A 144179-nucleotide genomic window follows, 5' to 3' on the forward strand; every position below is an offset into this window, starting at 1 on the left:
GTGATGGGGAATGCTATAAAACACGTGGAGTGGAGTATAATGGACATAAGGTGTGCATATTCTTAAAAGGGTTGATGCGTGTGTGTGTCTGTTTTGTATTTCCAAAACGCTTGCAGGTATAATCCTATGTGTTGTTTATCCCACTAAAATCTAACTTTGCCATTGTATTTAGGAAGCAAACTGTGTTGTTAAATGAAACATACAGGAAACTTGTTTTAGGTAGAATGAAGTCCTGCATGAACCAAGAAGAGGTAGACGAAGGGTTCCTGCTGCTTAGGCGTCGGTGCTGCAGTGACTCGTAATAATGATCGTTTTATCTGAACATGGTCCTGAGAGATCGACTCTCCTTCCAAAACGTACAGCCCTCCATCAGTGCTAGCAGTGACGCCCAGCTCGGGTTTATGCATATTTTTGGAAAGATCAGGATGCCATGAGCCCAGGTGCAAGCGAAGGAAATCACCTATTTGACTATTGTTGGGCGGCTAATATACAGTAATTTACAAGGTTCAACGGGCCCCTCACAGCCCTGGGCCCTGTGCCACTACACCTGCTGCAACAATGGTAAAGTGCACAGAAGCATAAAGAGTCAGCAAGCACCAGCAGGAGTGTGTGATGGATGGACCAAGTACAGCAGGAGCTTCCAGCCCGGAGGTGGAGATTCCAGCCCGGTGGTGGGGATTCCGGGCCGGAGATTCTGGCCCGTTTGTAGAGATTTCAGCCGTGGCTAAGTCTCTGCCACCAGCCGGAATCACTGGCCCGAGTGGGGACATAAAGTTAGTAGTCGTAAATCTATTCTGTGAATATTGAAAGTAGTAAGTTTAGGATATTGTCTGAAGTTAGTTCTGTGAATCAGGCCCATTATCTCCAAGCCTAAGGCTGAAAGAGACATCTTCAATCATGAGAGCACAAATAAATGAATGATTGCAGTGATGAATTATGTTAGACCTGACCTCATTGGCGTGGGCCCCCTTACATCCTTTTCCCCTAAACCCCCGTGTAGGCCCCATTCTCCCCGCTAAAACTCCCTCATGCTCCACCCCAGAATACTGTGTGAGGCCTCACGCTAGTAAGTTAACCCCTGTCCCCACAGATTTAACAGACCCCCGTGGAAGCAACCGAAACTCCAGAGAAGCGCCCCCATCCCCCGGGACCCTGAGACCCACAACCAGTAAAGAACCGTAGCGCCCCCCCAGTGTAGGACAAGCCTGGTCCTGTAGGATCCCTGACTCCCTACCCCCAACACCAAACCATGGGAGCCGGAAACCTCCTGCCAAGTGATCTCCCCGCCTGGTGTTAGCCTGCAGGCGCTAAGTGAGGTGGGTGGAGGAGTTTCGGCAAAACGTCCTGTCTCCCCCGAGGCCGAATCCACTCCCCGCTGGTCGTCTGATGACCCTGCCACCAATGTGAGGGATGTGAGGTGCCAGCTGGCAGGAAGCCCAGACAATCAGGACGAGAACCCCCAGGAACCCCCTGGCCCGATCAAAGGACTTCAAAGAGGGGGAGGCCCTATAACTGAAGGCCCTTCCCCACTGGCTGCAGCTGTCTTTTCGGAACCTGGAGAGCCCTGCTGACCTCGTCGCGGCTCGGTTGCCTCGGACCCCCAGAGCCCTGCTGACGTTGTCGCGGCTCTGCAACTCGGACCCCCATAGCCCGGCTGACATTGTCGCGGCTCTGCCACTTGAACCCCCCAGAGCCCTGCTGACATTGTCACGGCTCTGCCTTGTGAGTACGGCTCGGACCCGTGCCCGCACCCGCTGGTGCGCCTCGTGGATTCGCAGCCGCTGGTACGCTCTGTACCCCTGCAAGCACCCGCTGGTGCGAACCGTGATTTCCAGCTTGTGAGTACGGCTCGTACTCGTGGCCGCACCCGCTGGTGTGCCTCGTGGATTCGCAGCCGCTGGTACGCTCTGTACCCCTGTACGCACCCGCTGGTGCGCAACTGTGATTTTCAGCTTGCGAGTACGGTTCGTACTCTTGGTCGCACCCGCTGGTGCGCCTCCGTGATCCGCATCCTGCGAGTACGGTTCGTACTCGTGCCCGCACCCGCTGGTGCGCCTCTGTGATCCGCATCCTGCGAGTACGGTTCGTTCTCTTGGTCGCACCCGCTGGTGCGCATCCGTGACCTTCACCCGGCAAGTACGCCTCGTACTCCCGGACGCATCCTCCGGTACGCAGCGCGGCTGCCCAGTTAGCCTGAAGGATTACCCCGACCAAGGAGTGCGGGCTGTACACTGGGTACGCCTCACCCGTGGGCACCTTCGTATCACGCGTCTCAAGGATTGGGAGCCGTAAGCCTGATACGCCTGCAGCAGCATTCCATCAATACCCCCATGGTTCAAGGATTGAGGGCCAGCCGCCAGCCGGCCCCACCACTGCTGATCTTCACGGTCTTGTGAGACCAACCCGGGCGAGAGACTTTCGGCCCGTGGACTGTGAGCACTGAGAACCTATCGCAGCTATATCCTGTCCAGACTATCCCCTGGATCCTTCGGGCCGAGGGAGGCCCCCACCCCTATCCTGACAACGTAGTGTACTTGTGGACCTTTTGATCTCGAAGACAACTGTTATATAAAGAACCTCTTTGACCTATAATTAACTGGTGTGTTGTTCTTCTGTGGTATAGTGGGATCTCTCTGTGTGCAACTATAAATGCCTAACACTCACATCTGAGGGTCAGACCCCAAACGCTTAGCAACGTTCCTGGGAGGGAGAGGCCCCTGTGTGGTCAGCAGTACCTATCACTGCCACCCAGGGACCACCCCCATCCAACAAATTATTATTTAATTTTTTTAACTAAGTGGCAGTGCTCAAGCCACCGCTGTTGCTGCACACGTGCAAAGTTGACGCTGCACCATTAGTTTAGTGCCCTATTGGCTAGTTCTGCTGCTGGGGTAGTAAATCATTAGGGGCCACTTGTGCGAAGCATTTTTGCAGTCGGAAACATCCAACCGCAAAAATGCTTTTACAAATGTACCAAATACAAATTGTGATTCTGTAACACGCTACCTACTCGTAATTTACGTCTGCGATTTGTCATTTAAAAGGGGCGTGTTTACAGCATTTCTCCCAATTACTGAATCCAAATGGGCTGTATGAAAGTTTTGCGACCGAATTAAGGTCACATTTTACTGACTACTTGAAGGAGGTGGTAACCCATTTGCAAATAGATAGGGGTCCTTTGAAGAATGGAAAACAAATATTTTTAGCAGGCAGCTGTCCCACGGACCCCACTGTCTACTCTTAAAAAATTAAACGAAAAAACTTATTTTTTTTCTTTTTAAATGCATCCCATTATCCTTTAAGGCAGGGGTCTCCAAACCGGTCCTGAAGGGCTGGATCCATGCCACAATTTTAAAATTACTACATGTATCTCAGTGGGGATATCCAAAAAATCTGGCATGGATCCGGCCCTCCAGGACCGGTTTGGAGACCCCTGCTTTAAGGAAAACGGGCTGCATTAAAAAAAAAAACTGACTGCTTTATTAAAAACCAATCATAGACATGGTGGTCTGCTGTGCTCAGTAGGCTGCCATCTCTGTGATGGCTGTGATTCCTAATGGGTCTCAAATTGCGACCTACCACACTAATATGCATGAGGTAGGTCTATTTGTCACTCGCTAGCAATCGCTAATGAAACTCAAAAGAGTTTCCTACATTAGGAATTCCGATTTCCAAATTGTGACTCAGAGAGAATCACAATTAGGAAATCGGCATTCCTGATGCTAGTACATCCTGCCCTAAGTCTTGTTGTATTTTGCATTCTTCGAATGAGGAAAGCAAAAAAGGGCTTGGATGAAAAAAATAAATTAAAAAATCAGTCTGGACACAGTACTAACTTCTTACAAGAGGTAAATGAACTTATACCTGGTGGTACACATAGATACGGAGCTGCTTGGTGGGTTCGCTGCTTTCCAGTTGGTTGCGGCAGCACTCTTCACTACCGAAGCCTGAGCGCTGTAGAGCTTACAGAGCGACACAAAAATAAATGCTGACTCAAACCATTTAAAATGAAAGATACAGCAGGATTTATTTAGGAAAAGATGTCTACATACATCTGCAATAACCACAGTTCAACTACTAACTCTTAAACATATGTGGTAAAAGGTATGATGGGAAGGGAAAAGAGCCCACGTTTTTTTCTGCAGCTCCAACGTTAATCAGGCACCACAAAGAGCGAGCAGCACCTGGGCTGAAGATGGAAGCAAGTCCGTTCCACGAGTCGAGTACCTCTGTGCGCTGCAGAGGGGCTACGGGCTTCGATTTGTTAGGACTTTGGCATCTGCGAATAGGGCGCTGTGCTGAGAGCCCTAGCTGTGAGCTCAAAGTTGTTGTGACATGTAAGTAGTTGTTTAGTGTGCATTTTGTAAGACGGCGTGAGAGCGTTGCGGCTGTGCCCTCATGTAATGCATGAGAGAGGTGGTAAATGAATCCTATATTCGGTTGGTACAATAGAATCAACTAGCAGTGAGAAACGCTCAGCACATTTATAAAGAAATTAGATTAGTTGGTGCGTTTGTAGATTTTCCTTTTGATTGAAGCTCTTCTCGCACACAGTACAGCGAAAAGGCTTTTCTCCTGTGTGTGTTCCCTTATAAGCAAAGCGCTGGGAACACTCAGTGCAGTGATAAAGCTTCTTTCCTGTGTGTACGATTTGATGCCGTACAAGGGATCCTTTATGAGCAAAGCGCTTTGAACACTCAGTGCAGTGATAAAGCTTCTTTCCTGTGTGTACGATTTGATGCCGTACAAGGGATCCCTTAACAGCAAAGCGCTTGGAACACAGAGTGCAGTGATAAGGCCGCTCTCCTGTGTGCGCTCTTTGATGCCGTACGAGGCCTTCCTTTTGAGAAAAGCGCTTTGAACACACAGTGCACTGATAAGGTCCCTCTCCGGTGTGTATTAGTTTGTGCTTTAGTAGAGTTGTCTTTTTATTGAAGCTCTTCTCACACAAGGTGCAGTGATAAGGCTTTTCTTCTGTGTGTATGCGTTGATGCTCATGGAGATTATGCTTTTGAGTGAAGCTCTTTGCACATACAGAGCAGTGATAAGGCCTCTCTCCACTGTGTGTTCCTTGATGCTCTACAAGGTTACCCTTATGAGCAAAGCGCTTTGAACACAGAGTGCAGTGATAAGGCCTCTCTCCTGTGTGTGTTCTTTGATGCAACACAAGGGTTGCCTTCTGAGAAAAGCGCTTTGAACACACGGTGCAATGATGAAGTCTCTCTCCAGTGTGTACACTTTGATGCCGTACAAGGTTTCCCTTCCGAGAGAAGCTTTTTGAACACACAGTGCAGTGATAAGGTCTCTCTCCAGTGTGTATTAGTTCGTGCTTTAGTAGATATGCCTTGTGATTGAAGCTCTTCTCACACATGGTGCAGCGATAAGGACTCTCCCTCATGTGCATTCTGTGCCGTTTTTTAAAGTAGATATTTTGAGTAAAATTCATCTTGCCTCCGGAACCTTTAAGGCTTTCTTTCCCATTCATACTTTCTAGATGTGTTTGTTGTGCTGCAGAAATAGAAAAAATATAGAAAATTACACATCGAAAATATTTCTTGAAAAAGCTGCATTGTTATAATATGGAGAAGTGAACAGTTACAATTCAGGGAAAAAAATTATGTTCTAAGAAGAAGAGTCAACTTCCCTTAGAGGCACAAATGGTCGCTAGCCCTCCTACACAGTGCAGTGACATAGTTCTGCAGCAGGAGCATGCTGGGAAATCAAGTGATTCACAAGAACCACTGTTGGACATGGGGTTTCTGGTTGGCTAGGGTAGGCAACTAAGCCAGGCAGAATCCACCACTTTAGTCAGGGTAAGTCAAATACACACCTGAGATAATCTGCGCTCACCCTCTGGTAGCTTCGCACAGAGCAGTCAGGCTAGTTTAAAGAGGCAATGTGCAAAGCATTTGTGCAACACACTCGTACAGCAACACAGTGCGTAAACCACAAAAGGGACTCCACGGAGGATTAAATAAAAATAAATTCTATATTGTACATCAAACAAGACTAAAATGACTTAAATCAAACTGTTAGTGCAAATAATGCAGGTTTGTCAGAGAAAAACACATAAATTACTATGAAAACATAGGTCACAGCGCACCTGCGCTCCTATTACACTTCATATGGTAACTGTAGTGAACGTGGTTGAAGTGATTGCATTTAGAAACCAAACGTAGGGCGCAGGAGCACCTACTAAACGCTAAACAGTAATTGAGCTTGAGTCTTCCAGCAGTTCTCCTCTATGGACGGCCCTGCGCCATTCTTGCGGTCATCTCCAGAGCAGAGACAATGCTGAACAAGAAATGCCCCTCACGCTCTTGCGAATTTGGAGCCCGCCGGGGCTGCTTGAATCGCGTCTCTTTTCCCAAGGGTAACAAAGCCACCCTTGAAGGAGAGTAGGGCGGCTTTATTATTATTAAAAAAAATTTAGAGCGCGTAGTCACCCGGAGGTATCCCAGCGCTAAGATCCCTACGTCTGCGGGTCCGGAAGCAAAAAAAAGGGGGGGGGGGGAAAGCAGGATTAGGGGGGAGAGAGTTAAGTTAAGGGAACAGTTGAGTTTTCAGCCGTTTCCTAAAACGTAAGTAGTTAGGTTCCGTTCTCAGGTCTCGGGGGAGAGCGTTCCAGAGGCGTGCGGTGTGGACCGAGAAGCGTCTTCCACCCAAGTGAGCTTTCTTGAATCTGGGGAGGATGATAAGAGCCTCCTTGTCCGATCGGAGGGATCTTGAGGCTTTGTACGGTCTGATAAATTTTCTTAGAATAGGGGGGCCTTGGTTCTGCAGTACTTTGTGTGCCAGACACAGGGCTTTAAATATCACTTGTTCCCTCACTGGGAGCCAGTGAAGGAGCTTCAATGCTGGTTTAGCTGAGGCTCTGGCAGGAGTGTTAGTGAGGATCCGGGCAGCGACATTTTGGATTCTCTGCAACTTGTTCAGAGTTGCCTCGGGTGCGCCCGAGTAGATTGAGTTGCTATAATCAAGCCTGGAAGTATTAGGCCTTGGATTAGTAGTCTTTGTGAGGTAGGAGGAAGTAAGGGCAAGATCTTTCTCATAGATTTCAGAAGCCTGAAGCAAGTCCCAGCTACTTTTTTTGCTTGCGTGGTGAACGACAGGTCGGTTTCAATCCATACACCAAGGCTTTTTACTTCCTGTTTTGGGTCTGGGGGGGGGGCCCAGACAGGGTGGCCAGATATTCTGAGGGAAGGTGAGCCCTTTCTGACCAAGGAGGAGAATGTCCGTCTTTGAACCATTCAGTTTTAAGGCTGAACTGTTCATCCACCCTTGTATCTGCGTCAGGCAGTTGAATAAGTCCGCAGGTTGTTGGCTAGGGTGGGATACGGAGACAACTAGTTGTGTGTCATCCGCATAGCTGACGATGCTCACTCCGAACGGGGTGACAACCTCCTCCAATGGGGACATGTAGATGTTAAACAATGTGGGGCTCAGGGAGGAGCCCTGAGGCACCCCACATTGGAGGGGTGTTTCGGAGGAGCGGGTGTTATTCTCCCAGATCTGGAAGGAACGTTGGGCCAGAAAGGAAGAAAGCCAGGATAGAGCGGTACCTTCCACACCGACCCTCTTGAGCCGTTTGATCTGGAGTTGGTGGTTGACGGTGTCGAAGGCCGCGCTAAGGTCGAGGAGGATCACTGCCACTGATCCTCCTTCGTCTAAGAGTGCTCTGGCCTCTTCCACCGCTGCCAGGAGGGCGATGTCAGTGCCCTGCCCTGGGCGGAAACCTGTCTGTGAGTTTTTTAACCGGTTATTGGATTCCAGAAACTGGGATAGTTTCTTATTCACCAGTTTCTCAGCAATCTTGCTGGTCCCGGGGAGAAGGGAAATTGGTCTGTAGTTGGCCAATTCCGTAGGGTCCAAGGAGGGTTTCTTTAGTAGCGCTTTGACAACAGCCGCTTTCCAGCTAGGGGGGACAACTCCCTGTTGGAGAGAGGCGTTGATCAGATGGGTGAGGGGAGGGATGATTATGGGAGCCACTTCCTTGAGGGTCCGTAGCGGGGCGGGGTCCCTAGGCGAGCCGCTTTTGATGGTTTTTAGCGTATTTCTGACTTCTTCAGTGGTTATTAGTCCCCAGGAGGATAGGCGGGGGGAGGTAGGAGTGTCGGGGGGGTCGTTTTTCTTGGTCGAGTTTGTAGGGGGGATCGAGTCGAGGATTTTTTTAATCTTTTCTTGGAAAAATCTGGCTAGCTGCTGGCATTTTTCCTGATCTGCTTTGGGATCTGGGGGGTTTCTAGAGCCGGGGTCTGGGACCTTAAGAAGATTCTTTGCTAGAGCAAGCGGACTTTTCTGTTCTTTCCTGAAAGAATAGACTTTTTGTCTAGGCAATAGTAGGGAGGAGCGATAGGCATCCTTGTTTGTTTTGGATTTCTCCTTCCTTTACCACTCTTCTGAGCCCAACCCGCCTCACAGTATCTTTGTGGGTGCAGGGTCACTGTCCTCAGGGCATCTGTAACTTGCTAACAATGTTGTCATGTCTCCGGAGTGGGACCCGACATTGGGAGCTTTGTGCAGTATACGCATTAAAACCAGGGGGCGAGGCTGGCTGGAATGAGCATCAGAATGCTGGGCCGCCACATGTTACAGAACAACGTGTCGTCGAAATGCCTGCCTTGAAGGGTATGTACAGCTCCTGTAGCTCTGCCGCCTTAGACGCTGCACTGTACCACCTCAGAGCAGTACAAGTCTTCCGGGGGCTGTTCCTCGAGTCCCACAACCAGAGGGGCCACACTAGTTTGTTCTTGGTGGCATCTGACGGTGGCAATATCTTGCCAGACTCCGGGGGGGAGGTTCACAATCCAATGCAGCTGCAGTGAGCACGCTGGCTAAAAGACGTGGTTGTTTCTCAGGTAATGACTCCAGGCGAAACAACATTGTTCTAGCTAATCTTAAACATGCAATGATAATCCTGCCTTCATAGCCAGACACTCCTGCCAACGCGGCCGGCCCGACGGGTTGTAGGCGGCATGCTGTGTACTCCCCTGCCCTCATACTGCGTGATTCTTGCATATTCGCTATGCCGGCCAATTTCTGGTTGTAGGCAGTAAACGTAACTGTAATCTCAAGTTGGTCTTGAGTAAAGGTTTTATTAAAAAAAACACTAAAAACCACATGCTGGGTTGTAAAACATGGAGCATTTCCCTAGAATGCACAAAGGCACTCCCCTGGAAAGCGCTGCACTGTAGGCCCGTGGTGCACTGTCCTGTAATGCACAAAGTTTTAACTTGGCGCAGAAGGGAGCACTGGAGACATGCTAGCCATTGAAAAATGGGCTCTCCTAGCAGAAGTCTTGGAGAAAAGAGGCAACAAAGTCTTTGACGGCCCTGAGACCACGAGAGAACAGGGGGAAAGCAAACAACCCCTTGGAGAGCACTTCGGGGCACAAAAGGAGGTGGCAGCAAGAAGACAGAATATACAGTTAGGTTGCAAATTGGCAGTCCTTCCTGCAGCCCAGCCGCAGCAGGTCAACACAACAAGGCAGTTGGTCAACATGGTAGTTGCTCCTGGCAGCACAGCAGTCCACATGGCTCTGAGCAGTTTGTAGAGCCAACAGTGTCTGGCTACAAGTCCCAAGCAGCGTCTACAAACATGGGATCAGAGTTCCAGTACATATACTCAAAAATGTCTGATGAACGGGGGACTTCAAAGGAACCCTCAGAAGATCCCTTGCAGCCCATTCCTGGCTCAAGACGATCAGTAGGGGGTTAATCAGCCCTTTGAGTGAGGGCAGGACACAACCTATTCAAATGAAACTGTGAATCACCTCTCTCCCAGCCCAAGAAGACTATTAGCATGCAGATGAATGCAGATGTATCCCCTGTCACTCCCAGCCCCTCCCATTGGGAAAGCTTGGTTGTCATGACTCTTTCAAACATGATAGTTGCAGGGGTTTCCTCTGTGGTTGAGTGAGGGGGTCAAACGGTAACCTCAAAGAATAGTGTTCAAAACACCTTCGTGGACGAGCTTCCCCAATGTAGAATGCTGAACGGCTTTCTTTAGAGTACTCATGAGGCGTTCTACCAGATCATTGGCCTGGGGTCAAAGGGGAGTGCTTTTTTGATGCTTTATACTGAGGTAATTTAGAACGCTTTTGAATTCTCGACTATTAAAAGGCGGGTTGTTGTCAGATTTTAACATTGCAGGTACAAGTCATGACGCAAAGATGCCATCTAGTTTTTGAATAACCCTGCTCATGTGTAGTGGATGAAAGGTCTTCTACTAACAGAAAATGGGAGTATTGATCAACAATAACTAGAAGATGATGTCCATTCTCTGGAGGGCCATAAAAAATAAATAGCAATTATCTCCCAAGCATGATGTGGCAATTCTGACATAATCAAAGGTTGCTGACTAACTTGAGATGAAAGACAGTTGCATATGTGACAAGTCTTCAATTCTTTTTTGACCCTTTTGTCAAGGTACGGAAACTAGACTCGATCACGGAGAGCTCGCTTACTGGCAACTTTTCTTCCATCTCCTTGGGAAAATGTGACTACTTGTTGTCAGAGACTTTGGTGAATAACAATCCCTGTACCTTGCAGAATGAGGCCTTCCTGCGTTACTGAAAGTTAATCTCTTACATTACTGAACTTCATATACTCGCTGTCATTAGTGAGAGGTCTAGAATACTGGTTCCACAACTTTTAATCTTGACATGCCACTACCTCGGCTCGAGGCAGTGACAATTTGCTCTAAAGACATGGCAGTTGGTGTGCTCGATTTCACAGTAAATTTGATGTAATTCTCCACCGTTTTAGATGGGGTTCCAGGGCAAATCAGCCCGTGTCTGATCTTTCCCTGGACGAGGAAGAATTGTGTAGTTCTACTCTTGTAACCTCAAACCCCTGCGCTCAATTCTAGAAGGCATTTTTGCCGTGGGATTGCCAAATACCACCAACATTGCTTGATGATCGGCCACTAATGTGAAGGGCTTTCCATACACAAACACATGGAAATTATTCACAAGCCCAAACAAGTGCCAAACTTTCTTTCACAGTTTTTATTAGCATGTACCACGATATGTCTCGGGGAATTTGGTTACTTTATTCCCCTGTGAGCAGAGACTTCTCGGAGCCCCCCTCGTCTTGCTGCCGGGCTGCTTCTTAACACCTGCCCGGGATTTGTTTGGTTCCGTGGGTTCCGCACGGCGCTCTGGGCAGCACACACACAGCGGTCAGCGGTTAGCGGTATCTGGAGCCGCGCAGCCGTGTGGCCGTGGAGAGCTGCGGTGTGTTGGTGAGAGGCGGGGTGGAAACCGCAGGAACCGTAGAGAGCGGCGAGAGTGAAAGCCGCTGAGAATATCATACCGGGGCAGAGGCGGAGGCGGAGGCAGAATGCAGAGGGAGCGGAGGTGTGCGAAGGTTTGGAAACGCTGAAGACGCTGGTTTGAAGGCGCTGGTTTGCTGGAATCCGCCTCTTAGAGCTGCAGGGCTGCAGCGGGGTGTGCGGAGAGCCTTTTCGCCGGCAGAAATGGAAGCAGCTGAATGAAGGGCAAGAGTGAGAAGCTGGGATACATTGATACAAAGACTCAGGCGGTATTGCTACTTGAGCAGGATTGCTATTACTTCTCGCATTTATGTCATATGGATGGAATATCGGTTCAGAACCATTCTAGTGGCATTAAGTAGCTGCAATAAGTCTCAAATAATAATTTGCTGTTACTGCTGATTTCTTTATCTGACTGTTTCTCGGTGCTGCTATATATTATCATAAACTGTAAACTGTTATATGCTGCTATATATCCATTCTAAGCAACAAGCAGGCAGCAAGAAATTCAAAACCTCTAAAAACTTCAAAAATTTAGCGAAACAGCAACTTATAACAACTAATTTATTCTTGTTGCTCCTATCGGCTTAAGGACATCTGATATAGCTACTTGTCTAGGGTGTGAAGAACTCATTTTCTACTTTGCCTGCCACCATACCGGAGAACCTAGCCCTGACCTAGCCTTGAACCTGACCTGACTTTTGGGGTCGGCGGAGCCGCGAGGCATACGGCGGCGGCTGCTTCATTCACCAATTGCAGAGCGGGAGCGCCGGGAGATTCCCAGCCCCGCAGGACCACATCCCCGAGCAGCCTCTGGGGCGGCGCGCTCGTGACGCGCAGAGAGCGCCCGGAGGCGCCACTTAAGGACAGTCCGCACTCTCGCCCCGCGAGTCGCACGCTGGAGCGCCCGGGCTAAGCCCGGGACAAGGGCGGGACAGTCTGTGACAGTCCGGCACTGGACTGGGCCAGGGACTCTGCTCAACTCTTCACTTGTGAGTCTCCATTTCCATTTCTATTAAGCATTGTCACGTAATACCTGTCTAACTTTGGACAAAAAGTCATCCTTACTGATACATTCAAGGGTTATAACTTAGGTAACATAGAGACACATCTGTCGAAAATGTCAAAACCTAAAACACCCCAAACTGTCAATACTATTGACAATTATCTCGTTCAAGTTGTCGCAAAAATAAATCACGATAGGAGATCTTCCCTGAGTCTGAGTTTAAGCCCCCAAGCACCATCATTAGAAATTATGCCCCTTGTTACACCTAACCTTAACACTAGTAGTGAGGCACTCCACCAGCCATCCCAGGAGAATAGCTCTTTAACACAGCTAGTAGCGGTCCTAGCTGAGGTAGATGCTGATGCTATACCAGATGAAGAAATCATACTACTAGAAGACGAGCCCCCAGTACCGGTACCAGCCCCTAGAGGCTCTAAGGGGGGAGACAAAAATCTGCCAAAGAGGGGTGGGCTCCGCTCAGGCAAAAACGTCTTGACACCTCCCCAGGTAAAAAGAGTAGTGAAGATGAAAGGGGTCGTATTGAAGGGAAGGTAACACTGGACGAGGATCAATTCAAGAGGATGGTAAGCACCCTAGAAACCAAAATTAAGAATATAACTAAACCCCTCCAGACTAAAATTGACTACCTAACCGAAGAGGTAACTAGACTAGGGGGCCTCCTGGAAAAAGCTACTCAGGAAAAGGAAAATCCTCCTAGACAGGAGATCCTGAGAGTTGAGTCGAAAGAAACTTAGACACCACACAGGCTAGAACCCTTGGTTAACATCCCCCTCACTTCTACGCTGGGCAATGCTCTTGGAGGGGGGGACCCGGGAGGACTGGGTGAAAGCGGGGCTTCTGAAGGGTTGGGGAGAAGGAACAGATCCGAAGAGGGTAATATAGAAAAGGGCCCAGTAGAATTGATCGTTGAGGCATCGCCACTTGTACTGGTCCTAGCCAATGTCCCTCATTTGGAACCTGGGCACATAGAGAATTCATCTTCCCTGATTAATAAATCATTGTACTGGCTTTCGCGTAATATGGCCTTTTCCCCGGGGGGTATGGATCAACTGGCCCAAGAGGTGGTAAAGGCTAGAAGAGTAGAGTGGATCGGGGGAAGTAACAAAAAATTTAGAGGGGCCTGTGTGATTTTGCACTTCACCGATCCAGAGGTGTTGCCAAATGTCCTGGCTAATATATATCCCCCACAGCGTAGATCCACAGAGATAGTCCCACTGACTTTGGACTTCTTTTATGCAAGGACAGGGAATAAGCTTAATCCTTCTGTGCTTAGAACGAAATGGAACACGGTGGTACGGAGAGGAAAGCCCTATGACGCCAAAAGTAGCTGGGGTATGCCCTTGGACAACAGATTCTCAGCTCTATCAGGCCTAAACGAGTGTGATTGACTGCATGAGGAGAGTGCCTTGAAGGACCGCGCAGCCAACATTCCTTCTGAAGAAACTGTCATTGCAGAGAGGAGAGTACCAAAATGTATCCCCCTACTTGCCACCAAATCAGCAGAAGGGAGTAAACACTCTCGGGGTATGGTGGTGCATGGCCCAGCTAGGCACCCAGCCTTTGCTGCCAGCGGTTCCAATGATCGTAAGGCGTGTAGTCCTCCACTTAATTCACAAAATCCTCTTTGTAGTCAAAATTTGTTCTCATCAGAAGAGAGGGTTGCCTTAGCTAATGAGGGCCTCCAACTTCTATCATGGAACCTGGCGGGAATTTTGAGCAAATTAGAGTCCCCAGAATGGGGGGAGTTCATTCAGCCCCATGATATATTCATGTTACAGGAAACCTGGGCAGTGCTCCCTGTTCATCAGCAAGGGTTTCTAAACTTCTTTATTCCCGCAAAAAAGAATCCCAAGGGGCGCCCTTCAGGGGGCCTAATTATATGGGTACGGCAAACTCTGCAATGCACCATAAGAGTAAGGCCCGTGAATAACTGCGACATACTGGCAATTGTGATTACTTGGGGGGATGGATATGAGATGGCCCTTTTTAATATTTATGCTAGGGGAGTTCCTGGGGGTAAAGGTTCTGATGTGGTAACAGTACTAGATAACAACATGGAAGCCCTGCCACAGCACATTACAATCATGGTGGGGGGTGATGTGAATATCACATTTGAATCTTTGGGTCCTGAAGATAGTGAACTATCCCGAGAAGAGGATGCCAAATGGGGAATACCGCAGCTAGACTTACCTCCGATAAAGAAGTGGTCTGAGACAGCCTTTCAATTGAAGAGTATGTGCTTAGCCAGGGGATTGAGGGCTGCAAATGGACGCACTCTTTCTGATCTACATGGTGCTCCTACTTTTGACAACCTCAGGGCAAGTAGCAGGATTGATTACATCCTTGTAGATGTCAGAGCCTGGAACAGGGTTAGGGACATGAGGGTCACCCCTAGAGTGGAGAGTGACCATAACCCGTTGTGTTTGCTCTTCCAACTAGATCATGGGATAACAGTGCCAGGCTTGGGTATGGGTTTCCTGACCCTCGACCTAATCTCCACTAACAACTTACGCCATATAAAGTGGGCTGTACTGCTAGATAGGCCTGAAAAACTGCATGATTTAAAAGAGGTGGTGGCAAATGAAGTGAGTGGACTGCAGGACCGATGCAACGATACTGATTTCTATAAATTAATTGAAGAGGCACATCCCAAATTCTTCTTAAAGATTCAAGGGTTCTTCTTAAAGGAAGCCAAGCAGAAAAAGGGTGTGTATCCTTTGAAACCGGCAGGATGGTATGACCAAGCCTGCAGAAAGGCGAGACAGAACCTAAGCGTGGTACTAAGAAGCAAAAATAGAGGAGAAGTCCTGAAGGCTAGGGACGAGTATAGAAAAGCCCAGACTAGGGCAAAACGATCATGGGATGAAAGCCAGTGGCAGGAATTAAAGAATGCTTGTGCAGCCAAACAACAAAAAGAATTTTGGGCAATCATAAAATGGGATAGGGGCGGAACAGCTGAATGCCCAAAAAACCATGTGGCAAAAGAATGCTGGGTTGACTTCTTTAAGCCGCAATATTCCTGTACAATGCCCCTTGAGTGCCAACCCACGCCGCCCATAGTATTTTATAAAGAGGACGTATTCACAAAAAATGATGTAAGTGTAGCACTGGACGGGGTGACAAGAGGGAGGGCGCCGGGCATTGATGGCATACTGGCCGACGTACTTTTATCGGACCGGGACAATTGGTGCCTGTACTTTGCCTGGCTCGCAAACTCTATAGCACAAGGAGCAGCAATACCGGCCTCGCGGAAAGGCGCAGAGATCATTCCAGTCTATAAAAAGGGAGATAAGTCCCTACCATCTAATTACAGACCCATCAGACTTATCGACGCAGCGCAAAAACTGATGGGTAGAATGATTCAAAATAAAATGCAAGACTGGATAGATGAAAATAGAGTCCTCTCGCCATACCAAGCTGGTTTTGGCCCCCTAACCAGCTCTATTGATCAGGTTTTCCACTTTCTAACCCTGTATTGGAAAAATGTCACCCTAGCAGGTGGCCCACTGTTTGCTGTCTTTGTAGACTTAAAACAGGCATTTGATTTAGTTCCTAGGCAAAAACCATGGAATTTGCTAGGTGAACTTGGAATTATCCCTGAACTGTTGTCACTACTAGTGCGTTTGCATGAGGGCAACTACGCCAAGATTAGATGGGGGACACAGGGCGAAGTCACTAATTCCTTCCCCGTAGAGCGTGGGGTGAGACAGGGATGTGTCCTGGCCCCCACCTTATTCTCTCTTTATATTAATGGAGTAGTGGACCATCTTAGGAAATCACCAACCGATGCCCCTATCCTAGATGGGGTGCGGGTCCCGGTACTCATGTTCGCGGATGATACCCTGCTCATATCGCGAACGCCTAGTGGGCTACAAAAGACAATTAACGCCTTTGGGGACTTTTGTAGGATTCGGGGCTTGGAAATAAATACTGCAAAAACCAAGTTCATGAATATGAACCCTGCTAAATCGTTTAAGGGGGCTATGTACTTTAATGGGGCAGCTCTAGAAGAGGTGGATGCCTTCACATATTTGGGTATCAACCTGCAGGGGAACATGCAGTGGAAATCGCATATTATTTCCACGGTCCTAAAGTTCCATCAGTTGTCGGGGGCCATTGCTCTGAAGCATAAATCTTCATTGACAAAACCTATTCAACCTGTTATGGAGATTTATAGCATGAAAGTTCTTGGTGCATGTCTTTATGGAGCAGGTTAATGGGGGTTCGCCAACATCAATGAGTTGACAGTTGCAGAGAATAAATTTCTACGTAGGCTGATTGGCGTTCCACAGAGCACTCCATCCATTCCTCTCCTCTATGACTTAGGGAGGAAAAAAATCGAGGACCAGGCTCGGCTGCGCCCACTATTGTTTTGGAGGCGCATAAGGACTACGCCTGAACTGGGCCACTACGCTGCTGCACTGACGGACATTGTCAACTCTGATCGGTTCCATAAGATTACGTGGTTAAAAGAAATCAGGAATCTATTAAACAAGCTGCATCTTGATCACTTATGGACTATTACTGACCCTGCAGCTTTTCCTTCCAAGGACTTGTTAAAGAAAATGTACTGGGATATGATATACAGCTCGGCTTTGTCATCTAACCAGTCTTCGGAGTTAACATCCCAGTATTTGGAACATAAATTAGTTCCAACCTGTGAACATTACTTGGACTTGATCACTAAACCATTGGACAGAAAGTTGTATTTTCAGTTCAGGGTGGGCTGTCTACCGCTCAATGTATTTACATCAAAATGGTCTCCGGGTAATTTTAACACCTGTGCTCACTGCAAGGATCTTGTTGAGGACATTCCACATTTTCTGTTCGCCTGCCCCCTTTATGTGGCTCCAAGGCAAAGATGGTTAAAACCTGCATGTAGAAATCTAGGGACTAGAATACACCAAGAAGCGCTTAGAATCTTAAGAACAAATTGTTCCCCATGCCTCGCCATTGCACTAGACAAATATTTGGGCTAGGCTTGGATTATACGCACCCGCACTTTATCTTAATGAATTGTGTCCAAAGAAAGCAGAATGTTTTTAGATGATGTTTTATTCACTTTTTGTAACAGGTTTTCATTTCTAATGCAATCGTATATTTTAAATATGTTTCCGACAGCACTTCATGTTTAATGAGTATTTTAATTGTTGTAAAATAGAATAGTATTTATTATGTATAGAGTAGGGTAAAATGCTTTTATGACACTGCTGTCGAATAAAGCTTTGAAACTTGAAAACTTGAATGCCACTCTCAATGGCTTGCTTGTTGGCCTTTACCAAGCTCCTGAAAACCCATCTCTTCAAGGGATCGCTCTAACATTGCTGTTCCTCTGTCGCTCGGTTCATAAGCGCTAGGAGGCCCAAGGGTAACTACACGCTATGTAAACTTAAATTCATTCATTCATTCATTCTTCTCACACTCATGTGACCAATGAAAGGACACATACATTTTGGTTAGTTCTGGTGCAATGAACATAGCAAAGTCTTGTATGTATCTAGAACAGTATTTGACCATTCCAAGAAATGATCGTATCATAGAAATGGGGGATTTGCAGTAGACAATGCTTGTACTCTAGATGGATCAGGTTTCATACCCCCATCAGAAAAGACATGGCTGTAGAATTTCAAGCTTCTCTTGTGGAATTCACATTTGTCAGCATTCAGAGTTAAGGCTGCATCATTCAGCTAACGACATACTTGCATAAGAGCTTTGCAATGCTCTTCATGTGCAGCCCCAAAATACCAATATATCACTATAGTTAAATGCTTTTACTACAGGCTATATGATACGTCAAATGAAGTCTTGGAAAAGTTCTGCAGCAGAGGATATACCAAAACTCAATTGCTTTTAGCAAAACAAACCAATATGCGTAGAAAAGGTTGCAATCGATTTTTCTTCAAGTTCCAATTGGTAAAATCCTTTAATTAGGTTGAGTCGAAAGAAGAACTCTGCACCATTCAAATTAGTGATTATATCAGCAATGTGCGGACTGTGAGGTTTCTCTCACTCAGTTGCCTTGTTGACCTGACGCATGTCAACACTTATGCGTACAGCTTCTTCACTGTTTCTTTTAGGTACTGTTACAATGGGAGAAATACAGGGTGCCGGACCAATGGAGCGTTCAATGATATCACGTACAAGTAAAAAATTATGTTCTTCAACAGATTTTTGCAATTAAAACGCGACCCGTCTGTGTCTTTGATGAAAATTCTCATTTATGTGTAACATTACTTTCATTGTTTGAGTTTTCCTAACCAATGAAATAATGAAGGAAAATGACTTACAATTTCATGATGAGCATTCACAGTGTAGTTTGCTGATAACAGTCCCATATCAGCAGCCCTGTGGAAACAGCAAACACAAAGCTGTTCCTTGAAGTACATGAATAGGCGCATTCACCACAGTTTCCTTAGTTTCATCATGGCTCCAAATTTTTAATTTGACTTTTTAAGGGGCGTTGAGGCAGCCCATGAGTATACTTTAGTCTTTGACTTTGTAAGTTGTGGTACCGGAGATAATTTGTGATACATCTCCAGAGGCATAATATTTATCAATGTACAGCTATCTTCATGTTGAATTCTCTTCAATTTGGATTTGTACGACTAGCCAGCCATATGTGTGCATGCCTTTTTGAAGTAAAAATCGATATTGCACAATTTTCATTGTCGGTTTCATTGTAAACAGAAACGGAGGAATTCATTCTCGATGATTTAGACGATTATCAACTTCATTTTGCGTCGATTTGCCTCAATTGATGTGACCGCTTATCCTTGTGGGAATACATCGAATGTCACTGATGTAGCGTTTGGTCAGCCATATTGTCTTCATGCTGCAATGCACTTACTTTTATCTTCGCTCTGCAAGTCGTCACAAAATGATTAGCTTTACCGCAGTCTATGCATATATGTCCAATTGTGGGTCATTTACCTTTGTGTGGAAATGACAGTCCATATCTGTAACACGTTTCCTTTTCTGTGGAGACAGGACATTGTGTCCCTCGGCCTTGTACCTTGGCTTACTTTTCGTGCTCATGACCGACGCACTTTGGGCGCCCACGGCCTCCATGTCAGTCACTTGGCGATAGGCACGCTTGTCAGCGCAAGCAGCCTTGAGGACTTCATACAAGCTCGGTTTCCATCAGCATTCATCGTTGAAAGGCATGCGACAGACATCCATTGATTACTCCGAGTTAATTGAATTTACAGTGCTTTACCAAACATCCAGTCTTTCAACAAACTCATCACTGGTCTTACATGGTCTTTGGCATTCTTTTTTTTAATCCTCATTTGCCTTTTTGCCACCCATTACTCAGCGAAACCACCCCAGGCTTTTTTACCTCATTTACTGGCTTTAAAGGGAGGGCATACGCAATGCTATTTAGATCTGAGACACCCCTCCGGGAATAGCCCACCATATGAGAGGGACAGGAAGTCTTCCTACAGAGCGTGTCAACCCTTACCCCAAATCTTCACGGTGACTGAGAAGACTTTGACCAGCCGAGGTAGGCGAAGGCTTAATCATTGAATTTGTAGTCTATCAAAAGCAAAACACCCTAACCTTCACCCAAAACACACCAAAAAAGGAGCCCAAAATTTATATCTCTTCTTAGTCTGATCCGAAATATCCAATTTCGCAATGAATCTCGTAACTCGTAACCAATCCAGTTCTGTTGAGGGGACGGTGAAACCCACAATTTACAAATCTCTCTTCGTGCAAAAAGTATAGCATAAAAAATAAGCTTTGCATTATAGTCTATGCCCTTACTTTGCAGGTCAAGTCTTCCTAATATAACTAGCTCCGGACTCACCTTGATCTGCAGGCCTAGGGCCCTCGACAAACAGCTACTCAGGCCTCCCAAAATCTCTTTGATCTTCGGACATAGCAGAAACATGTGCAGGTCATCTTCATTGGGGCTCTTGCACTTGGGACACACCACCACACCACCTGAGCCAAAATTTGGAAAGTCTTCGAGGAGACCAATACGCCCTATGGATCGTAAAAAAGTGATTACGCCTTAAATTTGCAGGCTTCACTATTTTATAAAGCATAGACATTGTTACTTGCCATTGGTCTTCTGTAGCAATCTCCGGCAAGGAATCTCCCCACAGGATCTCGGGTAACTTGAAAGGGCTGTCCTCCATCTCTAACATCAGCCAGAACCACAACGAAACTTCTTTTTAAATGCATAATTTGAGAAAAAATTCTCCTCCAACTCGTTTTACGTTCCAATTTGATCCTCCACTTCCGCCAGACAGCTCTGAATCTGCAGGTATTTTAATCTGGAAAAGCTACTGCCCCATTCTTGTTCGCAATATCCCCAGGAGACCAACTTCCCATCCGGAAATAGCTCCTTCTCTCTCTGAGGACCCATCTCCTTTAAAGGTCGAGCCAGCGTGTCCTTTCACCAGAGGGGAGAACCTGACGCATCCCAAATCAAGGTCATCTGGCTATAGTAAGTGATCTTTAATGCCCTCATAATTCTAAACCAAGTTTCTGCTAAGTCCCTTAAAACCTTTAACTTGACCTTTTTAAACAATTTTGGATCAGCAAATTTGTATAACAAAACATTTTCATTAAGGTTTTGCTTTCTGAGCATTGCACAGAACATTTTCCCAATCACCGTGTTAGTCGGAATGTCCAACAGCATTCTGCTGTTTTTCAACAAAAAGGCCCATGAATAAAATTTCAAGTCCGGGAACGATAAACCTCTTTTAACAAGTCTTCTCCTAAGCTTCTTCCAAGACAAATGCGGACCTTTTGATGCCCACAGGAAGGAACTGATCTCACTCTGTAAACTTGCAAACCATTCCTTCTTAAATTTCAGAGGAACGGTTTCAAACAAAAACGTTAACTTCGGCAAAATCATCATTTTCACCAAGTTTGTCCGACCAAACAACGTAAGTGGTAAATATGCCCAACCTCGCAAACTAGCACTTATATCCTTTTTAAGCTTAGTGAAATTGACTTTAGTGAGTACCCCAATATTCTGAGTTATCCTAACTCCAAGATATCTCATCTCATTTTTGCATACAATTCCCTCCGGATTTATGTTCCAGGCCATAACTTCTGTTTTCTCCTTATTTATATCATATCCTGAAACGGCCCGAACCCTTTGGTTATATCTAGAAGACATTCCATTGAATTGTCTAAATTAGGGGTATAAATAATTATATTGTCAGTGTACAGTCCGATCTTTTTAGACCAACCTTCAAATTCAAAAGTGTGGAAATCTAGTTTGTAGCATGAACATTACCAGCACCATCTTGTCCCTTCCTAGGCCTGTACGAGCGCGTAAGCGGCAGCCATTTTGTGCACCATGGCCTCTTTGCCCTTTTGCCGATCGCAAGCACGTCTCTCTGACCCTGCCTGCATCCCTTGTGCGCTGACAGCCCCCGCACCCACCCACTTGAGCCATAAACCTACCCTTCAGCATGTCCTTGCCTCGAAGCCATATCCCGTGCCGAACTCACATACCCTTTCATCCCTTTGATACGAACTGGCCCTTTGATAACCTCTTGCTCCCGGCCCGATTGTCCGAGCTGATCCCAGGCCATCACCTAGCCCTGCGGATGCAGTTTATTGCCCCCTACAGTAGAAACTCTCCCTCTTCAAAGGAGCTGAGGTTAATCAATGTCTTCACACCACGAGATCCGACCGATCGCACACATTTCTGTTCCCAGCGGAATGTCCAGCTGCGCGATAGCCATCACCTGCTGAGATTGGGGTGGGGAATTCTACTGTAGATATTTGTGGGAACGGGCCTGAAGTGGGGATTCCAAGGATGTCTTTCCGTACTTCAAAGAATCATTAAGAATGTGTTGTATGTAATAAAGCAATAAACCTGTGTATAAGAGGCCAGGCCACAGAGATGCAGTTAGAGCACCCCAAGACGATACCCTGTTTGTCTGATCTGACGTGTTCTGCTCCGGAGAGAATTAAAACCTGTTTCCTGCTTTCCAATTTCCAGCGCCTGCCTCTTTATTTGGTAATCATCAAGTGGTTTAGAGACGGCTAACGCCGGGCAGTGTTCAAAAGGGTTGACGAGAGAAACTGCTTTTTCCACAATTTGGCGTCCCAAACGTGGGGCCCATCGGCGACACGTGGATCCAGTGGGAGAGGTCCTGACGACAAAGTGAACAACTGCAACGATCGGGAAAGTGCACCTACCTGAAAGAGACCCTCGTCTGGCAGCCAATCATCCGAACTTCACTGGTTCCGAGCAGACCTCTCTCGAGTGATCTACGGTCCTGACTGGGAACCCTCAGGAGTGCCGCGGCCATAACGGAGAGTAGATGACGATCGGGCGCTGGAAGTGGAAGACGAGAAACTGTCCATACGGTCCGGGTAAGGTCGTGCAGCACGACTCTTTTTGTTCGATTGATTGTTTGAAAATACTAGTTAAATTGTTTGAATCGCTTAACCTCGGTTGTTAAGAGAGATTGGTTCTTTTTGAGACATTCTCTGCTTACAAACGGTGAAGAATAGAAATATTCTCTCTCCCTTTGCAGGTAGTGAAAGATAGGTAGCACGTACTTTTTGTCCATATCGGTAAGGGCTGATAATACGCTGCGCCTATCTTCTCCCCACTGATTGTTTGGTTCTATTGGTTCTCTTGAGATATTCCCTATTTGCAAATAACGTAAAATAGAAATATTTTGTCTAGTCTTTGCAAGTAGCGAAGGATAGGTAGTGCGGACCTTTGTCCACCATTGTTTGAAATCTTCTTTTGACCGCTATACGTCATGCCTATCTTCTCCCCACTGATTGGTAGTTGGTTTAGCCCGGACCGTTTATTAGAGGTAGATCATCCAGCTCCACTGGAAGGCACCCCTAATAAGGACATGTTCACGAAATATGGATTAGTTGCTGTAGCCTATTGTAAGCTATGGCATAAAAATACCAAGAAAGATCGAGAAAATCAGTGGCCACTGATATGATCTTTTAATATGAATAAAATAGAAGCACTAGAAATAGCCTTTCGTAAACATAAAACCACGCCAACCATGCTTGATAGTCTTGGCATGTGGCGCAAAAAAGCAACGCAACGTAGAAAGAGAGACAAAGCAAAAGCAGATAAAGAACTACGAAAGGCAGCTCACCTAGCTGGTAAAAAGCTAGAAGAAGAGACCAAAGAAAGAGAGAAAGTAAAGAAAGAATTAGAGTCCGAAACATCGGGCCAATGCCCTGTTAGAACACCCTCCGTGCTCTACCCTGAGCTACCTTCAAAGCAAAAGGCAAACGATGATTTACTCTTAGGTTCCCCAATCATCTATATGCCCCCTCCATATGCCGCCTCCCATCCTGTAGCACAGCACCAACTACCCCCAAACTTAAACGAAGATAGTGCCAGGGCCTCGGTACCCAGGGCCTCCGCGCCGACCGAGCCTCTCGTACTAAATAGCACATCTACGGAACCCTAGAAAAAGAAACTACAAGATCAAACCGCTTGAACAGCCATGAACGAGCGGGTATCGACAAGATAGTAAAAACGTTAATAGAACGAAAGGAAACGGAAGAACATATTTCAGAACTATGCAACTCATACACCAACACCCATAGACGACACTTTGTTGTGCGCTTTTGCTACCGCACCCTCACAGCCTATTAGGAGAGGTACCAAGGCAAGAGACCTGAATGCCTTGCAGACTTGTACAGGAAGGTAGACATCAGGACGCGAGGGGAAGGGTGGTTTATAACTGGGTGTATCAACCCTGGGATCGACAAGACATCCTGACCTTCCGAAAATCCTTGCCGGATCTACGGAAGAACCCTACTGCCTTTTATACGGAACTAGGCACTGCCTTAGGATCAACAATCATGACTTTAGCAGACATCGACTTGTTTTTCTGGTCTTGTCTACCAGCTGATGTGTGGAAGCAAATCCGGAAAGTCAACCACTTTGAGCTGTTTGGACATACCTGGATACAACTCGATGGCATAGATAAACAGCGAGAGCCCGGACAGAAACCCCTTAAAGTTATTCTATAACTCCCAGACAAAATTGTTCAGAAATTGAAGACACTAATCCCTGAGAAAAAGGTAGATTGGTCGATTGTAACGGCTTGCCGTCAGAAACCCCAAGAAGATGTCTCTGCATACTTTTCTCGATTCAAGACGGTGTTTTCTGACTACAGTGGTCAGGATACGACTACTGCAACCGGACATCACTTGTTTATCCAAAATTATGTTAAAGGTCTGTTGCAGGAAGTCTCACAGAAACTGCAGGCCAGCGAGAGTAGTTGGGCGGCCTCCAAACCTGCGGCTATCCTTCAGATGGCCCAGTACTATGAGCATCAAAAGAACGAAAATGATAGGGCATCGGAGAAAAAGAAGAAAGACCTAAAAGAAAGGGTTATGATCGCACAGTTGCAGGGAGTAACTATAGAAAAGGAGCCCTACAAAGCAAACTACCAACCGAATGCCCCTAGAAACCCGCCCCCTAGAGATAATACACCCACATCCTACACTGGACGTAGGGATTTGGGCGAGAATCAATGTGCGTTCTGTAAAGGACTCGGACATTGGAAGTTTCAGTGCCCGATCCTGCAAGAAATGATCAAAAATAAAGACACAAGAGACTCAACGAATGGACCGAGAAATAGAGGACGTGGACGAGGGTACACAAACGACACTAGCGAAGAAAGGCCCGGTAAAACAAACACATTTGACCGTCCCCGACAGAACCATTGCCAACAGACTGACTACGACAACACATACGACTTTGCATAGGACTGCCGAAGGCAAGGGAGGGATCCAGTCGAGCTCTATGTTGACCAACAATGTCACCGCTAAGGTCCGAGGCACGAAGTCTCCATTTTTGGTAGACACAGGAGCAACACGTAGGGCTTTATTTAAACGACTGATTCCAAGGGCACCCTTGTCTGGCTCACATATAACATTGATAGGTTTCGATGGAACACCCTCCACTAATCCCTTGTCCACTCCGATCCCCTTCGACTTGGAAAACAACACCATTGATACAACATTTCTTCTCTCCTCCAACACCCCCGATGCCATTATGGGTCTTGACTTGTTGAAACATTTCCGAGCCACCATTAGGTGCTCGCCGAACGGAGTACGAGTCATTTTATATGACAACCCCAATCTGCTCAGACCTTGTCCCACACAACACATGTTCTCTGTGACTGACGCCGACATATCACTGCTTGACACCTTGCCCCTGTACCTATGGGCAAAAACTGATTCGGATGTAGGGCGGATGATGATCGATCCTGTGCGCATAACTGTGCGGCAGGACGCAACACTCCCAAAACTCCCACAATATAGGATATCACCCGAAGGGGAGAAGGCATTGGTAGAGATTATTCAATCCTTAGTAGATGCAGGAGTGGTGGAGGAAGTGGTCAGCAACGTCTGTAACAGCCCAATCTTACCGATCATCAAGAAACAAGGAGGAGATGAGAAAGCGTACCGCTTCATCATCGACCTGCGGGAGGTTAATAAAGTAGTTGTACCGCAATACCCCGTGGTCTCTGACATCACCAGCATTCTGACCCTGATCCCGTCCACTGCCACCACTTTCACTGTCATTGACCTTAAAAACGCATTCTTCTCTATCCCTATCCACCCAGACAGCCGCTACTTTTTCGGATTTACCCTAAAATCCCGCTCTCACAGATTTTGTCGTGCACCTCAAGGCTACATTGAGTCTCCCAGCATCTATAGCCAGACCCTCAAGAGACAGCTAGACGCAGTCCAGTTGCCAGACGGAGTAGTGCTGATACAATATGTTGATGACATCCTCCTAGCAGCTGACACCACTCCCCTTGCAGTCACGGCCACCATCCAGCTTTTACACTACCTTGCGGAGAACGGTCACAAGGTCTCCAAGAAGAAATTGCAGTTCTGCCAACCCCAGGTTACATACCTAGGCCACCTCTTATAGAAAGAAGGGAGGAAACTTACGCCCAATAGAATTCAGACCATTTTGGAAACTCCCGTCCCTAAAACCCAGAAGCAGGTCCGCTCTCTGATAGGCCTCACCTCATTCTGTCGACAATGGTTGCCAAACTTCATCCTTATTGTTAAGCCATTGCTTTCCCTCCTGGCCAAAGATGTCCCCTCCCCACTCCCCTGGACCCCTGAATGCCAATCTTCCTTCAAAGAATTACGAGATGCCCTTTGCTCAGCTCCCGTCCTAGGAACCCCAGACTATTCCAAGCCCTTTTCCCTTTTCGCCCACGAAAGAGAGGGATGCGCTTTATCTGTCCTAACACAATCCATTGGCTTTAAACAACGCCCTTGTGCCTACTTCTCTGCCACTCTTGACCCCGTAGCCAGAGCCTTGCCTGCCTGCCTTCGAGCTGTCGCTGCTGTCTCCATACGACAGAGTGAAGGAATTGTACTTTCTAATTCCCTCACCGTGCTAGTATCCCATTCTGTTGACACCCTTCTGAACCAAACCAAAACTCAACATCTGACTAGCATGCGACTGACTGGGTACGAACTGACTTTACTGGCACCCCACATATCTTTGAAAACAATGCACCACTCTGAATCCATCGACCTTGCTACCCTTACCAGAGGATGACCCCAATATCGTTCCCCTCCACGACTGTGTGACCCTCACTGACGAACAGACTAGGAGCAGAGTAGACCTCCGAGATATTGCCTTCCCAGAACCCGACGGAGAACTTTGGGTAGATGGTTCATGCATTAAACTCCCCGACGGCACCACCTCCGCCGCATACGCCGTCACCACAGCCCGAACTATTATCGAGACAGCCCGCATCACACAGCGATCCGCACAAGCGGTGGAACTGATTGCCCTCACGCGAGCGTGCATCCTAGCAGCAGGGACGACCGCTACCATCTACACAGACAGACAGTATGCCTTCGGGGTGGTTCATCACTTTGGGCTCCTTTGGAAGGAGAGGGATTCCTGACCTCACATGGCACACCGATTCTGCATGGAGATCTGGTCTCCGCCCTGACTGAAGCAGTCCTCCTCCCCAAACAGCTGGCTGTAATCAAGTGCCAGGCACACAAGAAAGTCACTGACATTGTAGGACAAGGAAACGCACTAGCCGACATCACTGCCCGAACCACAGCTCAAAATAGGACGACAACCCGCATGTACGTGACCAGGTCACAAGCAGAAAAGTGGATGAACGCTAGGGAGACCATAAAGGATATACAAACGACTAGCACACCACAAGAATTGACTGAATGGGTACGGGTGGGACTAAAAGACGATGAAGGCTGCTGGCGGACGAAAGACTCAAACAAATGGCTGTTACCCAATTCCTATCTGATCCCCATACTGACCATGGCACACTTCCCTGCGCACATAGGATCTGCCCCCATGACTGAGCTCGTTTCTAGAGTTTGGCACAATGACAAAATAGCAGACGCAGCGAAACGACTGGTTTAACAATGCTTGATATGCTTACGACAACCCCGGGAAAGGAACTGTAGTACCCAGGGAAGGGTTTGAAGTCCCTGATCACCCCTTCAAAGTCCTTCAAATGGACTACATTCAGATAGAAAGGTTCCTTGGTCTGAAATACGTGCTTGTCATTGTATGCGCGTTCAGCAAATGGGTGGAAGCCTATCCCACTCGAGACAACACTGCCATCACTACTGCTAAGGTGTTGTTGAAGGAATTCTTCCCGCACTACGGCCTTTGTCAAATTTTATGGAGCGACAACGGCCCCCACTTCGTAGCCGAAGTTATCCAACTCATATTGAAAGGGTTGGTTGTAAAACAAAAATGTCATGCAGTCTTCCACCCTCAATCTGCAGGCTTAGTAGAACAACATAACGCCACACTGAAACTCAAACTAGCAAAGATAGTTGCCACCACAGGACTGAAGTGGCCAGACGCCCTCCCACTGGGGTTACTATCAATGCGCTCCACTCCTACCAAGCACCACTTGACACCCTATGAAGTCGTTTTTGGCCGACCCATGAACCTCTGTGCCGCGCCAAAACCGGCTTCCATCCATGATGTCCCGGATATCCTGATGTCTGACTATTTGTGCCAATTAACCAAGACATTGTCTGCCATTCATCAACAGGTGCAGCAGGCCATCCCCGACACTTCCAGGGGCCCCGGACACGATATCCAACCTGGTGACTATGTCCTCGTGAAGAACTCCCAGCGTGCGAAGAGTCTGGAACCCAGGTGGACGGGCCCCTGGCAAGTCTTGATCACCACCCGAACTGCACTTCGAGTGGAGGGGAAGCAGAACTGTCTTCACGCCCATCATTGTCACCGCATCTACACGACGCTGACGATGGCCGGAGAAGTGGACACGCAAGAAGAACTCCTGCACAAAGACCGACCAACCCTGAATTGTTATCCGAACACAGAGACTCTTGAATTGGCAGAATTTCCGGACCCCACTGTGCCGTCTAGAGAAGGGTACAACCTACGACGAAAGGAGAGTTTTTTGGCTAAGCAGACCACTAGCTCAGTCATAAATCTCAGAGCGGTAGCCTAACACTACAAAGGTTATCAGGAGAGAAGTCAGACGAATGTTTGTGGCTCTGCCCGCTACCGAACCTCTTGAAGATGATGGAAGCGCCCGATATGAAGATGATGGAAGCAACCGGATGTCGGAAGACCCTCTATAGAAACCCAAAGACTGACAAAATGCACAGCTCAAAGACAATTGCCCTTATCATTGCTCTTCTCTTTTGCATCCTCCTCATGGCCACTTTCTGGGCCGTGGAAGAAAGTATTCCTGTTCACGAGACTTTGTTAACAACGGCACAGCCTACCACTATGAAGGAACATCATCTGATCTCCTTTTCCCCTCAACTCCGAGAAAGGCGTAAGGAGTTTTGGAACAATTCATTTGTGCAGTTGCTACATCAACACAAACTTGCCGCTAATGCCACGAATTGCTGGATCTGTGGGCTGCTTCCACATGCCACCGGACATTCCATTCCTTTCATTCCTTCACCTTTCTCTGTTCATGGTTCCTGCCTTGCTTGGCTGATCCTCTTGCAAGAAAGCTACAGAGTCAATGCAACAACTGGCGACACTATTTCTCACTTTTATCATGGGTTCTGGCTGAACAAGGCCGGAAAAACTTCTGCTCCCTTTTGCCCACTAACTTCAACTGCCACTTTTCAAATGGACATCCCTGACAAAGAACGAGTTGAAATGCAGGTGTTCAATAATCCAGCCAGACCCACCTTCTCCTACCTCCGGAAGCGAACCGCAGCCACCCTGACTGTGGCCCTGTCTGTTGTGAACGTCTCAGGCCTTGTTTGCATTGGTGGTCATGAGACAAACTAGTGGGCCATAGCTCTTGCCACATCACCAAAACTTTGGACACAGCTGATCCTCCCTCCTTTGTTGCCTCCCCGAATATGTACTTCATCTGTGGTACTAAAGCCTACACTTTGCTCCCGAAGGGCTGGGGAGGCACCTGCTACATCGCTTTTGTACTTCCTCCTACTTATGTGGCACCAGCAAACCACCACCGGCAAGGGCGAGCCAAAGACATTGAGCAAGCAGACTCCAACACATCACAGTTCCTTGATGCTGTAAACGGACTCGTTCCATTTTGGGGCCCGATGGCAAACAGCCGTGCCATCCGGCATCTCACCCAGGCAGTTGAAACAACTATGAACATCACGGCTGGCATCCTCACAAACAATACAGCCGAGCTTCAGGCGGTCCGCTTGGTGGCCCTTCAAAACCGCCTTGTTCTAGACGTGGTTCTGGCGGACCGTGGAGGAGCATGCCCCATCATCGGATCTAGCTGCTGCACCTACATGCCGGACAACTCATCCTCAGTCTACAAAGCAATAGAACACCTCCACAGTCTCTCAGAGGTTCACCAAGAACAAGAAGGATGGTCGCTTGGGAGCTGGTTCTGGAGAACTGTAAAAGACTAGGGCTGGAAGTTGCTAATGATCCTATTGATACCAATTGTAATAATATGTGGATGCTGCCTGGGTATTCAATGTTTGCCTCCTCTGTGTTCACTCTGTGCGAACTGTATCTGCCCTAAGACTTCGGACTACAAAGCTGAACGTATGAAAGCCATATACGAGCTAGAAATACGAAATATGATGGGGATTGATACAGACTGACAAGCTGGCGGGATATGTTCAAAGGGAGAAGTGTGGAAATCTAGTTTGTAGCTAGAACATTACCAGCGCCATCTTGTCCCTTCCTAGGCCTGTACGAGCGCGTAAGCGGCAGCCATTTTGTGCACCATGGCCTCTTTGCCCTTTTGCCGATCGCCAGCACGTCTCTCTGACCCTGCCTGCATCCCTTGTGCGCTGACAGCCCCCGCACCCACCTGCTTGAGCCATAAACCTACCCTTCAGCATGTCCTTGCCTCGGAGCCATATCCCGTGCCAAACCCACATACCTTTTCATCCCTTTGATACGAACGGGCCCTTTGATAACCTCTTCCTCCCTGCCCGATTGTCCGAGCTGATCCCAGGCCATCACCTAGCCCTGCGGATGCAGTTTATTGCCCCCTACAGTAGAAACTCGCCCCTCTTCAAAGGAGCTGAGATTAATCAATGTCTTCACACCACGAGATCCGACCGATCGCACACATTTCTGTTCCCAGCGGAATGTCCAGCTGTGCGATAGCCATCACCTGCTGAGATTGGGGTGGGGACTTCTACTGTAGATATTTGTGGGAATGGGCCTGAAGCGGGGATTCCAAGGATGTCTTTCCGTACTTCAAAGAATCATCAAGATATGTGTATAAGAGGCCAGGCCACAGAGATGCAGTTAGAGCACCTCGAGACGATACCCTGTTTGTCCGATCTGACGTGTTCTGCTCCAGAGAGAATTAAAACCTGTTTCCTGCTTTCCAATTTCCAGCGCCTGCCTCTTTATTTAGTAATCGTCAAGTGGTTTAGAGGCGGCTAACGCCGGGCAGTGTTCGAAAGGGTTGATGAGAGAAACTGCTTTTTCCACAAAAGAGACAATATTCTCAGCAGACCTTATGTTGATAGGGGCTCTATGTATAAGTGAAATAAAAGTAGTGACAAAGGGCACCCTTGTCTGGTACTTCGCATGATTGGCACTGGCTGTGTGAGTATCCCATTCACTAACTCCCTTGACGAGGGAGCCTGATATATGGCTGAGAGGGATTTACTAAAATTCTGTCCCAGGTTAAAATGTTTTACTAGGGCATGCAGATAAGCCCAATTCACATGATCGAACGCCTTGGCGGCATCTAAAGCAATAACTGCCAAGGGAAGATCATGGGCCGAAGCCATATCTATGGTACCAATAAGTGAAAAAGTTAACTCTTTCAAATATCTGCCCTTTATGAAGCCTTTTCGGTCCTCGTGGACTAACTGTGGGCTGACACTATTCAACCTATCGGCCATAATTTTAGCAGAGAATTTATAATCAGAATTGAGTAATGAAATGGGCCTATATGAGTCCATATACTTTGATGATTTCCCTGGCTTCAGTATTCGTGTAATATTTGCCTCATTCCAGGCAGGGGGCAGAGACGCGTTGCCCCTAAATATCTGATTAAACAGCTGACAGATAATCAGTGTTAATATCCCTACCATAGATTTATAAACTTCAGCAGAAAGGCCATCTGGCCCAGGTGCTTTGCCTCTTTTCCCCCCCTTAATAACCTCTTCAACCTCCAACTCAGTTATCTCCTGATTTAAAACACCCTTAAACTCATCCGGTAAAGGCTCCAAGAGTTCCACCCAACCCTGCACCGCCTGCTCTTCGACCATCGTATCCTCCTTATAGACCTTCACAAAGTTCTCATGAAAGGCAGCAACTATTGCTTTATTATCTGTAATCATCAGCCCCGTCTCCACATTCTTTACTTCTTTAATCAAATTCTTTGTCTTCCACGCTAACAGTTTACTGCAGCCCTCACCGTATTTGAAATGCGCCAGTTGACTAGAAGAATCCCACTTCTCCTTAACCCTCTTTCTCAGGATTCCCACTAGATCTGACTTTAACTCCACTAGCTCTTGAAGGACCCTTTCATTTGGAGCATTTCTACCAGGATTGACCATATCTGCCTCCAGCTGACGGATCTTCTTCTCCAGGTCTGTAACCCTTCCATAATAGAGTCTCCTTTTTTTCGCCCCCAAGGATCCAATCTCCCTCGTAGAAATGCCTTGTACGTGTACCAAACAATCTCTATCCTAGCTGATCCCAGATTCTTCTCGAAAAAAATTCTGTCTCCTCCTTCAAAAGCTCTAGTGCTTCCTGATCAGAGAGTATAGTAGCTGAATGGTCAGAAAGGTGTACTCCAACATGACCCACCTGAACCACTGAATCAACAAGCCTAGAATCTACCAAGAAGTAGTCAATTCGAGATTTATGATTGTATTTTTTATTATAGAACGTAAACCCTTGCTGCTGTCCAGACCTAGATCTCCAAATATCACACAACCCTAGCTGGGACATCATCAACTTAATTCCGTTTGACATTTTAGGATTCACATCGGCTCGGCTCTTTTCAGAACAATCTAACTCATGATCCAACACAGTATTAAAATCACCTGCCAAAATGATCTGTCCTGAAAAATTGAATAGTTCCCTAGCCAGGTCATCTAAAGGACCTATATTGTCCTGGTTTGGACCATAAAAACCCACCACAATAAACATTTGCCCACAAATCTTTAACTTAACAATCAGCCACCTCTCTCGCCCAACGGCCGCTTTCTCCTCAACTGAAATGTTTAACCCTGCTTAATTAAAACTGCAACCCCTTTGGTAACGGCTGTCTGAGGAGTATAGACTGCATGAGCCAACCACCGCTGCGACAAAAAAAGTTTCTTACTTTCATCCCCTGATAAATGAGTCTCCTGTAGTATTATTATTTGAGCCAAAGAGTCCCTCAAATATTTCAAAATCAAATCCCTTCTTCTTTTCACACGCATTCCATTTATATTCCAAGATAGGATTCTTAGCTCCTTTAAATTACCCCCACTCATCCCAACCTAAGCCCCCAGTCTCGCACACCCTGACTTCCATTAACAGCAAAAAAGCTTCTGAGGAAATGTTCTCCCATTTCCCTAATACCCTCCCCTCCCCTACCCCACAAACAATCTAGAAACCCCCCACTTTCCGTGGAAAACCCACCCTGAATACCCATGGCCATAAAGCCCTAAGGGTGCCATACAGCGGACGGTGTGTATAGACAATATACCAACTTAAATGAAAACTATGATGTACCTGCCAAGTGTCCCTTTTTTTAAACCAACATAAACAGGCCAATAAACACGGTATATAACAATAGCGCCTCCTACCTTACAAACCCCCAGATTGGCACTGTTCCAAAAAACTATCAACCTCATCAACAGAGCGGAAAGAATACACACATGACCTTTAAAAACGCTGGAAACTTCAGCTGAACTGAAGCTCCCAGTTTTCTCAACGGCGCAATCATCTTACCAAGCTTCCATTGTCTGTCGGCAGTTACCGATGACAAGTCTGATCTTACCTCCACCCTGGCGCCGTCTACTTCAATCGTTTTTTTCTTAAGGGCACTTGCCAAAATCTTTTCTTTCAAGGCATATATCAGAAAATTAATCAGAATTCTCCTAGGCTTAGCACGGTTCGGGTTCAACCTGAAGGAGTCGCAATGCACTCTCTGAATGTCCCTTGAGATCTCCTCCTCTGTCTCCTCCAGCTGCAGTTCGCTCTTCAATACCTGCACTACATACTTCCTAATATCCATACCTTCTTTACCTTCCGAGAGTTTTAAAATCTTCAAATTATTTCTCCTCTGCATGTTTTCCAACCTTTCTACCTTTTCCTCGTGTTCCCTGTCCTTAATCTTAATTGCCACTAACTCCTTGCGGTTCACCATAACTTCCTCTCCGAGGTCTTTAACCTCCACCTCCAAAGCAATTGTACAGCAGCTCAAATGTCCATCTTTTTCTCTAACAAACTACATGCCGCTCTGATACTGTCCTGGTTGGACTCAGAGACCTCAAATCTTTTATGCATATCCATATTTAATTTTTTTAACAAAATAATAACTGAGAGGTAGTTACTCTCTAATTCCAGACCTGCCTCCACATCCCTCTGTTGGACCATCTGATTAGACTCCCCCCCCCCCCCTCAGCACCTGATATACTCAAGCTACTCGGGTTGCCAAATGGACCTATAATAGCACCAGGAATACTTGGATCACCTATATTAGGAGGCAAAACCTGCTGTTCTGGGCTTGTATTCAACTCTGCCTGAGGCTCTGGGGCCTGGTCGACATCACCCATATCTGACGACAGGACCTGGAAACGATTGGGGCTCAAGTGCATAGACCAGTCAACCGACTCTATATCCAAATCCTCCTCCACATCGTCCCTAACACCCACCGAAATGCACACTGTGCTCTGATAGTCCTGTTTGGTTCTGGGGGGTATTACTGAGCCAGTTGACTTTAACAAATATTTACCCTTTAATATCAAGGTCTTTGGCACAACTTTAAAAAATGAACTGAGTGAGGGAGTTGCCATAAGCTTGCGCTCTAATGAGCCCCCTCCCAAGCTTTTTACAACTTTTACTCTTCTTGATATTCTTTACTGTGGTCTTAGCCTTAATATCTATCACCCTTTTTGTTGCTGGGCTCAGGCGAGCCTATTTGGTTAAACGGAAACTTCTCTGGCCCCCTCCCTGCACTTCTCAGGGCGTATCTAGAGACCCCACTCACACTTCTTGCCTCCTGAACTTCAATCCCTGAGTTGCCCAACACTATCTCTGGTTCAACAAAGTTCACCAAGCCCCCCTTACTCCGAGCCTGCACTGTATTTAAGGTATCTAAAGCAGTTTTCTCTGTGATTACCTCGCTTGAGCTGAATCTCTGCCTGCTTCTCCCACGACCTCCTCCACAAAATAGAATCCTGGCTGCTGCCCGGCGACCCCTGCTGACCTTGAATGCGGCTCTCTCCCAACTGAGCTCCTCTTGCCCTGCTGACTCCACCTCCTCCCCTTCCCGTGACTCGGAGATCCGTAAGACCGAATCCGCCATGCACAGCCAACGCCGCAATCACTGGTTCTAATGCCTTGTAACCATCGAAAATGTCTCGAATGGATGTAGAGAGCACTCGCGCTTCGTTTCGCTAATCACCGGACCCCCGCAAGGCACATCAAAGCCTCATTCACACCGCCGCTTTCTCCGACACCCGCAGCCTGCAACTATCCGGCCGCCAGGTTTTTCCCTGGTCTCTGGCGCATTCTTGGCTGAATATGTATCTTTTATAATTCACATTTTGCAAGGGCTTATACTTGCTTAAATCAATAAGAGAGAGAGGACTAGATAGGCTAGACCGTATCCCCTGGATTATATATATATATCAATAAGGACTAGCTAGTTAAAGGAGATTTAGGAGACTCAGGTAGGTACGTCAATAAATAAGGAGAAGCATTGTTTTCCTTATAAAGCCCTTACCCACCGATCTAGTCGGTGGCATGCTTCATCAACGGGCCCACCACAGTGGCACCGAATGTGCCCCGGGTGTGCTTCAACGCCAGGTGACTGCAGAGCTGGTATGTTGCTGAGTGTGCAGTGAAAAGGGTGAGAAAGGTGAAATATTAAAAGCTATACAGTAGGTCCCAGCACCCGAGGGTTACTTATCTTTAATAAACTGGGCCTCTGTTAGCGGATAAAAAGGCAAGAAGACGTAGATTGGAGTACTATTTATGACCTCCAACGTCTAGTGTGGTCTACATGTTTCAGCCAGTGCCATGTAGATTTTAAGCTGGCTTTCCTCAGGACCATTTGGATATGTGAAAAAGTGCATCAATACGCATGCGCTACAGAGCCGCGCATGCGCAAACCGCGCACTACTCCCCAGCGCATGAGCAAACAGGACAAGAATGAAATGACGAATAGCGCGCACCCCTCCCTCTCTTTCTACCTTACACAGGTAAAAACAATCAATTATGAGGTACAAATAAGAGACCGGGCGGCCCTCCTCCCTCATAACGGGCGCCGCAGAAGGACGAATAGGTCCAAGGAGGAACCAGACCGAAATACTCGGTCTCTTTCTCTGCCAGGCGACCCTTGAAGCTTTTTACAAGATAAAACAGAGTGAGGACCTAGCATTATACTTACCTGTACCTCACCTTGTAAATACGCTCTCTAGCCCACCACCAAACACTAACGGTTTCATTAAAATCCTCACCAGCTTCATGCACATGGCATGAAGTCACTATAGCCGATTATAGGTCGCACACCACCTTACAAGTCGGCACTTTGAGGTATAACAATATACAAAACTAATATGACTCTACCCTGTACGTCTTGTCTTTGTCCTATGTGTTACCTGTAGTCAAGCTTGAGGGAATCCCCCTCTAACAGTTATAGCGCCTTAGTGTGCGCTACACATAGCCAAAAAACCACACAACCACTTAAAATTTAAGTTTATTATTTAACCTGCACTTTTTCACATATCCAAATGGTCCTGAGGAAAGCCAGCTTAAAATCTACAAGGCACTGGCTGAAACATGTAGACCACACTAGACGTTGGAGGTCATAAATAGTACTCCAATCTACGTCTTCTTGCCTTTTTATCCGCTAACAGAGGCCCAGTTTATTAAAGATAAGTAACCCTCGGGTGCTGAGACCTACTGTATAGCTTTTAATATTTCACCTTTCTCACCCTTTTCACTGCACACTCAAGTCATAAGCTTTTATTCGATTTGAGAAATACAAATCATACAAGCATAAAACATCTAAAAACAATTCATTGCACACGTAATTATTCTAAACAAAGTGACTCAAATAAACTCGGAAATAATTCATAAAATAAGAAGGGAACATACTCTGGCGTACACTGGACAACAATGCATAGTTAAAGGTATAAAATGGAACTAAAAAGCTAAAAAAAAGAGATCATGCATGTACAGACAGGAATAAATATAATTATCACACATAGTGATTTTCCTGGCAGCTGTACATTTTAAAGCAATGTTCCAATATGGTTCAGGCAAAACACGAGGAGGTTAATTTCATGTGTAAACAAGGTAAAAAACCGTGCATTTACATGCAGTGGGCATAATACAAGATTAAAATACAATAAACAGTTAAAAAAAGACATTTATGTACAGACAGGAATATATAAAGTTATAGCAGCACTATGCTCTTCCTGGCAGCTGTACATTTCAAAATAAAAGTGGCAACAAAGAAACAGATATCCACGTTCTCTAGGGAAGATAGTAACTCTAGAGCGCTCTTTGAAGATCGAATATTGTATTTGAAAAGGATGGGTTTTAGATACCTTACCCTTAAAAAGTGATAACATTTACAGAAAAGTAGAAAATGACAGCAGCTCTGGCGTGAGGTGTTATCACACGGGCAGGGAGTCTCAGATCTTATTTTCTGGTTTGGGAATTCGACAAGATGGTGTACAATACCCAACCTGACTCGGGTTAGTACAAATCGATGGGAGGGACGAGAAACATTCGAAAGGTAGGCTTGAAACCCCGGGGTTTGCACACTCAGCAACATACCAGCTCCGCAGTCACCTGGCGTTGAAGCACACCCAGGGCACATTCGGTGCCACTGTGGTGGGCCCGATGATGAAGCATGCCACCGACTAGGTCGGTGGGTGAGGGCTTTATAAGGAAAACAATGCTTCTCCTTATTTATTGACGTACCTACCTGAGTCTCCTAAATCTCCTTTAACTAGCTAGTCCTTATTGATATATATAAGGGCTTATACTTGACATTAAAGGCCTTTTTGATTTTATCATATGACTTTTCACCTTCTTGTAAATTCTTTTTCATGGCTTCTTTCACTCTTTCGCCGGCCATGTTTCTCAAGATACTTTATACTCTTTTTCATCTATTGCATCTATGAACTCTTCAAAAGTCTCTATCCAAGCAGTCCATGTATCACCAATATTCAGTTGGCAGTATCAAACTCAGTTGGCGGTTTTAAGAATGCAGCAGCCGTATAAACATTGGAGGACAGTAGTGGTCTCTCAGGCGCTTCCTGTGGAACTTGATCAGACAGAGCTTCTCTAGCGCCTTGTGATGTGCTGGCTTCGGGGTCACCTTTAATGACCTTTGGAGCTTGGATCTCGTTCGGGCTCTTCATCGGAGCTGTGTATGTTATGGCTGTCTGAGGAGTTGTTCTGGGCCCTCTAGGCAGCAGCTTTGGTGGTGGGCCGCTTCGTCTGGGGAAACTCGGCAAACCCAACCCGACCCTCTTTCTGGGACTGCTCTCCAGCATGTTGTCAGACGATGATTTGTTGATGGTTTCGGAAGGAGATAAATCTTTTTACACTACAAGTACATGATAGCAGATAACACTGGTCAATTGTGTGCTTAAATGTTTCTTCAAAAACATCTGGTTAATCTCTGCTTCATAGCATGTGAATTTCAGTGTAATGTGTACTGAACTATTTCTGTGTGCTTTCCTTTTCCACCTTTAGTTTTCTTACTCCGAATAGCGTAATGGCATTAATTCCGCTTCAACTGAGGCACATGTGGCACGCACGAGCAGTGTGCTGGACCTCGCAAACTCTCTGGAAGAGCGCTTTCAGTGTACGATCTTTATATCCACTAACTTGTCACCAGTTATAGCATCCTTCCAGCCCAGGTACTCACCAATAACCAAGCCACACACGGAGAGTAGTTGAACACGTCTTCATTACACTGTGTGTACGTCAGAACTCAACATTCTACGCTGGCCTTTTCCCCATCTCTCTAGCGCTTACAACCTTACCGATGATATACCTTGGAAGTCACTCATGAAGGATCGATGCTACTACTGCAAGAATAAGCTTGTTAGTTGCCCTTGAAGAAAACAGCCACTAAATTTGTTACACTTGGCCCTCTCTACAGGGTCACCCCCAAACTGGTGCCTTCACCCTTCCTATTTTTGCTCAATTTGTTTCTGTTGGCCTTAGAACTCTATGCACTTTAGCTGACCAGTGCTAAAGTGCCTGTGCTCTCTCCCCCAAGCATGGAAAAGCGGGTGGAAGAGGAAGGAAGGAAGGAAGGAAGGAAGGAAGGAAGGAAGGAAGGAAGGAAGGAAGGAAGGGCAAGAAACAAGAGAGGAAAATGGAGAATGAGGTGGATAAGGGAGGGAGGCGGTATGGAGGGCCGAATACGAAAGGAAGAGAGAGAAAAGGGGGTGAACACAAGGAGACAAAGAAGGAAGAGAGAAGCGAAGGGGGAATGTTGGACTTGGCCCTTCTGGCCGGTTCACCCCTAAACTTTTTGCTTTTAATGGTGACCTGGTGATGGTGATTTTTGGTTTCTGCGCACTTTCACTGTGTCCCAGTGGAAAGTGCGTGCGCACTCTGAGTGCATGTGGTGAGATAGGCCTGCCCTCTCATAGGAATGCATGGGTAATGTATGTGTCCCAGGTAGTTCCTGATGCGTGGGGTGTGCAGGCTCGAGTCTGGTATGTACGGAATCGTGTGATTGAATGCTGCGCAATGATGTATGCAGCGTGTATGAGTCTAGTGTGGAAGTGCTGGCGTGTGATTGGCTGGAGCTGGCTGGGGTGCCAAGCTCCATGAGTCATGATGGGTCTGCTCTGTGGTGCGTCTAATGTACCTAGCCCTGCCAGTGAATAGAGTGAGGGGCTGAGTGTGAGAAGTTGGCCCGATATGCAACGTTCGCTATTCTAGCGACCGCTATGTATCGTTCCAGCGACCCTTATGGTGTTTGGTTGTAAGTCAACCTTATAGACCAGCTATCCTAGTAGCGTGGATACGAGCAGTCTAAGGCTAAAGACTCGAGAGGGCGCGTTAAGCCAGCTGTTTACCACACATGTACCCCTCGAACACCAAGTGAAAGGACACCACACAAGTGTTATGAAAATAAACAGGATATTTATTAAGAATCACAACAGCCCTGTACTCTTTATGAGGACAGGGTACTAAGCACAAACCAAATCTCTTAGGAAAATACTTCAAGTGCACAATTAAAACAAGTGTCCGAGGACACGGAAAGTTTAAGGTCTCGGGCGGACCCGATAAGGCAAGTCGGAAGCGAGGGACTCGGGACCCTAGAGTAAGGAGGCTATGCAGGCACCGAAATGCCGAGTTACCTAGCCACGAGGGCTGCGGCTGCACAAGTCTTACAGGCGTCGGGGTCTTCGCTGACGAGCCAGGAGCCGGAAGAAAAGGAGTTGCTGGCCGGCGACCAGTGCTGAATAGTTCGTAGAGATCCAAGCCTGGATCGGAGATTGATGAAACCTGAAAGCAGAGGGGACCAAGTTCGTACTACTAGCCAGTAGTCAGAGGGTACCAGGAAGGCACCAGTTGGCCGTCACCTCGACCAGGTGAGTGGGCGACGCTAGGCTCTGCAGTCTCACGGACCAGGAGGCGTTGTCGGCGACCACGGTGGAGGTGCGAGCTGTCCCATGAAGGATGATGCTGTCGGCGTCGCTGGGCCCAGGATGGGGCAACAAGCCTTGGCAAATCTCGGGGCCACGGGATGGGCCTAAGATGGCGTCTTGAGTGGACCAGGAGGGTCCGGGGTGCTTCTCGCAAGGATGGAAGCAAGGGCCAGTCTGGAGCAACCAGACCAGCAGTGATGATTCTCGGATGTCGTCACAGAAGGGCACAAGCCAGCGGCTAGTGACCAGACAACGCGCTGAGCAGCGAGCAGAAGGGCCCCACGCAGATCGTGGAGATGCTGGGAGACTGCACTTCGGTGCTGGAGCGGCTCAGGGTCGGGGCTTCTCGGACCCCAGAGCACTCACCAGGGAATTGCTTCGATGGTCGTGCTGGTTTAAGAGCGTGCAGGTTCTGATGATGGCCGGTCCCTCGATGTCTCGTCGCACCCACAGATCACAGCTGAGCTGATGACGTGGGTAGAGGTCAGAGGTGCCAGGGAAGCCGGTTCTCGTCGAGCTGGGCCGTCGGATCCTTGAGGAAGGACTTGCAGCAAACCGCAGAGTTCTTAGTTGGTGCCCGCTGATGCAGGGTGACTACTCCTTAGTCACAAGGGAGAAATCTTGAGAAGAGTCTTGAAGTCCTTTCGTAGAAAGTATTCTTGATTCAAAGATGATCTAATTTGGAAGGGTCCCCGCTCCGGCCTTTATTCTAAAGAAAGGGGTGGGTACATGACTAGGTCCTGCCCTAAGGGTGGGACCAGGAAGGGGGGTAGTTACGCCCCTCTCCCCTGCCGGGCTTTCCCCAGGCCAGGGCTGTCGCCCCTGGAACTGGTTCTAACCGGCAGATGCGTAGTGAGCACCGGGGTGCCACTCCGCAGTCACCTTCTCGCCAAAGCCCTACCTACCCAGAATACACAAACCCTGTCTGGGACGGTGCGAACAGCGCCCTCGACAGGAAACCCTTTGTCCAAGTGCTCCTCGCTGGAAGGACTCCCAGCAGCAGGAGGTCAGACTTGTGTCTGTGGTGGCAGCGTCCATCTTGTGGAGCTGAGGCTTTAGTTAACTTTAACCGGGGTTCACAGTTACGTACATGTCGTGTCCCTCTAGAAGGGCGGAATGCTAACCTCGTCGCCAGGGTTGGTGAGAGGGCAGCATCCCGATTCGTATGACACCTTACTCGACATGCCTTGATAACGCGATACCGGAGTTACCGATATGGTACGCGTTATCATGGAACAGCTATTGGGCCTTGATCCCGCAAGCTGCAGCCGGGCTCGGCTCGGGCCTGAACCTAACTCACACGAGCCCACGCACTCTGCCTTCAGGATTGATAAGGCCTGCCATAGGAGTGACTGATAGGGACTCGGGTGTCCAGTGTATGGTTAGATATAGGGCTACTATACCTAAAGCGAAGGGTGGTTACACGTCTTCGCCCCAGCTGTCGTGCAGCCAGTTGTGTCAAATTTGAGAGGCCAGCCAGGGGTGGCATAATACATGCTGCAGCTCCTGGCGGCCCTGGGTACACCTATGCCCTGCGTTACGGGGTCTGATAAGGTGGCCCAGTACCAATTGGTAAATGCACCTAGGGTACATATCGTAATTTAGAAAGAGAACAGCCAGGCTGTGGGTCTGATTAGCAGGCCCACAGTCAGAGAAAGTCGTAAACCAGTGAAACAAAAGCAAAAAATCTGGGTGATCATAGGATTGCAGACCCTACTCTCCTACATGACCCCCCCCAAACGTCGGAACAATAAGCTAACCTTGACCAGGTGAGTCTTCTTGTTCTAAGTGGAAATATCTGGAGAGCCCATCGGCATTGCCATGATCAGTACCAGGTCTATGTTCCACTGTAAAGTCCATCCCCTGTAGGGAAATGGACCACCTTAGCAGTTTGGGGTTTTCACCCTTCATCTGATTTAGCCACAAGAGGGGCTTATGGTCGGTCTGAATCTTGAAGTGAGTGCCAAACAAGTATGGCCTCAGCTTCTTCAGGGCCCAAACCACAGCAAAGGCCTCCCTCTCAATAGCTGACCAATTCTCCTCTCTAGGGGTCAGCCTTCTACTTATAAAAGCAATGGGCTGGTCTTGACCATCAAAATTCAGTTGAGAAAGAACAGCTCCCACACCCAACTCAGAAGCATCTGTTTGGACAATGAATGGTTTGGAGTAGTCCGGACTCTTGAGGATAGGCGCCGTGCACATGGCCTGCTTTAGGTCATCGAATGCTTTTTGACAGCTCGCTGTCCACTGAACCTTTTTTGGCATTTTCTTGCTTGTCAGTTCGTTTAATGGTGTCACGATGGAACCATAGTTCCTGACAAACTTCCGGTAGTATCCAGTCAGGCCCAAGAAAGCTCGAACCTGAGTCTGGGTGGTTGGAGGAGCCCAGTCCCTGATTGACTGTATCTTGCTCTCCAGTGGCTGAACCTGGCCTCCACCTACAAGGTGGCCCAGGTATACAACCTGTGTCTGCCCTATCTGGCACTTGGTGGCCTTGATAGTGAGACCTGCGGCTTGCAGTGCCTCTAACGTCTTCCGCAGGTGGACCAGGTGATCCTCCCAGGTGGAGCTAAAGACAGCGATATCGTCAAGATACGCCGCGCAGAAGTCATCCAGCCCAGTAAGGACTTGATTCACCAACCGTTGGAAGGTGGCAGGTGCATTTTTCAGACCAAAGGGCATCACCACGAACTGATAATGCCCACCAGGGGTTGAAAATGCGGTTTTAGGCTTGGCGTCCTCAGCTAACCTGATTTGCCAATACCCAGCTGTCAGGTCAAACGTACTTAGGTAGTTGGCCGAAGCCAATCTATCGATAAGCTCGTCTGCCCTTGGTATTGGGTGGGCGTCAGTCTTAGTGACTGCATTGAGACCCCTGTAGTCTACGCAAAACCTCATCTCTCTCTTACCACCCTGGGTGTGAGGTTTCGGCACTAGAACTACGGGACTAGCCCAAGGGCTATCCGAGGGCTCAATGACTCCCAGCTCCAACATTTTCTGCACTTCACTCTTGATGCAGTCTCTAACGTGATCAGGCTGCCGGTAGATTTTACTCTTCACGGGCAAGCTGTCACCAGTGTCAACCTCATGGGTACACCAATCGGTCTGACTGGGTGTTAGAGAAAACATATGTCTGAAAGACTGAAGAACCTGTTTACAGTCTCTCTGTTGATGTTCGGAGAGGCCGCCACAAAAGACAACACCATCTACCGATCCATCGTCAGGATTCTGAGTGAGCAGGTCGGGGAGAGGGTCACTCTCCTCCTCCTGTCCCTCATCTAGGGCCATGAGCAAACTCATGTCCTTCCTGTCGACATATGCCTTGAGCCTGTTGACATGAAGCACCCTGTGGGGGCTCCGGGGAGTTCCCAGGTCGACCAGGTAGGTGACCTCTCCCTTTTTCTCCAGGATGGTGTAGGGCCCGGACCATTTGTCCTTGAGTGCTGCTGGGGCCACTGGCTCCAACACCCACACCTTCTGTCCGGGCTGGTAAACAGTCAAGACAGCCTTTTGGTCATGCCAAGCTTTTTGGAGTTCTTGGCTGGCCTTAAGGTTTTCAGATGCCTTTTCCATGTACTCAGCCATCCGCGAGCGGAGGCCGAGCACATAGTCCACTATGTTGGTTGCAGGCTTTTTGAGAGGTCTCTCCCATCCTTCCTTCACCAAACACAGGGGTCCTCTTACAGGATGCCCGTACAAAAGTTCAAAAGGGCTGTAGCCAACCCCCTTCTGTGGGACTTCTCTGTAGGTGAACAAGAGGCAGGGGATCAGGACGTCCCATCTACGCCGAAGCTTTTCAGGTAGTCCATGAATCATCCCTTTAAGGGTCCTGTTGAATCTCTCAACAAGCCCATTGCATTGTGGATGATAGGGTGTAGTGAACTTGTAGTTGACACCACATTCCTTCCACATAGCAGTTAAGTAGCTCGACATAAAGTTTGCACCTCTGTCGGAGACGACCTCCTTAGGGAAGCCCACTCTGGAGAATACTCCAACTAGGGCTCTTGCCACAACAGGTGCTGTAGTGGTCCTAAGGGGAATAGCTTCAGGATACCTGGTGGCATGATCCACTACCACCAGTATAAACTTGTGCCCTGATGCTGTAGGTGGTTCCATGGGACCGACGATGTCGACCCCCACCCGTTCAAAGGGTACCCCCACCACAGGCAGTGGTATAAGGGGGGCCTTCGTCGTGCCACCTGACTTACCACTGGCTTGGCAAGTGACACAGGAGCGGCAAAACTCCTTGGTATCTTCGTTCATGTGTGGCCAGTGAAAGTGCGAGACAAGCCTGTCCCACGTTTTCGTCTGGCCCAAGTGACCTGCTAAGGGAATCTCGTGGGCCAAGGTAAGTAGGAAACCACGCTGAGACAAGGGTACAACCAGCCTCCTGGTCATGCCAGGCTTGGGGTCTCTTGACTCAGTGTACAGGAGTCCATCTTCCCAGTATACCTTGTGGGTACCTGTGGCGTTCCCAGCAGCCTCAGCAGCAGCCTGCTGTCTGAGGGGTTCAAGAGAAGGGCAGTCTAACTGGTCCTTCCCCAGGTCTTCCCTTGAGGGTCCCCCTGAACCCAAGAATTCAACTTGATCAAGTTCGAATTCCCTAGGCTCAGTTTCCCGCAATTCCTGTAGGTCAGCCTCCTCTGAGACTTGATCCTCGACCTGGGGCAAGGGGGAAGGCGCAGCCTTAACCCTACTGCTCTTTTTCTTGGGAGGTGTCTGGTCCGTTGTTCCAGGATCCAGCACCTGTTCAGTGGGGCATTTCCTGACCTGTGACCTGGTCACAGCGAACACATGTGCTGGCAAGCCTAACATTTCCATGTGAGTCCGGTGCTCCACTTCTGACCATTGTGACGACTCCAAATCATTGCCCAACAAACAATCCACTGGGAGGTCTGGACTAACTACAACCTTCTTTTGGCCAGTTACCCCTCCCCAGGAGAAAGCTACAATTGCCATACTGTGATTGGTAGTGACATTGCTTGCATTGGTCACCAGGAATTCTGTACCTGGCATGATCTGTCCAGGGTCCACAAAGTTAGGCGTCACCATGGTGACGCTGGCACAAGTGTCCCTATAGGCCTGAGCCATCTTTCCATTTATGAAAGGCGTCTGTCGGTATTTGCCCAAAGAATTGGGGCTTACGTCAGGGGACACGTCCACGTCCCCTGTACTGACAAGGACAGCCTGAGTGAGTGTGCCAACTAGGTTGTCACGCCCCTCAGAACCCAGGGTTAACCCTACTAAACCCTTGGGAGGCGCACTACCACTGCTGACTGTACTAGGGGGCACAGGTGCCTTAGGGGCTGCAGTGGCAGGAGTCTGCCCTCCTCCTTTCTTGGTGCACTCACTAAACCAGTGAGATTTACTTTTACAGTACTGGCACCATCTTTTGGATTGGCCTTCTTTCTTCTTTTGGGGAGCCTGACCCCCACCCTCTTTGGGTTGTTGGGGACCTGTCGAAGACTTCTACCTGTCCCTTATCTGCCTCATCCCCAGAGAGATCCTCATCCTCATCTTCCTCCCCATCTTCGTTCTCAGTTGCGAGGTGGATGAGGTCAGGATCGTCTCGGGTTCCCTCGAGGGGAGGCATGTCTCCTTCTGGATTAGAATGGCTAAGAAGCTTCTCAGCCTTTCTGGCATCATAAGTCTCGAGGAGACCAATCAGAAAGGAGGTGGTGGGGTTAGCCCCTTGCTTAATCTTCCTAGAGGTACATACTTGTCGTAACTCATGGAAGTTAAGCGCAGTATATCTTGAAGGGATGACCTGTGGAGGGTCAACTGACACAAGGGGAGACTCAGAGTTTCCTCCTTTGTCCGACATACTGCTTCTAGTGTGGCGTAAGTGATGCACCTACCTACACTATGTGTTTCCCTACTGTTCCCTTGCTAAGAGTTGCAGCCAAGGTGTGCTAAGCCTTGAGGAGCTACAACAGCTGGTTCAGTAGAACTCAGAGTATTCTAAGCTTTAGTTATATGTACTAACAGTACTTATGCGATCTTTCAACAAGATATTCTTAGGATACGTGTGGTAAAACAACAGCAAGCTCAAATCCCAACCGCTGCTCACCAATGTGAGAAGTTGGCCCGATATGCAACGTTCGCTATTCTAGCGACCGCTATGTATCGTTCCAGCGACCCTTATGGTGTTTGGTTGTAAGTCAACCTTATAGACCAGCTATCCTAGTAGCGTGGATACGAGCAGTCTAAGGCTAAAGACTCGAGAGGGCGCGTTAAGCCAGCTGTTTACCACACATGTACCCCTCGAACACCAAGTGAAAGGACACCACACAAGTGTTATGAAAATAAACAGGATATTTATTAAGAATCACAACAGCCCTGTACTCTTTATGAGGACAGGGTACTAAGCACAAACCAAATCTCTTAGGAAAATACTTCAAGTGCACAATTAAAACAAGTGTCCGAGGACACGGAAAGTTTAAGGTCTCGGGCGGACCCGATAAGGCAAGTCGGAAGCGAGGGACTCGGGACCCTAGAGTAAGGAGGCTATGCAGGCACCGAAATGCCGAGTTACCTAGCCACGAGGGCTGCGGCTGCACAAGTCTTACAGGCGTCGGGGTCTTCGCTGACGAGCCAGGAGCCGGAAGAAAAGGAGTTGCTGGCCGGCGACCAGTGCTGAATAGTTCGTAGAGATCCAAGCCTGGATCGGAGATTGATGAAACCTGAAAGCAGAGGGGACCAAGTTCGTACTACTAGCCAGTAGTCAGAGGGTACCAGGAAGGCACCAGTTGGCCGTCACCTCGACCAGGTGAGTGGGCGACGCTAGGCTCTGCAGTCTCACGGACCAGGAGGCGTTGTCGGCGACCACGGTGGAGGTGCGAGCTGTCCCACGAAGGATGATGCTGTCGGCGTCGCTGGGCCCAGGATGGGGCAACAAGCCTTGGCAAATCTCGGGGCCACGGGATGGGCCTAAGATGGCGTCTTGAGTGGACCAGGAGGGTCCGGGGTGCTTCTCGCAAGGATGGAAGCAAGGGCCAGTCTGGAGCAACCAGACCAGCAGTGATGATTCTCGGATGTCGTCACAGAAGGGCACAAGCCAGCGGCTAGTGACCAGACAACGCGCTGAGCAGCGAGCAGAAGGGCCCCACGCAGATCGTGGAGATGCTGGGAGACTGCACTTCGGTGCTGGAGCGGCTCAGGGTCGGGGCTTCTCGGACCCCAGAGCACTCACCAGGGAATTGCTTCGATGGTCGTGCTGGTTTAAGAGCGTGCAGGTTCTGATGATGGCCGGTCCCTCGAGGTCTCGTCGCACCCACAGATCACAGCTGAGCTGATGACGTGGGTAGATGTCAGAGGTGCCAGGGAAGCCGGTTCTCGTCGAGCTGGGCCGTCGGATCCTTGAGGAAGGACTTGCAGCAAACCGCAGAGTTCTTAGTTGGTGCCCGCTGATGCAGGGTGACTACTCCTTAGTCACAAGGGAGAAATCTTGAGAAGAGTCTTGAAGTCCTTTCGTAGAAAGTATTCTTGATTCAAAGATGATCTAATTTGGAAGGGTCCCCGCTCCGGCCTTTATTCTAAAGAAAGGGGTGGGTACATGACTAGGTCCTGCCCTAAGGGTGGGACCAGGAAGGGGGGTAGTTACGCCCCTCTCCCCTGCCGGGCTTTCCCCAGGCCAGGGCTGTCGCCCCTGGAACTGGTTCTAACCGGCAGATGCGTAGTGAGCACCGGGGTGCCACTCCGCAGTCACCTTCTCGCCAAAGCCCTACCTACCCAGAATACACAAACCCTGTCTGGGACGGTGCGAACAGCGCCCTCGACAGGAAACCCTTTGTCCAAGTGCTCCTCGCTGGAAGGACTCCCAGCAGCAGGAGGTCAGACTTGTGTCTGTGGTGGCAGCGTCCATCTTGTGGAGCTGAGGCTTTAGTTAACTTTAACCGGGGTTCACAGTTACGTACATGTCGTGTCCCTCTAGAAGGGCGGAATGCTAACCTCGTCGCCAGGGTTGGTGAGAGGGCAGCATCCCGATTCGTATGACACCTTACTCGACATGCCTTGATAACGCGATACCGGAGTTACCGATATGGTACGCGTTATCATGGAACAGCTATTGGGCCTTGATCCCGCAAGCTGCAGCCGGGCTCGGCTCGGGCCTGAACCTAGCTCACACGAGCCCACGCACTCTGCCTTCAGGATTGATAAGGCCTGCCATAGGAGTGACTGATAGGGACTCGGGTGTCCAGTGTATGGTTAGATATAGGGCTACTATACCTAAAGCGAAGGGTGGTTACATGTCTTCGCCCCAGCTGTCGTGCAGCCAGTTGTGTCAAATTTGAGAGGCCAGCCAGGGGTGGCATAATACATGCTGCAGCCCCTGGCGGCCCTGGGTACACCGATGCCCTGAGTTACAGGGTCTGATAAGGTGGCCCAGTACCAATTGGTAAATGCACCTAGGGTACATCTCGTAATTTAGAAAGAGAACAGCCAGGCTGTGGGTCTGATTAGCAGGCCCACAGTCAGAGAAAGTCGTAAACCAGTGAAACAAAAGCAAAAAATCTGGGTGATCATAGGATTGCAGACCCTACTCTCCTACACTGAGCACATCAAGAGTGCTCACAAACCAGCTGCGACTGGTTTTTCCCCCCACCCTGAGCAAAGACAAAGGAATACTGTGTATAAAAAGGGGCTGTGTCCCCTTACATCTGAGGGGGGCTGCAGCTGCTGCTGGACGCCAGGAGGACCACCACTGGTGACTGCCTCCCTGCCTGGAGGCCCAATGAGCTGGCTCTGGGCCCAGCCTTGCCCCCCTGCCTGCCTAAAAGTACTTTTCTGGAGCTTTACTTTCACCTCCAAGCGCCTGGTAGCGCTTTATTTTGCCCCTAAGCGCCTGGGAGCGCTTTATTCTGTCCATTAGCACTTGGGATGGCTGTAATTATTCACCTAGCACAGGGAGCGCTTTATGTGTATATAGCGCTTTGGAGTACTTTATTTTCCTTTTGGGGCTGCCCACGCCGCGTTTTGCCGTGTGCCAACCCCGGATTGAGCCCAAGATTGTCCCCGCCGCCGCCCGGACCGCAACAGGAAGTCAGGCAAGCCGGGGACGGGACCGAGTGACAACAGGAAGTCACTGTACTTCCCCTGGGGCTCCCAGGAGGAGGGAGAGCCCCGGAGTGCTGCAGGGAGCGAGGCTCCCGTGTAAGGGGAAGAGCGCTGTGTCCGCCAGCGAGTCCCCGGAGGAGAGGAGCCCCGCCCACGGCACCGGCACGCCCACGCTCGAGGAAGCAGCGCCAGAGAGGAGAGCCACCCAGGAGCCGCCACCGCACAGGGAAGCCAGTGAGTGCAGGCGTCTCGGCAAGGAGCTCCACAGCTCTGGGGGCAGTTTGCTTTCGACATAGAGCGGCCCCGGTTGGCAGTGGGCCGCTCCACAAGTAGCTGGGGCATTGCTGACAGCCCGGGCCGAGAGGCTCCACAGTTGTTTACCCCGCCATTTTCTTTCGAGCCCACAAGGGCTCCGGGGGTATTTTGGACATTCCTTTGTAATCAAGTCCCCCGAGCGGGGCTCCCGCATTGCGGCCGCATTCCTTCTTAGAGCCTGTGAGCTCTGGGGCATTTTGGCGTTTCATGTCCTCCGTGGCTCTGGAAGGCTGCATTTGGTTCTTTAAAGCCCAGAGAGGCTCTTTGTTGCCCATTTGTTCTCGAGTCCCCCGAGAGGGACTCCATCACTTCGGGGACATATTTCTATTCAGAGCCTGAGAGGCTCAGGGGGACATTGTATTTGTTTAGGGCCACGAGGCTCCAGCGTTGGCCCCATGGTCTCCCCAGCTGCCTAGCACTTAGTGGGCAGCTGCTCCGTTTAGGCCCCCGACATTTGGGACAGTCACAGGTTGTGACCTTATGTGATTTCTGCGCAATTGTTCCTTGCTGCACCGCTGAAGGTATATTTCTGCCTCATGTGTTCTCCTGCACTGCACCTCTGAATGTGTTTTGATGCATCATGTGCCTTGTTCTTACACCGCTGAATGTATGTTTATGCATCATGTGTTTTCCTTTCCTACACCTCTGAATGTTAGAATGCATCATGTGTAAAATGTTCCTATGCCTATACCCCTAAATGTATGATGATACTTAGGTGGTTGTTCTTCCTAGTACAGGTGTTGCTAGGGAGGTCCTGGTTCCCTGCGTAACATTCTCCTAAAGTGGTTAGGGTTGCGTAGGTGGTACTTAGCTGTTCCCAGTGATTACTGGATGTGTGCTCTATTTTGTGCTACAGTGATTTTATATTCTAGGTCCTAAGTGTAATTCTACCAAGTATTCAAAACCTAACAGTGCTTATTCCTGACAGTGGTCCAGGTGGCCCTGTCTTGTACATATCCCCTATAAATTCTGCCCGTGCCTGTTGACACATTGTAAGGTGTGTGTTTTTATCTAATGTGTTTTGGTGTAATACAAAGGCTATTTTTATACATAACCTTGTGTGGAGTTTCCTTTGTGGTGGGCCTTGGGTGTTGTTGCTGGGTGCGCGCGCAAACACTTAACTCACATTGCCTCCGAGTTTAGCCTTACTGCTCCTGTTACGTTACCTAGAGGGTGAGCAGGGGTTATCTTGGCGTGTAACTCCCTTGCCCTGATGTGGGAATGGTGGTCTCTGACTGACTTTGGCGCAAGCCCTTGCCGGCCAGAGATCCCATTTCTAACAGGGAAGTAGAGAGCAGCAGAAAGGGAAGGAGTAAAATGCAGGGGACTGGCGCACAGGGCAGACAGAGAACACAAAATGAAGGGGGGTGAAGACAGTAATTGCGAGAGTCAAGATGAGAGAGGAAGGTGGACAGGTAGGGGAGGGGTAGAATGAGCGCAGACGGGAGAAGGCAAAGCAGAGGAGGGACTAGAGAAGAAAGGTTTCAAAGAGGGGGTCTAGTTGGAAAGAAGGGATGAGGAGGGCGTGCAAGGTGAATGAGAGGAAAGTTCGGTTGAGGAAGAGGGTGGAGGGCAACTGAGTTTGAGAGTGAGTAGTGCTGGAGCAGAGAGGGAGAGCGCAGGTTTAGCCAGGAGACATGGGGAGGGGAGATGCGAGAGTAGAGAGGAGTAAAGGAGGGCGTGAGAAGGGTAGTGAGCCTTATTGAGGGAAGGAGATGAAGATGGAAGGGATGAAGAAGAGGACTGTGGGTAGTCGTGATGAAAGGGCAAGATGAAAAAATGTGAACAGATGACAGCAGGGGAAAGGAGTGAGGGTTGTGGGGGCAGGTTCATGTAGGAGGGAGAGGGGAGAGTAGTGGAGGAGAAGAAGGAGAAGGGATGGTAAGCAAGACAGGAAAAGAAAGAGGAGTGTGGAGGAACAACTTCTGGCCCTCCATCCACTGGGCAGAAATAGTTTGCCTCCTACCCTCTCTGCACAGACCCCCCAATGCCCTTAGAACCTGAAGAAAGAGTCCTGTAGAAAGTTTGACTGGAGAGAAAGGCCTGGCCTTCAGGCTTTTTCGTGAGCTGCAGGCACTTCTTGCATAGGAATTCGGCTACAGAAGTGAGGAAAGCCCTGAGTGCTGAACGCAAACAAAGCAATGCCCCTTGCAAGACAGACACACTCAGACCTCTGTGAGTGAGTCTCCAGGGGCAAGCCCCGGTTCCTGGTGTGTTCTCGAGTGGAAAGGGGTGATTGTGGAACCTTTTCCACAAACTTCTCCATTCACTGGATTGTATGTGTTCCTGTAAGGTAGACCGGATGGGCTGTGGATTCCTTCAGGAATGTTGTGTCTGCTGAAGGAAGGCTGGTCTGATTCTCCCCCGCAGCACCCCGCTGTAGCGAGGCGAGCAGCAGTGATGGACTCCCCAGCGAGGCAGAGGAGGGCCGCTGCAGATAAGGCTTAGTTAACAACCCCTCCTTTCCCTGGATCTTGGTGGGGTGGACCCTTCTTAGGCGGGTCGCTCCCCAAGCAGTACAGCACCACCTGTGTTTCACGCCCTTGATCCCCAGTTGCTGCTGCTGATGTGCCATGTTCGAGGCCCTCCTCTCCCCGCAGGCTACCACCTGCACCTCATGCCTGGTGGCCAGTGATAGGCCATAGGTTTGCTTGCTGTTTTTGCACTGTATTTTGCTTTGTAACTGTTGTATTGTGTTCATTTTATCTTCCTTCATTTCCCTTGTATTTTTTGCTTGTGCCCTTTTCCCTTCTGTTCCCTTCGCCGTTCCCGTTGTCCCGCTGTGGCGTACCCTGCGGCCCGCCCCCCCGCTTCCATTCCCCCAGCTGCTCCTCCATCCCGCCTCCCCTTCTTATGGTGGCTGCGCGCAGCAGGGTGCCGAACCCCTGGCCCAAGCGAAAGCCATGATGCCAGTCTCCGCTATGATGCCAGCACCCTCCACGCACTCAACAACGGACGATCACACACATACTTCCTGGCCACCCGAAGCGCACCCATGGACCCTTCTCCTGTCGGAACTGCAGCTTCACCAGCATCCGATCCAGCAACCCACCCACCAGAACAGGACACAACCACCTCAGATGCATACTCCTGAACACCCGCTCCGCACGCAAACACGCCGTCGAACTCTGGGACCTGCACAACACATCCTCTCCAGACATTGACTTCCTGACAGAGACCTGGATGAACGACTCCTCGGCACCCAACATTGCCATAGCCATCCCGAACAGCAACAAGATCGCCCGCAGAGACTGCACCAACGGAGTAGGAGGTGGAATCACCCTCAAGGTCTCGACCAACTCAGATTACACCCTCAACACCGCCGAATACCTGCACTTCCAGATCCACACTGATCCCAACACCACCATCATAGGAACTCTGATCTACAGACCACCCGGACCCTGCCCAAAGTTTAGCGACTCCATCACCGACTTCGTCAGCATGCACGCCTTCGCCTCAACAGACTACATCCGCCTCGGAGACCTGAACTTCCACCTCAGGAACAACACCACCAACTCCACCACCCTAATCACCAACCTCGCCAACCTCGGACTCAGACAGCTCGTCACAACGCCCACCCACTTGACCCCATCTTCTCTGCAAGTTCCCACATCTCCTTCAGCCACACCACCGAATTCCACTGGACCGACCATCGATGCATCCACTTCACCTTCCAGAAACCCACAACGCACCACCGCGCCCAACAGATCCCACGTCGCAGCTGGAGCAAAATGACCGAAGACCAGCTAAACACCGCCCGAAGCCCGCCCACAGACCCCACCGACCCAACGACGCCGCCAGCAACCTCAGACGCTGGATCAACGACTGCGCCAACACCCTCGCCCCGATCAAGAATCCCTCCAACAGTTGCGCCAACAAGAAGGCCAGCTGGTTCACCGCGGACCACCAGACCTCCAAACAAACCTGCCGAAAACTAGAGAATGAATGGCGCTACGAACAGACACTGGAAAACCAAGCAGCACACAAGAACGCCATGCGCCAACACCATCATCTCATCTGATCCGCTAAAAAAACCTCCTTCAAGGAACGCCTCGATAACAACCCACACAACAGCAAAGAGCTCTTCAACATTGTGAAGGAACTCTCCAAACCCAGCTCCAACGACATCCCACCATCGCAAGACCTGTGCTACTCCCTTGCCTCCTTCTTTCACCGCAAGATCGCAGACATCTACGACAGCTTCAGCAACCAGACCAGCCAACAACACTTCAGTCCCCACGGCCACCACCCGTACCAACCGCCTGCTCGCCTGGACTAACATCAACGACGACAACACCATCAAAATCATGAGCACCATCCACTCCGGCTCCCCGTCAGACCCAAGCCCTCACCGCATCTTCAACAAAGCCAGCGCCACCATCACACCCCACCCCCGCAAGGCCATGAACATCTCCTTCGAGACCGCAACCTTCCCAGAGAGCTGGAAGCATGCCAAGATCAACGCCTTGCTCAAGAAACCCAAAGCAGGCGGAGGAGCTACGCGCGGATCCAAGATGGACGCATGAGCACAGGGCTCCCAAGACCCTTTCTGCCTCCCGCATCTATCCTGCCAAATATCCTGAATTTGGACGACGGGTTGTACTTGCTGATGCCCTGCTGACATCATATTGTTTTTCAGAAATTGATTTGGTCGCTGGGAACCGGACTCTCTGCGCCCTTGGACTTTGTGGCCTACACCGACGGACCTCCGCGGCCCTTTGTCTCTGAAGTATCAAGGTGGCAGTTGAACAACAACGGCCTTGAGATCCATCTGTTGCCCCTGTGGTACTTTCGGCTTCGCTTTTGGTTCATCATCTACTGGGATTCACTGTCTGCTGCGACTGTTGACCTCGCCCGGCTGCTGGCCCTGCATCTCTCTCCCCTTGCCCTTATCCCTGCCTTTGTTGGTTGGTGTCTTGGGGAGCCATTCTCACCAGGTCTCGAACGGCCCGCCTGGGCTCGCTAACTGGTATGGCGGGCAGGTCGGATAGTGAGAAGAGAGCCACTAGGGGCACATTCCGAGGAGGTGTAACCCAGTCTAACACTATAGACCGCATCGCCCACCCAAAGGGATCCCCTAGTGGAGTGGGTAAAGTTTCGGATGAGACTGGAGATGGCTCTCCTGGGATGGAAGACTTGACTCTGCCGGATGTCATGGGCGCCATTGCCGGCATTAAGACTTCAACGAGCCAGCAGTATGGGAACCTGGTTTCAAAAATAGACACGGTTGCGATTGAAGTCAACCTTATTAGAACGGACCTTGCAAAGACCAACGAGCGGGTCAAGTCGCTGGACATCAAGACCGCAAGCCTCACGACGGATGTATCTGATCTACAGGCGGAGGTTCGTACTCTCCGATCATCAAATGACTTGTTTGCCCGCCGGCTGGACGACTTTGAAAGCCGTGCCAGGCGTAACAACGTCCCTATTATTGGTGTTCCGGAAAGTTCCTCGGAGCTCTCCATGGCCCTCTTGGTGGAGGTTCTTGTGCTGAACCATCTCGCGCCTAAGGGACTTAGCAGCTTCTTCACTGTGGAGCGTGCTCACAGAGTCCTGGGTGGTAAGCCTAAACTGGGCGCTGCGCCGAGGCCTATTATTGCCAGGATTTTCAACTTTCGTGATAGGGATGCTATCCTGCAAGCATCGCGCATCAACAGACCTACTAAATTTGATAATGCATCGATCAACTTCTATCCAGACTTTACGAAGGCGGTACAAAAACAGCGTATGAGCTTCACCGGTGTTAAAAGGCGCCTCAGGGACATGGGACTGATATATGCCATGCTATTCCCGGCTCGCTTGAGGATCCAATACGAGGAGCGTGTGCTCTTCTTTGACCGCCCGGAGGTTGCAAGTGACTGGCTCGACACTTTGCCGGCACGTCGTGATGGACAGGATCAATCGACGGGTGCCGAAGGTGGCCTGGAGGAACGGGTGGAGTGAGCCCCTACTGGCGGGCCATCTCTATGGACTTCCAGCGGGGGTTTGATTACTGTTTTGCGTATGACCTATTGCTTGCTACGGGGCGGGAGGGCTTGGGACTCTTCCTCCTCTAAGGGTCTTTCTCTCTCTTTCTGTAGATTAGTTCAATGGAGCGACAGGCACACTGCAAGTTGGGGTGGCTTTCGGGTCTAACGCAGGGGTGCAGGGTGGGGAGGGGTGTTTTGCGGGTTTTCCTGGGGGTGGGGTGGGGCTTCTTGTTTCTTTGTTTATCCCGAGGGTCTGTTTTGCTGCATACTTCGATCACTGTGTCTGTTTCTTTGGGGGGGGAGCACAGCTCATGCTTTTGAAATTGGGGGTAGGGGGCTACGGGTGCGGAGTTGGAATGTTAACGGTCTGGGTGACAGGATCAAGCGGGGATTGTTTTACAGTATCTGAAACCTCTTTCACCTGATGTAGTATTCCTGCAGGAGACACATCTTATAGAAAATGCTTGCAAGGCAATGAACAGAAGGGGATACCGCCTGGTGGCGCATTCAGGATTCACTACTGGATCGAGGGGGGCGGGTGTCTTGGTTAGGAGTTCCCTCCCCCTGGAGATAGACGACACTGTGTTAGATGACAGAGGCCGGTACGCGGCCATTACCGGTCGCTGGGAGGGGAAGATGATCTCTATTCTTTTTTGTGTATGTCCCGCCGGGTTTACAATCCGTCACATTTTCTGATCTGGGTAGAGTGGTGCTGAGTTTCCCACTGGGTATGATGGTGGTTGGTGGGGATTTTAACTTGTTGTTTGTGGTAGTGAAGATCGTCACCCTCCCCCCCCCCGGACTCTTCTGAGGTCGCAGTTATGAATGAGCGATTTCCTGAATGCGTTGGGTTTAGTAGATTGCTGGAGGCACTTACACCCTGGGCAGGCACTTTCTATTCTGGAGTACACGGGAGTCTCTCTAGGCTCGATTATATCCTATTGCCAGCGGTGCAGATGGTCTCTGTAAGGGAAATTCGCCATCTTGCTCGGGGGATATCGGATCACTCTCCTCTCTGGCTTACGATAGATGTACAATTAGAAGCCGGGGGCCGGTTGCCCCAATCAACCCCTGGCACCTACGTCATCCGAAAACAAGGGCTGAGGTAGTTAAGTGTGTAGACCATTATTTTGTGGAGAATGCTGGGTCTGTCTCCTCTTCGGTTTCCCTGTGGGAGGCCTTTAAGACTGTTGTCCGGGGCCAAACCCTTTCTCTGATCGCTAGCGCGAGAAAGTGCAAGAATGAGGAAGTGGTGAGACTGGAGACTGAAATTACGTCGTTGGAAGAGGAATTGGAATCTGGGGTCACACCCGAGAGTTTGCCTGTCTTGTCCCTTAAACAGGCCGATTACAAAGCGCTGGTGACGGATGCAGTGAAGATGATGAGTCGTGAGCAACAGGGGCGTTTGTACGATGTTGGAGATAAGGCCGGGAAGTTGATTGCGTGGCTGGATAAGAGAGAAAGGCTGAATCGTGTGGTGCCTGTTGTGGTGAGTGAGGAAGGTGAACGGGTCGTGGACCCGGATGGTATAGTTGCGGTGTTTGCTCAGCACTTTCAGAAGGTTTACATGCCGGTCTCCGACAGGCCAGAGGAGGATTCACATTTGCTACTTAGGGATATCGCTTTGCCTAGCCTCTCGGAGTCTGACAGAGAGCTTATGGAGGTCGATTTTTCCACTGATGAAATAACGCTCGCTATTCGCTCCCTTCGTTCAGGGAAGGCCCTTGGTCCGAATGGTCTCCTGATAGAGCTGTATAAATTGTGTCCGGATAAAATAGTGCCACACCTCCCGTCAAATGTTTTTGGAATCGCAGGATCTTGGGCTTTTTCCCCGGGATCAGTTATTGGCTTCTATTGTGGCTATTCTTAAAGATGGGAAGCCTCGTGATCAATGCTCTTCATACCGGCCGATTTCACTCCTGAACGTTGAACCCAAAATTTTGGCGAAACTCCTTTCGAATCGTTTGGTCACGGTTATTGGTGATCTGATACACCCAGATCAGTCCGGGTTCATTCCGCACCGTAATACGGCTCTCAATTTACGCCACCTCCATGGTGTGCTTGCAAGTGCGGGGTTGCTCGCGAGTCGGCCATCTTGGTCTCGTTGGACGCCTCGATGGCCTTCGATACGATTGAATGGCCGTATTTGTGGGCGGCACTCGCTAAATTCGGCTTCGGACCTCATTTTATCGGCTGGGTCAAACTCCTTTACGAACAGCCAATGGCCCAAGTGGTTGTAAACGGTAGGGCTTCGGAGCCTTTCGTCCTTGGCAGAGGCACACGACAGGGATGTCCATTATCACTGCTCCTTTTTGCGCTTGCTCTTGAGCCCATGGCAGCGTGGCTTAGGTGGGAACCGTCACTTAAGGGCATTAGATGGTCCTCTGATTTTGAGAACCGTATATCCCTGTACGCGGATGATATTCTGTTATATCTCACTTCCCCTCGTAAGTCCCTGGGAGTGTTGTTTGATGTGTTGCGCTCCCTTGGAAGGAACTCGGGTTTGGCCATCAATTGGTCCAAATCCTGCATTTACCCGCTCACTGCGGAGATGCCACTGTTGCCCTGTGTCTGTCCGATACCGGTATCGCATGACGGCTTTAAATACTTAGGGATTTATATCTCCCTGGACTCAGCCATAAGATATGAGAAGAATCTGCTCCTGCCACTCCACCGGCTTTGGTCTGACGTTACAGCATGGTGCGGATTGCCGTTGTCCCCGGTTGGGAGAGCAGCCTTGTTTAAAATGATGTCCCTCCCTCGCTTTTTGTATGCCCTCCAAAACAAGCTCGACCTGGTGCCTGCTTGCTACTTCCGGGAGATTGAGGGTCTTCAGAGGAAGCTGGTATGGGGCGGGCGGCCTCGCATTGCGTTGGCGAAACTGACCCTACCCTGGTACGACGGTGGTATAGCGTTGCCTGACATAAAACGGTAATACTTGGCGTCGCAACTGAGTGCCATAAACCATGCAATGTATGGCCCGATCCCTAACCCGGCATTTGAGATGGATAGATGGCAGCTCCCGGGAGGAGACTATAACAGGGCGCTGTGCTCCAGGTCGGCGGGAAAACATTTAACCGGGCCTACCAGGGTTGCGGTGCGAGTGTGGGGCGTGGCGACTGCTGCTACGGGATGGACAGATCGGCTGACTAGAGCCACTCCGCTTTATGCGGCTGAGAGACTGGGCTGTCTTTGGAAAACGAAGGGGTTTGCCAAATGGGATCATATTGGGATTAGCAAGGTAGGAGACCTCTGGGTCAAGGACAGGACCAAATCCTTTGTGGAACTCCAACAAGAATATAAACTGGGCGATAGGGAGCACTTCCGTTACCTGCAGGTCCGTCATGCACTCTTATCCGTCTTCCCTGCTGGTACTGATATCCCAGAGTCCTCTCCCCTGGAAGACAGGGTGCTTGACGGGCATGTCCCGGACAGCACCATCTCCCTCATTTATAAAAAGCTGATTAATAACCGTTCAGATCTTCTTGTGCGGCTTCGCGGGGCCTGGACTGGTGATGGGCTGGAGCTGGACGATGAAGATTGGCAGGCCTCCTAAGGAAGTAGCGATCCCGGCGCGTCTCCGACTGGTGCAATTGAAGATCCTCCACAGTGTGTATGTTACGGGTCCACGTTTGCTGCGCATGGGTTATTCTTTGGATGGGTTGTGTAGGCGCGGATGTGGTATGCTCGCTTCTTTTCTTCATATTTTGTGGGAATGTCCTGATGTGGTGGCATATTGGAAAAGAGGGCATGAGGTTATGGATGAAGTCACAGGTGTTTCGCTTTCGCCAGAGGCCAGGAGATGTCTGTTGAATGTGTGGGAGCCGAATGACTTTAGCGTAGCGCAGACTCAGTGGGCCACCCTCGGCAACATGATTGCGAAAAGAGACATTGCCCAGCTGTGGGGGTCTCAACGGGCACCCCTGGTTTCCACTCGGGAGGACAACATGGATTGGTGCATGTTCCGAGAGAAAACTGTGTACATCGCCCGTGGACGACCTAAGAAATGGGGGAGGATATGGGGTCAATGGAACTCGTATCGTGGAGAAATCTGTACCCCTCCCCCTTTGTAGAAACGACTGCTTTCCCTCAGTCCCCGTGACCGAACATTCCATACGTCCATGTTTTGTTGTATTTCACCTAGTTGTTTGTCCCTGACCCCTTCATTCCCCCCTTATGTTTTCATATCCTTTTAAAGTCGTCTTCTTGGGTTGCTCCCCCTGCTATTCGAGACAGCCACACACCCTTTACACATCACCTCAGGATTAGGTTGTTATGTTTGTTTTCTTCAAAATAAAAAATGTGAAACCTTTCATTAATCCTCTTCTCATGACAAGGATATTGTTTGGGTGTATTTTCTCGCTGCCGGACCCCCGGGTTGCCGGCTGATGAGCTGTATATTGCTTCTGGAATTCGATACTAGCTGTTACTGACCGGCCCCTGTGGTTGTAGGTCTGTATTTGTATTGCTCTGTCGAAATAAAGGTTTTTAAAAAAAAAAAGAAACCCAAAGCAGACCAGAGGGACCTCAAGAACTTCCAGCCCATCTCCCTGCTCCCGTTCCCGGCGAAGGTCACGAGAAAACAGTCAACAAACAGCTGACCCGCTGCCTCGAGGAGAACGACATCCTGGATCCGTCCTAGTCCGGGTTCCGCAGCAACTACAGCACCGAAACGCCCCTCATCGCCGCCACCAATGACATCCGTGCCCAGCTGGACAACGGCGAGACAGCGGCCCTCATCCTCCTGGACCTATCAGCCGCCTTCGACACAGTATGCCACCGCACCCAGCGCACTCGCCTCCATGACGCATGAAATCGAGGCAAAGTACTGGACTGGACCACCTCCTTCCTCTCCGACAGAACACAGAGCGTCCACCTCCCCTATTTCCGATCCAAAGCCTCCAAGATCATCTGCAACGTACCCCAAGGATCATCCCTCAGCCCGACATTGTTCAACATCTACATGGCCTGCTCGCCCACGTCGCCAGACTGCACGACCTCAACATCATCTCCTATGCCAACGACACATCGCTGATCCTCTCCCTCACTAGGGACCCTCTCACTGACAAAACCAACCTCCACCAAGGAATGAAAGCCGTCGCTGAATGGATGAAGAATAGCCGTCTGAAGCTGAACTCGGACAAGATGAAGGTCCTCATCCTCGGCACCACCCCCCCCCCCCTCACCCCCCCATCAGCCTGGGACGACTCCTGGTGGCCGACAGCCCTGGGAGCAGCACGTACACCCACCGACTACGCACGCAACCTGGGGTACATCCTCGATTCAACACTCTCCATGACTAAGCACGTTAATGCCATCTCATCCTCCAGTTCCAACACCCTCCGCATGCTCCGCAAGATCTACAGATGGATCCCAACCGACACAAGAAGAACGGTCACCCAGACCCACGTCCGTAGCAGGCTGGACTACGGAAAGGCCCTCTACGCGGGAGCACCGGCTAAACTGCTGTAACGACTGCAACGCAGACAGAACACCTCTGCACGCCTGATCCTCGACATCCCTCGCCACAGTCACATCACACCCCACCTGAGAGACCTGCACTGGCTCCCCGTCAACAGGAGGATCACCTTCAAGCTCCTCACCCATGCACACAAGGCACTCCACGACACCAGACCAGCATACCTCAACAGATGACTCTCCTTCTACACCCCGAACCGCCAGGTCCACTCTGCCGACCCGTCCCTGGCCACCATCTCTCGCATCCGAAGAGCGACCTCCGGCAGCAGATCGTTCTCCTACCTCGCCACCAAGACCTAGAACACCCTCCCCATCCTCCTACGGCAGACCGAAGATCTACTAACCTTCAAGAGGCTACTCAAGACCTGGCTATTTGAGCAGTAGCAGCACCTCCCCCCCCAGGGCCCCGAGACCCTTACGGGTGACTAGCGCGCGCTACAAATGTCTTGATTGATTGAAATCTGGTGTCAGCACGTCCCTACTTTGAATTTACTGATTTTGGAAGGGGCAAAAACACCATTCTGCGGTGGTGTAGCCAGGCTGCATAGATCGCTGTCTTGACTGTAAACAGCAAAACAGCACTTTGGCTCTCCTGTATCTGTGATAGATGAGTGGTTGCTCAAAGTGTGAGACCTCTACAAACGTATGTGAAGAACTAGTGCAAGCAACCTTATGAACTCGAAGTAATGCCAGAGGAAAAGTGGGCAGAGTCTAGGGTCTTGGGGAGAGCGGGCAGCGTGCTCAGCTTTAAAGTAAAAAAAAGAAAAAAAACTAATGGCACGGCTGCAGTGGCGAAAGGAGAGCGGGTTGTTTGGAGTGTAGCTTCAACAGCATGCGGCGGATGGGGGGGAGGGTTGATAACGCAAGGCGGAAGGGAGAAGCCAAACTAACCAAGCAGTGACTGGGGTAAGAACATTTTTGAAAAAGAGTTCTTGCAAACAGCACATAAAGTATGTAGCGCATGGAAACTGTATTTGGCAGGTGCTCCTCGCCCTTAAACGGAAGTGAGGTATCTGCTGCAGGAATGAATTAGGAGGCAGGAAAGAAGACTGACACTGCACCAAGCCCACAGTGAGCAGCAGGCGGGAATAGTGTAGTAGTATTGATTAATAACCTTCAACTTGTAGAGCGCATAGCTACCTCAGAAGTGGTTTCCCGGCACTGGGGGCCCTCGGGAAGATTAAGCAAGCTATTGCCCAGAGTCACATGGTGCTGGGCTGACCTGCCATTGGCGCCGGGGATCGAACAGTGAACCCTGTGGTCCAGAGTCAGGCACCGTGTCCGCTGCGCCACACCTCTTTCACAGGAGGTCTTGCAGACAGCGCATGCGGCCTGCCTAGGCTCGACCTAAAAATGGCATGCATGGAACATGGTAGTCGAAAAAGAAATGTCTTGTATCCATGCAAGTAACAATCTAAAAACAAGCATTTACAATGCAATGGTTTTGCCTTTGTTAAAGTTAGAGCTATTGGCATTGCTCTTGACACTCTGAAGCTCCACTCTGCATTCTGAAGCTCCACTCTGCACTCTGAAGCTCCACTCTGAAGCTCCACTCTGAAGCTCCACTCTGAAGCTCCACTCTGAAGCTCCACTCTGCACTCTGAAGCTCCACTCTGAAGCTCCACTCTGCACTCTGAAGCTCCACTCTGCACTCTGAAGCTCCACTCTGAATCTGAACTCTGAAGCTCCACTCTGAATCTGCACTCTGAAGCTCCACTCTGCACTCTGAAGCTCCACTCTGAATCTGAACTCTGAAGCTCCACTCTGAATCTGCACTCTGCACTCTGAATCTGCACTCTGAATCTCCACTCTGCACTCTGAAGCTCCACTCTGCACTCTGAAGCTCCACTCTGAATCTCCACTCTGCACTCTGAATCTCCACTCTGCACTCTGAAGCTCCACTCTGCACTCTGAAGCTCCACTCTGCACTCTGAAGCTCCACTCTGAAGCTCCACTCTGAAGCTCCACTCTGAAGCTCCACTCTGCACTCTGAAGCTCCACTCTGAAGCTCCACTCTGCACTCTGAAGCTCCACTCTGAAGCTCCACTCTGCACTCTGAAGCTCCACTCTGCACTCTGAAGCTCCACTCTCCACTCTGCACTCTGAATCTCAACTCTGAAGCTCCACTCTCCACTCTGAATCTCCACTCTGAAGCTCCACTCTCCACTCTGAATCTCCACTCTGAATCTCCACTCTCCACTCTGAATCTCCACTCTGAATCTCCACTCTCCACTCTGAAGCTCCACTCTGAATCTCCACTCTCCACTCTGAAGCTGCACTCTGAAGCTCCACTCTGAAGCTCTACTCTGCACTCTGAAGCTCCACTCTGAAGCTCCACTCTGAAGCTCCACTCTGAAGCTCCACTCTGCACTCTGAAGCTCCACTCTGAAGCTCCACTCTGCACTCTGAAGCTCCACTCTGAAGCTCCACTCTGCACTCTGAAGCTCCACTTTGAAGCTCCACTCTGAAGCTCCACTCTGAAGCTCCACTCTGAAGCTCCACTCTGAAGCTCCACTCTGAAACTCCACTCTGAAGCTCCACTCTGCACTCTGAAGCTCCGCTCTGAAGCTCCGCTCTGAAGCTCCACTCTGCACTCTGAAGCTCCACTCTGAAGCTCCACTCTGCACTCTGAAGCTCCACTCTGAAGCTCCACTCTGCACTCTGAAGCTCCGCTCTGAAGCTCCGCTCTGAAGCTCCGCTCTGAAGCTCCACTCTGAAGCTCCACTCTGAAGCTCCACTCTGCACTCTGAAGCTCCACTCTGAAGCTCCACTCTGCACTCTGAAGCTCCACTCTGAAGCTCCGCTCTGAAGCTCCACTCTGAGGCTCCACTCTGGAGCTCCACTCTGAAGCTCCACTCTGCACTCTGAAGCTCCACTCTGAAGCTCCACTCTGAAGCTCCACTCTGAAGCTCCACTCTGCACTCTGAAGCTCCACTCTGAAGCTCCACTCTGAAGCTCCACTCTTAAGCTCCACTCTGAAGCTCCACTCTGAAGCTCCACTCTGAAGCTCCACTCTGCACTCTGAAGCTCCACTCTGAAGCTCCACTCTGCACTCTGAAGCTCCACTCTGAAGCTCCACTCTGAAGCTCCACTCTGCACTCTGAAGCTCCACTCTGAAGCTCCACTCTGCACTCTGAAGCTCCGCTCTGAAGCTCCGCTCTGAAGCTCCGCTCTGAAGCTCCACTCTGAAGCTCCACCCTGAAGCTCCACTCTGAAGCTCCACTCTGCACTCTGAAGCTCCACTCTGAAGCTCCACTCTGAAGCTCCACTCTGCACTCTGAAGCTCCACTCTGAAGCTCCACTCTGAAGCTCCACTCTGAAGCTCCACTCTGAAGCTCCACTCTGAAGCTCCACTCTGAAGCTCCACTCTGCACTCTGAAGCTCCACTCTGAAGCTCCACTCTGCACTCTGAAGCTCCACTCTGAAGCTCCACTCTGCACTCTGAAGCTCCACTCTGAAGCTCCACTCTGAAGCTCCACTCTGAAGCTCCACTCTGCACTCTGAAGCTCCACTCTGAAGCTCCACTCTGCACTCTGAAGCTCCACTCTGCACTCTGAAGCTCCACTCTGAAGCTCCACTCTGCACTCTGAAGCTCCACTCTGAAGCTCCACTCTGAAGCTCCACTCTGAAGCTCCACTCTGAAGCTCCACTCTGCACTCTGAAGCTCCACTCTGAAGCTCCACTCTGAAGCTCCACTCTGCACTCTGAAGCTCCGCTCTGAAGCTCCGCTCTGAAGCTCCGCTCTGAAGCTCCACTCTGAAGCTCCACTCTGAAGCTCTACTCTGCACTCTGAAGCTCCACTCTGAAGCTCCACTCTGCACTCTGAAGCTCCACTCTGAAGCTCCACTCTGAAGCTCCGCTCTGAAGCTCCGCTCTGAAGCTCCGCTCTGAAGCTCCACTCAGAAGCTCCACTCTGAAGCTCCACTCTGAAGCTCCACTCTGAAGCTCCACTCTGAAGCTCCTCTCTGCACTCTGAAGCTCCACTCTGAAGCTCCACTCTGAAGCTCCACTCTGCACTCTGAAGCTCCACTCTGAATCTGCACTCTGAATCTGCACTCTGAAGCTGCACTCTGAAGCTCCACTCTGAAGCTCCACTCTGAAGCTCCACTCTGAAGCTCCACTCTGAAGCTCCACTCTGAAGCTCCACTCTGCACTCTGAAGCTCCACTCTGAAGCTCCACTCTGCACTCTGAAGCTCCACTCTGAAGCTCCACTCTGAAGCTCCACTCTGCACTCTGAAGCTCCACTCTGAAGCTCCACTCTGCACTCTGAAGCTCCACTCTGAAGCTCCACTCTGAAGCTCCACTCTGCACTCTGAAGCTCCACTCTGAAGCTCCACTCTGAAGCTCCACTCTGCACTCTGAAGCTCCACTCTGCACTCTGAAGCTCCACTCTGAAGCTGCACTCTGAAGCTCCACTCTGCACTCTGAAGCTCCACTCTGAAGCTCCACTCTGAAGCTCCACTCTGCACTCTGAACCTCCACTCTGCACTCTGAAGCTCCACTCTGAAGCTGCACTCTGAAGCTCCACTCTGAAGCTCCACTCTGAAGCTCCACTCTGAAGCTCCACTCTGAAGCTCCACTCTGAAGCTCCACTCTGAAGCTCCACTCTGCACTCTGAAGCTCCACTCTGAAGCTCCACTCTGCACTCTGAAGCTCCACTCTGAAGCTCCACTCTGCACTCTGAAGCTCCACTCTGAATCTGCACTCTGAATCTGCACTCTGAAGCTCCACTCTGAAGCTCCACTCTGAAGCTCCACTCTGAAGCTCCACTCTGAAGCTCCACTCTGAAGCTCCACTCTGAAGCTCCACTCTGCACTCTGAAGCTCCGCTCTGAAGCTCCACTCTGAAGCTCCACTCTGAAGCTCCACTCTGCACTCTGAAGCTCCACTCTGAAGCTCCACTCTGCACTCTGAAGCTCCACTCTGCACTCTGAAGCTCCACTCTGAAGCTCCACTCTGAAGCTCCACTCTGCACTCTGAAGCTCCACTCTGAAGCTCAACTCTGCACTCTGAAGCTCCACTCTGAAGCTCCACTCTGCACTCTGAAGCTCCACTCTGCACTCTGAAGCTCCACTCTGAAGCTCCACTCTGCACTCTGAAGCTCCACTCTGCACTCTGAAGCTCCACTCTGAAGCTCCACTCTACACTCTGAAGCTCCACTCTGAAGCTCCACTCTGCACTCTGAAGCTCCACTCTGAAGCTCCACTCTGAAGCTCCACTCTGCACTCTGAAGCTCCACTCTGAAGCTCCACTCTGAAGCTCCACTCTGAAGCTCCACTCTGCACTCTGAAGCTCCACTCTGAAGCTCCACTCTGAAGCTCCACTCTGCACTCTGAAGCTCCACTCTGCACTCTGAAGCTCCACTCTGAAGCTGCACTCTGAAGCTCCACTCTGCACTCTGAAGCTCCACTCTGAAGCTCCACTCTGAAGCTCCACTCTGAAGCTCCACTCTGAAGCTCCACTCTGAAGCTGCACTCTGAAGCTGCACTCTGAAGCTCCACTCTGAAGCTCCACTCTGAAGCTCCACTCTGCACTCTGAAGCTCCACTCTGCACTTTGAAGCTCCACTCTGCACTCTGAAGCTCCACTCTGCACTCTGAAAATCCACTCTGAATCTGCACTCTGAATCTGCACTCTGAAGCTCCACTCTGAAGCTCCACTCTGAAGCTCCACTCTGAAGCTCCACTCTGAAGCTCCACTCTGCACTCTGAAGCTCCACTCTGAAGCTCCACTCTGAAGCTCCACTCTGAAGCTCCACTCTGAAGCTCCACTCTGCACTCTGAAGCTCCGCTCTGAAGCTCCACTCTGAAGCTCCACTCTGAAGCTCCACTCTGCACTCTGAAGCTCCACTCTGAAGCTCCACTCTGCACTCTGAAGCTCCACTCTGCACTCTGGAGCTCCACTCTGAAGCTCCACTCTGAAGCTCCACTCTGCACTCTGAAGCTCCACTCTGAAGCTCCACTCTGCACTCTGAAGCTCCACTCTGAAGCTCCACTCTGCACTCTGAAGCTCCACTCTGCACTCTGAAGCTCCACTCTGAAGCTCCACTCTGCACTCTGAAGCTCCACTCTGCACTCTGAAGCTCCACTCTGAAGCTCCACTCTGCACTCTGAAGCTCCACTCTGAAGCTCCACTCTGCACTCTGAAGCTCCACTCTGCACTCTGAAGCTCCACTCTGAAGCTCCACTCTGAAGCTCCACTCTGCACTCTGAAGCTCCACTCTGAAGCTCCACTCTGCACTCTGAAGCTCCACTCTGAAGCTCCACTCTGCACTCTGAAGCTCCACTCTGCACTCTGAAGCTCCACTCTGAAGCTCCACTCTGCACTCTGAAGCTCCACTCTGCACTCTGAAGCTCCACTCTGAAGCTCCACTCTGCACTCTGAAGCTCCACTCTGAAGCTCCACTCTGCACTCTGAAGCTCCACTCTGAAGCTCCACTCTGAAGCTCCACTCTGAAGCTCCACTCTGCACTCTGAAGCTCCACTCTGAAGCTCCACTCTGAAGCTCCACTCTGAAGCTCCACTCTGCACTCTGAAGCTCCACTCTGAAGCTCCACTCTGAAGCTCCACTCTGCACTCTGAAGCTCCACTCTGCACTCTGAAGCTCCACTCTGAAGCTGCACTCTGAAGCTCCACTCTGCACTCTGAAGCTCCACTCTGAAGCTCCACTCTGAAGCTCCACTCTGCACTCTGAAGCTCCACTCTGAAGCTCCACTCTGAAGCTCCACTCTGAAGCTCCACTCTGAAGCTCCACTCTGAAGCTGCACTCTGAAGCTCCACTCTGAAGCTCCACTCTGAAGCTCCACTCTGAAGCTCCACTCTGCACTCTGAAGCTCCACTCTGAAGCTCCACTCTGCACTCTGAAGCTCCACTCTGAAGCTCCACTCTGAAGCTCCACTCTGAAGCTCCACTCTGAAGCTCCACTCTGCACTCTGAAGCTCCACTCTGAAGCTCCACTCTGCACTCTGAAGCTCCACTCTGAAGCTCCACTCTGCACTCTGAAGCTCCACTCTGAAGCTCCACTCTGAAGCTCCACTCTGAAGCTCCACTCTGAAGCTCCACTCTGCACTCTGAAGCTCCACTCTGAAGCTCCACTCTGCACTCTGAAGCTCCACTCTGAAGCTCTACTCTGAAGCTCCACTCTGAAGCTCCACTCTGAAGCTCCACTCTGAAGCTCCACTCTGAAGCTCCACTCTGCACTCTGAAGCTCCACTCTGAAGCTCCACTCTGCACTCTGAAGCTCCACTCTGAAGCTCCACTCTGCACTCTGAAGCTCCACTCTGAAGCTCCACTCTGAAGCTCCACTCTGAAGCTCCACTCTGCACTCTGAAGCTCCACTCTGAAGCTCCACTCTGAAGCTCCACTCTGCACTCTGAAGCTCCGCTCTGAAGCTCCGCTCTGAAGCTCCGCTCTGAAGCTCCACTCTGAAGCTCCACTCTGAAGCTCTACTCTGCACTCTGAAGCTCCACTCTGAAGCTCCACTCTGCACTCTGAAGCTCCACTCTGAAGCTCCACTCTGAAGCTCCGCTCTGAAGCTCCGCTCTGAAGCTCCACTCTGAAGCTCCACTCTGAAGCTCCACTCTGAAGCTCCACTCTGAAGCTCCTCTCTGCACTCTGAAGCTCCACTCTGAAGCTCCACTCTGAAGCTCCACTCTGCACTCTGAAGCTCCACTCTGAATCTGCACTCTGAATCTGCACTCTGAAGCTGCACTTTGAAGCTCCACTCTGAAGCTCCACTCTGAAGCTCCACTCTGAAGCTCCACTCTGAAGCTCCACTCTGAAGCTCCACTCTGCACTCTGAAGCTCCACTCTGAAGCTCCACTCTGCACTCTGAAGCTCCACTCTGAAGCTCCACTCTGCACTCTGAAGCTCCACTCTGAAGCTCCACTCTGAAGCTCCACTCTGCACTCTGAAGCTCCACTCTGAAGCTCCACTCTGAAGCTCCACTCTGCACTCTGAAGCTCCACTCTGCACTCTGAAGCTCCACTCTGAAGCTGCACTCTGAAGCTCCACTCTGCACTCTGAAGCTCCACTCTGAAGCTCCACTCTGAAGCTCCACTCTGCACTCTGAATCTCCACTCTGCACTCTGAAGCTCCACTCTGAAGCTGCACTCTGAAGCTCCACTCTGAAGCTCCACTCTGAAGCTCCACTCTGAAGCTCCACTCTGAAGCTCCACTCTGAAGCTCCACTCTGCACTCTGAAGCTCCACTCTGAAGCTCCACTCTGCACTCTGAAGCTCCACTCTGAAGCTCCACTCTGCACTCTGAAGCTCCACTCTGAATCTGCACTCTGAATCTCCACTCTGAAGCTCCACTCTGAAGCTCCACTCTGAAGCTCCACTCTGAAGCTCCACTCTGAAGCTCCACTCTGCACTCTGAAGCTCCGCTCTGAAGCTCCACTCTGAAGCTCCACTCTGAAGCTCCACTCTGAAGCTCCACTCTGCACTCTGAAGCTCCACTCTGAAGCTCCACTCTGCACTCTGAAGCTCCACTCTGCACTCTGAAGCTCCACTCTGAAGCTCCACTCTGAAGCTCCACTCTGCACTCTGAAGCTCCACTCTGAAGCTCCACTCTGCACTCTGAAGCTCCACTCTGAAGCTCCACTCTGCACTCTGAAGCTCCACTCTGCACTCTGAAGCTCCACTCTGAAGCTCCACTCTGCATTCTGAAGCTCCACTCTGCACTCTGAAGCTCCACTCTGAAGCGCCACTCTGCACACTGAAGCTCCACTCTGAAGCTCCACTCTGCACTCTGAAGCTCCACTCTGAAGCTCCACTCTGAAGCTCCTCTCTGCACTCTGAAGCTCCACTCTGAAGCTCCACTCTGAAGCTCCACTCTGAAGCTCCACTCTGCACTCTGAAGCTCCACTCTGAAGCTCCACTCTGAAGCTCCACTCTGCACTCTGAAGCTCCACTCTGCACTCTGAAGCTCCACTCTGAAGCTGCACTCTGAAGCTCCACTCTGCACTCTGAAGCTCCACTCTGAAGCTCCACTCTGCACTCTGAAGCTCCACTCTGCACTCTGAAGCTCCACTCTGAAGCTGCACTCTGAAGCTCCACTCTGAAGCTGCACTCTGAAGCTCCACTCTGAAGCTCCACTCTGAAGCTCCACTCTGAAGCTCCACTCTGAAGCTCCACTCTGAAGCTCCACTCTGCACTCTGAAGCTCCACTCTGCACTCTGAAGCTCCACTCTGCACTCTGAAGCTCCACTCTGCACTCTGAAGCTCCACTCTGAATCTGCACTCTGAATCTGCACTCTGAAGCTCCACTCTGAAGCTCCACTCTGAAGCTCCACTCTGAAGCTCCACTCTGAAGCTCCACTCTGCACTCTGAAGCTCCACTCTGAAGCTCCACTCTGAAGCTCCACTCTGAAGCTCCACTCTGAAGCTCCACTCTGAAGCTCCACTCTGCACTCTGAAGCTCCGCTCTGAAGCTCCACTCTGAAGCTCCACTCTGAAGCTCCACTCTGAAGCTCCACTCTGCACTCTGAAGCTCCACTCTGAAGCTCCACTCTGCACTCTGAAGCTCCACTCTGCACTCTGAAGCTCCACTCTGAAGCTCCACTCTGAAGCTCCACTCTGCACTCTGAAGCTCCACTCTGAAGCTCCACTCTGCACTCAGAAGCTCCACTCTGAAGCTCCACTCTGCACTCTGAAGCTCCACTCTGCACTCTGAAGCTCCACTCTGAAGCTCCACTCTGCACTCTGAAGCTCCACTCTGAAGCTCCACTCTGCACTCTGAAGCTCCACTCTGAAGCTCCACTCTGAAGCTCCACTCTGAAGCTCCACTCTGAAGCTCCACTCTGAAGCTCCACTCTGCACTCTGAAGCTCCACTCTGAAGCTCCACTCTGAAGCTCCACTCTGAAGCTCCACTCTGAAGCTCCACTCTGCACTCTGAAGCTCCACTCTGAAGCTCCACTCTGAAGCTCCACTCTGCACTCTGAAGCTCCACTCTGCACTCTGAAGCTCCACTCTGAAGCTGCACTCTGAAGCTCCACTCTGCACTCTGAAGCTCCACTCTGAAGCTCCACTCTGAAGCTCCACTCTGCACTCTGAAGCTCCACTCTGAAGCTCCAATCTGAAGCTCCACTCTGAAGCTCCACTCTGAAGCTCCACTCTGAAGCTGCACTCTGAAGCTCCACTCTGAAGCTCCACTCTGAAGCTCCACTCTGAAGCTCCACTCTGCACTCTGAAGCTCCACTCTGCACTCTGAAGCTCCACTCTGAAGCTCCACTCTGCACTCTGAAGCTCCACTCTGAAGCTGCACTCTGAATCTGCACTCTGAAGCTCCACTCTGAAGCTCCACTCTGAAGCTCCACTCTGAAGCTCCACTCTGCACTCTGAAGCTCCGCTCTGAAGCTCCACTCTTCACTCTGAAGCTCCACTCTGAAGCTCCACTCTGCACTCTGAAGCTCCACTCTGCACTCTGAAGCTCCACTCTGAAGCTCCACTCTGAAGCTCCACTCTGCACTCTGAAGCTCCACTCTGAAGCTCCACTCTGCACTCTGAAGCTCCACTCTGAAGCTCCACTCTGCACTCTGAAGCTCCACTCTGCACTCTGAAGCTCCACTCTGAAGCTCCACTCTGCACTCTGAAGCTCCACTCTGCACTCTGAAGCTCCACTCTGAAGCTCCACTCTGCACTCTGAAGCTCCACTCTGAAGCTCCACTCTGCACTCTGAAGCTCCACTCTGAAGCTCCACTCTGAAGCTCCACTCTGAAGCTCCACTCTGCACTCTGAAGCTCCACTCTGAAGCTCCACTCTGAAGCTCCACTCTGAAGCTCCACTCTGAAGCTCCACTCTGAAGCTCCACTCTGCACTCTGAAGCTCCACTCTGAAGCTCCACTCTGGCGCTCCACTCTGAAGCTCCACTCTAGCTGCACTCTGCACTCTGAAGCTCCACTCTGAAGCTCCACTCTGAAGCTCCACTCTGAAGCTCCACTCTGAAGCTCCACTCTGCACTCTGAAGCTCCACTCTGAAGCTCCACTCTGGCGCTCCACTCTGAAGCTCCACTCTGAAGCTCCACTCTGAAGCACCACTCTGCACTCGGTATAATCTTCATGCCTCCTACTTTCCCTGCAGCCAACCATCTCCTCGGATGACGGGCTGCCGGCGATACCTCCCTGCAGCTTGGTTTGACCTTCATGCCCTTTCCCGGCGGGTGCCCTCAATCCCGGACCAGATTCGGGGGCGTTCCCGAGAAGAGGCTTTCGGCTGACGTAGCCAAAAGCCAAAGAATCTCGGGAACGCCCCCGTGTCTGGTCCGGCATTGACGGACAGGCCCCTCGTCCAATGGCTAGGCTCCATTTATGGAGCCAGCCAATGAATGACGAGGGCCGACCCAAACCCACACTACAGTACTCATTAGTTTTTGCCTGCGCAAAAAAGATGCGCAGAGCGCATCTTTTTGGCGAGGCAAAACCTAAAAACTATTTTGTTGATCACAAAGTACATTAACAAGTGCGCTGTCAGCCGAGACTGAAGAACTGGTGTCAACCCACCTGTGATGATTCTCCCCATCCTTTATCAATCTCTGAAGCTCCACTCTGCACTCTGAAGCTCCACTCTGAAGCTCCACTCTGAAGCTCCACTCTGCACTCTGAAGCCCCACTCTGAAGCTCCACTCTGCACTCTGAAGCTCCACTCTGAAGCTCCACTCTGAAGCTCCACTCTGCACTCTGAAGCTCCACTCTGCACTCTGAAGCTCCACTCTGAAGCTGCACTCTGAAGCTCCACTCTGAAGCTCCACTCTGAAGCTCCACTCTGAAGCTCCACTCTGAAGCTCCACTCTGAAGCTGCACTCTGAAGCTGCACTCTGAAGCTCCACTCTGAAGCTCCACTCTGAAGCTCCACTCTGCACTCTGAAGCTCCACTCTGCACTCTGAAGCTCCACTCTGCACTCTGAAGCTCCACTCTGCACTCTGAAGCTCCACTCTGAATCTGCACTCTGAATCTGCACTCTGAAGCTCCACTCTGAAGCTCCACTCTGAAGCTCCACTCTGAAGCTCCACTCTGAAGCTCCACTCTCCACTCTGAAGCTCCACTCTGAAGCTCCACTCTGAAACTCCACTCTGAAGCTCCACTCTGAAGCTGCACTCTGAAGCTCCACTCTGAAGCTCCACTCTGAAGCTCCACTCTGAAGCTCCACTCTGCACTCTGAAGCTCCACTCTGCACTCTGAAGCTCCACTCTGAAGCTCCACTCTGCACTCTGAAGCTCCACTCTGAAGCTGCACTCTGAATCTGCACTCTGAAGCTCCACTCTGAAGCTCCACTCTGAAGTTCCACTCTGAAGCTCCACTCTGAAGCTCCACTCTGAAGCTCCACTCTGCACTCTGAAGCTCTGCTCTTAAGCTCCACTCTGAAGCTCCACTCTGAAGCTCCACTCTGCACTCTGAAGCTCCACTCTGAAGCTCCACTCTGCACTCTGAAGCTCCACTCTGCACTCTGAAGCTCCACTCTGAAGCTCCACTCTGAAGCTCCACTCTGCACTCTGAAGCTCCACTCTGAAGCTCCACTCTGCACTCTGAAGCTCCACTCTGAAGCTCCACTCTGCACTCTGAAGCTCCACTCTGCACTCTGAAGCTCCACTCTGAAGCTCCACTCTGCACTCTGAAGCTCCACTCTGCACTCTGAAGCTCCACTCTGAAGCTCCACTCTGCACTCTGAAGCTCCACTCTGAAGCTCCACTCTGCACTCTGAAGCTCCACTCTGAAGCTCCACTCTGAAGCTCCACTCTGAAGCTCCACTCTGCACTCTGAAGCTCCACTCTGAAGCTCCACTCTGAAGCTCCACTCTGAAGCTCCACTCTGAAGCTCCACTCTGCACTCTGAAGCTCCACTCTGAAGCTCCACTCTGAAGCTCCACTCTGAAGCTCCACTCTGAAGCTCCACTCTGCACTCTGAAGCTCCACTCTGAAGCTCCACTCTGGCGCTCCACTCTGAAGCTCCACTCTAGCTCCACTCTGCACTCTGAAGCTCCACTCTGAAGCTCCACTCTGAAGCTCCACTCTGAAGCTCCACTCTGAAGCTCCACTCTGCACTCTGGCGCTCCACTCTGAAGCTCCACTCTGAAGCTCCACTCTGAAGCACCACTCTGCACTCGGTATAATCTTCATGCCTCCTACTTTCCCTACAGCCAACCATCTCCTCGGATGACGGGCTGCCGGCGATACCTCCCTGCAGCTTGGTTTGACCTTCATGCCCTTTCCCGGTGGGTGCCCTCAATCCCGGACCAGATTCGGGGGCATTCCCGAGAAGAGGCTTTCGGCTGACGTAGCCAAAAGCCAAAGAATCTCGGGAACGCCCCCGTGTCTGGTCCGGCATTGACGGACAGGCCCCTCGTCCAATGGCTAGGCTCCATTTATGGAGCCAGCCAATGAATGACGAGGGCCGACCCAAACTCACACTACAGTACTCATTAGTTTTTGCCTGCGCAAAAAAGATGCGCAGAGCGCATCTTTTTGGCGAGGCAAAACCTAAAAACTATTTTGTTGATCACAAAGTACATTAACAAGTGCGCTGTCAGCCGAGACTGAAGAACTGGTGTCAACCCACCTGTGATGATTCTCCCCATCCTTTATCAATCTCTGAAGCTCCACTCTGCACTCTGAAGCTCCACTCTGAAGCTCCACTCTGAAGCTCCACTCTGCACTCTGAAGCTCCACTCTGCACTCTGAAGCTCCACTCTGAAGCTGCACTCTGAAGCTCCACTCTGCACTCTGAAGCTCCACTCTGAAGCTCCACTCTGAAGCTCCACTCTGCACTCTGAAGCTCCACTCTGCACTCTGAAGCTCCACTCTGAAGCTGCACTCTGAAGCTCCACTCTGAAGCTCCACTCTGAAGCTCCACTCTGAAGCTCCACTCTGAAGCTGCACTCTGAAGCTGCACTCTGAAGCTCCACTCTGAAGCTCCACTCTGCACTCTGAAGCTCCACTCTGCACTCTGAAGCTCCACTCTGCACTCTGAAGCTCCACTCTGCACTCTGAAGCTCCACTCTGAATCTGCACTCTGAATCTGCACTCTGAATCTGCACTCTGAAGCTCCACTCTGAAGCTCCACTCTGAAGCTCCACTCTGCACTCTGAAGCTCCACTCTGAAGCTCCACTCTGAAGCTCCACTCTGAAGCTCCACTCTGAAGCTCCACTCTGAAGCTGCACTCTGAAGCTCCACTCTGAAGCTCCACTCTGAAGCTCCACTCTGAAGCTCCACTCTGCACTCTGAAGCTCCACTCTGCACTCTGAAGCTCCACTCTGAAGCTCCACTCTGCACTCTGAAGCTCCACTCTGAAGCTGCACTCTGAATCTGCACTCTGAAGCTCCACTCTGAAGCTCCACTCTGAAGCTCCACTCTGAAGCTCCACTCTGAAGCTCCACTCTGCACTCTGAAGCTCTGCTCTGAAGCTCCACTCTGAAGCTCCACTCTGAAGCTCCACTCTGCACTCTGAAGCTCCACTCTGAAGCTCCACTCTGCACTCTGAAGCTCCACTCTGCACTCTGAAGCTCCACTCTGAAGCTCCACTCTGAAGCTCCACTCTGCACTCTGAAGCTCCACTCTGAAGCTCCACTCTGCACTCTGAAGCTCCACTCTGAAGCTCCACTCTGCACTCTGAAGCTCCACTCTGCACTCTGAAGCTCCACTCTGAAGCTCCACTCTGCACTCTGAAGCTCCACTCTGCACTCTGAAGCTCCACTCTGAAGCTCCACTCTGCACTCTGAAGCTCCACTCTGAAGCTCCACTCTGCACTCTGAAGCTCCACTCTGAAGCTCCACTCTGAAGCTCCACTCTGAAGCTCCACTCTGCACTCTGAAGCTCCACTCTGAAGCTCCACTCTGAAGCTCCACTCTGAAGCTCCACTCTGAAGCTCCACTCTGAAGCTCCACTCTGCACTCTGAAGCTCCACTCTGAAGCTCCACTCTGAAGCTCCACTCTGAAGCTCCACTCTGAAGCTCCACTCTGCACTCTGAAGCTCCACTCTGAAGCTCCACTCTGGCGCTCCACTCTGAAGCTCCACTCTAGCTCCACTCTGCACTCTGAAGCTCCACTCTGAAGCTCCACTCTGAAGCTCCACTCTGAAGCTCCACTCTGAAGCTCCACTCTGCACTCTGAAGCTCCACTCTGAAGCTTCACTCTGGCGCTCCACTCTGAAGCTCCACTCTGAAGCTCCACTCTGAAGCTCCACTCTGCACTCTGAAGCTCCGCTCTGAAGCTCCACTCTGAAGCTCCACTCTGAAGCTCCACTCTGCACTCTGAAGCTCCACTCTGAAGCTCCACTCTGCACTCTGAAGCTCCACTCTGCACTCTGAAGCTCCACTCTGAAGCTCCACTCTGAAGCTCCACTCTGCACTCTGAAGCTCCACTCTGAAGCTCCACTCTGCACTCAGAAGCTCCACTCTGAAGCTCCACTCTGCACTCTGAAGCTCCACTCTGCACTCTGAAGCTCCACTCTGAAGCTCCACTCTGCACTCTGAAGCTCCACTCTGAAGCTCCACTCTGCACTCTGAAGCTCCACTCTGAAGCTCCACTCTGAAGCTCCACTCTGAAGCTCCACTCTGAAGCTCCACTCTGCACTCTGAAGCTCCACTCTGAAGCTCCACTCTGAAGCTCCACTCTGAAGCTCCACTCTGAAGCTCCACTCTGCACTCTGAAGCTCCACTCTGAAGCTCCACTCTGAAGCTCCACTCTGCACTCTGAAGCTCCACTCTGCACTCTGAAGCTCCACTCTGAAGCTGCACTCTGAAGCTCCACTCTGCACTCTGAAGCTCCACTCTGAAGCTCCACTCTGAAGCTCCACTCTGCACTCTGAAGCTCCACTCTGAAGCTCCACTCTGAAGCTCCACTCTGAAGCTCCTCTCTGAAGCTCCACTCTGAAGCTGCACTCTGAAGCTCCACTCTGAAGCTCCACTCTGAAGCTCCACTCTGAAGCTCCACTCTGCACTCTGAAGCTCCACTCTGCACTCTGAAGCTCCACTCTGAAGCTCCACTCTGCACTCTGAAGCTCCACTCTGAAGCTGCACTCTGAATCTGCACTCTGAAGCTCCACTCTGAAGCTCCACTCTGAAGCTCCACTCTGAAGCTCCACTCTGAAGCTCCACTCTGCACTCTGAAGCTCCGCTCTGAAGCTCCACTCTGCACTCTGAAGCTCCACTCTGAAGCTCCACTCTGCACTCTGAAGCTCCACTCTGCACTCTGAAGCTCCACTCTGAAGCTCCACTCTGAAGCTCCACTCTGCACTCTGAAGCTCCACTCTGAAGCTCCACTCTGCACTCTGAAGCTCCACTCTGAAGCTCCACTCTGCACTCTGAAGCTCCACTCTGCACTCTGAAGCTCCACTCTGCACTCTGAAGCTCCACTCTGCACTCTGAAGCTCCACTCTGAAGCTCCACTCTGCACTCTGAAGCTCCACTCTGAAGCTCCACTCTGCACTCTGAAGCTCCACTCTGAAGCTCCACTCTGAAGCTCCACTCTGAAGCTCCACTCTGCACTCTGAAGCTCCACTCTGAAGCTCCACTCTGAAGCTCCACTCTGAAGCTCCACTCTGAAGCTCCACTCTGAAGCTCCACTCTGCACTCTGAAGCTCCACTCTGAAGCTCCACTCTGGCGCTCCACTCTGAAGCTCCACTCTAGCTGCACTCTGCACTCTGAAGCTCCACTCTGAAGCTCCACTCTGAAGCTCCACTCTGAAGCTCCACTCTGAAGCTCCACTCTGCACTCTGAAGCTCCACTCTGAAGCTCCACTCTGGCGCTCCACTCTGAAGCTCCACTCTGAAGCTCCACTCTGAAGCACCACTCTGCACTCGGTATAATCTTCATGCCTCCTACTTTCCCTGCAGCCAACCATCTCCTCGGATGACGGGCTGCCGGCGATACCTCCCTGCAGCTTGGTTTGACCTTCATGCCCTTTCCCGGCGGGTGCCCTCAATCCCGGACCAGATTCGGGGGCGTTCCCGAGAAGAGGCTTTCGGCTGACGTAGCCAAAAGCCAAAGAATCTCGGGAACGCCCCCGTGTCTGGTCCGGCATTGACGGACAGGCCCCTCGTCCAATGGCTAGGCTCCATTTATGGAGCCAGCCAATGAATGACGAGGGCCGACCCAAACCCACACTACAGTACTCATTAGTTTTTGCCTGCGCAAAAAAGATGCGCAGAGCGCATCTTTTTGGCGAGGCAAAACCTAAAAACTATTTTGTTGATCACAAAGTACATTAACAAGTGCGCTGTCAGCCGAGACTGAAGAACTGGTGTCAACCCACCTGTGATGATTCTCCCCATCCTTTATCAATCTCTGAAGCTCCACTCTGCACTCTGAAGCTCCACTCTGAAGCTCCACTCTGAAGCTCCACTCTGCACTCTGAAGCTCCACTCTGAAGCTCCACTCTGCACTCTGAAGCTCCACTCTGAAGCTCCACTCTGAAGCTCCACTCTGCACTCTGAAGCTCCACTCTGCACTCTGAAGCTCCACTCTGAAGCTGCACTCTGAAGCTCCACTCTGAAGCTCCACTCTGAAGCTCCACTCTGAAGCTCCACTCTGAAGCTGCACTCTGAAGCTGCACTCTGAAGCTCCACTCTGAAGCTCCACTCTGAAGCTCCACTCTGCACTCTGAAGCTCCACTCTGCACTCTGAAGCTCCACTCTGCACTCTGAAGCTCCACTCTGCACTCTGAAGCTCCACTCTGAATCTGCACTCTGAATCTGCACTCTGAAGCTCCACTCTGAAGCTCCACTCTGAAGCTCCACTCTGAAGCTCCACTCTGAAGCTCCACTCTCCACTCTGAAGCTCCACTCTGAAGCTCCACTCTGAAGCTCCACTCTGAAGCTCCACTCTGAAGCTGCACTCTGAAGCTCCACTCTGAAGCTCCACTCTGAAGCTCCACTCTGAAGCTCCACTCTGCACTCTGAAGCTCCACTCTGCACTCTGAAGCTCCACTCTGAAGCTCCACTCTGCACTCTGAAGCTCCACTCTGAAGCTGCACTCTGAATCTGCACTCTGAAGCTCCACTCTGAAGCTCCACTCTGAAGTTCCACTCTGAAGCTCCACTCTGAAGCTCCACTCTGAAGCTCCACTCTGCACTCTGAAGCTCTGCTCTTAAGCTCCACTCTGAAGCTCCACTCTGAAGCTCCACTCTGCACTCTGAAGCTCCACTCTGAAGCTCCACTCTGCACTCTGAAGCTCCACTCTGCACTCTGAAGCTCCACTCTGAAGCTCCACTCTGAAGCTCCACTCTGCACTCTGAAGCTCCACTCTGAAGCTCCACTCTGCACTCTGAAGCTCCACTCTGAAGCTCCACTCTGCACTCTGAAGCTCCACTCTGCACTCTGAAGCTCCACTCTGAAGCTCCACTCTGCACTCTGAAGCTCCACTCTGCACTCTGAAGCTCCACTCTGAAGCTCCACTCTGCACTCTGAAGCTCCACTCTGAAGCTCCACTCTGCACTCTGAAGCTCCACTCTGAAGCTCCACTCTGAAGCTCCACTCTGAAGCTCCACTCTGCACTCTGAAGCTCCACTCTGAAGCTCCACTCTGAAGCTCCACTCTGAAGCTCCACTCTGAAGCTCCACTCTGAAGCTCCACTCTGCACTCTGAAGCTCCACTCTGAAGCTCCACTCTGAAGCTCCACTCTGAAGCTCCACTCTGCACTCTGAAGCTCCACTCTGAAGCTCCACTCTGGCGCTCCACTCTGAAGCTCCACTCTAGCTCCACTCTGCACTCTGAAGCTCCACTCTGAAGCTCCACTCTGAAGCTCCACTCTGAAGCTCCACTCTGAAGCTCCACTCTGCACTCTGGCGCTCCACTCTGAAGCTCCACTCTGAAGCTCCACTCTGAAGCACCACTCTGCACTCGGTATAATCTTCATGCCTCCTACTTTCCCTGCAGCCAACCATCTCCTCGGATGACGGGCTGCCGGCGATACCTCCCTGCAGCTTGGTTTGACCTTCATGCCCTTTCCCGGCGGGTGCCCTCAATCCCGGACCAGATTCGGGGGCGTTCCCGAGAAGAGGCTTTCGGCTGACGTAGCCAAAAGCCAAAGAATCTCGGGAACGCCCCCGTGTCTGGTCCGGCATTGACGGACAGGCCCCTCGTCCAATGGCTAGGCTCCATTTATGGAGCCAGCCAATGAATGACGAGGGCCGACCCAAACTCACACTACAGTACTCATTAGTTTTTGCCTGCGCAAAAAAGATGCGCAGAGCGCATCTTTTTGGCGAGGCAAAACCTAAAAACTATTTTGTTGATCACAAAGTACATTAACAAGTGCGCTGTCAGCCGAGACTGAAGAACTGGTGTCAACCCACCTGTGATGATTCTCCCCATCCTTTATCAATCTCTGAAGCTCCACTCTGCACTCTGAAGCTCCACTCTGAAGCTCCACTCTGAAGCTCCACTCTGCACTCTGAAGCTCCACTCTGCACTCTGAAGCTCCACTCTGAAGCTGCACTCTGAAGCTCCACTCTGCACTCTGAAGCTCCACTCTGAAGCTCCACTCTGAAGCTCCACTCTGCACTCTGAAGCTCCACTCTGCACTCTGAAGCTCCACTCTGAAGCTGCACTCTGAAGCTCCACTCTGAAGCTCCACTCTGAAGCTCCACTCTGAAGCTCCACTCTGAAGCTGCACTCTGAAGCTGCACTCTGAAGCTCCACTCTGAAGCTCCACTCTGCACTCTGAAGCTCCACTCTGCACTCTGAAGCTCCACTCTGCACTCTGAAGCTCCACTCTGCACTCTGAAGCTCCACTCTGAATCTGCACTCTGAATCTGCACTCTGAATCTGCACTCTGAAGCTCCACTCTGAAGCTCCACTCTGAAGCTCCACTCTGCACTCTGAAGCTCCACTCTGAAGCTCCACTCTGAAGCTCCACTCTGAAGCTCCACTCTGAAGCTCCACTCTGAAGCTGCACTCTGAAGCTCCACTCTGAAGCTCCACTCTGAAGCTCCACTCTGAAGCTCCACTCTGCACTCTGAAGCTCCACTCTGCACTCTGAAGCTCCACTCTGAAGCTCCACTCTGCACTCTGAAGCTCCACTCTGAAGCTGCACTCTGAATCTGCACTCTGAAGCTCCACTCTGAAGCTCCACTCTGAAGCTCCACTCTGAAGCTCCACTCTGAAGCTCCACTCTGCACTCTGAAGCTCTGCTCTGAAGCTCCACTCTGAAGCTCCACTCTGAAGCTCCACTCTGCACTCTGAAGCTCCACTCTGAAGCTCCACTCTGCACTCTGAAGCTCCACTCTGCACTCTGAAGCTCCACTCTGAAGCTCCACTCTGAAGCTCCACTCTGCACTCTGAAGCTCCACTCTGAAGCTCCACTCTGCACTCTGAAGCTCCACTCTGAAGCTCCACTCTGCACTCTGAAGCTCCACTCTGCACTCTGAAGCTCCACTCTGAAGCTCCACTCTGCACTCTGAAGCTCCACTCTGCACTCTGAAGCTCCACTCTGAAGCTCCACTCTGCACTCTGAAGCTCCACTCTGAAGCTCCACTCTGCACTCTGAAGCTCCACTCTGAAGCTCCACTCTGAAGCTCCACTCTGAAGCTCCACTCTGCACTCTGAAGCTCCACTCTGAAGCTCCACTCTGAAGCTCCACTCTGAAGCTCCACTCTGAAGCTCCACTCTGCACTCTGAAGCTCCACTCTGAAGCTCCACTCTGAAGCTCCACTCTGAAGCTCCACTCTGAAGCTCCACTCTAAAGCTCCACTCTCCACTCTGAAGCTCCACTCTGAAGCTCCACTCTGAAGCTCCACTCTGAAGCTCCACTCTGAAGCTGCACTCTGAAGCTCCACTCTGAAGCTCCACTCTGAAGCTCCACTCTGAAGCTCCACTCTGCACTCTGAAGCTCCACTCTGCACTCTGAAGCTCCACTCTGAAGCTCCACTCTGCACTCTGAAGCTCCACTCTGAAGCTGCACTCTGAATCTGCACTCTGAAGCTCCACTCTGAAGCTCCACTCTGAAGTTCCACTCTGAAGCTCCACTCTGAAGCTCCACTCTGAAGCTCCACTCTGCACTCTGAAGCTCTGCTCTTAAGCTCCACTCTGAAGCTCCACTCTGAAGCTCCACTCTGCACTCTGAAGCTCCACTCTGAAGCTCCACTCTGCACTCTGAAGCTCCACTCTGCACTCTGAAGCTCCACTCTGAAGCTCCACTCTGAAGCTCCACTCTGCACTCTGAAGCTCCACTCTGAAGCTCCACTCTGCACTATGAAGCTCCACTCTGAAGCTCCACTCTGCACTCTGAAGCTCCACTCTGCACTCTGAAGCTCCACTCTGAAGCTCCACTCTGAAGCACCACTCTGCACTCGGTATAATCTTCATGCCTCCTACTTTCCCTGCAGCCAACCATCTCCTCGGATGACGGGCTGCCGGCGATACCTCCCTGCAGCTTGGTTTGACCTTCATGCCCTTTCCCGGCGGGTGCCCTCAATCCCGGACCAGATTCGGGGGCGTTCCCGAGAAGAGGCTTTCGGCTGACGTAGCCAAAAGCCAAAGAATCTCGGGAACGCCCCCGTGTCTGGTCCGGCATTGACGGACAGGCCCCTCGTCCAATGGCTAGGCTCCATTTATGGAGCCAGCCAATGAATGACGAGGGCCGACCCAAACCCACACTACAGTACTCATTAGTTTTTGCCTGCGCAAAAAAGATGCGCAGAGCGCATCTTTTTGGCGAGGCAAAACCTAAAAACTATTTTGTTGATCACAAAGTACATTAACAAGTGCGCTGTCAGCCGAGACTGAAGAACTGGTGTCAACCCACCTGTGATGATTCTCCCCATCCTTTATCAATCTCTGAAGCTCCACTCTGCACTCTGAAGCTCCACTCTGAAGCTCCACTCTGAAGCTCCACTCTGCACTCTGAAGCCCCACTCTGAAGCTCCACTCTGCACTCTGAAGCTCCACTCTGAAGCTCCACTCTGAAGCTCCACTCTGCACTCTGAAGCTCCACTCTGCACTCTGAAGCTCCACTCTGAAGCTGCACTCTGAAGCTCCACTCTGAAGCTCCACTCTGAAGCTCCACTCTGAAGCTCCACTCTGAAGCTCCACTCTGAAGCTGCACTCTGAAGCTGCACTCTGAAGCTCCACTCTGAAGCTCCACTCTGAAGCTCCACTCTGCACTCTGAAGCTCCACTCTGCACTCTGAAGCTCCACTCTGCACTCTGAAGCTCCACTCTGCACTCTGAAGCTCCACTCTGAATCTGCACTCTGAATCTGCACTCTGAAGCTCCACTCTGAAGCTCCACTCTGAAGCTCCACTCTGAAGCTCCACTCTGAAGCTCCACTCTCCACTCTGAAGCTCCACTCTGAAGCTCCACTCTGAAACTCCACTCTGAAGCTCCACTCTGAAGCTGCACTCTGAAGCTCCACTCTGAAGCTCCACTCTGAAGCTCCACTCTGAAGCTCCACTCTGCACTCTGAAGCTCCACTCTGCACTCTGAAGCTCCACTCTGAAGCTCCACTCTGCACTCTGAAGCTCCACTCTGAAGCTGCACTCTGAATCTGCACTCTGAAGCTCCACTCTGAAGCTCCACTCTGAAGTTCCACTCTGAAGCTCCACTCTGAAGCTCCACTCTGAAGCTCCACTCTGCACTCTGAAGCTCTGCTCTTAAGCTCCACTCTGAAGCTCCACTCTGAAGCTCCACTCTGCACTCTGAAGCTCCACTCTGAAGCTCCACTCTGCACTCTGAAGCTCCACTCTGCACTCTGAAGCTCCACTTTGAAGCTCCACTCTGAAGCTCCACTCTGCACTCTGAAGCTCCACTCTGAAGCTCCACTCTGCACTCTGAAGCTCCACTCTGAAGCTCCACTCTGCACTCTGAAGCTCCACTCTGCACTCTGAAGCTCCACTCTGAAGCTCCACTCTGCACTCTGAAGCTCCACTCTGCACTCTGAAGCTCCACTCTGAAGCTCCACTCTGCACTCTGAAGCTCCACTCTGAAGCTCCACTCTGCACTCTGAAGCTCCACTCTGAAGCTCCACTCTGAAGCTCCACTCTGAAGCTCCACTCTGAAGCTCCACTCTGCACTCTGAAGCTCCACTCTGAAGCTCCACTCTGAAGCTCCACTCTGAAGCTCCACTCTGAAGCTCCACTCTGCACTCTGAAGCTCCACTCTGAAGCTCCACTCTGAAGCTCCACTCTGAAGCTCCACTCTGAAGCTCCACTCTGCACTCTGAAGCTCCACTCTGAAGCTCCACTCTGGCGCTCCACTCTGAAGCTCCACTCTAGCTCCACTCTGCACTCTGAAGCTCCACTCTGAAGCTCCACTCTGAAGCTCCACTCTGAAGCTCCACTCTGAAGCTCCACTCTGCACTCTGGCGCTCCACTCTGAAGCTCCACTCTGAAGCTCCACTCTGAAGCACCACTCTGCACTCGGTATAATCTTCATGCCTCCTACTTTCCCTACAGCCAACCATCTCCTCGGATGACGGGCTGCCGGCGATACCTCCCTGCAGCTTGGTTTGACCTTCATGCCCTTTCCCGGCGGGTGCCCTCAATCCCGGACCAGATTCGGGGGCGTTCCCGAGAAGAGGCTTTCGGCTGACGTAGCCAAAAGCCAAAGAATCTCGGGAACGCCCCCGTGTCTGGTCCGGCATTGACGGACAGGCCCCTCGTCCAATGGCTAGGCTCCATTTATGGAGCCAGCCAATGAATGACGAGGGCCGACCCAAACTCACACTACAGTACTCATTAGTTTTTGCCTGCGCAAAAAAGATGCGCAGAGCGCATCTTTTTGGCGAGGCAAAACCTAAAAACTATTTTGTTGATCACAAAGTACATTAACAAGTGCGCTGTCAGCCGAGACTGAAGAACTGGTGTCAACCCACCTGTGATGATTCTCCCCATCCTTTATCAATCTCTGAAGCTCCACTCTGCACTCTGAAGCTCCACTCTGAAGCTCCACTCTGAAGCTCCACTCTGCACTCTGAAGCTCCACTCTGAAGCTGCACTCTGAAGCTCCACTCTGCACTCTGAAGCTCCACTCTGAAGCTCCACTCTGAAGCTCCACTCTGCACTCTGAAGCTCCACTCTGCACTCTGAAGCTCCACTCTGAAGCTGCACTCTGAAGCTCCACTCTGAAGCTCCACTCTGAAGGACCACTCTGAAGCTCCACTCTGAAGCTGCACTCTGAAGCTGCACTCTGAAGCTCCACTCTGAAGCTCCACTCTGCACTCTGAAGCTCCACTCTGCACTCTGAAGCTCCACTCTGCACTCTGAAGCTCCACTCTGCACTCTGAAGCTCCACTCTGAATCTGCACTCTGAATCTGCACTCTGAATCTGCACTCTGAAGCTCCACTCTGAAGCTCCACTCTGAAGCTCCACTCTGCACTCTGAAGCTCCACTCTGAAGCTCCACTCTGAAGCTCCACTCTGCACTCTGAAGCTCCACTCTGAATCTGCACTCTGAATCTGCACTCTGAAGCTCCACTCTGAAGCTCTACTCTGAAGCTCCACTCTGAAGCTCCACTCTGAAGCTCCACTCTGCACTCTGAAGCTCTGCTCTGAAGCTCCACTCTGAAGCTCCACTCTGAAGCTCCACTCTGCACTCTGAAGCTCCACTCTGAAGCTCCACTCTGCACTCTGAAGCTCCACTCTGCACTCTGAAGCTCCACTCTGAAGCTCCACTCTGAAGCTCCACTCTGCACTCTGAAGCTCCACTCTGAAGCTCCACTCTGCACTCTGAAGCTCCACTCTGAAGCTCCACTCTGCACTCTGAAGCTCCACTCTGCACTCTGAAGCTCCACTCTGAAGCTCCACTCTGCACTCTGAAGCTCCACTCTGCACTCTGAAGCTCCACTCTGAAGCTCCACTCTGCACTCTGAAGCTCCACTCTGAAGCTCCACTCTGCACTCTGAAGCTCCACTCTGAAGCTCCACTCTGAAGCTCCACTCTGAAGCTCCACTCTGCACTCTGAAGCTCCACTCTGAAGCTCCACTCTGAAGCTCCACTCTGAAGCTCCACTCTGAAGCTCCACTCTGAAGCTGCACTCTGAAGCTCCACTCTGAAGCTCCACTCTGAAGCTCCACTCTGAAGCTCCACTCTGCACTCTGAAGCTCCACTCTGCACTCTGAAGCTCCACTCTGAAGCTCCACTCTGCACTCTGAAGCTCCACTCTGAAGCTGCACTCTGAATCTGCACTCTGAAGCTCCACTCTGAAGCTCCACTCTGAAGCTCCACTCTGAAGCTCCACTCTGAAGCTCCACTCTGCACTCTGAAGCTCTGCTCTGAAGCTCCACTCTGAAGCTCCACTCTGAAGCTCCACTCTGCACTCTGAAGCTCCACTCTGAAGCTCCACTCTGCACTCTGAAGCTCCACTCTGCACTCTGAAGCTCCACTCTGAAGCTCCACTCTGAAGCTCCACTCTGCACTCTGAAGCTCCACTCTGAAGCTCCACTCTGCACTCTGAAGCTCCACTCTGAAGCTCCACTCTGCACTCTGAAGCTCCACTCTGCACTCTGAAGCTCCACTCTGAAGCTCCACTCTGCACTCTGAAGCTCCACTCTGCACTCTGAAGCTCCACTCTGAAGCTCCACTCTGCACTCTGAAGCTCCACTCTGAAGCTCCACTCTGCACTCTGAAGCTCCACTCTGAAGCTCCACTCTGAAGCTCCACTCTGAAGCTCCACTCTGCACTCTGAAGCTCCACTCTGAAGCTCCACTCTGAAGCTCCACTCTGAAGCTCCACTCTGAAGCTCCACTCTGCACTCTGAAGCTCCACTCTGAAGCTCCACTCTGAAGCTCCACTCTGAAGCTCCACTCTGAAGCTCCACTCTGCACTCTGAAGCTCCACTCTGAAGCTCCACTCTGGCGCTCCACTCTGAAGCTCCACTCTAGCTCCACTCTGCACTCTGAAGCTCCACTCTGAAGCTCCACTCTGAAGCTCCACTCTGAAGCTCCACTCTGAAGCTCCACTCTGCACTCTGAAGCTCCACTCTGAAGCTCCACTCTGGCGCTCCACTCTGAAGCTCCACTCTGAAGCTCCACTCTGAAGCTCCACTCTGCACTCTGAAGCTCCGCTCTGAAGCTCCACTCTGAAGCTCCACTCTGAAGCTCCACTCTGAAGCTCCACTCTGCACTCTGAAGCTCCACTCTGCACTCAGAAGCTCCACTCTGAAGCTCCACTCTGAAGCTCCACTCTGCACTCTGAAGCTCCACTCTGAAGCTCCACTCTGCACTCAGAAGCTCCACTCTGAAGCTCCACTCTGCACTCTGAAGCTCCACTCTGCACTCTGAAGCTCCACTCTGAAGCTCCACTCTGCACTCTGAAGCTCCACTCTGAAGCTCCACTCTGCACTCTGAAGCTCCACTCTGAAGCTCCACTCTGAAGCTCCACTCTGAAGCTCCACTCTGCACTCTGAAGCTCCACTCTGAAGCTCCACTCTGCAGCTCCACTCTGAAGCTCCACTCTGAAGCTCCACTCTGCACTCTGAAGCTCCACTCTGAAGCTCCACTCTGAAGCTCCACTCTGCACTCTGAAGCTCCACTCTGCACTCTGAAGCTCCACTCTGAAGCTGCACTCTGAAGCTCCACTCTGCACTCTGAAGCTCCACTCTGAAGCTCCACTCTGAAGCTCCACTCTGCACTCTGAAGCTCCACTCTGAAGCTCCACTCTGAAGCTCCACTCTGAAGCTCCTCTCTGAAGCTCCACTCTGAAGCTGCACTCTGAAGCTCCACTCTGAAGCTCCACTCTGAAGCTCCACTCTGAAGCTCCACTCTGCACTCTGAAGCTCCACTCTGCACTCTGAAGCTCCACTCTGAAGCTCCACTCTGCACTCTGAAGCTCCACTCTGAAGCTGCACTCTGAATCTGCACTCTGAAGCTCCACTCTGAAGCTCCACTCTGAAGCTCCACTCTGAAGCTCCACTCTGAAGCTCCACTCTGCACTCTGAAGCTCCGCTCTGAAGCTCCACTCTGCACTCTGAAGCTCCACTCTGAAGCTCCACTCTGCACTCTGAAGCTCCACTCTGCACTCTGAAGCTCCACTCTGAAGCTCCACTCTGAAGCTCCACTCTGCACTCTGAAGCTCCACTCTGAAGCTCCACTCTGCACTCTGAAGCTCCACTCTGAAGCTCCACTCTGCACTCTGAAGCTCCACTCTGCACTCTGAAGCTCCACTCTGAAGCTCCACTCTGCACTCTGAAGCTCCACTCTGCACTCTGAAGCTCCACTCTGAAGCTCCACTCTGCACTCTGAAGCTCCACTCTGAAGCTCCACTCTGCACTCTGAAGCTCCACTCTGAAGCTCCACTCTGAAGCTCCACTCTGAAGCTCCACTCTGCACTCTGAAGCTCCACTCTGAAGCTCCACTCTGAAGCTCCACTCTGAAGCTCCACTCTGAAGCTCCACTCTGCACTCTGAAGCTCCACTCTGAAGCTCCACTCTGGCGCTCCACTCTGAAGCTCCACTCTAGCTGCACTCTGCACTCTGAAGCTCCACTCTGAAGCTCCACTCTGAAGCTCCACTCTGAAGCTCCACTCTGCACTCTGAAGCTCCACTCTGAAGCTCCACTCTGGCGCTCCACTCTGAAGCTCCACTCTGAAGCTCCACTCTGAAGCACCACTCTGCACTCGGTATAATCTTCATGCCTCCTACTTTCCCTGCAGCCAACCATCTCCTCGGATGACGGGCTGCCGGCGATACCTCCCTGCAGCTTGGTTTGACCTTCATGCCCTTTCCCGGCGGGTGCCCTCAATCCCGGACCAGATTCGGGGGCGTTCCCGAGAAGAGGCTTTCGGCTGACGTAGCCAAAAGCCAAAGAATCTCGGGAACGCCCCCGTGTCTGGTCCGGCATTGACGGACAGGCCCCTCGTCCAATGGCTAGGCTCCATTTATGGAGCCAGCCAATGAATGACGAGGGCCGACCCAAACCCACACTACAGTACTCATTAGTTTTTGCCTGCGCAAAAAAGATGCGCAGAGCGCATCTTTTTGGCGAGGCAAAACCTAAAAACTATTTTGTTGATCACAAAGTACATTAACAAGTGCGCTGTCAGCCGAGACTGAAGAACTGGTGTCAACCCACCTGTGATGATTCTCCCCATCCTTTATCAATCTCTGAAGCTCCACTCTGCACTCTGAAGCTCCACTCTGAAGCTCCACTCTGAAGCTCCACTCTGCACTCTGAAGCTCCACTCTGAAGCTCCACTCTGCACTCTGAAGCTCCACTCTGAAGCTCCACTCTGAAGCTCCACTCTGCACTCTGAAGCTCCACTCTGCACTCTGAAGCTCCACTCTGAAGCTGCACTCTGAAGCTCCACTCTGAAGCTCCACTCTGAAGCTCCACTCTGAAGCTCCACTCTGAAGCTCCACTCTGAAGCTGCACTCTGAAGCTGCACTCTGAAGCTCCACTCTGAAGCTCCACTCTGAAGCTCCACTCTGCACTCTGAAGCTCCACTCTGCACTCTGAAGCTCCACTCTGCACTCTGAAGCTCCACTCTGCACTCTGAAGCTCCACTCTGAATCTGCACTCTGAATCTGCACTCTGAAGCTCCACTCTGAAGCTCCACTCTGAAGCTCCACTCTGAAGCTCCACTCTGAAGCTCCACTCTCCACTCTGAAGCTCCACTCTGAAGCTCCACTCTGAAGCTCCACTCTGAAGCTCCACTCTGAAGCTGCACTCTGAAGCTCCACTCTGAAGCTCCACTCTGAAGCTCCACTCTGAAGCTCCACTCTGCACTCTGAAGCTCCACTCTGCACTCTGAAGCTCCACTCTGAAGCTCCACTCTGCACTCTGAAGCTCCACTCTGAAGCTGCACTCTGAATCTGCACTCTGAAGCTCCACTCTGAAGCTCCACTCTGAAGTTCCACTCTGAAGCTCCACTCTGAAGCTCCACTCTGAAGCTCCACTCTGCACTCTGAAGCTCTGCTCTTAAGCTCCACTCTGAAGCTCCACTCTGAAGCTCCACTCTGCACTCTGAAGCTCCACTCTGAAGCTCCACTCTGCACTCTGAAGCTCCACTCTGCACTCTGAAGCTCCACTCTGAAGCTCCACTCTGAAGCTCCACTCTGCACTCTGAAGCTCCACTCTGAAGCTCCACTCTGCACTCTGAAGCTCCACTCTGAAGCTCCACTCTGCACTCTGAAGCTCCACTCTGCACTCTGAAGCTCCACTCTGAAGCTCCACTCTGCACTCTGAAGCTCCACTCTGCACTCTGAAGCTCCACTCTGAAGCTCCACTCTGCACTCTGAAGCTCCACTCTGAAGCTCCACTCTGCACTCTGAAGCTCCACTCTGAAGCTCCACTCTGAAGCTCCACTCTGAAGCTCCACTCTGCACTCTGAAGCTCCACTCTGAAGCTCCACTCTGAAGCTCCACTCTGAAGCTCCACTCTGAAGCTCCACTCTGAAGCTCCACTCTGCACTCTGAAGCTCCACTCTGAAGCTCCACTCTGAAGCTCCACTCTGAAGCTCCACTCTGCACTCTGAAGCTCCACTCTGAAGCTCCACTCTGGCGCTCCACTCTGAAGCTCCACTCTAGCTCCACTCTGCACTCTGAAGCTCCACTCTGAAGCTCCACTCTGAAGCTCCACTCTGAAGCTCCACTCTGAAGCTCCACTCTGCACTCTGGCGCTCCACTCTGAAGCTCCACTCTGAAGCTCCACTCTGAAGCACCACTCTGCACTCGGTATAATCTTCATGCCTCCTACTTTCCCTGCAGCCAACCATCTCCTCGGATGACGGGCTGCCGGCGATACCTCCCTGCAGCTTGGTTTGACCTTCATGCCCTTTCCCGGCGGGTGCCCTCAATCCCGGACCAGATTCGGGGGCGTTCCCGAGAAGAGGCTTTCGGCTGACGTAGCCAAAAGCCAAAGAATCTCGGGAACGCCCCCGTGTCTGGTCCGGCATTGACGGACAGGCCCCTCGTCCAATGGCTAGGCTCCATTTATGGAGCCAGCCAATGAATGACGAGGGCCGACCCAAACTCACACTACAGTACTCATTAGTTTTTGCCTGCGCAAAAAAGATGCGCAGAGCGCATCTTTTTGGCGAGGCAAAACCTAAAAACTATTTTGTTGATCACAAAGTACATTAACAAGTGCGCTGTCAGCCGAGACTGAAGAACTGGTGTCAACCCACCTGTGATGATTCTCCCCATCCTTTATCAATCTCTGAAGCTCCACTCTGCACTCTGAAGCTCCACTCTGAAGCTCCACTCTGAAGCTCCACTCTGCACTCTGAAGCTCCACTCTGCACTCTGAAGCTCCACTCTGAAGCTGCACTCTGAAGCTCCACTCTGCACTCTGAAGCTCCACTCTGAAGCTCCACTCTGAAGCTCCACTCTGCACTCTGAAGCTCCACTCTGCACTCTGAAGCTCCACTCTGAAGCTGCACTCTGAAGCTCCACTCTGAAGCTCCACTCTGAAGCTCCACTCTGAAGCTCCACTCTGAAGCTGCACTCTGAAGCTGCACTCTGAAGCTCCACTCTGAAGCTCCACTCTGCACTCTGAAGCTCCACTCTGCACTCTGAAGCTCCACTCTGCACTCTGAAGCTCCACTCTGCACTCTGAAGCTCCACTCTGAATCTGCACTCTGAATCTGCACTCTGAATCTGCACTCTGAAGCTCCACTCTGAAGCTCCACTCTGAAGCTCCACTCTGCACTCTGAAGCTCCACTCTGAAGCTCCACTCTGAAGCTCCACTCTGAAGCTCCACTCTGAAGCTCCACTCTGAAGCTGCACTCTGAAGCTCCACTCTGAAGCTCCACTCTGAAGCTCCACTCTGAAGCTCCACTCTGCACTCTGAAGCTCCACTCTGCACTCTGAAGCTCCACTCTGCACTCTGAAGCTCCACTCTGAAGCTGCACTCTGAATCTGCACTCTGAAGCTCCACTCTGAAGCTCCACTCTGAAGCTCCACTCTGAAGCTCCACTCTGAAGCTCCACTCTGCACTCTGAAGCTCTGCTCTGAAGCTCCACTCTGAAGCTCCACTCTGAAGCTCCACTCTGCACTCTGAAGCTCCACTCTGAAGCTCCACTCTGCACTCTGAAGCTCCACTCTGCACTCTGAAGCTCCACTCTGAAGCTCCACTCTGAAGCTCCACTCTGCACTCTGAAGCTCCACTCTGAAGCTCCACTCTGCACTCTGAAGCTCCACTCTGAAGCTCCACTCTGCACTCTGAAGCTCCACTCTGCACTCTGAAGCTCCACTCTGAAGCTCCACTCTGCACTCTGAAGCTCCACTCTGCACTCTGAAGCTCCACTCTGAAGCTCCACTCTGCACTCTGAAGCTCCACTCTGAAGCTCCACTCTGCACTCTGAAGCTCCACTCTGAAGCTCCACTCTGAAGCTCCACTCTGAAGCTCCACTCTGCACTCTGAAGCTCCACTCTGAAGCTCCACTCTGAAGCTCCACTCTGAAGCTCCACTCTGAAGCTCCACTCTGCACTCTGAAGCTCCACTCTGAAGCTCCACTCTGAAGCTCCACTCTGAAGCTCCACTCTGAAGCTCCACTCTAAAGCTCCACTCTCCACTCTGAAGCTCCACTCTGAAGCTCCACTCTGAAGCTCCACTCTGAAGCTCCACTCTGAAGCTGCACTCTGAAGCTCCACTCTGAAGCTCCACTCTGAAGCTCCACTCTGAAGCTCCACTCTGCACTCTGAAGCTCCACTCTGCACTCTGAAGCTCCACTCTGAAGCTCCACTCTGCACTCTGAAGCTCCACTCTGAAGCTGCACTCTGAATCTGCACTCTGAAGCTCCACTCTGAAGCTCCACTCTGAAGTTCCACTCTGAAGCTCCACTCTGAAGCTCCACTCTGAAGCTCCACTCTGCACTCTGAAGCTCTGCTCTTAAGCTCCACTCTGAAGCTCCACTCTGAAGCTCCACTCTGCACTCTGAAGCTCCACTCTGAAGCTCCACTCTGCACTCTGAAGCTCCACTCTGCACTCTGAAGCTCCACTCTGAAGCTCCACTCTGAAGCTCCACTCTGCACTCTGAAGCTCCACTCTGAAGCTCCACTCTGCACTATGAAGCTCCACTCTGAAGCTCCACTCTGCACTCTGAAGCTCCACTCTGCACTCTGAAGCTCCACTCTGAAGCTCCACTCTGCACTCTGAAGCTCCACTCTGCACTCTGAAGCTCCACTCTGAAGCTCCACTCTGCACTCTGAAGCTCCACTCTGAAGCTCCACTCTGCACTCTGAAGCTCCACTCTGAAGCTCCACTCTGAAGCTCCACTCTGAAGCTCCACTCTGCACTCTGAAGCTCCACTCTGAAGCTCCACTCTGAAGCTCCACTCTGAAGCTCCACTCTGAAGCTCCACTCTGAAGCTCCACTCTGCACTCTGAAGCTCCACTCTGAAGCTCCACTCTGAAGCTCCACTCTGAAGCTCCACTCTGAAGCTCCACTCTGCACTCTGAAGCTCCACTCTGAAGCTCCACTCTGGCGCTCCACTCTGAAGCTCCACTCTAGCTCCACTCTGCACTCTGAAGCTCCACTCTGAAGCTCCACTCTGAAGCTCCACTCTGAAGCTCCACTCTGAAGCTCCACTCTGCACTCTGGCGCTCCACTCTGAAGCTCCACTCTGAAGCTCCACTCTGAAGCACCACTCTGCACTCGGTATAATCTTCATGCCTCCTACTTTCCCTGCAGCCAACCATCTCCTCGGATGACGGGCTGCCGGCGATACCTCCCTGCAGCTTGGTTTGACCTTCATGCCCTTTCCCGGCGGGTGCCCTCAATCCCGGACCAGATTGGGGGGCGTTCCCGAGAAGAGGCTTTCGGCTGACGTAGCCAAAAGCCAAAGAATCTCGGGAACGCCCCCGTGTCTGGTCCGGCATTGACGGACAGGCCCCTCGTCCAATGGCTAGGCTCCATTTATGGAGCCAGCCAATGAATGACGAGGGCCGACCCAAACTCACACTACAGTACTCATTAGTTTTTGCCTGCGCAAAAAAGATGCGCAGAGCGCATCTTTTTGGCGAGGCAAAACCTAAAAACTATTTTGTTGATCACAAAGTACATTAACAAGTGCGCTGTCAGCCGAGACTGAAGAACTGGTGTCAACCCACCTGTGATGATTCTCCCCATCCTTTATCAATCTCTGAAGCTCCACTCTGCACTCTGAAGCTCCACTCTGAAGCTCCACTCTGAAGCTCCACTCTGCACTCTGAAGCTCCACTCTGCACTCTGAAGCTCCACTCTGAAGCTGCACTCTGAAGCTCCACTCTGCACTCTGAAGCTCCACTCTGAAGCTCCACTCTGAAGCTCCACTCTGCACTCTGAAGCTCCACTCTGCACTCTGAAGCTCCACTCTGAAGCTGCACTCTGAAGCTCCACTCTGAAGCTCCACTCTGAAGCTCCACTCTGAAGCTCCACTCTGAAGCTGCACTCTGAAGCTGCACTCTGAAGCTCCACTCTGAAGCTCCACTCTGCACTCTGAAGCTCCACTCTGCACTCTGAAGCTCCACTCTGAAGCTGCACTCTGAAGCTCCACTCTGAAGCTCCACTCTGAAGCTCCACTCTGAAGCTCCACTCTGAAGCTGCACTCTGAAGCTGCACTCTGAAGCTCCACTCTGCACTCTGAAGCTCCACTCTGAAGCTGCACTCTGAATCTGCACTCTGAAGCTCCACTCTGAAGCTCCACTCTGAAGCTCCACTCTGAAGCTCCACTCTGAAGCTCCACTCTGCACTCTGAAGCTCTGCTCTGAAGCTCCACTCTGAAGCTCCACTCTGAAGCTCCACTCTGCACTCTGAAGCTCCACTCTGAAGCTCCACTCTGCACTCTGAAGCTCCACTCTGCACTCTGAAGCTCCACTCTGAAGCTCCACTCTGAAGCTCCACTCTGCACTCTGAAGCTCCACTCTGAAGCTCCACTCTGCACTCTGAAGCTCCACTCTGAAGCTCCACTCTGCACTCTGAAGCTCCACTCTGCACTCTGAAGCTCCACTCTGAAGCTCCACTCTGCACTCTGAAGCTCCACTCTGCACTCTGAAGCTCCACTCTGAAGCTCCACTCTGCACTCTGAAGCTCCACTCTGAAGCTCCACTCTGCACTCTGAAGCTCCACTCTGAAGCTCCACTCTGAAGCTCCACTCTGAAGCTCCACTCTGCACTCTGAAGCTCCACTCTGAAGCTCCACTCTGAAGCTCCACTCTGAAGCTCCACTCTGCACTCTGAAGCTCCACTCTGAAGCTCCACTCTGAAGCTCCACTCTGAAGCTCCACTCTGAAGCTCCACTCTAAAGCTCCACTCTCCACTCTGAAGCTCCACTCTGAAGCTCCACTCTGAAGCTCCACTCTGAAGCTCCACTCTGAAGCTGCACTCTGAAGCTCCACTCTGAAGCTCCACTCTGAAGCTCCACTCTGAAGCTCCACTCTGCACTCTGAAGCTCCACTCTGCACTCTGAAGCTCCACTCTGAAGCTCCACTCTGCACTCTGAAGCTCCACTCTGAAGCTGCACTCTGAATCTGCACTCTGAAGCTCCACTCTGAAGCTCCACTCTGAAGTTCCACTCTGAAGCTCCACTCTGAAGCTCCACTCTGAAGCTCCACTCTGCACTCTGAAGCTCTGCTCTTAAGCTCCACTCTGAAGCTCCACTCTGAAGCTCCACTCTGCACTCTGAAGCTCCACTCTGAAGCTCCACTCTGCACTCTGAAGCTCCACTCTGCACTCTGAAGCTCCACTCTGAAGCTCCACTCTGAAGCTCCACTCTGCACTCTGAAGCTCCACTCTGAAGCTCCACTCTGCACTATGAAGCTCCACTCTGAAGCTCCACTCTGCACTCTGAAGCTCCACTCTGCACTCTGAAGCTCCACTCTGAAGCTCCACTCTGCACTCTGAAGCTCCACTCTGCACTCTGAAGCTCCACTCTGAAGCTCCACTCTGCACTCTGAAGCTCCACTCTGAAGCTCCACTCTGCACTCTGAAGCTCCACTCTGAAGCTCCACTCTGAAGCTCCACTCTGAAGCTCCACTCTGCACTCTGAAGCTCCACTCTGAAGCTCCACTCTGAAGCTCCACTCTGAAGCTCCACTCTGAAGCTCCACTCTGAAGCTCCACTCTGCACTCTGAAGCTCCACTCTGAAGCTCCACTCTGAAGCTCCACTCTGAAGCTCCACTCTGAAGCTCCACTCTGCACTCTGAAGCTCCACTCTGAAGCTCCACTCTGGCGCTCCACTCTGAAGCTCCACTCTAGCTCCACTCTGCACTCTGAAGCTCCACTCTGAAGCTCCACTCTGAAGCTCCACTCTGAAGCTCCACTCTGAAGCTCCACTCTGCACTCTGGCGCTCCACTCTGAAGCTCCACTCTGAAGCTCCACTCTGAAGCACCACTCTGCACTCGGTATAATCTTCATGCCTCCTACTTTCCCTGCAGCCAACCATCTCCTCGGATGACGGGCTGCCGGCGATACCTCCCTGCAGCTTGGTTTGACCTTCATGCCCTTTCCCGGCGGGTGCCCTCAATCCCGGACCAGATTGGGGGGCGTTCCCGAGAAGAGGCTTTCGGCTGACGTAGCCAAAAGCCAAAGAATCTCGGGAACGCCCCCGTGTCTGGTCCGGCATTGACGGACAGGCCCCTCGTCCAATGGCTAGGCTCCATTTATGGAGCCAGCCAATGAATGACGAGGGCCGACCCAAACTCACACTACAGTACTCATTAGTTTTTGCCTGCGCAAAAAAGATGCGCAGAGCGCATCTTTTTGGCGAGGCAAAACCTAAAAACTATTTTGTTGATCACAAAGTACATTAACAAGTGCGCTGTCAGCCGAGACTGAAGAACTGGTGTCAACCCACCTGTGATGATTCTCCCCATCCTTTATCAATCTCTGAAGCTCCACTCTGCACTCTGAAGCTCCACTCTGAAGCTCCACTCTGAAGCTCCACTCTGCACTCTGAAGCTCCACTCTGCACTCTGAAGCTCCACTCTGAAGCTGCACTCTGAAGCTCCACTCTGCACTCTGAAGCTCCACTCTGAAGCTCCACTCTGAAGCTCCACTCTGCACTCTGAAGCTCCACTCTGCACTCTGAAGCTCCACTCTGAAGCTGCACTCTGAAGCTCCACTCTGAAGCTCCACTCTGAAGCTCCACTCTGAAGCTCCACTCTGAAGCTGCACTCTGAAGCTGCACTCTGAAGCTCCACTCTGAAGCTCCACTCTGCACTCTGAAGCTCCACTCTGCACTCTGAAGCTCCACTCTGAAGCTGCACTCTGAAGCTCCACTCTGAAGCTCCACTCTGAAGCTCCACTCTGAAGCTCCACTCTGAAGCTGCACTCTGAAGCTGCACTCTGAAGCTCCACTCTGAAGCTCCACTCTGCACTCTGAAGCTCCACTCTGCACTCTGAAGCTCCACTCTGCACTCTGAAGCTCCACTCTGCACTCTGAAGCTCCACTCTGAATCTGCACTCTGAATCTGCACTCTGAATCTGCACTCTGAAGCTCCACTCTGAAGCTCCACTCTGAAGCTCCACTCTGCACTCTGAAGCTCCACTCTGAAGCTCCACTCTGAAGCTCCACTCTGAAGCTCCACTCTGAAGCTCCACTCTGAAGCTGCACTCTGAAGCTCCACTCTGAAGCTCCACTCTGAAGCTCCACTCTGCACTCTGAAGCTCCACTCTGCACTCTGAAGCTCCACTCTGAAGCTCCACTCTGCACTCTGAAGCTCCACTCTGAAGCTGCACTCTGAATCTGCACTCTGAAGCTCCACTCTGAAGCTCCACTCTGAAGCTCCACTCTGAAGCTCCACTCTGAAGCTCCACTCTGCACTCTGAAGCTCTGCTCTGAAGCTCCACTCTGAAGCTCCACTCTGAAGCTCCACTCTGCACTCTGAAGCTCCACTCTGAAGCTCCACTCTGCACTCTGAAGCTCCACTCTGCACTCTGAAGCTCCACTCTGAAGCTCCACTCTGAAGCTCCACTCTGCACTCTGAAGCTCCACTCTGAAGCTCCACTCTGCACTCTGAAGCTCCACTCTGAAGCTCCACTCTGCACTCTGAAGCTCCACTCTGCACTCTGAAGCTCCACTCTGAAGCTCCACTCTGCACTCTGAAGCTCCACTCTGCACTCTGAAGCTCCACTCTGAAGCTCCACTCTGCACTCTGAAGCTCCACTCTGAAGCTCCACTCTGCACTCTGAAGCTCCACTCTGAAGCTCCACTCTGAAGCTCCACTCTGCACTCTGAAGCTCCACTCTGAAGCTCCACTCTGAAGCTCCACTCTGAAGCTCCACTCTGAAGCTCCACTCTGCACTCTGAAGCTCCACTCTGAAGCTCCACTCTGAAGCTCCACTCTGAAGCTCCACTCTGAAGCTCCACTCTGCACTCTGAAGCTCCACTCTGAAGCTCCACTCTGGCGCTCCACTCTGAAGCTCCACTCTAGCTCCACTCTGCACTCTGAAGCTCCACTCTGAAGCTCCACTCTGAAGCTCCACTCTGAAGCTCCACTCTGCACTCTGAAGCTCCACTCTGAAGCTCCACTCTGGTGCTCCACTCTGAAGCTCCACTCTGAAGCTCCACTCTGAAGCACCACTCTGCACTCGGTATAATCTTCATGCCTCCTACTTTCCCTGCAGCCAACCATCTCCTCGGATGACGGGCTGCCGGCGATACCTCCCTGCAGCTTGGTTTGACCTTCATGCCCTTTCCCGGCGGGTGCCCTCAATCCCGGACCAGATTGGGGGGCGTTCCCGAGAAGAGGCTTTCGGCTGACGTAGCCAAAAGCCAAAGAATCTCGGGAACGCCCCCGTGTCTGGTCCGGCATTGACGGACAGGCCCCTCGTCCAATGGCTAGGCTCCATTTATGGAGCCAGCCAATGAATGACGAGGGCCGACCCAAACCCACACTACAGTACTCATTAGTTTTTGCCTGCGCAAAAAAGATGCGCAGAGCGCATCTTTTTGGCGAGACAAAACCTAACAATTAATGCGCCGATATAGAATAAAAAAATATCCCCAACTGTGCATCAACACAGTGTGTGATCATATCAGTTCTCAAAAAAAGGGCAGCAGCTAGCTGGCTAGCCTAAAACATACCTGGCATGCAACAGGAGGGAAGAAAATGTGCTTAGACTGATGGTAACAAACTGTTTACCTCGGACTTCTGTTCATTATCTACTAGTATCCCCAAATCTGAGGGATTGCCGCCATACAGTATTTTTTGGAAATCGGATACGCCCCTTTACTTGAACATTCTGAAAGGCTAACAAATTTGATCACTGGTGTTTTGGATAACAATGTCTTCATCCGGTGAGTAGTATGATTTTATAGCAAGTTGCAATAACTTAGCATGGCCAGATTACCAGGCACAATCTGTTCTAGGATTTCACCCGATGCACTTGGCTCTTCACAGGGTATCCTTCAGGATCACAATGGTGTTCTTATTGTTCTGTCTGGTGATGGTGACTTAACAGATGCATTTATTATCCCTATGTCGTCATTACAATTGTGTAAGATACTTTCTATATCCTCTTGCAGCCTTGAAAAAATCTCTATGACAAAACACGTGACGTCCGCCTGTCTGTAATGGATTTTATGTCTCAGATGCACAAAAGGTGAATAATTGAGGAAACAATAAACCACGAATAACAACTCAGTACTTCTTTATTGGCTGCACGACATGGCCATTGGACTTCGCTGAGTGCTTCAGTATTCCTCTGCTCATTTGGAAGCGAGGTGTTGGCAGGATAGGCCTCTTTGCCTTAACGAGGGGGAGCAGCTGTCACTTATCACAGTTGCACATCACAAAGGCTCTGGATGAGCCCTCTCTCAAAGGAGTTATCACTGGACTTTTGTGACCCAAGACTCACTAGGCCCAGGACAGGGAGGAAGGGGATGTCCGACAACTCATGGCCGTGGAAGTCTCTAGAAACTCATACTTCAAAGTGGGCACCAGGTATAAATATTGAACTCCAGACCGCAAAAGAATAAATGAGGTCCCAGTGCCACCTACTGTCCCTTCTAATACGTCATGCCAGTAGAAACAACTCTCAACAAAGTCCCACAAAATTATAGTGTCAGAGACAATTTACATCACTGACATCTAGTGACCCCTCCTACAAATCTAGCCGGGACAATGAACTCTCAACCAAGTTCCACAATACTACAGTGTAAGATGTTATCTTGCACGAATACTGAGCCTTTATGTCTCGTATTCTATGTCTACATGGTGATTGTTTTGCCCATCTCAGGACAATAATGTTATCTTGTACATATACTGTTATCTCAAGTTGATGCTGCTTCCTATCCTACCTTGTGCCTATAGCAGTGACCCTGCCTTTGCGATGTCTACTAGTCCATGCTGATATTGATATCCTACCTATGCTGTGGGTGTATATTTTCTATCCTGCCACAGCACTGTCATGGAAAGATACACCCCCAACTCATTTCTGCAAAACCTCTCCAAACATGCCACTATAAATACAAAAACAAAATCCTTAAAGAACATCCAGAGACACTAATAACAAACATCTTCTTCAGTCCAACAAATGGAGGCCTTAAAATGGACTTCATCTTCTACACTAAAAAACCCTGCAAAAGGAAAGAAAACTTAATTCAACATCTTCATGTAACTAATACTACCATCGTCCCTTATGGCTCTAAACTATATCGATATCCCACAACTTTAGTGGAGATCTGTCCATAACCATTTACAGAAATGCATACATCCTCATCCAAGCCACTGAACAAAACCTATTTATTTTTTACTTTCCGGCTCTCTGCGCCGCCATGCCATTCACTCCCACCACCCCTCAACCCTTTCCCAGAATACTCACCCATGCACCCCCTCATCTACTAGCTGAACCTTCTATTCTCAAACCACCTCTCACTGCCCCCACCGCTACCTCCCTACACCCTCTCTGAACCCCAGATGCACAGAAGCTTCTGTTTCGATACCAAAACTACTTGCCCCCTCTGCATGGCTCACCTCCACTCCCCAGCTTGACTTATCTATCCCACCTGAATCATCTCAGTCCTCCAACCACAGCAGGCTGGATACTCCATTAGCCCAGGAGCGGCCCGTGCAGGTAAGAGTGGTGAGTCCAGGTTCGCAGGGGGAGGTGGGGGGAATCCTACAGTGGACACCTCTCTTACCTGCACGGGCCACACCTGCATTAGCCTCCTCCCCAACCTCTGACGAGCTCCATCACACATCACTTCCTATCACTGACCCAAACGCCACTCGACTGATCACTATAACAGCCCAGCTTGAACTCTAAATCAACACTATTCTGGATGAAATCTCGTCACTACGTAAGAATGGAAAGATTACCTACTTCCTGCCCCAGCTTCACACATCTATGACGAACACTGATCCTGCCACAAACATACACCCTGATCCCTTATCCTTTACCCCTAGACAAACTATCCCCTAGATCCATCACCAACTCAAACATAGATGCACCACAACTGAAATGACGCAACGGGAAGCTGAAATGCTGAGCAACACGTAGGACAATACCCTGAGCCAACCCTGGCACCGCAAGACCCCGGTCATCCTTGGCACGAGTAGAACCCTGAACACCACTCGCACTCCCAGGCGGCCTACCCGAATAGCAACCCTCCAACCCCGTCAGCCTGGTCCAAGATCACTACCTACGCGTTGCTGCATGCTACTAAACTGTCAGTGCTCTTTGGGGCTGATTCACAGAACTAACTTAAGACTAAATCCTAAACGTACTACATTTGGTATTCACAGAAGTTAGGATTTTGTCTTAAGACAAACTTAAGACAGACTTGAGACAGACTTGAGACAGACCTAAGACAGATTTAAGACAGATTTAAGACTAAATCCTAACTTCTGTGAATATCAAAAGTAGTAAGTTTAGGATTTTATCTTAAGTTAGTTCTGTGAATCGGCCCCTCAGTCAGCAGTCAAACATGCCACTCAAATAGCCAAAACCATCCTAGGACACAAAATTGACTTCTGCTTTCCAACTGCAACCCAGCTGAACGACCACTCATCCTCTTTTATGAATTACCTCAACCCACAGGGCTTCTCAATCATCCGTACGAATGCTAGTATCGCATTGGCGGTGGATTAACCATTATACAAAAAACTGTCTGTGCTTAACTCCATTCCACAACATGAAATACCCTACCTTTGAATATGTAGGAGTGCAACTCTCGTCGAAAGTCCCCAACTCTATCAAAATTCATGTCATCTCTCACCCTCCTGGTGAAAAAAGAAAAATCTTTGAGGACTAAACAAACCGATTAACGCAAAACTATCTTAAAGGCAGCGCAGACGTTTTACTAGGAGACCTGAAACTGCATTTGAACAATGCTGATGATCCAACAGTACAAGCCCTATCCACCCTCCTGGGAGCGAACAATCTCACCCAACACTACAATAAACAAACTCATACCCTTGATGCAATCATCTCTAAGCAAAACACCTTGTCCCTCTGCCCTATCCTACCCACGGATTGAACTGACCACCACCAAATTCTTTTCAATCTCAATGCCATCAAACCAAAGGACCACCCCCAAAGTACCCGGCATAAGCACTGGGCGAGGAACATACATTGAATCTCCAAGGCAGAGTTAGAAGCATTAGTCAGTTCCAAAATTCTAAGGTGATGACCTCACCGCCCACTACAACACATGTTATCGATTATCACTCCCAGACTTTTAGCAGTAGGTTTAGACTCCGGTAACAATTTAATTTTTAGGGGCAAGTAACGTTGGTTCCCAGGATTGGTCGTATTCTTTACAATTACAATCTCAGTTTTGTCCATATTAAGTTTTAGTCGATTCAACCTCAGTATTCATCAAATTGCATATTTTGAAACTGGAGTGGCAACGCTGACATTCTGCCTAACTATATTAACAACTGAGAATCGGTGTAGTTATAACGTCTGTAACCTCTTGAAGACAGTTCTTACCGATTACCGAGAACAATCATCTCTGGGGTACCCCCACACACCACGGTTGTTGCATCTGCAGTAAGGTTTGCCAAATTAACTGCCCAATAGCGATCAGCTAGGAAGGATTTAATCCATTCCAGGGCGGAGTTCTGACAGCGAGCTTCTTCTAAATGGTCAACCAACATGTGATTGTCGATCTTCGCAAAAGGCGGCAAACACACCTACAAGCACAAGAGCAGAGATTATTTCTAGATTATCATCCCATTTTAAATTATCAACTAAAGATAGGATTACCGATTCCCTGCATCGGACGAAAACCTGCTCGGAGGGGGTGGAGAAAGTTTGTGGACTGAAGGTGATTGCACTTCTATTAAGCAACGTGGGATTGTAAGATTTTTGCAGGTTAAGGGAGCAGAGATATTGGCCTATAATTCTGGAGTATATCCATCTCACTTCTTTTTCAGTAACAGAATCACTATAGCATTTTTAAATAATTTTTAAAGCAGTTTACCTTCCAAATCCCCTCCGCAAACAAGAAAACTTTTTCGCAACAAATCAAGCTGAAACAATGGATAAGAGACACAAAGAACATCAACCAGAACAACCTTGCCTCACAATGTGAGAAGGCTCTTAATCCTCCCCCCCCCATAACATGGCAGATGTCAGTGTCCTAACTGGTTACTATAACTCCACGATGACCAAAGTTTTCGACCAAGCCGTTCCGCCAAAACTCAAAAGAATTCCGGACAAAGATAAAAACCCATGGTTCAGCCGAAAAATGAATGATGAGAGACACAAACTCAGATCAACGGAACCGAAATGATGGCAACATCCCTACCACCTCCATCTTTACTACTCCGGAAAGCCAGAAAGTCATACAATAAAAGTATTCTACAATCAAAAAAAAACTAGAGAATGTCAAAAATAGACCCCAAAAGTCTTTGAAATTCTGAAACAACAATCGAACAAATTGGCCAAATCCTCACTCTTAACATCGACTTCACAGCTGAGTAGTGAAGAATGTTCCTCATTCTTCGCAGCAAAATCAAATTTTCTCCAATTTGAACTTAGTACGGCGGCAATGAACTCAGCCACCCCAAAGATCATTCAAGCCACTAACTCAGTACAACATAAGCTAACTCTGCCAAAAATAACTCTCACTGGTCTACTTTCAAACTTTACAATCTCTATGGCATTACCAAATTTCTAGCGACTACCAAACTGAACAACCACTTCAATAACCCCGTCCCATCAAATTGCCTAACCCAGATGTACCATATCATCTCCCCTCTCTGGACCAAAATCATCAATGCCTCGCTAACACAGGTCACACAGGTCACTTCCCGGACTCCCTAAAAACTGGCCAAGTCACCCTTAACCTAAAACGACAGCTAACACCTCCAACCCCAACAACTTCCGGCCAATAACCAACATTCCCATGCCAGCAAAGGTCTTGGAAAAACGTGTTCAGCAACAACTGAACCAACACATCACAAACTTCAATCTACTGAACATCCACAAATCGGGTTTCAGACCTGGCCATAGCACAGAAACAGCCATCCTGCATATAGTAGACATTGCCCTGCTAGCTCTTGATCGCAATGAAACCAGCCTACTAGTCCTGCTCGACCTCTCATCAGCCTTCGATATGGTCAATTACGACAAACTTCTAAGAAGACTAGAAAACAGGATGGGTTTATCTGGCACAGTCATTCTATGGTTCAAATCCTTTCTGGAAAACAGAACTCAATCGTTCATGACCAACAAGATTCTTTCTCTCTCCTCACCTAACCTACTAAGAGTACCACAAGGCTCTATCCTAGCCCCACACTATTCAACTTGTATGTCGAACCCCTTACCGATCTACTACAGCAGGCGAACATCTCCTACCACATGTATGGGACGACACTCAACTTTACATTAAGATCACCTCCATTGAAGAGATCCAATGGTTAACGACCAACTTCCTCAAGGTAAACTCCCAAAAAACAAAATTTCTTTTAATCCCCCCCCCCAATAACTCCCGGCAAAGGAATGGACCAAAATGATCACTGCTCTGAACTGCACGCCAACCTTGGTGGACTCCACAATATCACTTGGAATCACAAGGGATAAAAACCTTAACAAGCAAACTCACATCAACTTGATGGCTAAAAATGCCCGCTTTCACCTCAGCTACATCAGAAAAATGAAGCCATTCATCGAGAACCCGGACCTCAAAACTGCAGTCCAGTCATTAGTCATATCGAGGCTGGAGTACGGATGTTCTACCCTCCCAGGGCTTCCCAAAATCTCTACCGCCTCTCTAAAAGCCTGCCTTAACGCCACAGCAAGACTCATAACAGGATCGAGGAAATTTGACCACATATCGCCACACCTGAAGGCAATCAACTGGCTACCGTATGAAGCTCGTATTCACTTAAAGATGGCTTGCATCACTCACAAGGCGTTACACCACAACACCCCCAGTACCAAGCCCAAAAACTTATCTTATCTGGAAGAAAAAGACATTCTAGGAGCGCAGATATTCTACTCCTGAATCCCTCGCGGTTCAATAAGACTAAAACCTCCAACAGAGCTGTTTCTGGAGTGGCGCCAAGAATTTGGAACTCGCTTCCGCCACTCATCAGAAAAATCACCTAAACACCTCTCTTCAAAAAGGAAGCAAATTTATTCTTGGTGAGCAAATTCCTCCAATAAAATCCACACAAACACCATGCCAGCTTACAACCTCAATCTTGCCTATACTCTCCGTCCACTGATATTTCGAATATAAGACGTGCACAATCTCAAATTGATTCTTATTGCTCAGAACAGTTCTCTACTCTGCTTTTATCCCCCATACTCTGTTATGCTATGTTGTTACTTTGTATGTGTTGTTTTTGTATACCATGTTTTTACTAAATGTGCTATTCAGACCTTGCTCACTATGTAAAGCGCTCTGATACCCTACCTTGGGTCCGGTTCGAGCCATAGAAAACTCTAAAAATAAATAAAACGCACTTGGAACGATAGCTTGAGCTACTGATTTGCTGAAAAGGCTCTGCGGGGGATTGCTGAGGTCAGAGGTTTTATGACTCTTGCAGGGCAAGTGTCAGATGGTGAGCGGATTTGACCTTTTTTTTAAAAAAAATATTTTAAGACCTTTATTAATCAACGGGAGTGTTACACAGCGTTCCGCTTACAACCCATCAGGGCCAGCCGCATGTATACTGAGTTGTTTCACAGGTATTGAACGAACACAGCCTTAGGGCCGACAACCCTGAGGTTCGGCGTCGTAAACAATCTATTTCAACATTATACAAGCATAAAAATATTTGGTTATGTGGAGGTGTGGGTCTGTAGAGTTTTCTTTTTTTTGTAATATGTGTGAACCCATGGGTATAGGGCTATATTAGCGCTCATCAATGCCTTCCAATGGATTGTGGTCCGGTGTGACACACGTGGGGAGGAATGTCAGTGAAGCTCCCCTTCCAAGAGGACATAGGAAATTAATAGTGAGGGATGAGGCTATTCAGTATCCTAGGTGTGTCGGTGAGCGAATAACTATACAGCTTAGCCATTCTGATGAGAGTGTCTGGTGTTTGTACTGGTATTCAGAAAGGATCACTTGGGCCATGACTGCTACTCTCAAAGGTCCCATGGTGTAGCGTGTACAATATCCAACTTGGAAAAGCCTGGTCCAGAGGGGAATGGGACCAGTATATCAATAAACTTTAGAACAGTAACATGGAAAAGATATGCTAAAAGGGGGGGGAATGAAGGTAGAGATTGCCATGGATTTAAGGAGGGAAGTGTGGCGCCAGCGCATCGGTAGCGCTCCAGTGGGCGGGTGGGCAAGAGACCATGGTGGGTGTCTCGCCTGTATGCCAAGTATTCAAGGGGAGAGCACCGACATAGGGGCGCGTTAGGTGTCGTAATACAGTATTGTTCGTCGGGCAATCAGTGGCAGAACCCCCTGCGATGGTCGGGCTTGCGGGGACGTGGGTGCGGAAGGGGCAACACACTCGACAATGCGGGACAGCCAGATTCGTAGCGTGTGGCGATCAAGGCATAGGGGTCATGTAGGTAGCGAGCAGTGTGGTATATGTGAAGTTTCAATTATGCGTAGGTGTTGGGGGAGGGGGAAGAGGGAAGATCGTATGAGTAGGGGAATCCATTGGGTGTGGACTTTCCTCATGGTGCCCGCTGTAGGGAGGGGAAGGGGGGGCAGTATATATCTCTTTACGTGATACCCTGTTCCACACATTTCTGTTGAAAGGACTGGAGGATGTCATCCCAGTATTGTGCGATCTGGAATTTCCTAAGGCCCGCTGTCTCTTCCCGCCGCAGGACAGTGCTCTCCTCTCGCGCCCAGTTTGTGAGCGATAGGTACCAGTGTCGGATGTGTGGGGGTGTGGCAGCCTTCCACCGCTTGGTAAGCAGTCGCTTGGCCGTGATCAGTCCAAGATCCCAGTACCGGGCTGGGACCTTGTTCAGCCGTGTGCGTTTGTATAATCCCAAGTCCTCGGCACTTGTTCTTTGGTGCAGTGTGTAAGTAGTGTGGTTACTCCATCCCAGTAATGTTGAAGGGCAGGACAGAGCCAGAGCATGTGGAGGAGGTCTGCTCCCACCAAGGAGCAGGGGCTGCAGGCAGTATCCGTAACCAAAAAGTATCTATTTATTTTGTCCGGGGTGAGGTATGCACGGTGTAGTATGTAGAGCTGTATGATTTTGAAGCGAGGGTTACGTGGGATGTTAACTGGGGCAGCCAGGACCATCGCCCATTCCCTATCCGTCTAATCCCTTCCCCTGTCCATCGCCCATTTCTCTCTCAGCTGCGCAGTGGCGGGATGAGTATGGAGAAGGAGAGCTTGTGCCAGCCAGTGGATAATGTGCGTGCCATTGCCCATAACATGGAGGTATTGTATAAGATGGTGTGTGGGCAGCTCATCAGATATGTCGCCCCAGGCGGCAGTCAGCATGTGGGTGAGGGACGCATGTAATAGGAACTGCCCAGCTGGGAGAGATGTGTCTTCTACGAGATTGGCGAAGGGGAGGAGGGCGCCATCAGAGTATAGGTCCCCTAGTGTTTCCACTCCCACAGCGGTCCAGCTGTCAAGCCCCACGGCCGTCAAAGACCCCGCTGTAGTCGGGGTATCCAGTAGCGGGAGTATCGGGGCATACGGTATTGTCTCCCGGGTTAGGCGCAGGCAGCGGAGGAAACATCTGCGCGCCACCGCAAGATACAGTTGTGAGGGGCGGGGAGCTTGGGTCAGCGGGTGAAACAGGACTTGGATCTGTAACTGGGACCAGACAGTGGTGTCCGAGGCGGTGTCCCCCAAGTTCTTACCACCCAGCCATCCCGACACCCATTGCATTTGTGCCGCTAGATAATATAGCTCCATGTTGGGAGCAGCCAGTCCCCCGTCTCGGTAGGCATATATAGTTTCGCCAGCGCGGGCGACCCTTATTCCAGATCAGGTCGCGCAGTAGGACTTCAAGGTCGCGAAACACCCAGTTAGGGACGTAGGATGGAATATTGGCAAAGTAATACAGTAGCCGCGGCAGGATTATTATTTTTGTTAGAGCTACGCGGCTGGGAACGTTCAGTGGTAATGTTTTCCAGAACCCTATTTGTGATCGGATGGATGCGATCGCTCGTCCCAGGTTTCCCTCCAATATATCTGCAGGTTCAAGGTAAATGTGGATCCCAAGATATCTGAATGCCGTGGGATACCATTGTATTCTCTCGCCACCGATGCGTATCTCGCTCTCGGGAGCATTCGGGTCAAAGGAGTAAGCTCCTGATTTGGTCCAATTTACTTTCAAGCCCGACATTTCCTCAAAGGTGCAAAAAATGTCAGTTAGGGACGCCGGAACATCACTCAGGTCCTTGATATAGAGGAGGAGATTGTCCGCATATAATGACACCGCATGCAGGCCATCCACCATTGGTATACCCCACTCCGCCCCTCGGGACCTGAGCATCGCAGCCAGGGGCTCCACAACTAAAGCGAACAGTAAGGGCGATAGTGGGCAACCCTGTCTGGTGCCCCTCTGTACACGTATTCGGTCAGAGAGCAGTGTGCCAGTGCGGACACGGACCGTGGGTCTGCGGTATAGGAGGCCAACCATGGTCTCATAATTGTCCCCCAGTTCAAATTTGTCCATGACTGCTCGTAGGTAAGGCCATTCCACCGAGTCAAACGCCTTCTCTAGGTCTAGTATCAGGCACCCGGCTCGCGGCCACCGACTTGTGACGTACTCTTGTATGCGGAAGAGACGGCGGATGTTATGGGACGTGTGGCGCGTCGGTACAAACCCGTTCTGGTCGTGGTGTACCAGTGTGGGTAACATGGGGGCTAGACGTCTGGCAAGCGTGGAAGCGAGAATTTTATAGTGCGTGTTGAGGAGGGCTAAAGGACGGTAGGAACCCATGCGCTCGCCATCTCTGTTGAGTTTGAGCAGAGATACAAGGGTAGCTTCATCAAGTGTCGGGGGCAGGGAGAAGTCGTCCGTGGCCGCAGCGTACATTTTCATCAGGTGGGGGATAAGGATGTCCGAGGTGGCCTTGTAGAATTCGGCTGGCAAGCCATCCGGTCCCGGAGATTTGCCATTCGAGAGATTGAAAATGGTGTCGCGGAGTTCCTCGGGGTCCAGAGGTGCTCCAAGGTCATCTTGCTGCGCAGCCGTGAGGGTGGGCAGCTGCAAGGTCGAGAGATATTCGGCTATGTCAGACAGTGGGACGCGCAGCCGGGAACGATACAGCCCCGAGTAGTGACCAGTAAATGCATTGTTTATTTGGCGCTGGGTGTAAAGTGAACCACCTCCCTCTTTTTGTATTACTGAGATGGGGGTCGTACGATCCTCCCGTTCAATCAGCCAAGTCAACAGTTTGCCAGGCCTATCACCCTGCCGATGCATGCGGGCAGAGTGCGCCGCGAAGTTAACGTTACGTAAGCGTTCCAAGGTGAGCGGATTTGACCTTGATCATAAATTATGGAGCTTGTTTATTTCTTCAAAAAAGGATAGGGTTCTTTTCAGACTCACCTTCAGAATTACTGCTGCTGTAATGGTTTATACTATCTTTAAAGCAACCACAAGAAGATGTTGGACGGAGAACTGAAACTTTTCAGACACTCACCCCCAGTTGCAGATCTGGGTTGAATTTATCATCGTTCTTTAGCTCACTCTGCCACCCTAGTTCAGACCCAGCCATATGCAAATCAGTGGTGACCCTGTTCCTCATGGGGCCAGTCCAGGCTGAACTGCCAAGCCAGGTCTTCCCTGGACTGGAAACAAGCAGCCTGGGACCGGTTTTAGGGTAACACCCCTCATCAGCTAGGCTTGCTTGAATCCAGTGGCAAAGTGAGCAAGGGATCCACGTCTGGGCATACCCTGCCAACTTAGGGTGAATAAAACAACCACAAGAAGATGATGGACGGAGCGCTCAAACTTTTCAGACACTCACTCCCCAGTCACAGATCTGGATTGAATTCATCATTGTTCTTTAGCTTGGTTGGGACCAGGACCAAAGTTCGAGCAGGAGAAGGTCGGTAGCGTCCCGGATCGTCCAGGAGCAGTGGTGCAGAAGATGAAGGAGGCCATTCGAAAAGCCACTGCACAGCGGGACTTACAGGTAAGTCAGGTGGTTCTCCTTCTAAGGAGGAGGTCGCAAGGGCCTGGGAACTTCAGGAGCAGGAACGGCTGGACGCTGCTGGGTCCGGGTGCAGAGCGAAGATGTCAGCCAGGCGTTGTGCACCTTGAGGTCCTCACGGTGAGGATCAGACAACTCAGAAAGGCGATCTCGGGACAGTTGGGTCACTCAGGAAGTGGGTCTCGGGTGTCTTGACGTCCCTTGACAGGTGCTTGCTTCTGGTACAGGGGAAGCAGGTGGTAGCCAATAGGCTACTTACGTTTAGAGTGTCTACACTCTCTAATGACCATTTCATCTGGGTAGAGGCGCTACTCACGATGGTGGAGTTTCAGGAGAGGGGTTCACCTTGCCTGCCCTAAAGGTGGTGTAGGCTAAGTGGGGACCCTCCTTCTCAAGGCGGCATTGCCGTTGAAGCTTCCCGCCCAGGAAGACCATCCTGTCCTGGAGGAGGTGTGAAGCACCTCCGCTTAGAGCAGGCTTTGTTCCTGGCCTCTGCGAGTGCTGGCTCTCACCCCATGATGTCAGAAACGTGTGTGGTGGTGGTAGACTGGCTAAAACAAGTCAGGAGCCACACCAGTGCTTGGTAGGTTTTCAGGGGTTCCTGTAAAAGGGTCTCTTGTCTGAATCCATTATGAAATCTACCACTGGCATCAGTGAGGATTTATTAAGATGAGATGTTTGGTCCCAAACATCTTTCCTTTTTTTTTGCAGAGTTTTAAATAGCGCGAACTTGACCCGAATAGGGTATCATAGCGCTTTATATAGCACCAGTAATGTTACATGAGGACACACATTCATTTTTGTTAGGCACGGGGAGATTGAGTGATTTGCCCAGAATCACAGGATGTTCAGCGTCATTGCCGAGACTCAAACCCAGTTCCCCAGATTCGAAGTGGACCACTCTAGCCGTTAGGCCAACTCCCCTTCTTAGAAATCAACGGAGACATAATGGAGCTAGGAAACTCGTTTTGACAGGTATCCACCACATCTACTCTTTATGGCATCCCTGTTCAATTCAATTACAACATCCCCAAGTAGGCTGGACATTTATTTATTTATAAAGTTTTATATAGCGCGAATAAGATCCCGAAGGATATCAGAGCGCTTTACAATAGGTTGGAAGAGAGGACAAACATGAAATGTACACAGCAATTGTAAAAATAAAACGATAAACAGTAAACAGTGGTACACGTAAAGAGTATAGTATTAACAAGACAATCCGTGACTGTTAGTTGTGCCATGGAGTTAGAAACCAAGAACAACCACCTTATGAATGCCTCCACCGTTGTAGGGGCATATCTGCTCAAGCTGATATGCCCACATATAGGATATAGTGCACCCTGCCTTAGATCTCAAGGCCTGCAGTAGCAATGACTTACCTATACCTTATGCGGTGTATGAGGGCATGGCACACAGGGCTGTGTGCCATGTCCCATCTTCGGATATTCTCTGCACCAAGACATGCAGCCTGCAATGGAGGAGTGCTTAGCCTTAGTGATGGGTCCCTGGGGTGGCACAGTCAGTGCTGCAGCCCCAGAAGACCCTTTTCAGTACCCATGCCCTCGGCACCAGGGGTACCATATAATATTAGGAACTTACAGGGGCAATTGAAGTGGTGCCAATCGTGGTACAGATTTAGGAAACAAGATCTGGCTCCAGGTTAACAGGAACCTAGTGCACTTACAGTTCAAAACTACATCAGAGATCAGCAAAAACATGGGGGCCTACCATGTCACAAGAGGCACTTTCCCACACTTGCAAACTTGTGTATCTTTATTGGACACTGATAGGGTTTCAGACCAAGCACCAGGTCTCTGAAAATCACAAATGTCCACCAGGGTCCAAGGCCAATTGAATGGTTTCGCAGTCATTTGTCCAAGGTTTGCAGACCTCATGGGCCACAATGTGGGTCCCTTGCTCACTTTCCCGCTGGATTCAAGCTATCCTGGCTGATGACGGCTGATTAGCCAGAAACCGGTCCCAGGATGCTTGTTTCCGGTCCAGGGAAGACATGGCTTGGCACTTCGGGCTGGACTGTTGCCATGAGGCACAGGGTCAGACTGATTTGCATATGGCCATGTCTGAACTGGGGTGGTGGAGTGAGCTAAAGAATGAGGATGGATTAAACCCAGATCAGTTGACAGGGGGTGAGTGTTTGATTTGCTACAACGCTCCGTCCATTATCCCCTTGGGAATCACAATGTAGAACCCAGATTCAGTCTTAAAATCAGCATTTTTTTTCTCCAATGTTAACATTAGGCAGCTCCTGTTCCAGGAAGAGACAGGATGGCACCACATCTCCTTAAGGCTTTAGTATTAATACGATGGGAGGAACAAGTCACTTTATCCTGTAATGGTTCGATTTGTAGCCAGCCAATCAGGGAGCTTCAGGTCAGAGGACCCAACTTTGGGTTTATGTAAACGAAATGGACGACAAGAGAAAAAGCTCCTCAATCCAATCGGATTTAATATATTTTTACATTTGGTCCTCAAGTTCAGATTCACTGACCATTTCTAGGCTAAAGATCCAGCTCGCTTTAATTTAATTGACGAGTGTCTTGATTTGAAGCCCACAAAAAACACACTTTTCAAATGCTCAACTTCACAAACACAACTGATGGATTTGTAGCAAATGAATCAAAGGCCCTTCCATGAGTAATGTTTGTTGTAATTTTGTTCAGCCTTTTTTCTGTAGCTCTATTAATAGCTTTTTCAATGGGAACTAAATGGAAAATGGCACTTGGCCACTCACTTGACAGACATGCATAAAACTAGCCAAGCCACACCCAAAAAGGTTTGTGCAGATTCACTGCACTGTCCCAAAGTTATTATATGTTCATATATTTATATTACATGGGATTCTGTAATCCCTGTATAAAAGGCAGTCTCATAGGGCCAGATGTACGACTCTCAGAAGGGTGGTAGAGCACTCGCACACAAGTAGGGGTCCCTAAGGGACCCCTTCCTCTTTGTGAATGGATGCACAAATTTTTTTAAGGGCAGGCAGTGGTTCCAGGGACTACTGCCTGCCCTTAAAAAATTAAACTGAAAAGCTTAATCTTTCTTTTTAAATGCATCCCGTTTTCCTTTAAGGAAAGCGGGCTGCATTTTTCTTTTAAAAACTACTTTGACAAAGCAGTCCAAGACAGGGTGGTCTGCTGACCCCAGCAGGCCACCATCCCTGGGAGTGCCAGCCATTCCCAATGGGGTCGCACATTGTGACAGCCTCATTAATATTCATGGAGCATGCAATTTGCGACCCTACTGGGAATCGCAAACATTGTCTGAGACAATGTTGTACGTTGGGATTTGCGACTCGGAATTAAACGCAATTTGCGAGTCGCAAATCCCAATGGCCGTACATCTAGCCATAATTTCTTTATAATCAGCAACTTGTGACGCAGCAAGTCGCTGAATAAAAAGATTCAGAGCTCAACTATTATAAGTTATTACCATCGAGTTCTGAGGTCAATGCCTGCTGCAAGAGTCAGCAGCCAGGGTGAATGGCAGGTCAGGTCATGAAACATGTTAGAAATGGGGGTCTCTAGTTGGCAATGGCTGGCGCCAATGTCCAAATATGGACCCTTCTTCCCAAGTCAGGTCAAGTGGCCTACCCCCTTTGACAACCCCTGCTCAACCCTGTGGTAACGTAGCACGAGCAGTTAGGCCTATCGCAGAGGCAGTGTGTGAAGCATTTATGACGATGCACAATAAGGCAGTAACAACACCACAAAAGGACACAACTCATGTAGGTATAGAAAAATAATATCTTCATCTAAGGTTTAACTCAAGACTCTCAAAGCGTTTTAGCAAGCTACAATGCACGTAAACCAGTAGGGACTCAAAAAGCCAATAACGTATTCACAAGACGTGACACTGACTGAGTACAAGGTCGGGGCCCACGCGACCCATTGCGCACCAGATACCTGCCGAGTCGGTGACAGGCGGACTCCTGGTGACAAGTCATGGATGCAGGTCTCCGCAGCGTGCACACACAATGATTCGGTCACTCGGGGACATGCGGGCTCTCAGCAGCACGTAGCTGTGGCGGCCCAGGCTGGTGGTGGTGACTCTCGTCTTGCAGCTCAGTGGTGGTCTCACAGCGGCAGCAGCTCTCGCTTATCTGCAGTGGCCCACGAGACGATAGTGACAGTCCTCAACAATGGTGAACAAGATGCGGGCACTCAGCGGCAGCAGCTCTTTCTTAGCTGCGACGGCCCACAGGACAAATCACGATGAGGCAACGTTGGCAAAGGTGCGGGCACTCATTGGCAGCAACTCTCTCTTAGCTGTGGCGGCCCACAGGACATATCCCAATGATGCAAAGTTGGCAAAAGTGCGGGCACTCAGCTGCAGCAGCTCTCTCTTAGCTGCGGCAGCCCACAGGACGAATCACAATGATGCAAAGTTGGCAAAGGTGCGGGCACTCAGGGGCACCAGCTCTCTCTTAGCTACAGAAGCCCACAGGACGAAGGATGGTCTCGACCAGGCTGGCACAACGTGGGAAATCAGCGGCTACAGTCTCTTAGCTGCAGCGGCCCACACATATTCAGCGAAGGTTCTGAAGGTTCAAATTCAGGCAGGCTCGCAGCGGCCCGCACAGATGCAGCGAAGTTTCCCAGTCCGTGTTCCACACAGTAGAACTAGAGGCTGCGGATTGCTCGACAGAGGATTCACCCGTAAGCAGAATTCCTCACACAGGAATTCTGACGGCTGACGGGGTGAAGTCTAATGTTCCTGATACTTCGGCAGAGGCCGCTCTCGATTCAGGCCCTCTGGAAGTTTTTTCAGCAAGCTTGGTGAAAGCTTCGAAAGTCCTTTCCTCTGTTCACTCGGACAGAGTTTTGTCTTGACATCTACAAGGAACACACCTGGACAAGGTTCCAGGGCAGCGTTATACCTAAAAAGTCTTTGTTCTCTAAAGCCACAAATCAATAAATCCAGTCAGAACCAGTTTGGTGGGGTCGGGGAGCACTTGGTTTACGAGGCGACATCCTGCGCTTTCAGAATGCGGGGGTCTGCTATCAGACGCCCAGATGGAGCCATCATTCACCTTGCCAGGCACTGCCTTGCTCAGATCAAAGAGTCACCCCTCCCTGAATACCAATCTCTCTCTCAAGCAGGTCTGACCAAGCTCGACCTGCTGCTCCAAAACCAGACGGCCAATACATGTGCTACCAAAGCCTACATGAAACTCAGGCAAGAAAATACTGCGTTTCCAGAAGAGACATTTTCAAACATGGGATATATAAATGGTTCTTACTAAAAGGTGTATCTCAATGTCCTGAGCATAAACATATCAAACTTGAAGGTCATATCAGATTATGGGGGTTAGATAGGATTATAGAAGGTAATCGTAAACCTGCCCATTCTGGCCTATGAGATCGAACAGCTTCATGATAGTAACAGTGAAATGGAGGGTAACTCGCTATTAGAACATGCTACACAGACCTATGCATTATGGTTATCCTAATTCATACAGTCATTTTACACAAGGAGCATTCGCGCTGTGGCACTGATTAGCAGTGGCACGGCGCACAGAGCATCTAAATCCAGCCAACATAAAAGATAGGAAGCGAAAAGAGGAAGGGAGACCCACGCCAATGATGCCAGGTCAAACAAAACATAATTAAAGCAGCTGCTTAAAGCAACAAATGGAACGTTGATTTTCTTTCTTCTGCTCTATTTTGCTAGTTTACTCTGACAAGCAGAGAGAACATGCTTATTTATTCAACTCCTTAGATAGAGGAAAGGTGGAATCGTGGAATCTTTCTGCATGTTTCTACATGTTCCGAGGTACTGCAGCTTTTTTTTATGATTTGTATTGAACGGTTTCTAATATTTGTGTGCAAAAAATATCCCACAGGTTTTTGCTGCGTTTAATTTTGCACTAGAGGCTTTATTTTTATTCTTGTTTGCAAACATGTTTGCTTTTTCATATGAAAGAGCTTCGCAACAAGGTTTTAAGTGGTTTGTGGGAAAGATGAATAACCTTATAAAGTAACTCTGCCTTCGGCCTCATTCGTCTATATAGTTATGGAACTCCTCGCTGACATGCAATATCCTTATAATGTGTGGCCGGAGGTACTTTATCCCTAATATATTTTCACTGAATAAGGTTAAAGTGAAATTATTGTTGGTTTTGTTATAACACCTTAATGGATCTTTAAAAACAAAAAACAAAAAAAATTCTTAAAAAACAAGGGTAAAGTGCATTCATAGTTAAAACTTAAAACTGATCAAACCACTGCAATATGTAAGTTATAGTTAGAACCACAATCCATAACTCGCACTACCGGAGTGCAAACCCTAACTCAGAATGTTACGTTTGATGATGCGATTACATTTTACATTGTTAAAGAGTTTACTAAAGCAGAATGCTGCTGTAGGGAGATCATGGCTACTTTTATCTTCCCTTAAAACCATTCTAGCACACTTGGGACTGAGCTAGAATTCGGGTGGGTGAACTCACAAGTCACATACAACAAATCACGTAGTGTATGTGTCTTTCACAACGAGGCCGTGTGCACTCTTGGAGAACCCTGCAGTGGCAAGAACATCCCTGGTTGGCCCTGCTGTTGAGGCAGAATACATACTAGGATTTTTATATCAGAAACTGGAGACGACTGCGTCTTACCCAATGTAACTGTGCAACTGGAAACACAGTTCCCTCTCTATACTGCGCATGTCTGCTATTCTCAATGAACACCACATCACTTGTATCCGACTATTACGTATGATTCTGGCTAGTCATTCCTCCCATGAATAGCACTATGTCCAGTTCCTCAGCCTGGAATAGGGACCGACAAGGAAGGCTAGAGCTACTGGCCTACTTGTCTCATGCAGAGTGCCTTAACCAGGCCCGTGTCTGCACAGGAAGTATGCAGTCCTGTGTGGAAACAGAGAAGAATGCAGGGACACTTCTGCACCCAGTGTACTCTGGGGGTCAGTATCGCTCAGTGGGTTCCACCCAAACCCAAATGATCCCCTCAGAGACTTTCTAAAATCTGCTAATATGCATTCTAAAGAGGTTACGTGTGTTAGTATACCCTCCGCGTGTCCATGTATAGCTAAACACATACCTGGGGTGGCTTTGGACGGCAATAAATGTGACTGTGTTGGTCCTGTCTCTACTGAGTCTGAGGGGCCGTCTTCGTCTGCAGTAATTGTGTCCAGTTCTAGGCATGATGGGGGCACAGGCTGACTCCGCTCTTCAGGACAGAGCAGTCCTGGCTTGCAGTTCTGATGTGGACGCTGTGATTCAGGATGCAGTGGTGCAAGTATGTAGCTCTGATCTGAGCCTTGTGCCTCAGTACAGGCTGGTTCTAGCCTGTACTTCAGATTTGAATCCTGCTCCTCTGGGTGCAGTTGTTCCGCCGTGTTGTTCTGATCTGTTTTTTGTGCTTCAGGAAGCACCGATTCTCTCTCTCGATCCAGTGCAGCAGTGTGCAGTGGTTCCACCGTGTTGTTCTGATCTGAACCCGGTGCATCTGCACAGGTCTGTTCTAGCTTGTCCTTCTGCTCTGGTTCCTGTGCTTCAGGATGCATAGATTTTACCTCGTAGTTCACGTTTGGGTCCTGCTCATAAGGAAGTTCCTGCTGCAAACATACGTTTTGCTGTAGGCGCTGGGTTTGTTGTGAACCCAACTCATCAAAGGACAATAGCCCAGACTCTAAGTGTTCGTCTGATGACATCCCATCAGGTGACAAGGGTTGTAAGCTGCGGTTCTCCTGGGGATCTTGGCAATCAGAACACATCAATTCTTCCTCCAAAGGATCATCAGGTTCCTTCTCATTTGCTAGCACAGGTTGTACACAGTAGTTTGGCTGTGGTTCGTGTCCTAGAGGAAATAGTGGGTGTGGGCAGAGGTTTGGTTGCTGGGCCCAGCTTTTACTAGATAATGAGGATGGTTCTTGTTTCAGCGGCTCATCTGGCTCCCTCTCTTCTGCGAACGCTGACTGTACGCTCTGGTCTTGCTCTGGTGCCTGGCCAACAACAAATTCTGAGGGAAAACACAGGCTTGCCTCCAGTGGTCTGCCTGGAGGATCTGTCTGAGGGCATCTGGGTAGAGTACAATCTTGCTGTAGTCCATTTCCATCTGGAAACCCAGGTTGCATGCACTGGTCTCGCTGCGACTCGTGTACATCTGGAAACCCAGGCTGCATGCACTCTTCCGCCTGCGACTCGTGTACATCTGGAAACCCAGGCTGCATGCGCTGGTCTTGCTTCGACTCATGTACATCTGGAAACCCAGGTTGCAAGCACTTGTCCTCCCATGGGTCACGTCGATCTGGGAGCACTGGCTGTAGACAAAGGTTTGGCTCCTCTGGACGCCCTTGAACACTGGTCTTAGAAGAGAGCGTACACTTCTGCTTTGGTGCATGCCCATCAGAGAACACTGTCTGAGGACACAAGCTGGGTTCCACTGGCCTGTCCAGTTGCGGTGTCGCAGGAGACCAGCTAACAGCACAATCTCTAATGCTCGCCGGACAGACCACCTCCAAAGTCACTCCAGCATTATCTAGGGAACCTTGATCCTTTTCTATCCAGATTTTCTTAATCAGCCCAGCGACTCTAAAAGGTACGCCCTCCACAGTATTCAGCAAGTTATCCAGTTTGGCTTCCAACTCCTCCAGCATGGATAAAAGGATAATGTTGGGTGGGTTCTCTGAAAGCGGTTCCAGGTCCCGGTCCCTCTGAGCATCATTTTGAGATCCCGAAGCGGAGGCGTTATGGAGAGGTAAAGATGGGACTGTGGCTCTTACGGATTCACGTGAACATTGCGCTGTCACTTTCTTTCCTGGAGCCCGTCTTCTCTCCATTCCAGTATTTTGATTTTCAAGTCTCAAGTGTCTGCAGAGGAAAGGAAAAGAGAAAAGACAACACGTTATCACTGGACAGTTAGGTCAAAATATTCTTTCCTGTCTCACCAAGTCCGGTGTGATCAGAGAACATCGCTCATTTCTAAAACCACCCAAAAATTCAATCATTAAAATTTCACAATGCCCATAACCTAGTCCATGTATTATGAAAGAAACTGATTTGAAACGTGTTTCCAGCCCAATAAGCTTGATTTCGATCTTGGCAGTATGGTTTAGCCATCACTTTTTTGACTTGCATGCCTTCTTGGCAGTCCATCCACTCCATTTAGATGTTGGCGGGTCCATAGACAAAAGAACGCCAGAGTTCCACCGACGCCGCCAGGAATTTTCAACTGAATTGAGGGTGTAAGAGGCAGAAGCGGCTGTTGGAGGCACTCCAGTCAAGGTGATCGGCGAGCTAATCACGCTGTAGCTTTCTGTCGAACCAACCATGGCTGGAATCCCTCCTAATTTTAGTTGGAATCAAAGGAAATGAGGAATAAAAACGTTACTTTTTTGTGTTTTCCATTACTGTTTCTGTCTTTAATCCCTTCTTCAAGGTTCCACCTCTCCTGCTTCGACAGCATCACGATGCCAAATGACTCTGTTGTCGCCGGGATCTGAGGTAAGCTACTTATACATTTGTCTTACTATGAATCAATCAATCAATCAATCAATCAATCAGAGTACTTGTAAAGCGCGCTACTTACCTGTGAGGGTCTCGAGGTGCTGAGGGGAGGGGGTGCCGCTACTGCTCGAAGAGCAAGCTCTTGAGAAGTCTTCTGAAGGAGAGTAGGTCTTGGGTCTGCCATGGGTGGGTAGGGAGGGTGTTCCAGGTCTTGGCGGCGAGTTAGGAGAAGGATCTGCCGCCGGAGGTTTTTCGTTGGATACGGGGGACAGCGGCGATGGCGAGTCTGGCAGGGCGGAGCTGGCGGGTGGGGGTGTAGAAGCGGAGTCTGCTGTTCAGGTAGGCTGGTCCGGCGTTGTGGAGTGCTTTGTGTGCATGGGTGAGAAGCTTGAAGGTGATCCTCTGGTCAACGGGGAGCCAGTGTAGGACTCTAAGGTGGAGGGGTGATTGGCTGCGGACGAGGAGGTTGACGATCAGTCGGGCGGTGGCGTTTTGGATGCGTTGTAGTCATCGTAGGTGTTTCGCTGGGATTCCTGGGTAGAGTGCTTTGCCATAGTCCAGTCTGCTGCTGACGAAGGCCGTTGTCACCGTTCTTCTTGTTTCGGTTGGGATCCACTTGTAGATCCTGCGGTGCATGCGGAGGGTGTTGTAGCAGGAGGAGGAGATGGCGTTGATCTGTTTAGACATGGAGAAGGAGAAGTCGAGGATGTATCCTAGGTTGCTTGCATGGTCGGTGGGTGTTGGTGCTGTTCCCAGTGTGATCGGCCACCAGGAGTCTTTCCAGGCTGAGGTGGTGGTTCCGAGGATGAGTACCTCCGTCTTGTCTGAGTTTAGCTTCAGACGGCTGTTGCTCATCCAGTCGGCGACGGCCTTCATTCCCTCGTGGAGGTTGGTTTTGGCGGTGTGCGGGTCCTTGGTGAGGGAGAGGATGAGCTGGGTGTCGTCGGCATAGGAGATGATGTTGAGGTCGTGTTGGCGGGCCACTTGTGTGAGGGGGGCCATGTAGACGTTGAACAGCGCCGGGCTGAGGGATGAGCCCTGGAGGACGCTGCAGATGAGGTCGTGGCCTCGGATCGGAAGGGTGGGAGGCGGATGCTCTGGGTTCTGCCAGAGATGAAGGATGTGGTCCAGTCAAGGGCCTTCTCTTGGTTTCCGGCTTCTAGGAGGCATGTCTTTAGAGTGCGATGGCAGACTGTGTCGAAGGCGGCTGACAGGTCCAGGAGGATGAGGGCTGATGTTTCGCTGTTGTCTAGTTGGCGCCTGATGTCGTCTGTGGCGGAGATGAGGGCTGTCTCTGTGCTGTGCTTTCGTCTGAACCCAGACTGGGACAGGTCCAAGATGTAGTTGTCTTCCAGGTGGCGGGCCAGTTGCCTGTTGATGATTTTCTTGATGACCTTTGCCAGGAACGGGAGCAGGGAGATGGGCCAGAAGTTCTTGAGGGCCTTGGGGTCCACCTTGGGGCTTCTTGAGGAGGGAGTTGATTTCGGCGAGTTTCCAGCTTTCCGGGAATGTCGCTGTTTCGAAGGAGATGTTGATGACCTTCCGTAGTTGGGGTGTGATGGCTGCGTCTGCTTTGTTAAATATGTGGTGTGGGCACGGGTCTGACGGAGATCCTGAGTGGATGGAGTTCATGGCCTTGCGTGTCTCGTCATTGTTGACGTTGCACCAGGAGGTCAGGTGGTTGGAGCTGGTGGTGTTCACAGGGGAGGTGGGGTCTGGCGTAGGCGGGGCGGTCATGGTGTTGAAGCTGTCATGGATGTCAGCGATCTTGCGGTGGAAGAAGATGGCTAGTGAGTTGCACAGTTCTTGTGAGGGCTGTATGTCGTTGGCGTTGGCGCTGGGATTGGAGAGTTCGTTTCCGATGCTGAAGAGCTCTTTGCTGTCGTGTGCTTTGTTATCCAGGCGGTCTTTGAAGGAGGATCTCTTGGCTAATCTGATGGGGTGGTGACGTCTGCGGGTGGCGTCCTTGTGGGCCTGGTGGTTGTCTGGTGTTCGTTTGTGGAGCCATTTCTTCTCTAGTTTCCAGCATGTGTGTTTGGAGGTCTGCAGCCTGTCAGTGAACCAGGTGGCTCTCTTGCTGGCGTGGTTGTTGGAGGGTTTCTTGAGTGGGGCGAGGGTGTTGGCACCGTCGTTCCACTGTCTGAGGTTGCAGGCTGCGGTGTCTGGGTTGGTGGGTGGGTATTGGACGAGGGTGGTGATCAGCTGGTCTTCAGTGACTTTGCTTCAGCAGCGGCGAGGTAGCTGTTGGGTGTGGTGGTGTGTGGTTGGTTTCTTGAAGGTGAAATGGATGCAGCGGTGGCCGGTCCAGTGGAATTCGGTGGTGTGGTTGAAGGAGACGTGGGTGCCTGTGGAGAAGATGGGGTCCAGCGTGCAGCCAGCGGCATGGTGGGTGCGGTGATGAGTTGTCTGAGGCCGAGGTTGGCAAGGTTGTCGATCAGGGTGGCGGAGTTGGCATCGTTGTTGTTCTCGAGGTGGAAATTCAGGTCCCCGAGGAGGATGTAGTCCGTAGAGGAGAGTGCGTGGGTGCTGGTGAGGTCGGGGATGGAGTCGCTGAATTGAGCTCAGGGTCCGGGGGGTCTGTAGATGAGTGATCCTCTGTGGGCGGTGTTGGGGTCGTTGTGGATCCGGAAGTGCAGTTGTTCTGCAGTGTTGAGGGTCTCGTCTGCATGGGTGGCGACCTTGAGGGTGGACTCTGATTCCGTTGGCACGATCCCTGCGGGTGATCTTGTAGCCATCCGGGATGGCTATGGCGATGATGGGCGCCGAGGAGTCGTTCCACCAGGTCTCGGTCAGAAAGGCCACATCTGGGGCGGAGGTGTCGAGCCGATCCCAGAGCTCGGCGGCGTGTTTGCAGGCGGAGCTGGTGTTGAGGAGTATGCAGCGGAGGTGGTTGGGTCCAGTCCTTGGAGGTTTGGTGGCTCTGTTGCAGGTGAAGGTGCAGGTGTGGCAGGAGAAAGGTCAGGGCGTCCGTTTCGGGGAGGCTTGGAAGCAGGTGTGGTTGCGGCCGGCGTGGAGTGCGTAGAGGGTGCTGGCGTCGTAGTGGAGTCTGGTGTTGTGGCGTTTGCAGGGTCCTGGAGTTCTGGCGCGGGGCGCAGTCTAGGCGCAGACGGGCTTGCCTTTGGCGCGCCCGCTGCACGGCCTCCATAAAAGGGGGAGAGGGAGGGAGGAGCAGCTGGGAGGCGGAGCAGGGTGGCCGATGGAAAGCAAGGGGGGAGGGCCGCAGGGACGCAGTGGCGGGAGGAGCGGGAACGGCGGGAAAACAGGCGGGCGGCAGAGAACAGGCACGAAGCAGCTGGTGGCCGTGTGGTGGCGTGGTGAGCGACCTGCCTGGGAGCAGGGACAGAGGTCGCTCCTACACCACTGCGAGGTCTCCATAAGAGGGGGAGAGGGAGGGAGGAACAGCTGGGAGGCGGGAGCGGGGTGGCCAATGGGAAGCAGGGGGCGGGGACACAGCGGCTGGAGGAGAAGGAACGGCGGGAAAACAGGCGGGCAGCAGAGAACAGGCACGAAGTAGCTGGCGGCCGTGTGGTGGAGTGGGGAGCGACCTGCCTGCGGGCAGGGTCAGAATCATGAATCATGTGTTGACAACTGCTGTAGCCTTACGTATTTTTGCATTGCTCTTACATTCAATTTTTTTCTCCTGTGTAATGCAGTAGTGCTCATTTCACAATTTACACGGTCAAATGAATACATCTGTATTGACACTTGAAAAAATATATTGTGGCTGTGGTGCCTGTGGGTGGACATTCAATAGTGTGTGAATGTTGTTTGTGTGGCATGCAATATGTAACAAAAAAAGGGGCATGACACTACGTACATATGTATTTCGAAGCACATACAACATATGTGTATGGACACATTAATAAGTAGTACTTACCAGTCTCCACTCCACCAGGGACTCACTCCGTCAGCAAACTGAAGCTAGGACAACTCCAGCACAACGGGGATATCTAAATAGGCTTGGCACAGTACGGCTGGCCTGATGGGGACGGAGTTATGTTAGCCAGCAGAGGAGACCTACGCGTCGGGGTGGCGTGCCGCTTATGCGACGGAAAAAAGCCTGTCGGTGTGGAAAATGGTTCAGCCAGCACACACCTAAATACAGCAGAGGGGATACCGGCAACTCAATGGAGTACTTGAAGCTGCTGCCATGGAGTGCAGCGTACCACAAGGATCATCACTCAGCCCCACCCTCTTCAACGTCTACATGAGCCCCCTCGCAGCCATCGCACGCCAACACAACCTCAACATCATCTCCTACGCCGACGACAACCAGCTCATCCTCTCCCTCACCAACGACCCAGCCACCGCCAGAACCAACCTACTCGAAGGGATGAAAGACATAGCCGAGTGGATGATGAACAGCCGCCTGAAACTGAACTCAGACAAGACGGAAGTCCTCATCCTGGGATCATCACCCTCTGCCTGGGATGACTCCTGGTGGCCCCCTGCCCTGGGCAGCGCACCCAAACCAACGGACCACGCACGCAACCTCAGCTTCATCCTGGACTCCTCCCTCTCGATGACCAGACAAGTCAACGCCGTCTCATCATCATGTTTCAACATCCTACGCATGCTCCGAAAGATCTTCCGATGGATCCCCACCGAAACCAGAAAGACGGTCACACAGGCACTCGTCACCAGCCGACTGGACTACGGAAACACCCTTTACACCGGAACCACAGCCAAACTTCAGAAGGGACTCCAACGCATCCAGAACGCCTCCGCACGACTCATCCTAGACATCCCCCACACAGCCACATCCTTGGACACCTGAGAGACCTGCACTGGCTTCTCGTCAACAAGAGAATCACGGTCCGACTCCTCCCCCATGCACACAAGGCCCTCCACAACCTGGGCCCCAGGTACCTCAACAACCGCCTGACCTTCTACACTCCCACCCGACAGCTGCGATCGACCAGCCACGCCCTCGCCGCCGTTCCACGCATTCAAAGAGCCACAATGGGAGGAAGATCCTTCTCCTACCTGGCAGCCAAGACTTGGAACTCCCTCCCCATCCACCTCCGTCTGACCCAAGACCACCTCTCCTTCAGGAAGCAACTCAAGACCTGGCTGTTCGAGCAGTAGCGGACCCCCCTCCCCCTAGCGCCTTGAGACCCTCCGGGTGAGTACCGCTCTATACAAATTTCTTGATTGATTGATTGATTCATTCATTCATTGACAGCTAAAGCAGCGGAGTGACTCGATGAACACAACAGACACCAGGTAATGATCTGATAGACAAACGCCATAGTTGGCAGTAGAAGGATCAAAAGCGTCTTTAGAGAATCTCGCCCGGGACATAAAATCAGAGGAAGTGCACAGGTAGCTACTTATGAGGTACAAACAGAGGAGCCGAACATGTAGGTACATGCTCCATTTTGGGTCTGTTTCAGGCTTTTACTGGGATAAGGGGAGGGGAGCAGAGCCTTAGAAATCACAACACCTGAAGGCTGCCTGCCCTGAGGGGAAGGTGAGGGACCAGATGTCAGACAATATCATAAAGGGACATAAAAGGATCCCTCGAAACACAGTGGCAGAGAGGCGAAATCGTCAGCCCAGATGGAGAAGGGCTGGGTTCTCCACTGTTTCCGGGACAGCACGTGATATTGAATCTTTGTAAGGTTAGGAGGCCTTCCATATGGTCGGAGCTAAGACATGGAAAGAGAAACCTCCCGTTCTGGCTCTGCTGTGACGAGTGATGTGGGCCAGGTTTAGATTGGTGGAGCGCAGTGTTCTGGAGGGATTTGTAAAATCGCATCCAGGCAGCTAGACTGGGTACTCCTTGGATCTCTGGTTTGATTTTTAGTTAAGTCTTTAAACAGTTGCTGTGCATCCATTAGGCCAACGCTGATATACATTTTTTAGATTTGACACAAAAGCCAGTCAACTCTGCCGACAGGGAAATAAATAGCTGAGTGTCATCAGCATACGACACTAGTGAAATATTCCAAAATGTTTCACTACCTCTGCCAGAGGTATGATGTGACTCACTGACTGACTGACTGAGGGTATTTGTAGAGAACACTACTGCAGAAGCGTCTTGCTGCTAAGTGAAGTGACTGAACATAACGCTGACTAGTTTAACGCTAAGAGAAGAGCCATGTTTTAATTTCCTTCCTGAAAACCAGACGATTAGATATCATTCTCATATGTACAGGAATAAAGTTCTAAAGCTTAGATACTAGGAAGGAAAAGCATTTTCCTCCACACCTTGCTCTTTTTATCTTGGGGAGTTTGACCAGGCCCAGAGTGGCTGACCTTAGGGAGCGCGTTGGCAAGTAGCGGGAAAACATGGATTATACATCCTCCGCCCTGCCACCAAACAGGGCTTTGTGTACCAGACAGAGTGTCTGTAACGACCGGATTTTCGGACCAGATAGAATCAGCTCACCAAGACACCACCAACCCAGCCGAAACGTAACCACCTCCCTCCTCAGGACCTACTTACCAAGGCACCGGGGTACCTACCTAAGGATGGGGAATTAGCAATATACATGCTTAGATCTTCTAAAACACCACACTCATACCTTATAGTCTCGCGGCAACCTAGGCCCAGACTAGACTACCCTGAGGCAGTTCCGATTACTTACCATTACACACTGATCACAATCAGTGCTCGCACAAGCCTCACTATTTCACACATACACAAGCCACAATCCTGTGGGTATACACATTGACCACGGGCAATGCTCTCACTAACGCCACTTTCCCTAGCAGCGATCTCATTACACACTGTGTCCTTCCGGTGCTCTCTCAAGCCACAATCTTTTGGGTATACACATTGATCACAATCAATGTTCTCATTAACGCCGCTACACAACGACGATCACTGTCCTATGAATACCTTCAGCTCTTTCTCTCTGTCTATGTTGAGAAGTTTCTCTATACTACATTTACTGGGAATATAATATTATAGGTTATGTGATAGATAGACAGGTCGATCCTCTCACACAAGAATGGCCAAATTACAATATGCAAAGGTTATTCTCTGATTCAAGTGCTCCTCTACCCCCTTGCTCAGTTACCATTTACCCGGACGGGAGGCGCATCCGTCCACATAACAGCATCTGACTAGAAGAAAGGTTAACTTTATTATAAGAAAACAACAATTACACAATAGTTCACTAAGAACTGGGGTCCCTTTATTAGACAATAGTAAATTGTAACAACAATATAAAACTGCAATATAACATATAGCCTGAAAAGCAAAAGAAAGAATTAGAATGTGTGTGCACGCTAATAAGAAAGGGTCGACGTCACCTTATGAGAACGAAGTCTGGACTCAGTTGTCATCTGGGTTCCCTTCTCGTCTGTGCCTTGGCTCATCTTAGGATCACCCCTGCAGTCACGGATACCCGTCTGCACCGCTATGCTCTGTCTCTTCTGCTCCCCTCCAAGTCACTGGAACCTTCCTCTTATTCTCTGTTTCGTCTGCTGCACTCTTGCTGTTCTGCACTACTCCTCTCTCCTCTCGATCACGGACTATCTTCACCTTCCAACTTCGATCTTATAAATCAGTTTCTGCCGCTCTAGTATTCGTTCGCTCCGCTAACTTCTTCACTCTGCATGCTCTGATCTTAGTATCAAAGCTCGCCAGCTGCTCCAACTAAAATAACTTCAATCTTTCTGAGAGAGTATCAGCTCTCGGTCTTTTTCGGACTTCAAAATGGCAACTGTCTGCTTTAGGTTGATTAACTGCAATAATGCTAACGACTAGCTGCCGTCTACTAACTGAACTGCTGAACTCTTCGTGCTTTCGCTAATATGGAACCTTGTTCATGCATGGAAATTTCCAGGCAGTAACCTGCCGCCCACCAAATTCTTGTACCACCCCGTGCCAAGGACACGTTATCAGCCGGCCGGCCTGATGTTATGTATTCAACACGAAGAAAAAACAATCTTTCGATAAGGGCCAGCCTGAGCCGGTTCTCTCCAAGCGAACAACACCTTATAACTAAAACATTACATTTGACCTAAAAGCGTTTCAAGCAGCCGAGGCAGAAAGAAAGATGGAGTCTCTCCCGTTCGAGGCCTACAAGGCCCGAAATAAGCATAACTCCATCAGAAATATACTAGCAACCTTACAAAAGGACGGATTAATATTAATACTAAGGAATCTATCCCTTAACATAAGCTTATAAGCCCTAGATTCGAGAAAAGGATAGGGAATTATGTCAAACACCTTGTAAATAGGCCAGGTCTGGGGTTCTAATCCTCCTATTGGAATGATAGCAGGCTTAAGTCACCTTCACTCAAAAAGGGGAACCAAAACACGGTCAGAACATTGTCTTAAAATTTACACGTCGTCAGACAGGAAGCCACTGAAGTTGTTTAATACTGTTTGATAAGGGGTGGTGTTTAGGTAGTTTAAGCAGCACTCTAGCAGCCGCGTTCTGAATTGATTGAAGTTTGGTAAATTGGGCAGCACCCGCTCCTAGATAGAGAGCATTACCGTAGTCACTTCTATAGAGAATCGTAGCAATTATGACTGTTTTCCTCAGGGAGAAGGGAATGAACGGCAGGATCTTTCTCAGGCCTTTTAACATAAAAAAACAGGCAGATGACACTTGATTAATATGAGCAGCCCAGGTCAGATCTTTATCAAACATGAAGCCAAGGTTCCTAACTTCGTTCACTGGCATGGGACAATCACCGGCTGTGGTTGGCCACCAAAGCTGATTCCAGATTGAAGCTTTCTGACCAAACTCTAGGACTTCAGTTTTTTTAGTATTTAACTTTAAAAAGTAAGTTCATCCAAGTCATCAGGGCAGAGGTGCACTTGGAGAATTCAGCTGTCATAACGTCTACGGGGTGGATTACAGACACTATAAGCTGAGTGTCATCAGCATATGACACCAGCGAAAAGCCATGGCCTTTTATAAATTTTGCCAAGGGGGCAATATAAATATTGAATAGTGTAGGGAAAAGGGCAGACCCCGGACGAACTCCAACAGGGAGCAGAAATTCCTCCGATTGATATCCATCCCAGAAAATGACTTGTTTCCTAGACGAAAGGAAGGAGGTAAGGAGGGCAAGAGCTGTACCACTAATACCTACGTCCTGTAGCCTTTGTATTAATACCGCATGGCTCATGGTATCAAAGGCTGCTGTTAAATCAAGCAGGACTAGTATAGCCCTTCCTCCCTCATCCATAACCTTCCTCTGCTGCCACAATCAATGCTGTCTCAGTAGAATGTTTTGCACGGAAGCCATGTTGTGTGTTATCGAGAATGTAATTGATCTCCAAATAAGGTGTTCATTCAGAGTTCATGGCCTTCTCCATGACCCAGGCAGGCACAGGTAAGCAAGAAATAGGGTGATAGTTTTTCTCGTCTTGCGGGTCCACCTTGTTTTTTAAGAGGGGACGAATACAGGCTTTTTTCCACAATGTTGGATAAACTCCTGAAGTCAACACTTGATTAGGGGGCGGAGCTTGCCGCCAAGCAAGATGGCCGGATAAACCCGGGGCTCCGCTGATGGTGGCAAATTATCCTGCATAATCCTACACTAGCTTGCATATTGTGATGCGAAACTTACAATACTGAGAAGGCGTGACACTGAGGAATGCGGTGATACCCCCCCGGAAAGAGATCCGACGCCGGGAAATGGCCCATCGAGACGGAGCTGGGGAGACGCCGCAGCGGGCCACACGCCACGCGATTGAGTGAGCACCCTCCCCCGGCTGCGTCACAGTGCGTGCTGCACATCTGAAGCACTTCGCCCGGCGCCAAAGCTGACCGACCCGAACGTTCCCTAAGGCGGATCGGAGCGCTGTCGGGAGGCCCCATTGCACCTGCCTCTGGGCATCGTGTACGGGGGGAGCCGGAGCCTTCTGGAGGGCAACGACGGCCCTGACGGGCGTGGGGCGGCAGAGGGCCTGGAGCTGAGCGCGAAATCAGCCATAACTCCAGAGAGGACACTGGCAGGGAGCGTGGCATTGGAGTAGCCGCTGCCGCCAACGAGGTACGTCGCAAATCAGCAAATGGCTGCCTCGGAGCGCGATTCCGGGAGCTCGGAGCTCACAAGTGCCCACTGACTCCTATAGTTAATGGGGCACTGATAAAAGGCGTTAAACGGCAGCCATTGTTGCATCATAAAGCGGCTGAACCACACGCCACATGTGGAGAAGTGTGGCTCACTGGTTAGAGGAGGCAGACCTGGAAGCAGAGGTCAGCCCAGGACCAGGGTTCAATTCCGGGCTCGGCGGGGTCTTGAGTCCTAAAAATGTCCATGGACTCGACAATTCTCACTCCGGTGCCTACTCGATTCACGGGTTCACACTCTGCGACTCTGGGCAATAGCTTGCTTAATCTCCACAACGGCCCCTCGCGGCGGAATGCCTGGCTTTCACCTTGCGGATACCCTGCCGGGGTTATCTCACAGGGGAATACCAGGACGGGTTCCCTAAGCAAGCGCTTAGAAGCCGCTCAGTAATTTGCGCTATATAAATTTCTGTACATTTACATTTACATTTACGCCATCTACTTGGAGGGTGACGGCGCCACGAGTTGGGTGCCCCGACAGGGCGGCCTGCAACCCCGCTTGCCCAGGGGTGCAGTTGGGAGTGCCACCTGTAAATATACCAGCGAGTGCATATCACCACAGTAGCCCATGGATCTGAGCCTGCTGAGCGGGAGGCACACTGCCAAATATAGTACACAGCAGCGGGCAGATACGTGAGACCTGACAGCCTTTGCAGCGGCAATAGACGAAACAGCAGGGGGCTGACAGGATGGCAACATCCAGAGCCTGCGTTGGGGAGCCTACGACCCGCAATTGGACATTTACAGGGGCACAGCCTGGTGGAGGGGACTGCAAAGAACTGCCGGGCCATAAGGAGAAAGGAGAGGTGTGATGCGACCCCCACCTAACAAGATGGGTCAGGGGGACAAAACGCAGGCGAAGATTTCCTTTGGGAAAAGGCGTGTGCTGTCACACGACGCCACTAATACAGACAAAGACGACATCCGGGCCGAGGGCGAGACATCGGGTGACACAGACATCAAAGCTATGCTCCTGGCGATGGAAAAGGGCCTACAAACCAGTATGGCCGCCATAGGCACGAAGATCGACGCTCTATCCTACAGGATGGACAGGATGGCGGAGCGGATCGATAAACATGCTGAAAGATTGGACATGCCTGAGCGGAGACTGACGGAGGTAGAGGAGGAGTAAACGGAGCTTGACACAGACCGCAAGAGGAGCGAAAAACTAATGCAAGCCCTACTGGACAAGACCGAGGAATTGGAAGCGCGGTCTCGTCGCTGTAACCTAAGAATTACTGGTCTTCCCGAGACGACGCAGACTGGCAATATGAAGAAATTTGTTGAAAAATTGCTGACCACACTGCTAGGTGAGGACTCTTTTTCTCAGGTCTTCGTTGTAGAGTGCGCTCACCGCTCATTGGGGCCTCACCCACGCCCGGGTGCTCCACCACGCCCCATTATAGCTAAACTGCTAAACTACAGAGACAGAGATGCTGCACTGAGTTTGGCTCGGGACCGGAAAACGCTTCAATATGAGGGCTCGGACATATCCTTGTACCCTGATTTCACTGCCAGGGTGCAAGAGGCTCGCAAACACTTTGCATCTTACAAAAAACAACTCAGAGACCTGGGACTGGACTATGCGATGCTTTACCCGGCAAAGCTGAGGGATCTATCGGCAGGGTCACTCCCACATATTTATGGACCCTCGTGCTTTGCAACAAGCCCTCAAACTCTGGTCTAGGGAACACCGCAGAGACACTGCTGATCCTACTGAAGCAGCGGACGGGAGCAGCCACCTTCATGATCAGGAGTGAACGCCCATTAGCGGTTTGCAGTTTGCTGCGGTAAGATGCAGGGGCTGTGACTCTTATGGTGCGGCAAGGCTGGGAGACAGCAGCGGGTAGCCGCCATAGTAGTGCTGGACATCACAAGGTATGGGATGGGACTCTATAGTTCTGATTAGTGCATCCCCTGCTTCTTGAGGCTCTGCATACTTACAGAGAGACTGGGAGCTGCGGCTCAGGACTGTAGAAGGTGAACTCTGTTCTGAGGGCATGTCAGATGATACGGAAGAAACACTCACCTAGCATAGAGTCTAGGCATTTGAAAATGATAGTATCAGCATGTTGGGGTGATGGCACTGATAAGCAATGTCCTAGTATAGCTAGTGTTAAGTTATAAACCACCGCGGGAGAAGCACGGGGCAGTTACACTTTGGTGCTAGTTAGCACTAATCATGGGTGACATGGCAACCTCGGCCCCTGCGCACAATGCTCCCGTTTTTTTTCTCGGAATATAAACAGTTGAGGGTAGGAATTTACGGGAGGAGGGGAGGGAATGGGATCGATGAGGCTGTTGCGCGCTTATCTAGGATCCTGATCGATACTGTGACCATATGCCCCTATTCGGCTATAAATCCATTTATTCCCTATATTGGCATAACCGTTCAAGTGCGATATTCAGAAACTCATCTCTGGCCTCACACGAACAGAGCCACATTCCAGAATAGCTTTCTCTGCCACTTCCTTTGCAACCAATTAGTGCAATGACAGAGCAGAAGTCACTATCTGAGATTCCTAGATTAACACTCCGAGTTCTTCAACAAGATAAAAACTCAGCAAACCTGGAAATCCCCCTTGCTGTGTTTTGATTAGTAATAGAACTCTAATGAGCAACTGATAAGCGATCACTTCCTAAGTGACATCTTTATTGACGTCTTATGTCCAGCAAACTTACGTCAAACATGGCACCTTTCAGGTATAAATACTACCAACGTTGCCTTAAGCAATTGCTGCTGTCTGCAGTACGCTGATGCTGCTGCTGTCTCGTTGCTGTTGGTGAAGCTACTGATACCATTATCGCTGCTAAAGCGCGAACGATGGTGTGGTGAACTTAGTAGCTGAACAGCCATCCCTCTGCGAAGAGCCCAGCAGATGCCAGCTGCCCGCGGACGCTGTCCCCCCTCTTCCTCCTCGACGCGCTGAAGAGAGACGCTGCCTTTCTCCTGCAGAGAAATCCAGCTCCAGCGTTTCTGGTCTACCCTTGCGGGTGACTGGGATACCGAGTTTCCCTGAAGGAGATACCAGACCTCCATCATTCTATTCAGAGGTATGGTGTTGACTAAACCCTTAGTGAGAATTCTTGAAGCAAACCTTGGCAAAACCAACTTAAACTAAAGCTACTTACTTACTCCCCTCCCACGTATTAGGCTTAGGTCAGGTACACTGGGGTAGGCGTAGTTAGAAGCACCAGTTGAGTATTTTAGCCTAATATATATATGACTGTATATATGTTTTATTACTTTTAAACCATTGTATGGCTAAGAAACCATATCAATGCTTTTTACAGTATTATCTCGCAATACTTATCTTACTGTACGTACTTTTTATAATAACAAGTCTTGCAATTGTGGCAATTAATTTCTCTTGTACGAGAAGAAAGACTGTTCAATAAATGTTAACCCTTTATTGACAAACGCCCGTCTCTCTATTCTCTACATATTGTGAAAGTAATCTGCACTAACCTGACTGAGTAAAATAACTGTCTATTGTTTCACACGACCCTAGAGATTGACTCTTGATCTGAGGAGCAAAGTTGTCATGTTGCACGGTTGTTGGAAAACTGAATCCCTTCTTGTCTGTGCCAGGGAAGCTGATCACTTCCTATGCAGAGAAGAAAGTTTCCAGTGACCTCTGAGCTAGTTGGTAACAAACCCAATTAAGTTTAGCATAGTCAGTAGAGACCTGGAAGATCCGCACTTCTACGTCGATACTACTGTTTATGTTATTCCAATGCGCAGGGCCTAGTGGGAAACTAGGAACTACACTACATGGCACCCCAACGTTTGGTAAGGCGATAAACTAACGCAAGACGTTAGAGTAACTCAGTTATGCATATTTCACACAGACCCCTTTCTCCCGTAAATACTCCAATAGACGTCTGAAGTGGGTGAAAGGTTAAAATCCGCCCGACCTTAGTAGGAAGAGATTCCTATGTAAAGCTCTGGTTTATTCATGATGCCGCCGCCCTCCTAGCCCTTAACCCCGGTCGCGCCCCCAACTGCGTCCAAGCCGCTCCTGGACGCACCCATGGTCCGTTCTCCTGCTTCTCCTGCAAATTTAGCGGCACCGACGACATCTCCGCTCCGACCACACCACAGATTCCCGACCCCAACCACCTAGAATGCATCCTTCTCAACACCCGCTCGGTCCACAGACACGCCATTGACCTTTGGAACCTACTAGACACCATCTCTCCAGACGTCGCCTTCCTAACGGAAACATGGATGAACGCCTCCTCCGCCCCTGACATCGCCATCGCTATCCCTGATGACTATAAGATCACGCGCAAGGACCGCACCGACCATACAGGAGGAGGAATCGCTATCGTCCACAAGAAATCAATCCGCATCTCAACCAGCTCTGACGACAACCTCGCCAACTCCGAACACCTTCACTTCCAAATCCACATCGACCCCAAGACCACACTCAGAGGCACCCTCCTCTACAGACCACCAGGACCCCGCGCTAAATTCAGTGAAGACATCACGGACTTCATCACCCCACACGCGCTCCCCTCCAAAGACTACATCCTTCTGGGAGACCTCAACTTCCACCTTGAGAAGATCAACGACCGCAACACCGCCACCCTCTTGGACAACCTCGCCAACCTCGGACTTAAACAACTAGTCACTTCCCCCAACCACATCGCAGGTCACACACTCGACCCCATCTTCACCTCCAGCAACCATGTCTCTTTCAGCCACACTACGGATCTCCTCTGGACTGACCACAGCTGCGTTCACTTCACCTACAACAAGCCGAAACCAATCATCCACCTCCAACCAACTCTACAAAGAAACTGGAACAAAATCACCACGGAGCAGATCTCCACATCGCTCCTTCAAACCTCCCCAGCCCTCTCTTCTAACGCCAACGAAGCCGCCTCCAACCTCACCCTTTGGTTATCCAACAGCGCCGACACCTTAGCACCACTGAAAAAACGCCAACACAAACTTGGCATCAAGAAGGCCTCATGGTTCAACGAGGACCTCAAGAAATCCAAGAAACTATGCCGCTCCCTTGAAAAGGCCTGGAAAAAAGACCCATCCACCAGCAACAAGGACGCCTTCAAAAGCGCCATCCGTACTCACCACCAACTGATCCGAAAAGCCAAGAAAACAGCATTTAAGGATCGACTCGACAACAACGCCCACAACAGCAAGGAACTTTTCAACATCGTCAAGGAATTTTCCAACCCCTCGGCCAACTCCAACGACATCACCCCCTCTCAAACCCTCTGCGACTCCCTAGCCTCTTTTTTCCACAACAAGATTGCTGACATCCACAACAGCTTTGACAACCAACCCGGAAGACAACCCACCCTACCATCAGCTGACTATCTTCCCCCCGTTAACACCCTTAACGCCTGGAACCCTATCTCCACTGAGGACACCATCCGCCTGATGAATTCCATCCACTCTGGATCCCCCACAGACCCATGCCCTCACCACATCTTCAACAAAGCCGACTCGTCATAGCTCCGCACCTCCGAGACGTCATCAACTGCTCCTTCAACTCCGCTACCTTCCCAGAAGACTGGAAACACGCTGAACTCACCGCCCTTGTGAAAAAACCAACAGCAGACCCCACCAAACTCAAAAACTACCGCCCCATCTCGCTTCTTCCATTCCCGGCCAAAGTCATCGAGAAAGCTGTCAACAACCAGCTCGCCGCCTTCCTCGAAGCCAACAAATCACTCGACCCCTCACAATCTGGCTTCCGAGCCAAACACAGCACTGAGACCGCCCTCATCGCAGCAACAGACGACATTCGAACTCTACTGGACAATGGAGACACAGTCGCCCTCATCCTCCTCGACCTCTCTGCAGCCTTCGACACAGTATGCCACAGCACCCTTTTACAACGCCTCAGAAACATCGGAATCCAAGGAAAGGCACTGGAATGGATCACCTCGTTCCTCACCGGAAGAACCCAGAGAGTCCGCCTCCCACCATTCAAGTCCGAGGCCTTTGAAATCATCTGCGGCGTACCACAAGGATCCTCACTCAGCCCCACCCTCTTCAACGTATACATGAGCCCCCTCGCGGCCATCGCCCGCCAACACAACCTCAACATCATCTCTTACGCGGATGACACTCAGCTGATCCTATCTCTCACCAAGGACCCCAGCACCGCCAAGACTAACCTACACGAAGGAATGAAAGAAGTCGCCGAATGGATGAAACAAAGCCGTCTGAAACTGAACTCAGACAAAACAGAAGTCCTCATCTTAGGTAAATCCCCCTCTGCATGGGACGACTCCTGGTGGCCGGATGCCCTCGGAAATGCACCCATCCCGACAGACCACGCACGGAACCTTGGCGTCATCCTGGATTCTTCACTCTCAATGAACAGACAAGTCAGCGCCGTATCCTCTTCCTGCTTTAACATCCTTCGCATGCTCAGAAAAACATTTCGCTGGATCCCCTCCGAAACAAGGAAAACAGTCACCCACGCTCTAGTCACGAGCCGACTGGACTACGGAAACACCCTCTACGCAGGTACCACCGCTAAACTCCAGAAGAAACTACAACGAATCCAAAACGCCTCAGCCAGGCTCATATTAGACATCCCACGCAACGAACACATCTCTGGTCACCTGAAACACCTCCACTGGCTACCCGTCAATAAGAGAATCACTTTCCGACTGCTAACCCACGCACACAAATCACTCTACGACATCGGACCAGATTGCCTCAACTCTCGATTGTCCTTCTACACCCCCTCCCGCCAACTTCGCTCTTCCAGCCAAGCCTTCGCCACTGTCCCTCGCATCAACAAAACCTCCATGGGAGGCAGATCCTTCTCATACTTGGCTGCCAAAACATGGAACTCACTTCCCGCTTACCTTCGCCTCACCCAGAATCACCTAGCGTTCAGAAAGCAACTTAAAACGTGGATATTTGACAAATAATCCTCCTCCCCTCCCTAAGCGCCTTGAAACCCTCTGGGTATGTAGTGCGCTATATAAATTTTATGACTTGACTTGACTTGACATTCAACGTTGAAGGATACAGTGTTCCAAAATATTGTGCACCTAATCTTTGTCTCCTTGGAGACCAACTCTGCAAAACCTGCATTTATATAATGTCAGACAGTGAAGAAGAAAGGGAAGCAGTTAGACTGGCAACCCTACTAATAGAGGAAGACTCGAGTCTCCTACAGACAGACCCGGATGCTAATATCATCCCGGTCCACTTAAGAAAATCTATAACGTTAAAACTTATAGAAAACGGACTGACACCACAAGGTGGTACAGTAATTTTCGTGATAGAGGCACATGAATATCGGCAGACAGAGGTATTCTATTCATGGATAAACTTTCAAGCGGCAAACGCTACAACAAAAGAGTTTCACTATTTCAAAATAGAGGAACCTCCGGAAGAGTATGCAGGCCCTAGCTGAATGGATGGACGCCCACTGTTTAAAACTTAATGGCTCTAAAACGGAGGTGTTGGTGGTAGGGGGAAAAAGGGAAGACTGGTCGGATGAATGGTGGCCTTCATGTCTGGGTCCTACCCCCATACCATGTCAGGAGGCAAAGAATCTAGGGATCTGGATGAACCCTGCTCTCTCTTATGAAGGCCACATCAGGCGTCTTGTAGGCAAATGTTTTGGAGTACTAAAGACTCTAAACAAAACATTAGACCTCCTCCCTCTATCGGCCAGAAGAACACTAACGCAAGCACTAGTAACCTCGCGTTTAGACTATGGCAACGTCTTGTTCCTAGGGGCCACCAAAGGCAGCATAGGTCGCCTACAAGTCATACAAAACTCCGCTGCCAGACTGGTGCTAAGAAGACCCAGGAGAGCCAACTCAAAAAAAGCACTGGATGCGCTTCATTGGCTACCTGTAAAGAAACGGGTGCGTTACAAGTGTCTCCTCTTCTGTCACCGTATCGTCTGGGACAGATCACCAACTTATCTCAGGGACTTAATCAGCAGATACAAACCTACCAGGTCCCTTCGATCAGAGGGCGCCGGACTGCTGATAGTGCCTAGAACTAAGAAGGCTAGAATGGGTGGACGCTCATTTGCACTCCAAGCAGCCCAACAGTGGAATAAACTCCCCTGTGCACTGAGACTGGAGAGCAACGAAACGCGGTTTAGGGCCCTGCTCAAAACTCATCTGTACTCCTCTTAATCCGGGCTGTCTGTATGCTGATTTCTTGGACAGTGTTAGCGCGGGGACACGCCGTGATGGCGTTACTGAGCGCTCTACAAACTCGATATTATTATTATTATTAAGAGTACGCTCCTTTCGAGGAGACTGAAATCCCACTAAAATTCCAAGAGCACCTGCTCTGGTTTAATGGCGCCCTAAAACATAATGATCACATAACTAGGCTCGGTCCACTAGGTAGACCAGGAGCAACGTGGCCGGTTCTAGCCAGCTACACACCACATCCTGACATTGCATAAATGTCCAGAGAAGAGCTGTTAGTACAGCTAAAAACACTTATAAAAATACATAGGCAATTAGTCCAATATGTAATACGGACTGCGACAGTCCAACCAGCTGTTAATGTACCACAGCTGACCCCTCATCAGGGGAACACTAATAAAATTACACCACAGAACATACAGTCATGTCTTGGTAAAACACCCGTAAAACGGGAACAAATTCCTTTCTGGTTAGCACAGAAAATCACTCAAATAGAGGCAGTATTTCCGGATACTACCCCTATTGAGAAACACAGAATCTTGACCATCTGCCTTCCAATGGGAATCGCACCACACGTGGAGGACTGTGACACTTGGGGTACAGTCTTTGCTTCCATTTACACAAAAACACATGGTGTTTCGTCTATGGCGGTAATACCAGAAGTGCTAAAACAGATTCAGAATGAATACGGTCCAGAGCCCGCTTTAACTCTTGGTATGAAATTACTGAAAGACTTCAAGCAGGTCTCGGCTATATTATTAGCCAACATAAAAGGAGAAGCAGCATCTGTGGCGATCCGCCAGAAGTTGAGGGAAACAGATATAAAAGATCAGCCAGTTGAGCTTGCCAAAATCATAGAAAAATGGTATGAAGAATTAGGTAGAGACAGCTTGGGTGGAAAACCGGTAAAGCCCCAACTGCTCGAAAATCCTGAAAAATGATTTATTAAAAATAATTTAAACACTCCTAAAAAGAGCTGGGATGGAAATAAACAATCCACTCCCAAGGAAAAAGTTTTCCAGCCCAGAGGAAGGTCTCCTCGACGGAGGGAAAGAACTCCGACTCGAGAACACCAGTCTCCCCAGAGGGAGCCCTCTGAGAAAAGATATAACCTTAGAAATAGGGATAATTTGGAAAAACCTGATAGATATCAAAGTATTGATACACGTCCCTCTCGATCTTTTTCGCAGAAATCGGAAAGAAGAGGACGGTCAGACCCAGGAGAGCATACCAAGTCCAAAGACAAGGAACCTGCTCAGAGTAAAAAATCTCAATTTCCGAAAAAGAAGGTAGCCAGTATTAGAGTAATCGAACATGCCGAGAATACTGAGGACGCAGTTGAAAAACGGGGAGTGGGCATTGACAATGTTGGACAGTGCAGCAGAAATCAGTATAGCCCGCAAGATCTTGATGAGTCATCTGGAGACAGTGGACACGAATGAATACATTCAGGTTGAAACTGCCGACACCAGACTTAGCGAGCCCCATAAGATATACGAAATAACATTGCGTATAGAGGGTGATAAGACTAGGAAAATAAAGGGTCTATTTTGGGATAAGCTCTCAAAAGGCTATGATATTCTGTTAGCTGAAAAAGATTGGCCCCCAGAGTTTGTCAGGGAGTGCACTTGTGGCGAAGAAATGATTATGCCTGCCTTCTCGAATCACATTCCGATTCACAAAAAATATACTTATGCAAGGAAATGGGCAGTAGCCCAGGCACCGGCATTATATAAAAATCATGTAGGATGGGATGAGGACTCACCTCCTCACAAAATACAATTAAAAAGTGAACCAACTGCCCAACTGCAGTATCCCATTAAGCAAGAAGCTAAAAAACAAGTCAGGGAGATCTTAGATCAACTTGAATACCAGGGGGTGATTGAAACATGCACCTCTCAAATGAACAATCCTTTGTTTCCTGTCTCCAAGCCAGACAATTCATATTGTCTAGTTTCGGACTACAGACACCTAAATGCATGTTGCAAAACATTTGCAGTACAAAATTCGCATAGTGCAGCCCTAATGAATAATATAGTTAGGAAAAAATATAAAACGACATTAGACATATCTAATGGTTTCTTTTGTCAAAACATTGCTCCAGAAAGCAGCTACTTGACCGCTTTCTCAGCATTTGGGTCGCAGAAAAATTCTGTCGACTCCCACAGGGGTTCAAGAACAGCCCAGGACTATTCTCAGCTAGAGTAACAGAGTTACTACAAATGTATGATGATGAGGCATTATCTTACGTAGATGATATCTATCTCACAGACGACGACTTGGATACTCACTTGAAAAGAGTGAACACCATTATACTTGGGTTCGCAGCAGAGGGTTACAAATTCAACTTTAAAAAGTCCCGAATTGCCCATCTGACAGTATTATTTTTAGGATACGTATTATCAAGTGAAGGGAAAAGCCTAGCGAACAACTTCTTAGAGAAATGCGCTGTACTCCAAGCTCCAAAAACGCTGAAGAATTTACAATCCATACTAGGTTTTCTGAATTTCAGAAGAACTTACATCCTAAATTACGCAGAGGGTTAAACCTCTTTACGAACTAATTAAACCTGATTTTAAACAAATCACCTGGACTCAAAAACACACAGAAATTTTGAGATCACTGCAAACAGACATGTTAGCAAAAACAAAATTAGATACACGTGACAACACACGCAATCTAGTAATCCGAGTCATCCCAGGAAGATGCGGATTCACATACCTGACCTCTAATGAGGGAGAAAAGGTACCAATTTCAATTAAATCTCACTTGTACACACAAGTAGAAAAAACATTCAGTCACACAGAAAGAACTGTGAAAGCAGTGCAAATTGCATTAGCAAATGAACGATAACTAGCACACGGCAAAAGGATTAATATCCTCACAGCGGAATCCGCCTTCGAGGCGCTATTCAGTCCAATAAACCTGCCTACAGTGTCACTGGATCCGAAATGGATACAGTGTGTAGATTCTCTAGGAGCGGAAGACGTGAAATACTATTTCGCCCCGCAATTCGAAGAACTGAATGATTTAGAATATGAAGAAGAATATCCTCTGCCAATCGAACTTCTGCCTCTCCCACAATACGCCTGTATAATCTATACAGATAGATTTGTACAGCATTTCAACGTAGAGAGCAAATCCTACGATGCAGCCTGTGCGATTGTTAAAGGTCGTTGGCTGTGCGGTAAATTCAGACCGAAAGTAACAAAAACTGAATCAGTAAAGTACTGTTCGGCTCAGAGAGCTGAAATCAGATGTTTAAAGATGGCGCTCGAAAATGCAGAACGTGAATTCCCGACACTTATCGTGTGCGATTCTCATTTTTGCGTCAACTCTTACAATAATAAACTGCTGAGGTGGATTGAAAACGACTACAAAGATGACACAGGTGCCACAATAAAGTATAAATTGCTTTGGAAACAGGTAGCTCTTTTACACAAAGAACTACAAAAGACTCACGTGATACACGCACAGAGTCTTCAACGTGATGGCGTTCACGTTGCAGGGAATTCATTGGCTAATACAGCCACAGCGGAAGCAACTAAACCGGCTTCCGTAGCCACAAAAAAGCGTACAGAAAAAGGCATAGACGGGGAAACCATGCTGGCAGTAAAAACGACCGTAAAAGGCGACTGTGCAGCACTACCCGTGAACTATCCACTCAATTATGCATACATAATAGATGCAAACTCCGTTCCTTTTGCTCGAATCCCTGGAGTGGGGGATAGGGTAATTCCAAACACGAACAGGAGAATATTTTTAATAGCAGACGCACATATGGGTCAGAAAGATCAAGGAATCCCTGACTGAATTACAATCAGTATACTGGTGGCCGGGAATGAGTGTACAACACCAAATATATGCAAACAACTGTGAAAACTGCAACAGGGATCGCAGTAGTGAACCAGAAACAGCGTAACACTGTCTACACCCCATCCTGCGTCCTATTAATCAGTTAAGGCTAAACACACTTAAAAAATGTGGCCTCCAGCGCTCGGCTGACGCTAGAACGGTTATAAAAGATCTGCGAGTCTTTATCGGCACATACGCAATTACCACGTTCCATTCTGACCAGGGTCCTGCTTTCAGCTCTCGAGCTTATAGGGAGGCCATGGCCAGCATGGGAATTGGGTTGCGGTATTCTTGTCCGTCGCACCCCGAAGGGAATACTGTGGTTGAAAGAAAAAACCGGGACATAAAGCGATCTATAACTGCGAAGGTATTAGGTTCAGGCGCTGGGTGGGTCAAACATCTAATAAGTGTCCAGTCTAGTCTTAACAATTTGCCAAGAAATTCTCTAAAAGGTTTCAGCCCATACGAACTATTGTTCGGAATTAGAATGAACATTCAGGACCTCGATAGTCAGATATCAGTGGTACAAGAAAAAACAACAGACTTTGACATCAAAGATCGTTTGGCTGTTTTACAGGAACTGAATGAAACAAGAAAATCCTTAAGCAACATAAAGTTAAAGCAACAGCCATCTACCACTGACGAGGCACCACAAGCAACAGCCCCAGCAAGGCCTGTCTGGATTCCAAAGATTGGGGATCTAGTCAGAGAAAAGATCGCGGTGAAGAAGGAATTTGGGCCTTCTTACAGAAAAGCAGTACCTGTCTTGGCAGTCACCGGAACAAGATCAGTAGTACTACCGCCCCTTGCTGGGAAAAAGGAGAACAGAGTCGTGTCTATCGACCTGGTAAAACCACAACCATGTGGCCTATAATCAACAGTAGGCCCAGTGGACTCCCGAGAAACAACAGAATACCCAAACTTGCAACAATCCAAGAGGTTCAAACTGAAAGACTAATCACATTCGATCAGCCTGCAGTACACAGAGAAGGACTATGCAATAATGCCATGGAACTCGTGCCTCTTGAGACACAGATTGAAACAGTTCGTCAAGAAACACCAGTCTACAATAATGTGGCATCAGAAAATGCTACCGAAAGACAGATTGAAAATCCAATTCCAAGAATTGACAGAACTGCCTCTGGTTATTTCATCGACTTCGACAACTTCTCTGAAGATCAAAACGACCCTGAAGTGGTGCCAGAAACAAAAAAGACTTTTAAAGAAAAAGCAACAGAACTCTTTAATCAACTAAAGAAAATCTACCTTGTTTCCCCTTGGTTAGAGTTCTGGTTCGGTCTAGGTGTATTTTTCCTCCTGCTTTGGCTCATCATGGTACTTTGTTTGAGAAAATTCATTGAGGGAAAATATAGTACAATGGACACAGCAAGTCAGAACATCAACCTAGTCCTGAAACCACACAGATCATCCCACGTGAAGAAAAGAGAACTGTCAACAGTAAATGTCACAGCCATTCCAATACCTGGTGGGGTAGTATGGGAGAAAACAGACTATGAGATCTATGGTCCGGTCGAAATCCTGAAGTATCCTCATCAACTGAAGGTTTCCTTAAGTGACTTTGTAAAACCTAGTACATTCTCTGATGATTGGGACTTTAACAGTATTAATGACATGATGTCTGATTTAGTAATGTCAGCTAGATTCACAGAACATGATTATTTACAAGGTTCATCTAGTTATGAGCAAACATTCTGTTATACACATTATGGTGATCACTATTTGCATAAATCTGCACAGCCTAGAAATGTTTTTAAGTATAATCAATGGGAACATTG

The 144179-nt window shown here is 50.1% G+C and overlaps 1 protein-coding gene across 1 annotated transcript; it reads right to left on the minus strand.

Moving 5' to 3' along the window:
- Positions 1-4353: 4353 nt before the first annotated feature.
- Positions 4354-119670, minus strand: LOC147669121 (uncharacterized). Its single transcript, XM_086948207.1, has 2 exons — positions 117903-119670; positions 4354-5508 (listed from the first exon to the last, which is right to left on the minus strand). The coding sequence occupies exons 1-2, from the start codon at positions 119641-119643 to the stop codon at positions 4496-4498; spliced, it is 2754 nt and encodes a 917-aa protein (XP_086804333.1). The 5' UTR covers positions 119644-119670; the 3' UTR covers positions 4354-4495.
- Positions 119671-144179: the final 24509 nt, after the last annotated feature.

Source organism: Lissotriton vulgaris, unplaced genomic scaffold (assembly GCF_964263255.1).
Source record: "Lissotriton vulgaris unplaced genomic scaffold, aLisVul1.2 SCAFFOLD_1759, whole genome shotgun sequence".
In the NCBI taxonomy this organism is placed as follows: domain Eukaryota; kingdom Metazoa; phylum Chordata; class Amphibia; order Caudata; family Salamandridae; genus Lissotriton; species Lissotriton vulgaris.

Bases quoted from the DNA above. Each gene is read 5' to 3' on its own strand.
- LOC147669121 (XM_086948207.1), bottom strand. From the start codon at position 119,643: ATGGAGAGAAGACGGGCTCCAGGAAAGAAAGTGACAGCGCAATGTTCA. The intron at 5,509-117,902 runs GTATGTGTTTAG...CTATTTCTGCAG, and splicing joins GCCGTCCAAAGCCACCCCAG to CACAACAAACACATCTAGAA.